The 128,865-nt window shown below is 37.8% G+C and overlaps 7 protein-coding genes and 1 long non-coding RNA gene across 18 annotated transcripts in view; 5 read left to right on the top strand and 3 right to left on the bottom strand.

The window, feature by feature from the left end:
• LOC106884290 (uncharacterized) overlaps positions 1–4,749 on the bottom strand; it is a 104,007-nt gene extending 99,258 nt beyond the window's left edge. Inside the window, exon 1 of one of the 2 annotated variants that reach the window (XR_016238325.1) lies at positions 2,164–4,749. Coding sequence is in view for 1 of the 2 variants with exons in the window: in XM_089341803.1 (XP_089197929.1) it covers positions 2,164–2,465 (302 nt within the window). In the remaining variant the exon portion in view is untranslated. The remainder of the gene's footprint in view (positions 1–2,163) is intronic. The other variant, XM_089341803.1, reaches the window with a different exon arrangement.
• Positions 4,750–12,516: 7,767 nt separating this feature from the next.
• LOC106884284 (cholinesterase) lies at positions 12,517–30,710 on the bottom strand. The gene is made up of 11 exons (XM_089341798.1): positions 30,158–30,710; positions 27,372–27,521; positions 26,178–26,364; positions 23,499–23,684; positions 20,886–21,088; positions 20,458–20,623; positions 19,450–19,628; positions 18,391–18,517; positions 16,822–16,984; positions 15,470–15,642; positions 12,517–14,837 (listed from the first exon to the last, which is right to left on the bottom strand). Exons 1-11 carry the CDS (start codon positions 30,446–30,448, stop codon positions 14,677–14,679), a joined length of 1,986 nt encoding a protein of 661 aa, XP_089197924.1. The 5' UTR covers positions 30,449–30,710; the 3' UTR covers positions 12,517–14,676.
• An 809-nt stretch (positions 30,711–31,519) lies between these two features.
• LOC106884287 (TAF5-like RNA polymerase II p300/CBP-associated factor-associated factor 65 kDa subunit 5L) lies at positions 31,520–52,986 on the top strand. Of its 5 annotated transcripts, XM_089341800.1 has the most exons (16): positions 31,520–31,670; positions 32,137–32,251; positions 37,976–38,133; positions 38,693–38,811; positions 39,120–39,249; positions 40,585–40,648; positions 42,594–42,648; positions 43,982–44,216; positions 44,927–45,124; positions 45,771–45,889; positions 46,554–46,635; positions 46,847–46,958; positions 47,492–47,660; positions 48,474–48,596; positions 49,760–49,823; positions 51,122–51,685. In XM_089341800.1, the coding sequence occupies exons 2-16, from the start codon at positions 32,204–32,206 to the stop codon at positions 51,237–51,239; spliced, it is 1,794 nt and encodes a 597-aa protein (XP_089197926.1). In that variant the 5' UTR covers positions 31,520–31,670; positions 32,137–32,203; the 3' UTR covers positions 51,240–51,685. The 5 variants fall into 5 exon arrangements, with proteins under 5 accessions (XP_089197926.1, XP_089197928.1, XP_089197927.1 ...); XM_089341802.1 differs by lacking the exon at positions 32,137–32,251 and having other exon boundaries at positions 31,528–31,670; XM_089341801.1 differs by lacking the exons at positions 31,520–31,670; positions 32,137–32,251 and adding an exon at positions 32,295–32,343.
• A 5,074-nt stretch (positions 52,987–58,060) lies between these two features.
• Positions 58,061–60,279, top strand: LOC106884289 (membrane-associated progesterone receptor component 1). Its single transcript, XM_014935591.3, has one exon. It carries the CDS (start codon positions 59,493–59,495, stop codon positions 60,129–60,131), a length of 639 nt encoding a protein of 212 aa, XP_014791077.1. The 5' UTR covers positions 58,061–59,492; the 3' UTR covers positions 60,132–60,279.
• Positions 60,280–60,450: 171 nt separating this feature from the next.
• Positions 60,451–93,281, top strand: LOC106884286 (single-strand selective monofunctional uracil DNA glycosylase). 3 transcript variants are annotated; one of them, XM_089341796.1, is made up of 4 exons: positions 60,451–61,560; positions 80,258–80,669; positions 86,412–86,531; positions 91,668–93,281. In XM_089341796.1, exons 2-4 carry the CDS (start codon positions 80,328–80,330, stop codon positions 92,121–92,123), a joined length of 918 nt encoding a protein of 305 aa, XP_089197922.1. In that variant the 5' UTR covers positions 60,451–61,560; positions 80,258–80,327; the 3' UTR covers positions 92,124–93,281. The 3 variants fall into 3 exon arrangements, with proteins under 3 accessions (XP_089197922.1, XP_089197921.1, XP_089197923.1); XM_089341795.1 differs by lacking the exon at positions 60,451–61,560 and adding an exon at positions 76,168–76,614; XM_089341797.1 differs by lacking the exon at positions 60,451–61,560 and adding an exon at positions 78,739–79,033.
• An 8,723-nt stretch (positions 93,282–102,004) lies between these two features.
• Positions 102,005–115,068, bottom strand: LOC106884285 (GPI-anchor transamidase component PIGU). 3 transcript variants are annotated; one of them, XM_014935585.3, is made up of 11 exons: positions 114,930–115,068; positions 110,605–110,669; positions 110,257–110,328; positions 109,376–109,438; positions 108,459–108,562; positions 107,877–107,977; positions 107,605–107,702; positions 106,058–106,221; positions 104,979–105,247; positions 104,083–104,225; positions 102,005–102,436 (listed from the first exon to the last, which is right to left on the bottom strand). In XM_014935585.3, exons 1-11 carry the CDS (start codon positions 115,057–115,059, stop codon positions 102,323–102,325), a joined length of 1,323 nt encoding a protein of 440 aa, XP_014791071.1. In that variant the 5' UTR covers positions 115,060–115,068; the 3' UTR covers positions 102,005–102,322. The 3 variants fall into 3 exon arrangements, with proteins under 3 accessions (XP_014791071.1, XP_052832212.1, XP_089197919.1); XM_052976252.2 differs by lacking the exon at positions 104,083–104,225; XM_089341793.1 differs by lacking the exon at positions 110,605–110,669.
• Positions 115,069–115,743: 675 nt separating this feature from the next.
• On the top strand, positions 115,744–117,487 carry LOC149131158 (uncharacterized). Its single transcript, XR_016238324.1, has 2 exons — positions 115,744–116,411; positions 116,529–117,487. It is a non-coding gene; the product is annotated as an uncharacterized LOC149131158 (long non-coding RNA).
• A 4,669-nt stretch (positions 117,488–122,156) lies between these two features.
• LOC106884288 (serine/threonine-protein phosphatase 2A regulatory subunit B'' subunit beta) overlaps positions 122,157–128,865 on the top strand; it is a 145,179-nt gene continuing 138,470 nt past the window's right edge. Inside the window, exon 1 of one of the 2 annotated variants that reach the window (XM_089341918.1) lies at positions 122,157–122,259. The gene's annotated coding sequence lies outside the window, so the exon portion shown is untranslated. Of the gene's footprint in view, positions 122,260–124,373; positions 124,528–128,865 lie in introns of those variants that run through there. The other variant, XM_089341915.1, reaches the window with a different exon arrangement.

Here is a 128,865-nt window from a genome sequence, read left to right as displayed (position 1 = left end):
GAAGAGGCTAAGTTGATTACAGCAACCCCATTGCTTAACTGGTACTTATTTTGTTGATCCTTAAAGGATAAAAAACAAAGTCAACCTCGATGGAATTTGAACTCGAAACGTAAAGAAGGATGAGATGCCACCAAGCTGTTTGTCTGGTGTGCTAACGACTCCGCCAGAATGAATAAATAAGCCTAAAGACCAGAAAAATTACTATATTCATAAATTAATCACTTTATTTCTTATGTTTGTTTCTTATTGTTTTTGTTTTTCCCTCTATTGTTGTTTTGTGGTTTATTTATTTATTTATCTCATAATTTTTATGTATTATTGTTCGCATTGTACACTGGAGGCAGCTAAGCCACCCCCCACACCACACCACTTCCTGTGTTCTATTTTCAGCTTTAAACCAACCACAAAGACTAAAAAACCTGAGCTTTTAAGATAATTAGCTCGTTAAGAGAATTAAAAGATTAATGCTTTAACAGCTATTACAGAACTGAGTGGCTTCAATTGTCACATGCGCGAATGTGAGCGTGCGTGCGTGCATGTGTGTGCACATGCATGTGTGTGTGTGTGTGTGTGTGTGTGTGTGTGTGTGTGTGTATGCATGCGTGTGGGTTTTTTATGAGGAAGACTATCAAATGGACTATACCTGTATCTGAAAAATCCTGCACTAAGTCACGCTCAGTCTACCAGGAGATTACATTTAGAGTATTGTTTTATCCATTATATATAATATACATATTTATATTAATTACATATTTCATGTGTGTATACATATACATAGTGGAGGCGCAATGGTCCAGTGGTTAGGGCAGTGGACTTGCGGTCGTAGGATCATGGTTTCAATTCCCAGACCGATCATTGTGAGTGTTTATTGAGCGAAAACACCTAAAGCTCTACGAGGCTCCATCGGGGTGGGGGGGGGGGGGGGGGGGGGCAAACCCTGCTGTACTCTTTCACCACAACTTTCCCTCACTCTTTCTTCCTGTTTCTGTTGTACCTGTATTTCAAAGGGGCCAACCTTGTCACATTCTGTGTCACGCTGAATCTGAAAGGATGAAATGCAAAATCGACCCTGATGGAGTTTGAACAGAGGATGTTAAGATGGACAAAGCTCAACATGTTAACCATTCTGCCAGCTTGTCACCTTACTTCTCTCTCTCGATCATTGGTTCCAAATTTTGGCCCAAGGCCAGTGGTTTCGGGGGAGGAATAAGTCAAATTAGGAGGGGACAAGTCAATAGTAAAAGGGGACAAGTCGATTATAAGAGGGGAGAAGTGGAGAGGGGACAAGTCAATTATAAGAGGGGACAAGTCGATTATAAGAGGGGACAAGTCGATTATAAGAGGGGACAAGTCGATTATAAGAGGGAATAAGTGGAGAAGGGACGAATCAATTATAAGAGGGGACAAGCCGATTACAAGAGGGGACAAGTCGATTATAACTGCCTTGTCTAACATCATAATATTGCATTATGTACATTATTTACATTTGATGGATATTTGTCCTCATCTTGTTTGTTGTTAACACAACGTTTCGGCTGATATACCCTCCAGCCATCATCAGGTGTCTTCGGGAAATTTTGAACCTGAGTTCTCATTCCAAAGGTATTTTTGCGATGTTGTTGTTATTATTATTATTATTATTACTCAGGTCACTGACTGGAATCGAACTCGGAATCTTGGCGTTGGTAGCCCATGCTCTTAACCACTACACCATATGCCCACTGCCTGGAAACGAACTCAGAATCTTGGGGTTAAGAGCGCAGGCTACTAATCCCAAGATTCCGAGTTCAATTCCAGGCAGTGACCTGAATAATAATAATAATAATAATAATAATAATAATAATAATAATAATAATAATAACAACATCAAAAAAATACCTTAGGAATGAGAACCCAGGTTCGAAATTTTCCCCAAGACACCTGATGAAGGCTGTGGAGGGTATATCAGCCGAAACATTGTGTTAACAACAAACAAGATGAGGACAAATATCCATCAAATGTAAATAATGTAAATAATGTACATAATTCCTCATCTCTTAAATATAGAACTGTATCATAATATTAATTAAAAAAACAAAATATCAAATATCAAAATATCATAATATTAATTAAAAAAACAAAATATCAAAACAGAAAATCTAAAAACATTGATTTTTTACTTACTTTATTTTACTGAACTTTTTCGAATTTGATGCCACATAGCACTTATTTGTTTCCAATAATGACGGCGTAAGAATTCTGGTGCCAGTGTTGGGTGTGTAAACTCGTTGGATTTTACCAAATTGTGGTGCCAAGGTATCAGTCAGATGTACCAAAACCGATTCCCAAGATGGGTATCTCTTTCGATTGTAAAGAATACTTTTACCAGCAAAATGTTGGTCACCGTTCAGATAAAACATGCACCGTGCCGCCACGAGCGGATGTCGGTCAAAAATATTCCCAGATTCATTTGATTCTGATCCCATTTTTCTTTTTGGGCTTCTGTTATTTATTTGTTTGTGTGGGGGCAAATTGTCTAAAATATTTTGTAAATCTAAAAAGCAATGTCAAAACCACCCTTTAAAACTAAAAAATAAACCAAAGGCCCTTTATAACTATGTATTTTCTTTGTTCAAAAGACCCCTGTTTTGATACTCTAAAACCCTATAACCCTAGATTAAACAATGGTTCGTCCTCAAGTTTTTAAAACCAATTCTTACCACAAATTATTCAGTATACTCTTTATCAAGTTACAGATTATTATTTGCTACAACTTCTTAAGTTATCCCTAATCCACTCATTATTTATCAACAAATTACAATATGTAGTAACAGCAGTTTATCCATAGACTATCCACAGATTAACTACAGATTTTCTATCTGTTAGTTATCCTCTATTCTACCCACAGATTAATTCCCACTAGATCAAACAGTTTACCCAGAGACTTTTAACCTCAATGATTTTTATCCACTGTTCATCCAAAATCTAATTATCGTAGAGTCAAAGTTTAGGAATCCAGAGGAAAATGGTCACTCTATTTCTAGACTATTCCCCCTTTACTAAATTACCCACAGCCCCCACTTTCTGTTCATACACTAATTCCCACTTTACCAAACAGTTTACCAAAAGGTTTTTAACCCCAATAATTTCATCTACTTTTCATCAAAGACCTAAATATCATAAGGTAAAATTTAAGGTAAATCCAAAACTAAAACCATAACAGACTGTCCGCATTTGTTTGCAAGAATTAATCCATTGGTTAGTTCATGCCAAAATTTGGTAAGGTGGAATTCAGTAAAGTATACAAAAGTGGTTTTTATCCTTCGTCTTTAAAAACGTAGCAGAAACAGAAAATGGTGTTGTTACTTTGGTTGCATATAAGACCGATTAATCAGTTGTTGACAGGTTAGTTGGTCTTTCTGTGAATTAGCCACAGTCTTTCTCCAAATTAGACTATCTATAGACCGTCTACTCTCTTCCAAATCAATTACTTCACAAAATTTACAACAATTTCATTAGAGACCACCAGCAGTAAAACATATTTATCCTTGGATTACCTGGAACCTATTCATTCTTTATCAAAATGGATTATTTGAGGATTAAATGCTGTCTATCAAAAGTGTATGCACAGGCCTGGTTACAGTAATATAATCCTTCCTGGGTTGTAATGTTGCAATTGTTGTCAAGGGTGGAGACAGCAGTGGCGGTAGTGGTGGTGGTGGTGGTGGTGTTATCATTATTTAGGCCTAGGTTGGCCCCAGTGGAACAGTTCTACGATCAAAGGTCGGTTACGTTCTTGCTGCTGCTACTGTTGTTGTTGTGGTTGTATATTGTTGTTGGCGGCTGCAGTGGTGGTGGTGGTGGCAGTGATAGCAGTGGTGGTGATGGTGATGGTGGTGGAACTAGTAATCATATAGATTTATAATGTCTTTTCGTTCATTATTATAATTGCTATTTTATCATCATCATCATCATTAATTATTATTTTTATTATTTCCTTCATTATCAAGTAGAAGCAGCACCATAACGACTCTCAGTTGAGATAAAAGCATTCTTTGAATTCTAACATCTCTAGTTGCATTGTCCACAACAAAAAGAAATCTCACTGAAGTGGCCATATTTCTGTCTTCTAACGTATCAAAGTTCAGGATCAAGGTTCTTGAGTGCAAACCTTCCGGGGATGGGGGAGTAGGATTCGATTTCTGGGGTGGGACAGGGTGGGAGGTTACCTTTCTTCACCTTGGCACTTAAATTCTAGGTTGTGTTTCAGCAAGTATTTTTCTCTTTTTTTTTATGAGCTTCTATGGTCATATGATGGACCCACCCTGCTTCTGGGTCCCCTTACTCAATCCAACCTGTTATCATTATCATGCTTCTTTTTTTTCTCATTCTGGTGGAAGGAGATGAACTGATGATGTGTCTTTATGATCCAGAAAGGCTCAGCTCATTGAGTGGTGTTATACGGCTTCTACAAGGCGCAAATGATCAACACAGAACTGGTTTTGGGGACTGATTTGAGGGCTGTCAAGGTTGTCTTTTTCCGTGGTTATCTGTACTGAGAAAACAATTTAGTGGAACATTGAGGTCCTAAATTTAAGGAAGCCATTAGGATGAAAAGATTCAACAAGAATCTGAAAATGATCCACATTTCAGTGAGCAACCACAGACATGTTTGGCTACAAATCAGGCAATCAATAAATCAGGTGGCCATGCTCGTTTTTGCTTTCATTTTAGTAGAATCCCTGACTGTGGGAGTGTTTGTGTGTGTGTGTGTGTGACTATATACTTTTACTCTTTTATTCTTTTACTTGTTTCAGTCATTTGACTGTGGCCATGCTGGAGCCAATGTTGGAGGGACAAATACAGACACACAAACATACATATATAAATAAATACATATATATATATATATATATATATATATATATATATATATATATGGAAAAGGGATGTACGATTAACAGTGCCTGATACAGTGCTTTACTCCTCCTAAAGAATATCAGTTCAGGTGATATTATCGACATTTTACACGAAGATTTGCAAAAGTCTTTTGTTCGTGTGTCTCTTGTTTCGTTCGTCTGAAAATGGTTTATAAACAAAGATGGCGTCGAAAGCAAAACGTGACCAGATTGTGGCTTTGAACAAGGACATAACAAAACAGTTGAATGTGTAACGTAAAACAGTGTTCAATACCTGGGAACAGTATATGGAGTCTGGTACTACCTCTAGCAAGCCAATTCATCGTAGGAAATGATTAAATTCGTACCAAACAAACTGTTGGAGCTGCGAAGAAGCGAATGAACCGAAATCGCGGCAGGTGTGAAAGAAAAATTGCAAAAGCTCTTGATATTCCGAAATCGTCGATGCACAAGAGGATTTAAAGCTAACTGCATACAAGGAACAATCTCAGCAGTTAATTTCAGCAGGTTTCAAGAGGAAACGGCTCGACAGGGATAAAATGACGTTAGCAATGTGCTGATTGGTCCGACGAGATCTTCACGGTGAAGGCAGTCACCAATAGGCAGAAAGATAAGGCTTTATGCACGTAATACAAGAGACTTGCCTGAAGATAGCAGGAGTCATTTACGCTGTCAGAAGCCAGCTTCTCTCATGGTGTGGGCTGCAGTTGCATCTGATGGGTCCACGTCTCCTTTCATTGTTGCTGGCGTTAAAGTCAACAGTGAAGTTTATGAAGAAATGTTGGATGAGAAAGTGTTACCCTTGGTCACAGAAATCTTTGATGACCGTTACATCTTCATTCAAGACAGAGGTCCGGACCACACATCCAATTTGACCCAGCGATGGTGCAAAGAGGATTTCAGCGGTTTGGGGGTTCAAAATGATATGGCCTCTATCAAGTCTAGACATCAGTCCCATCGACTTTGTTATCTGGTCCATCTTGAAGAGTAATGTTTCTACTTGTTCCTATTCAAAATTTGTCAGATCTGAAGAAAGCCCTTCTGTCTTCGTGGGTCAAGTTGGATGAAGAGGTACTGTTCATGAAACTTAGTGACCACTCGTTTGCAGACTATGCTCAACGCGAAAGGTGGTCATTTCGAAATGTAGTTACGTGTGTGTCAAATTTCATTGTCTTACCTTAAGTTTATTTTTTCAATAATTAAGAAATATCAATGGGTAAATCTTTCTGGGACGCCCTGTATAATGTACACATGTTTCATGAGATTGGTAGACATCAATTACATAAGCTCACATAATTGATGTCTGCTAATCTCAGGAAGCACATGTACATGTTATATAACATTAATACCAACTACGTTTTTCCATGTTCCTTTTGTATAGACTCTACATTCTAGTCCATGTGGAGTTAACCAGGTCGGAGATTGGAGTTGAGTCCTGAAGCAATGTACTGCACCCCACCTTGCTCCAACACTCCAAATATTCTCCATCCAGCCACCTACTTCTTCCTACCACTTCCTTGACCCCTACAATACATATTCTACCTTGAAATTTCCCTGCATAATGATCTGATACAGTAAACTCTAACCCTTATATTTTTATATTCATTCCTTCAGTTAACGAAAAAGAATCCCGTAGATACTCCCTTGACCTGCAAGTAGTAGCAGTTACATCTCCTTCAAATCACACCCTACCACCTTTAAAAAAAATGCAAAAAATCAAAACCGAACATCACATAATGTAGTCCTAGATACACAGTGTACAAAAAGTAAACACTGGCTAATCATAACTGCAATGCTTTTGATCATATATGTATATGCTCAGTCAGAACTAACCTTGGGTTAAACAACCACTACCACTACTACTACTACTACTACTACTACTACTGGAGCAGCAGCAACTAATTAATTTGTAATGAGCACGTGTTTGATAATTACTAATTGTTTCTTAGTTATGTTCATTTGTGTCTATTAAGGGAGGAAGACAAACAAAAAGAGAACGTAAATGTTGTTTGTGTTATTGTTCTAAGCATTGTTGTTGTTGTTTAATTACAGGTCAGTTCTGATCAAGTAGACCCTATGGTCGAAAAACATTCCAGCCATGACCAGTCCATCGATTTGGGGGGGGATTATTTATTTTTTTTGTTGGGGGTCTTTCAGACATAGTTGTATCAAGGGTAGTATGTCCTTTTATTTTCAAACAATATAACTGTCATGTGAAAGAGATTTGGCTGCTGTTTCTAGCACGTTGAATAAATATGCTGCCTCCTCCATTGCCCTTGTCGTTGTTATTGGTTGTTTAGCTCGAACTCATCCGTTCCACCACCACAAATCGAGCAGATCCATGGATCAAAAACATCTCAAAGGTGACAATCTAGTCTTTTATAAGACATTAACTGACATGTCATTCTTGTTTTAAGACAACTGTAGGCACTATCTCAAGGATTTTGCTGCTATTTCAAGCAGATTGAGTAACCGCTGTTACTCTCCGTTAGCTCTAAGTCACCTCCACCCCAACAACCTCTAATCGAGTTGATCTAGGGATCAGAGGCATTCCGAATGTGACCATCCTGTCGTTTTAGGGCAAATTATCTCACATCCTCCTTGCTTTCAAACGATTGGTTAAAATTTAAAAGAATTTGGCAGCTATTTCTAGCAGGTCAAAAACCTCTTGAAATAACGATCTCCTTCTTTGGTTCATGGTGTATACAAAGGGCGCTGGTGGTGGATGAAGGGGTTGAAATGCCAAAAGGAGAGAGAGAGTGTTACAAGGAGAAACAACCTAATCCATACTTACCCTTCTTCTACACCACCGCCACCTCTAATTCTCTTTCCATCTCTCATCTTCTATTCTCTCCTCCTCTCTAATATTCTTCCTTGCTCTCTTCTTCAGGTTTTCTTCTTATTTTCTTTCTTTCTCTTTTCTCCTTTTGTTTCTTCACTTCCTAGAAACATGCCTGTACCTGCTGTAGTCTCTATAGACTTGTCTGTCTCCCATTGAGCCTTGCTTCTCTTTGACCCAATCCTTCTGCCTCTCTTGTTCTCACTCTCTCTATTACCTTCTCTCTCTTTTTCTCCTTTCATCTTTCCCAGAGCATTGTTTTCTATTTTGTTGCTGTTAGTGTAGTGTTATTAGTATGTGAACGAGTGTATACGCGTATTTTATATATGTGTGTGTGTGTGTGTGTGTGTTATTTAAAACAGTTTGATTTGGATCCCTTTGTAATTTCTACCGAATGTGTTAAGCTAGGGCCCAGGAACAGGGGTTACAAGCGAACCCCATTGAAGACTGTCTTCACAACTTTATAGGACCCTGGGGAAATCAATGCACTGGTCCCTTCAGTATTTCTTATGAACAATAAACATAGATCAGAATTGGGGCTATAGACCAGTGAGGCCCCTGGGTGACTTCCCAGTTTGCCCTAGCCTTAATGCTAAGTATTTTTAAGTTCCAACACTTCCAGGATCAACATTGTCTTTCCGTGTTCAGAAAACTTGCCATAAACATTTTTGCTATGGGAAAATTTGCCATAGGAAATTTCACCATAAAGGAGGCTCACAAACAGACTGTAAACTAAATAGCACATTTTAAAGAAATTACCTTTCTCTAATTAGTAGGTTAGCTGATGAAGTTACCATTTTAAGAAAACAGCTAATCTTTTTTTTGTTGGAAAATTTTTTTTAAATAGCATACTTTCCTACAGCAAAAATATTTACAGCAAATTTCTTATAAACTTGTCTTTCATTCTACCAAAGTTTATAAAACAAACACCAAAGTTTGATAAAATTGTTCTACCACTTCCACAAAAAATTTTGGCCAGGAGCCTATCCTTGTAATCAACATTTAATAGACATGTTTTTTTATGGATTAAATAAATATTAATATATATCATTTATACTTATTACCCTGGTAAATTTTTAATATTTAATATCCATGTTTTGTATCGAATCTGAATTGGACACAAAAAACATCGTGTCCATTCTCTCTTCTTGACCATATAACTAGAAGCCTCATTATTTTGCAGTGAATACACAAGTAAATCACAGAATGTAATACTGGTTCCAACCGTCAATATTTAATAGCCGGGGTTTTGTGTTTTGTCTTGAAACCCTATTTAACAGAAAACTATTATGTTTCGTGTTTTGTCTGTCTTCGAAACTAAATAACTCTGTTTTATAGTCCATGCACATTACTTGAGTAAATCACACACTGTAATATTACTTTAAATGTTTAATATTTAATAGAGAGAGAGTCGAACAAAACCAATATGTTATACAAATGAAATCAATGAAAGAGCCTCTACATGGTTACTTAATCTGCTGGAAATACCAACCAAATTTCCCTTAAACCACAGTTTATTCATATATAAATAGATATTTGATATTTTATAATTGCTTTGGTTTTGTTTTTGATTTTTTTTTTTTTTGTCATGAGGTCCAGGTCTGATTGTGTGGTTAAGATACTTGCTTAGCAACCATGTAGTTTTGAGTTCAATCCCATTACACAGCATCTTGAACAACTGTTACCTTTAACCTCTATAATTATAAAAGGTGCTCAGAGTGGTACCTATTAGAGTCCAGGCATTTATTAGTATGGTGAACTGTTGCTTGGGCAATGTTGGTCAATGTGTCCAGTGGAATTACTGCACAGGCCATCAATGTAGCCATTTTTCTCCAGAGGTGGTGAGGCAAGACCTTCGTACATTGGGCCTCACCGAGGCGATGACTACTGACCGAGACCTTTGGAAATGTGCTGTGCGTGAGGAGACCCGGCAAGCCAAGTAAGATCGTTGCCAGTGCCCCTGGACTGGCTCTTGTGCGGGTGGCACATGAGATGCACCATTTTGAGCGTGGCCGTTGCCAGTACCGCCTGACTGGCTCCCGTAGGATTTTCGAGTGAGATCGTTGCCAGTGCCCCTGGACTGGCTTGTGTGGGTGGCACGTAAAAGACACCATTTCGAGCGTGGCCGTTTTCGTGCGGGTGACACGTAAAAGCACCCACTACACTCTCTGAGTGGTTGGCGTTAGGAAGGGCATCCAGCTGTAGAAACTCTGCCAAATTAGATTGGAGCCTGGTGTTGCCATCCGGTTTCACCAGTCCTCAGTCAAATCGTCCAACCCATGCTAGCATGGAAAGCGGACGTTAAACGATGATGATGATGATGATGATGATACAGCATCCTTCAGGGTGTCCCATAAGTAAAAGTCTGCGGGAGTTAAATCAGGAGAACATGCAAGGAACTCAACTGTACCTCCTCACCCTGTCTAGTGTTTTAGCAAATTTCCATCCGGTCAAGCTCACATGTTTTGGCCAACAGTGGAGGCAGTGTGCCATCTTTCACAAGAAAAATTCAACTTAACCACAAAGTGCATGTATGGCAGGTTAAATGGACAAGCATAGCATGTCCAGGTATGCTTGACCAGTAACAGGACCTTCAAAGGAAAATGATTGTAACAAACCTCTTGAGGACACTCCATACAAGACGTTGACCCCTGGTAAAATGACTGCTTTGTCCACATGCAAATAAGGATCTCCTGATGGCCAGTAAGCACAGTTGTCAGTTCAGAGTCCCATTTATTGGGTCATCCCATAAATAGTGTGGTTTTTAATACTTTTATTTTTTAAAATTAAGATAAACAAAGTTCGTTTTTAATCTAAAATATACTCTCCTTCATTTTCTACAATGCTCTTCCATCTACCTGGTAGACTTGCAAGGCCCCTCTTCCAAAATTCACTTGTCCGTGATGAAAAATACTCCTCCAGTACTGTTCTGACCTTGCTAACAGAATTCACATTTTTCCCATTCAAATAATTTTGAAAACTGCGGAATAAATGATAATCAATGTCCAACAAATATGATGGGTGGGGCATCGTTTCCCATTCTAACTGCTCCAGCCTTTAGAATGTCATCCTTGCTGTAATGTGGCCAAGAATTATTCTGATGGAGGAACACCATTCGTCTTGAAACCAAAGATGGTGGTTTTTCTTCTAGCACTGGTGTTGTTGAATGACCAAATCCAAGTTTCCTTGCTAGTTCCTCAACAGTTACAATGGGATTTTGTTCCACCAGGTTTTGCAGGACGTCCTCGTCAAGCTCTTCAGATCTTCCAGGATGACGCTGCTTTAATAATAATAATAATTGTTTCTAACATAGACGTGATGCTTGAATGAAGGAGCCACTCTTGTGGCCACCCAAGTCTAAAGTGGCAATAATGTTAAAACAACAACTATTGTTCTCCGTTTATATTTTTAATATTTTACAAAAATAATTACAAAAGTAATTACAATGGATATACAATAAGAGATTCGTTGAAAGTATATGTACCAATGATTTGTGAAAGATTATTAATTAGCAGAAGAGGGTTAATGATAAGAATGTCGCTGTTATATTCACAAGACTTTACTCTTTTAAACCTTACTAGTTTCAATCAGTGTGGTCATGCTGGGACAACATATTCAATAAAGTAGTAAGTAATTGTAAACAGGTACAAACTTTATTAACTTTGGAATCTTGAAAGGCAGAGCCAACCTGTGAATGGGGATATAATCTAACACCAGAAGGTATTTTGCTTGATACTAGATTTGGGCACACATATATTACATATATATATATATATATATATACATATTTTATACATAAATGGCAATTTCTGTCTGTTACCATCTTGCTGCCTACACCAGTAAACCAATCTTAATGAAACTTTGCATACATGTTAAGCTAACATCCAGTTCAATTATAGGCTAACTGAATTTCAATAAAAATCTATTATGGGCCCCCTAGTGGGGTTGGGCTACTATTTGATAAAATGAGAAGAGTGCAAGAGTGTTAGTGTGAGAGAAACATGGTGGCATAGTGAGGGTCACTGATATCAGGGAAGGGGAGAACAAAGTTATGTAAGCGACAAATATGGAGTGACAGTACAACGATAACGTTAATGCAGCTGTCATTCAGGGATATACATGCAATGCTGTGTACGTTTGTAAATCATGTGTGTGTGTGTGTGAGACAGAGACGTCCTATAATTGCTTGTCTCTCTCTACTTTTGTAGGGTCTTCCCTGTTGCTGTCACATATTGTGAAATTTTAAAATCATGTCAAAATATTCAAATTTGATACATTGAAATAATTTTCTGCATTAACTCCGATTTTGTTGTTTAGTTTTTCCAGAAAAATTGCAGAAAAATGTTACTAAAGTTTAAAGTTTAATCAATTTTACTTAATCAGAAAACAGGATTTGGAAGCTGGCATCTTCTGCATGATAGCTGTCTATTACAAAACGAAAGCAATCAGCAGTTCAAAAAACACTCACTTGCACTGTATCAAGTTACAGCTAAGGCAATGCATTTCAACAGGAGTATGGTAACAAAAGGGTTAAAGTGATCTAAGTGTAAACATTCTTCTATGGAAGTTTCATAATAATTTGTTCCAAAAGACCAAGCTTAATAGCAACAAAATAATTTTACTAAATTCATTATTTTCAAAATTAATTGAAACAAAGGCAGTGCGTACTTCAAAAGAAATATGGTAACAAAAGGGTTAAAGTGATCTTCCATCAAAATTTCATGTTAGTGTTCCAAATACCAACAAGATTATTTTACAAAACACTTCAATATTTTCAAATTTAATTGTAACAAAAATAGTGTATTTCAACATAAATATGGTAACAAAAGGGTTAAAGTGATCAGTACTTCAGTTCAAGTTACACTCATGTAATCAATATCTAAACTCTATTTTCACTCATAGTCAGCAATCATTGTCTCATATTACACTCAAGTAATCCGTTTTTACTCACACTCACCTTTGGTTGCACTCAAAGTGTCGTCATTTCAAATAAAGCTAGTATTCAAATAAAAAAAAAACTATACATAAAATATATATAAAAAAAAAAAGAAGCTGAATAGTAATTGCCATTGGTCAGTCTGGATTAAGCAGACCAAGACCCATAAGAACAAACAGAAATCCAGGCAGCCAAACTCACCATGTTCCTACTCGACTGAGGACAATTCTGTGTATTCTAATGACAAAAGGGACAGTGTAAAAGTCAGGGAGCAGGTTGAGTTTGTCCCCTGCAAAGTCTGCTGCTGTTGGTCTATTATTGTTATTATTGTTGTTGTTGCTAAACAATGAAACTGCTGATTGTTCAAGACTAGACCAGGACAGACCAGATTTATAAATAAAAGATTTTTGTTCTATTATCTTTTTTTTAAGATGCAGTATTTTCTGGACAACATTATCCAACGTTTGAGATCTGGTTGCTATTTCTAGCAGTTCGTGTGGCAGCAAAGAGGTTCCTCTTGTTGGCTTATATGTATACCAATAAAGTTGTTGTCATTGTTATTGCTTGGCCCCAGGTCAGTCTCGATCAAAAAAACTTCTCACCAAAAGACCTCTAGGCCATTCCTGCCTCATCTGGAAGCCTGGGTTTTCTAATATACATTCCCCCAAGATAGGAATATGATCCAACAGAGATTTAGCTGCATTAAGGTTCCCATGGCGGAGACAATAGGCGAAAAGAGCAGAGTAAAATTAGAGAATTGCAGTCCTTGCAATGGTGTATATGCCAACACAATGTCAAGGACGCAAGTTATTATTGATAGTATCATCATCAGTACTTTTATTATTATTATTATTATTATTATTAAAGTGGTGAGGGAAAGGTAAAGAGATATGTTTAGGATACAATCTTTAGTAGAGGGTGATGCTCTGGGTGGTGAAGTTAACGAATGGCAGATAGAGAAAGATGGACAAGGGAGGCAGTTATATTGGGGGGAGAGAGAGAGGGGCAGATAGCATTTGTATTGTCAGAATAGAGATACATTGAAAACTATAGTGATAAAGATGGTGGTGTGTTGATAGTGAAAAGAATATTTTTCTATTGAACTGAATCTATAATATTCTTCTTCTACCTGCTCGTTCATACTTTACGCTTTAGTTTGTAAGAGAGGAGGAGGAGGAGTGAGAGACCAGACAGCCAGTCAATGCATTATGCTGTCACTCGTATGACTGGTGGAAGTGAGAGGTGAATAGAAAGAGAGAAATGTAAAGTGCTTAGCAGAGGGAAATTTTAAAATCATATAATCTATTATTCTAACTGGAAGCGAAATACATTATAAAATAAAAATCATCCTTTCTTTCTTGAGTAGCTTCTCTTAATCTTTTTCGCTCTGTGGAATTTCCATGGGTCCTACTAGTTATTATCATTATTGTTATACTTCTCAAAGCACTTGGTCGTTTGCTCTGGTTGATTCTGTGAGAGCAGACAACGGCCTGTTGTCAGGTCTCACAGCATCTCTTTCCATATATTATAAGCTTTGATACTTGGTTGCTGTGATTATTATTATTATTATTATTATTATTATTATTGCTGTTATTATTGTTATACTGATTTCGAGTTTTGAATTTTTTTTTTTTTTTTTTGTATTTGGATTGAAAAGAAAGAATTATATTCACAAGATGTTACACTGTTTCGCAAGTGACCAACCAGACAACTGGGCAGTCAGATAAACCTGTCACTGTTGAAAACTTTCTCAAGGAAAGCAAGTGTATATGGTACACAAGATTGGTCAACAAAATAAATACATGGATAACTGTTGTTATTATCAACATTATCCACAGACAATCAAGATGTGACCAGCCCATGTTTTTCTTGTTTATCTAAGATATTGTTCAATTTCCCCCTTTTTTCTCTCTCTCTGTTTTTTTATTTTTTTAATTTTTTGGCCTTATAGCTAGCAGGGTATGATTTGAGGACATTTTGCTGCCAAAATACATCTAGTGGTTTCAGAAACCCTTCTGCCGATGTAGCCGGCAAATGGTGATCGAAAAAGCCAAGAGAATGATGAGAAGAATGGCATTGATCACAACTAGTGCCCAGGTGGTCTTCATGAAAGTGGTCATCTTTTCAGATTCTATCTTGACAACAGGAGATCCTTGGCAAAATTCTTCATTCAAGTTCAGCAAATATAAAAGAGAGAGAGAAACAAATGAGATTCATAAATATACGTGTTGAGAGTAATATATGTGTTTTTATATACATGTATAGATAGACACAGATATATATATATATATATATATATATAATATATATATATATATATATATATATATATATATATATATATAATATATATATATATATTATATATATATATATATTTTGGCACAAAACGAGGACATACCGATACACACACACAGACGTTTTCAGTTTTAATATGTAAGATATATATACTGGGCTTTGTTTAATTTCCGTCTACCAAATCCACTCACAAGACATTGGCTGGCCCAAGGCTACAGTAGAAGACACTTGCACAGGAGGACTGAACCTCAAACGATGAGGTTGCAAAGAGATCTTCTTAATCACACAACCATTATTTAACACAAAAGGAAATGAGATTCTTTTTCAAGAAGACGGAGGAGAAGGAGGAGGAAAAAGAACAAGGAGAACAAGATGGAGGAGAAGAGGAAGAACAGGACAAAGGAGGAAAAGGAGAAGAGGAAGAACATGACAAAGGAGGAGGAGGGGAAAAAGAAGTAGGAGGAGGAGGGGGAATAAGAAGACTGCAACAGCACTTACTTAAGGAGACTTTAGGGAAATAATCCGTCCAAAACATGTATTCTTGCTGTCGATACCGAAAACTTACTCTTGTATGGTTGTCAATGATCATATAACTCTGATTGTTCCACTGGAATGGGGGCCAGTAAACATCCCGGAAATATTTTAGATCATCTCTGGATGGAGTTGGGGCCCTGGAAGTGTAAAAAAAAAAAAAAAAAAATCATGAATACAAATTAAAATAAAACTTGGAAAGAAAGAATTAGATTTACAGAACTTAATAAGTTTTAAAATGTAATAACGACATGAGTTACTTGATATAGTGACATAAAAAATATGGGGAGGATTTTGGAAAACGGAAACTAAAAGCACAAAATCATCTTCAGTTGAGGGGTTTAGTCTTGCGAGTTACATAATGCCCTCACTGGTATCACATAAAAAGCATTCAGTACAGTCTATGAAGTGGGTGACATTAGGAAGGACATCCAGCCATAGAAACAATGCCAAAACAGACATTGAAGCTTGATGTAATTCTCTGGCTTGTCAGCACCTCTCAAACTGTCCAACTCATGCTAGGATGGAAAACTGACATTAACCCTTTAGCATTGTTTTGAATTAATCCAGCATTATCTTGTAGCTTTGAGATTTCGATTGTGTGACTATATGCTTTATTTTTAGACTAACTTTGTAGGGAAGGTGTGAGAAACTGGACCTGGTCAGTTGGAACATAAAACAGGAAGAATATTTTGGCAGGATATGGCTGGTTTAAATGCTAAAGGGGTTAAACAATAATGATGGGAGTGTGTGTGTGTGTGTGTGAGTGCGATCATGTCTTGACATCAGATCATAGTTGTAAAGGAGCATCACTGTTGGAGAAACAATGTTGTTTGTTTCTGGTTTTCTATGAAAAACGTGCTGGCCGTAGGGGAAATATTACCTTACTTGGAAACAGGCAACAACTGGCAACAGGGGGCATCCGGCCCTAGAAAACCAGCCTGGGCAAATTCTATCTGATCCGTGCAAGAATGGGAAAGTTGATATCAAATGATGATGATGGTGGTGGTGGTGGAGTTGGTTGTGGTGGTGAGGATGATGATGATTATGATGATGATGTCAATGATGATGATATGGATGATGATGGTAAATATAAGAATGATGATCATGATGATTATGAATAGGATGATAATAATAAAGACAACGATGAATATGACAATCATAAGGATGATGATGGTGATGGTGATGCTGTGATGGCATCAGTCACCTGGGATCGATCAGTTGGCATCGTAGTATCATCGCTCAGTATATTTGTATCAGTCAGATGTTATAACAGGTAAGACATCACCTGATTATGATGCAATAAATTAATTACTAACCCATGTAGAGTGAAGTTAGTCCACACTGTCATCATGTAATTACTCATTTCAATGTCATCCACTGAGTAGTCTTGGCGTGGGTAGATTCCAGTGATCTTACTGTAGCACCGCGAGAAGTAAGGGAAGCCGAACACGTACTGCAAGTCCTGACCATGAGCAACTCCTGCGACCAAAAAGGAATAGAGAAGTCAAATGGATTATCATTTCTCGATCATTATTATTTGCTTATATATTTAGAAATAATAATAATAATAATAATAATAAGAGCACTCAGAGAGTGCAAACCTCTGCCAAGGCAACACCAACATCCTCTCAACGATTAACCGGAGATGATTTTTTTGGCCTTGTTTTGGCTTAAAAAAAGAAAATTAAAATATAGAATCCATAGCAGTACTCACAACACTCTGCACTGCCAGGAACAGCCTACATCCTATGCAAGATGTTACTGATTCACTAATACAGCTCAAATAGAACAGGAATCACACTCAACACAGATCTTATACAATGAATACCTAATAGTGTGTGTGTGTGTGTGTGGAGTCCCCTGATGGACAGTTAATACAAGGGAGATAATCATTCCTTCATCGTAACACAACACTCAATAAAATAGCTAAAATCTCCTTCCACACAGAAGAACGAACACTAATATAACACAAGAAACAACAACTTCCAGAGACCCACTGGGACATTTAAAGAAATTAGTTTTCTTCGTATCTGTGGCCATTACAGCTTCCATACATCCTCCACATACGAGCATTACTTCCTCTGTTAATCTTCTAACAATTGCACTGTACCTCTTGTGTGTCCATAGATTGCAATGGGTACACCGAATGGAATTTTTGTCCAAGTCAAAGTACCTTAAGGACGTGGATTTCTGTTGAATAAATATTCAGCAGAAACATGTCAGAATGTGATATGAGGAAAATGCTTATTTATTAAATAAATTTTTAAAATGTGTAACAGTCGGTTCTTTAATAATTAAGTCTTGATAATATACTCTCTGTTCTTCATGAAATCCATGGAAGCAAACCTTGGATTTACCAATGGAAGGGAATACAGTCTAATTCATTGTCATCATCATTTAACATCCATTTTCCATGCTGGCATGGGTTGGACAGTTTGACAGGAGCTGATCAGCTTGAAAGGGCTGTTCAGGCTCCCTGTCTGTTTTGGCATGGTTTCTATAACTAGGTGCCCTTCCTAATGCCGACCACTTTACAGAGTGTACTGGGTGCTTTATATAGATCAGTCAAATTAGGGTCTAAGTGGAATAGAAAACAACAACAACAATAATATCTAAGTCTCTTTGCAATATGATGAGTAGAATAAGGTGTTCAGCTGGCAGAATCGTTAGCACACCAGGTAAAATGCTTAGCAGTATTTTGTCCATTGCTATGTTCCAAGTTCAAATTCCGTTGAAGTTGACTTTGCTTTTCATCCTTTTCGGGTCGATAAAATAAGTCCCAGGATGAACACTGGCGTTGATGCAATTGATTTACCTGCCGTCCCTGAGATTGCTGGCCTTGTGCCAAAATTTGAAACTAAAGCATGGAGTAGAATAAGCCTCACCTCTCCATGGTGGAAGATAATCGTAATGTGACTTGTATCTGAAGACATAGAAGTAGGTCGCGTTATATCTTGCATGGTATTTGACAACTTCATCGACACCAGACCCAAACATATAGTCCGACATCAGCTGAAAAATAAATAAATAAAAGATGGTGAAAGTTATTTTCAAGAGATGCACAGGTATGGAGTCAGAGGTAAAACAACCCCCCCCCCAAAAAAAAATATAAGACAATATTAATGACTTGTTAGGGACACCATATTTTGTTATGCAACCATAATATATTGGCACCTTGGGCAAGAATCTTCTACTATAGCTTTGGGCCAATCAAAGCCTTGTGAGTGGATTTGGTAGACAGAAACTGAAAGAAGCCCATCGTGTGTGTGTGTGTGTGTATGTATATATATATATATATATATATATATATATATATATATATATATATATATATATATATATATATATATATATATATATATATATATATAATAATACAAATAATATGTGAGTATATCCATATATACGTACATGTATGTACATACCTACATCTACATGTATATATAGATGCATATCTGGGTACAGGACGTAGCAAAAAAAACGTAGACAAAATGAGAAACAGAACATAAACAGAGCACGGAAAACACAAAGGCCACACAGAGAACAGTTCCCTCATCAGCTGCCACTGTTTTATCTGTTTGTTCAGTTTAACACTATTTGAGTGCCCTAAAAAGATTCCACTTTGTTGCAAGCTTTGGGCCAGGTCTGTATCTGAGAGAATCTCCCCCACCCCCCGCCTCCTGCCCTTCTTCCTCTGAATAACCTATTAAAAGTTAATAGACACTGAAAAAAAAAAAGGGTCTTTATCCTTTTCGTTACCATATTTTTTTTTAAAGGCATTGTCTTTCTTTCAATTAATTTCACAACAAAACCGCCCCTGCCCCCGCCAGCACCAGCACCACCATCAAAACTGTCTTCACTACCACCACCACCACCACCACAACAACCGCCACTGCCACAATTATTATTTCTGTAGGAAAAATATATGAATATATGGAACCTACTGCAATCGAACGGTTCCGAATACCAGTTATATTTTTGGGGTCTTCATAATAAGTGTATTCAAATTCCAGGCTCTCCAAGGACCTCTCTTGATTGGTTGCATTCCTCTCCACCACAAATTCGTAAATTAGGTTTTGAAACTCGGCCGGTTGTATTCCATCTTCAAGTCCAAAATAATTGGCTGAGAAAGAAGAAACGGAAGGAATGAAGAAAGGAAGGAATGAAGTAACAAGGGAAGAAAATAACAATAGAAGGAAAGGAAGGCAGGAAACGGGGGAGAGAAAGAAAACAAAATGTTGGAACTGTATACTTGCTGTCATAAATATACAGTATTGGTTCAGCAGATGGTAGCCCTCCTCCATACAAAAGCTTATTATTATTATTATTATTCATCATTTAACATCCACTTTCCATGCTAGCATGGGTTGGGCGGTTTGATCGATGGCTGGTGAGCCAGAAAGCTGCACCAGGCTCCAATCTAATCTGGCAAAGTTTCTACAGCTGGATGCCCTTCCTAACACCAACCACTCGAGGGTGTAGTGGGTGCTTTAACATGCTACCAGCACAGGAGCCAGTCAGGCGGTACTGGCATCGACCACGCTCAAATGGAGCTTTTTACATGCCACAAGCACAGGAGCCAGTCAGGCGACACTGGCAACAATCTCACTTGAATGGTGCTTTTAACATTCTATTGGCACGGGTGCCAGTCAGGTGGTACCGTTATTGGAAATGACAACGATTTATTATTATAAAGGTGTTATGTCTTGAGTTCAAATTCTGCCAAGGTCGACTTTGCCTTTCATCCTTTCAGGGTTGATAAAGTACCAGTCAAGTGCTGGGGTCAATGTAATGAATTGCCCCTTCCCCACAAAAAATCCAGGCCTTTTGCTTATAGAAGAAAGGATTATTATGTAATGCGACAGACAGATAAATAAGGGAGAAGAAATAGTGAGAGAGAAAGTGAATGAGAGAGAAAGTGAAAATGAAAGTAAAACTAGGAATCTCCTTACGTATGAAATATGCTCCTTCGTCTTCAACGATTCCTGCCAAAACTTTGATTCTTTGAAACCTTCTCTCTTCCCTCATTTCCTTGGGAGGTCTGGGAAGAATTGAGCGGATGTTGCCCTGCAGGGCACCATCAACCACAGGACCCCATGGATTGCCAACCTCTCCGGGCTGAAGAGAAATTACATAATAGACATGTCAATGCTGATGGTGGTGAAGATGGTGACAAAAAAAAAAAAACGAAGACAAGGTATTAGGTTAATGCTCAGGAAAAATTGAAGTGGAAATAAATATTATCTTATGATAATGATGATGGCAATCCTTGAAAATAATTATCAACAACAGGTATGCTGTCAGCGCTTATGATGAGGGGTGAGGGAGTAAAAAAAAAAGTTTCAAAGCCAATAAACGACCACATCCAAGAAATGCCTACCTTCATCTGAATCCAGGCAGAAGCATTAACGATCTCCATAGCTGAGCGTTGGCGGAGGCAGGTGATTAGACGGTAATTGTCATTGCTTGGACATCCTAGGTTCAATCCCAGGTTGTAGGCATAGTGGGACGCACTGCCTTCACTCTTCACGGCCCACACATTACGGTCGGAGCCACTCATCATAATAGCATAATCAAACAGTTCTGGAATGGTAAATATACAAAAACGGAACAATTAACAGACATCGAAAAATATAAAAATCTTTACTCTCCTCAAATCTTATGTCTCTCTATTGATTTATCTTTTGTTTCAGTCATTAGACGGTGCCCATGCTGGATCACTGCTTTGAAGGGTTTTAGTTCAACAAATCAACCCCACCCACGAATTACGATTTTTTTTTTTTGTTTTTTGAAGCCTGGTACTTATTCCATTGGCTCTCATTTACTGAACCACTGGGTTACAAGGACAAAAACAAACCAACACTGGTTGTCAAGCACATCATCATCATCATCATCATCGTTTAACGTCCGCTTTCCATGCTAGCATGGGTTGGACGATTTGACTGAGAACTGGTGAAACCGGATGGCAACACCAGGCTCCAATCTAATTTGGCAGAGTTTCTACAGCTGGATGCCCTTCCTAACGCCAACCACTCAGAGAGTGTAGTGGGTGCTTTTACGTGTCACCCGCACGAAAACGGCCACGCTCGAAATGGTGTCTTTTACGTGCCACCCGCACAAGCCAGTCCAGGGGCACTGGCAACAATCTCACTCGAAAATCCTACGGGAGCCAGTCAGGCGGTACTGGCAACGGCCACGCTCAAAATGGTGCATCTCATGTGCCACCCGCACAAGAGCCAGTCCAGGGGCACTGGCAACGATCTTACTTGGCTTGCCGGGTCTTCTCACGCACAGCACATTTCCAAAGGTCTCGGTCTGTAGTCATCGCCTCGGTGAGGCCCAATGTACGAAGGTCTTGCCTCACCACCTCAGCCCAGGTCTGCCTGGGCCTACCTCTTCCACGGGTTCCCTCAACTGTTAGGGTGTGGCACTTTTTCACGCAGCTATCCTCATCCATTCTCACCACATGTCCATACCAGCGCAATCGTCTCTCTTGCACACCACAACTGATGCTTCTAATGTTCAGCTTTTCTCTCAAGATACTTACACTCTGACGGGTATTCACATTAACATTACACATCCAACGGAGCATACTGGCTTCATTCCTTGTGAGCTTACATATGTCCTCAGCAGTTACAGCCCATGTTTCACTGCCATGTAGCATGGCTGTTCGTACGCATGCGTCATACAGTCTGCCTTTTACTCTGAGTGAGAGTCCCTTTGTTGCCAGCAGGGGTACAGACATATATATATGTATATACACATACGTACATACATATTACATACAAAAATAAGAGGAATGACCAACAAAAGTGAACTCCTATATGCTAGAAATAGATGCCGAATCATCTAACCACGAAAAAAAAATATATGTTCTCAGTAAAAATTCAGCGACACAACAGACTGTAAAAGGGCAAGACAAATGAAAAAATACTAAATAAAAAAACGATTAACCTACGTACCATGGTTTCACCTGTTAAAATTTACATAAGTAAATATCTGCAGGATCGTCAGCAAATTGCATTGCGAATCGACGGACTACGCTGACGATCCTGCAGATATTTACTTATGTAAATTTTAACAGGTGAAACCATGGTACGTGGGTTAATCGTTTTTTTATTTAGTATTTTTTCATTTGTCTTGCCCTTTTACAGTCTGTTGTGTCGCTGAATTTTTACTGAGAACATATATATTTTTTTTTTTCGTGGTTAGATGATTCGGCATCTATTTCTAGCATATAGGAGTCCACTTTTGCTGGTCATTCCTCTTATTTTTGTATGTAATATAATTTTAATCTTCGGATTTTTTTAATATGCTAGACCACTGGTTCTAATTGATTAATATCAATTTCTACCCTCATTAATAAATTATATATATATATATATATATATATATGTATATATATATATATATATATATATATATACATATATATATATACATATATATATATATATATATATATATACACACACACACATTCATATATCGTGGCACTCCGTCAGTTACAACGACAAGGGTCCCAGTTGATCTGATCAACGGAACATCCTACATGTGAAATTAACATGCAAGTGGCTGAGCACTCCACAGACATGTGTACCCTTAACGTAGTTCTCGGGGAGATTCAGCGTGACACAGAGTGTGACAAGGCTGTCCCCTTTGAGATACAGGTTCAACAGAAACGGGAAGAAAAAGTGAGAGAAAGTTGTGGTGAAAGAGTACAGCAGGGTTCGCTACCACCCCCCCTGCCAAAGCTTGTGGAACTTTAGGTGTTTTTGCTCAATAAATACTCACAACGCCCGATCGGGGAATCGAAACCTTGATCCTATGACTGCAAGTCTGCTGCCCTAACCACTGGGTCATTGCACTTCCACCATACATATATGTATCAAATGTATAATAAACATTACGAACCACATGTTTCTGCTAGCTTGCCACCTTAATAATAATAATAATAATAATAATACTAATAGTAATAATAATAATGTTTTACTTTGTGACTGAGGTGAGAGTAAATGTATTCCCACGCTTGCAGCGCCTGCATCATGACCAGCTATGGTGATCTTGTTCGGGTCACCTTGGAAGTTCCTGATGTTATTCTTGATGAAAAGCAGTGCACGCACCTGGTCCCACATTCCATAGTTCCCAGGTGCCAATTGGTCTTCGGTACTCAAGAAACCTGAAATACAAAAAAAAAAAAAAATTTTTTTTAAAAACACAAAAAAAAACAATAACATGACTTGTTGACATCGTTAGAGTTTAGCAAATTCAAGAACGTGAAATAATTCTTTGTTTGGAACGGTGAATTCCTCATCAGATAAAGCTATAGATAATTGCATGTGACATATTGGATTAAAAAGCCCTGGATTGGATTGCCTATTCTCAGTGCTCTGCCGGACGAAGACCTCAGCATGTTCTCTCCACCAACCACAGTCTGATGTGGAGGCCATGAATTTGAGCCTGATATCATACTGGTTTGATGAGTCCACTCTGTCACACTGGCTCAACATGGCTTGGCAGGGGGGGATGCAGTTTTTCTACTCATACCAAAGCCTGACCTCAGGATGGATTGCCTATATTCAATCCACTGCAGGACAAAGGCTTCAGCACATTCTCATCACCAACCGCGGTCTGATGTAGAGGCCATGAATTTAAGCCTGAGATCATGCTGGCTTGTTGAGCCTACTCCTCAATTTGGTTTGGATGAGATGACAGAATCCAACAGGTCTGAGTACAACATCACACTCCAATGCCTATTCTGGCATGGCTCCTATAGCTAGATACTCTTCCTAACCCCAATCACTCTTACAGCAGGTGCATTTTCTGAAGCACCAGCACTAGTGAGGTTACTGGGCAACGTCTAAGACTAAGATCCGCTTAAACTGAGTGGGAGTACAGTGGGGAGGAAGACAGCTTTGTTATGGGATGGAGGGTTAAAGTGAGAGAAGGAACCAGAACAGATTTCTTGCAGTAGAGGGGCTACACAGCACTTCACATTATAGGAGAAAGGCTGGGAATGGGTACCCTTCTGCTGGTACCTTTTAGCCACTTGTATATCAGAGACTCAGAAACTGGTTGTCATGGTAGCGGTGAATGGTCAATGCTCTCACAACGATTCATTCAGAGTTATTTCCCTTAGCATTAAAATGCTAAAATCAGTCTGGCGGTCGTTTTTATTCCTCTTCGACCAGATCCAGATAGAACATCTCTTCTCTGTCTCTGATATTGCCTTTAGGACTTTGGTCCTATTCTTCCCAGAGATTGGGAGTTGTTTCATTAGATCGTAAACAGATTTTCCTACAAAATCTCTGGCTCCAGACCATACTGCACTGTACAAAGCCATGCACAACGCACTGACTACACCAAAACACTCTACAATACCATTCGATACCCCAACACCAGGGCTTCTCAACCACTTTTTTTTTTTAACCTAAGAACCCCTCCGGTTATTATTTTATTCTGGTGGACCCCACCCCCATAGCCATTTAAAAATTAGTTTATTCAAACTTCTTTCAAAATTCTTATTTTGCTATTCACACATTAACTTTTGTAGGATGAATTGTAAAACATTAGAAAAAGAAACCCAGTTGTTTCTTGCAATACATACCAATACATACATCTAAAGCAGGGGTTCTCAACTATTATCTGTCTATGGACCCCTTTGGTTACTATTCTATTCCGGTGAACCCCCATAGCCATTTGATATTTAAAAACTAGTTTCATAGAGATGTCTTTCAAAATCCATTTTGTTTGTCACCCATTAATTTGTGTAGGTTGAACTCTGTAAAATGTTAGAGAAAGAAACCCAGCTGTTTCTTTGCAATACATACCAATACAAGATACATCTAAAGCAAAAGGTTTTTCAGGAGCCCTTATTGTGGATCCCCAATTTTATTATTGTTTTATGGATCCCCAAAACTCTTATATAGACCCTCAGGGGCCATATGAACCCTGGTTGAGAACCACTGCCCTACACCATTATGCCACATCACTCCTCCACCTGATCCTCAAAGAAGCCTCTATGAGGTCAGTCAACCTGCTAGAAATAGCAACTAAATCTCCCTCAAACCACACCTGACTTTTTAAAAGAACCACTGCCCTACACCATTATGCCACATCACTCCTCCACCTGATCCTCAAAGAAGCCTCTACGAGGTCAGTCAACCTGCTAGAAATAGCAACTAATTCTCCCTCAAACCACACCTGACTTTTTAAAAGAACCACTGCCCTACACCATTATGCCACATCACTCCTCCACCTGATCCTCAAAGAAGCCTCTATGAGGTCAGTCAACCTGCTAGAAATAGCAACTAAATCTCCCTCAAACCTCACCTGACTTTTTAAAAGAACCACTGCCCTACACTATTATGCCACATCACTCCTCCACCTGATCCTCAAAGAAGCCTCTATGAGGTCAGTCAACCTGCTAGAAATAGCAACTAATTCTCCCTCAAACCACACCTGACTTTTTAAAAAAAAGACCAAGGATGCACATTGAACAGTGCAGTCTTGAGTTCCCTCCAAACAGAAAAATAAATAACTGGACTGTCACATATGGAATACCTTTGACCATAAGTCCACTCAATAAAGTTTAACCCGGGGTTAAACAACAACAACAATCGCATCACCACCCACACTGCATCCCCATTGTAACCCCCTGTGAAGTACTTACCAAGGGCATTCAGTCGATAGTTCATTGTGATGACAACAACGTTGCGTTCAGCCAAGAACAAACCAGGGTATTGCTGAGATGTCCCCATGACAAATCCCCCACCGTGAATGAACACAAGGACAGGGTAGAGGGGCCTGTTGATTTGGCCCCAGCCATCTTGATGTATGGTACCTTGTTGTGATGAAGCCTAAAGAAAAGAAATAATAATAATAATAATCCTTTCTACTAAAGACACAAGCCTGAAATTTGAGGGTGGGGGGACTAGTTGATTACATCAACTCCAGTGTTTATCGACCCCCAAAAAGATGAAAGGCAAGGTTGATCTCGGCAGAATTTGAACTCAGAACGTAGAGATAGATGAAATGACGTTAAGCATTTCGCTCAATGAGCTAATGATTCTGTCAGCTCACCGCACATCAGGTGTCCACATGATCGCACAGCAACGCGAGATGAAGTGTTTTTTTGCTCAAGAACACAACACACCATCCGGTCTAGGGATTGAAACCACAATCTCATGATTGTGAGTGCAATACCCTAACCACTAGGTCATGCATCCTATTATTATTAAATACTGCTAAGCATTCCGAGGGCTAACGGTTCTGCCAGCTCACCTTCTTAATAATAATAATCCTTTCTACTATAAGCACAAAACCTGAAATTTTGGGAGAAGGGATTAGTGAAGTACATTGCCCCCAGTGTTTTACTGGTACTTAACTTATCGACCCTGGAAGGATGCGGCAGAATTTGAACTCAGAACGTGAAGGCAGATGAAATGCTAAGCAGTTTGCTCAGTGTGCTAACAATTCTGCCAGCTCACCACCACCACCACCAACAACTCCTCCTCCTACTACTACTACTACTACTAATAATAATAATAATAATAATAATAATAATGTTTTCTTTATTATCCACAAAAGCTCACAAAAAGGATTGAGGATGGCAATGGATGATACCGTGTAGGATTACACAAATAAAAAATACATGTAAACAAGAGAAATAACAAAAACAAGAATTTCAAATAAGGAAAATTTCCCCCCAAAATCAGGAAACCCCAGAAAACCATGGTCATCTGACAGCTAAGATAAGCACCTTAGTGGTCAGAGTGTCCTTCTCCAATCTATAGGCCCATTCACCTGGGCCATGCCAACCCCTCTCGTCTACATTTCAATGTAAATGCAAAGAAGACAAACTTACATTTGGAGTAAAAATATTCAAATAAAGGCAGTCTTCATCCATCTCGTGAAAGTTGGGGATAGTTTCACGGGCATACCATGGAGCCTGTGGACAGGCAGGGCGGTATTTCGTAGCATCCCACACACCGTCCCATTCTGGTTCGTCAGGAATCTGTTCCGGAGAGAAAATATGAAAAAAGGACATTTAACAAAAAAAAAAAAAAAAGCCAGGACAAAGCAAAACTAAGAAAGAGGTAAGGGGTAAGAAACAGGGAGTTAACAAAAAAAAAAAACATATGATGGGGGTCAGAAGACAAACAGAGTAAAGTAGGGGTTTAGTGAAGCAAGATGATATTCGGGGGTCAAAGACAAACAACGATAGCTGTTTAGTATTCAGATTACTCTGCCAAATGGTATGCTTGTTTACCTGGCCAGTTTCAACATGAAACATGTAGAAAACTTGAAACCGGATACGACTGGTTTAAATACTAAAGAATTGAATAACGGTCTAAGTGCAGATACACAACATACTAAAGGAATCAGAAAAAACAAGCTGTTTACCCCATCATGTGACAGACCAGCCAAGCGTGCCAATTTTGTGTCTATCCACTATAGCCCTACCATCAGCTATTTAAAGAAACCTTTCCTGCTATTTCTATAGTGAGGTGCGTTTGCACGATCGAGTTTTGGATCTTCGACAGAGAACCCGTTTATTTCCGCAGTCAACCTCGGCTATCCTTGACGCGTACATTATTTGTTCCTGTCCTCCAGCAGAAGTTAGATCTCGTATTTGTTTTTCTTGTTCTATCCAGCATAGCATCACCATTATGTACGAACTGCATGTCAAACCATTGTGTATGTATTCTGACCGTGCATTCAAGATGTATCTTTACAGCTTTGCCGTTGTAACATTTTCGGTTTGAATAAACCATTGCACTTATTCTTGGTTTCCCTTTCTTCCTTTATCTATTACTCGCAGCCTAACTCAAACCAGTATTATCCATCAGTTCAACCAGCACCGTTAAAATGTCTTTAAAAAACAAGGAAAACGATATTACCAAATTTATTTTTAAAATAGCTAAACAACTTGTGTTGGTTTGTTTATGTCCTAGTAACTTAGCGGTTCGGCAAAACGATCCGACAGAATAAATGCCAGGCTTTAACAAAAGTACTGGGATCGATTAATTCGAATAAACCCTTAGAGGCAGGTGCCCCAGCATGGCCGCAGTTCAATGACTTAAAGACGTAAAATATAGAAAATGAAACCCCCCCCCCCAAAAAAAAAACAGCTTTTCAAATTCGTCCCAATATTTGTGGTTTTTACACTTTTTTTGTTTTGTTTTGTTTTTTTGTTTACAAAAATTATTTTGGGATCCCATGTTTAAAAAATGTGAAGATTACAATTCTGGGGACAGAAAAGGCTTGTTTCGAAATGTCAATGCCGATCGCTTTTGATATTCTTCCACTCTGTGATCATAAACAGAAAAAAACACCCAAATAATAATGTTTATAAAACTCCATAGAAACGGGCCGGAATTCACCTCCAATGTCTCCGAAAATCCTAAAGTTATTTGTTATTTTAATAATTAAATCAGCTTAATTACTCTTAGTAATCAAAGGCTCCTTCATGGGATCATAAATTATCATTTATACATGAATGAAATCGGTGAAGGTCCACAAACTTCTTAAATATATTGTTTTATGTCTATAAAATCTACCGTAAAACAGTAATAGAGATACAAACAGTTAAACCTCACCAAAATGGTGTTTTTCTCTTCCAACTTTTTTTTTTTTTCAATAATAATTTTTGATTTGTACGGACTCCTCATCACTTTTCATTTATCTATCTACACACACACACACACACATGTATATATATATATATATATATATATATATATATATATATATATATATATATATATATATATATACAGGGGGAAAAAAAGAAGTTGAAAATGCAGAGAATAGTTAAAATATTTATTATATTTAAAATATATAAAATTTATTTAAAATACAATATAAAAATGTTATATTATAAAATAATAATAAAAATATTTTAACTATTTTCAGTGCATTTTCAACTTATATATATATATATATAAATATATATATAAACTTGTACCCAGTTATGTATCTATATGTACATGTGGATGAACGTATATACATACATGTATGTGCATATACTCATATTGTTTATATATATATATATATATATATATATATATATATACTTGTTCATATGATGATATCTCCACAATGTGTTGATGAGATAAACATGTAATCGCTACCAATATAGCAAGAGATTTCTCCCCAAAGGTCTAAAGTAGACTCCTTATGGATCGATCTCCTTGGTTATATATCAAAAATTTAAACATATATACATATATAATTGAAAACCAAGAGGGTGGAGATTTATACAGATCCAAAACTACAGCATATAAACTACTACACACACATATATATATATATATATGTATATATATATATATATATATATATGTATATATATATGTATATATATATATATATATATATATATATATATATATATATATATATATATATATATATATATATATATATATATATATGTATATATATATAAATCTGAATAAACATATGAATAAAAATCTGTAAATATACAACCATCCAGACATCTGAGTACCTGATTATTATTTTTTCTAATATATATATATATATATACGCGGTGGTGCACCAGCATGACCGCAGCCACTTGGCTGAAACACATAAATAAATAAATAAATATATATATATAGTATTATATCATTATCTTATATATTTTACCTTGAAGCGAAATTCTTTGTGGTCCTTGTCGGTAGGTCTTTTGGCATAAGGAATGCCAAGAAAGACATTCACTCTTCTGTCTCTAAGAAGCGTGTTATGAACTGGTATGGAAAAACCTTCAACCGTTCCGTAAGTAGTGTGGGTCATGACGTGACGCTTCTCCAACTCACTTCGACCATAAGGTTCTCTGCATTTCACAAGTTCAGCCCAACAAATCAATGGACACCAAGAGATGACGAGAATATGTAAGAGGATCCAGTCAAGAATCATAGGCCATCTTTTCTGGCCCATTTTCTCGTTCTCTGATCGCAGATTAGACGTTGTCAGTTTGGGAGTGTCTTTTTCTTTCCTGTATAAAGTTTGAATGGTGTTGACTGAAATGAATTAAAAATGAAAGGTAATGGCAATAACTATGATGGGGAATGGGGTCGGGAGACAACTTGTTGATGTTGTTGGTGTCCGATTCCGGTTGTTCGGTTTAGTTTAAAAGTTGACAAGTTACAGGTGAAACACTCCAACTGAACTCGCGACGCCATTGACAGGTAAGTCAGTTGGTCACGTGATCTACCCTTCTTTCTCTTTTCTCCAACCACCACTTTCCACAGGTGGCAGGTTTGTACAGGCGGTCATTCCAGCCTCTAAAAATAGCAGCTAAACCCCACTCAAATCACAACGACCGTCTTAAATAAGGATACGGTAGATTGTACAGTCCAAAATAATTTCCTGGAAAACTGGACGGGTACAGCTGGAATATCATTGACCATAGATCTTCTCGATCTAGTTCACCAAAGTTAAGCAATAATTGTATTTTATCTGCCAATATCGGTCGCAATGAGACAGACCCCACTGCCAGCACACTTAAATCATTAAGAGTTATTTCTGATTTTTGGAACAAGGTCAGTAATTTTAGGGGAAGGGATCAAATTGATTACATTGACCCTTGTGCTTAACCTTTCTGCTTGACTGGTGCCTTGTCTGACCAGCCCTGAAATAAACGAAAGACAATGTTGACTTCAGCAAGATTTGAACTCTGACTGTAAAGAGCCAAAAGAAATACTGCTAAGCATTTTGTCAGACAGGCTAATGATTCTGTTAGTTCACTTCCAGACCATTAATAATTCTTTCTACCATAGGGACCAGGCCTGAAATTTGGTCGCAGAGGTTAGCTACCCTGCTGATGTGAGTATCTCTTTGAAAATCAATGAGAAAGTGGATAACTACGAACAGCTTCTTTGAAACCACCAGCTTCTATGTCTAAATAATTCATATTTATACCAATAGTAATTATGAGTATCACAGATATTTTTGCACGAGAGTAAATGACAAAGTATATCAAGTTAAGGAGATAAATAACAGATAGTTTGTGATGTAGAAAAATTCTGACCACCCACCAGGTGACTAAAAGTGGACTGACACATTGCTATAAAATAAAGAACTGTGAGCAATTGGGGAAGCAGTTCACTGTGAGCCGTTGGTAAAGTGTGCTTAACCTTGTGTAACAGCATTGTGTCATGTGAGTATTTTCTTACCCCATACTTTGTTAAATCATTTATCCAACACCAGGATATAACAGTTTGGGAATTTCTGTTAGTAGCATCCTATATATGGAGGCGAATTACTGGGTGTTCAGGCTAAATTTGATACTTGAAGGTAAAGGAAACACAATATCCCATCCAAGAACAAAAGTTGTTAGCATCCTTTCGTCTCGGGAGACAATGGAGTTGTGCATAAAATCCAGTTTTGCGCAGGCCTGGGCTAGATGTAAGAAAATCCTGGGTAGCCCAATCGTCAGGATTCCTCTCTCGACCTTGCTGACGTAGTCCAAAGGAGTGCAGAGCATTACGTTTGGCACCAGCTTGGTTGCAGGAGCTGCCGGAAGAGTGTTGAGTCTAAAATAAAATAAAGTAGCAATCAAGTATTTGTCGATTTATTACAATGATTATATTCTTTATATTATAAAAGATCTCTTTTCTCCGTAGGATTTCATGAAGGAAGTACCAGAAGATTCTATCGCCACGACCCTTCCGTGAAAAGAGGGCGGCGAAAATGGATAGTTGGATGGATATTATAAAAGAGCTTATTTTCGAGAAAACAGTAATAATGTTATGTCATTTCTGATTTAGGCGCAAGTCCTGAAGTTTTGAAGGAAGGAATTAGCCGATACAATGAATTCCAGTACTTGTCTGGTACTTTTATTACTATTAATATTATTATTATTATCCCCAAAGGGACGAAACACTGAAATGCATCCGCGCGGAATTTGAACTCACAATGTAATGTTTCTGTAATAACAATTGGATAGATAGATGGATGGATGGAGATAGATAGATAGATAGAAAAACTAATAGATAGATAGATAGATAGACGAACAAATAGATAGATGTTCTCATTTCGAATGTATAATAATATGGCTATCTTTCGTTTATATTTCAAATTTTATTCTCTGTAAAATAACTTAGAAGCATCGCTTTTCTACCCGAATTAAATTTAGGACAGTAAAAGCGGAATATACCAAGGCGTCGTGTGTTTATGTTCGCTAACACAGAGAAGCATGCTTTTATTGGTGAGAGAGTTCAGGAGAGTGTTTATGTTTTGTTATTACCTCCCTTGGTGTCGAACTCTCGAGTGCACCGTGCCATGTCTACTTGGAGGCTGCTTCTTCCTTGACGCTCAATAATGTCTGTTGAGTGGAACAGTTTCGACTTTCTTCAGTATTTGAAGATGAAAAGGATTAAAAATGAACAAATTCAAATGTCGATGAGCAATTATTTAAAGAGACGACAGTATCCGGTAAGTAAGAAATACTTGGTTATCTATGTGTATATGACTATGTGTATATATATATATATATATGTGTGTGTGTGTTGACAAATCGCTGTCTGATGATATACCTATGCATGTTGTATTTAAAACAAATGTGTGTGTGTGTGTGTATATATATATATATATATATATATATATATATATATATATATATGATTGTGTATGTAAGTGTATACCCAGATATGTAATACATACGTATATATATAACATTTATAAATATGCCTATTTCTGTGTGTGTGTATATATATATATATATACAAACGTGTAATATATATGAAACAAACTTGTGTGTGTGTGTGTATATATATATATATACATACACAAGTACATATGTACGCACACGGACATATATATACACACAAACACACACAAAAGCATATACAAAAAAATATATATATTCATATACAAATGTGTGTGTGTGTGTGTATATGTATATATAGAGAGATTCATATACATGTATATATATATATATACAATACACACATATATTTATATATATATATATATATATATACACATGTATATATACACAGATATATAAATATACACAGATATATTCATATATATATATATATATATATATACATATTTATATGCACATATAGCTTCACACATATATGCATATATGTATATATATATATACACATTCATATATGTGTGTGTGTATATATATATATATATATATATATATATATATATATATTCACACACACATTAATGTTATAATTTTTATAAATATTAATTTTCTTATATGTATTTATATATATATATACACACATATACTGATATATATATATTTTTTCAAATATATATTAGGTATTCAACATTTTTACACTTTCATGATTCCATTTACAATTGAACAAACATACTTAATTAAACTCACATCATTTTTTTTCTAATCACTAATTTAATTTATTAACCACTCTGAGAGTATAATGAGTGCCTTAACATGCCACCAGCATGGGTACCAACTTATGTGACACCAATATCTGCCACAACTATTGATTTTGCTCAGCTTGATTTGGTCTTCTTCTCAACCATAACATAATGCCAAAGGTCTTGGGAAAGACTTCAGCCATTTTGCCTCCGTGAGGCCCAACGCTTGAAAGGAACTCACCCTCCATGAAGCCCAACGCTCAGAAAGTGTTCTTTACATGCTACAAGCACAGGTGCCCTTGGCTTAATTGGTCCTGTCAAGCACATTGCCAAATGTCTCTCGGTCACTAGTCATTGATTCTGTGAGGCTTATAGTTCGAAGATCATGCTTCACCACCTCGTTTCATGTCTTCCTAGGTCTACCTTTACCACAGGTTCCCTACACAGAGATTGGTACTTCTTTACACAGCTGTCTTCATCCAAACGCATCACATGACCATACCAGCACAGTCGTCTCTCTTGCACACCACATCTGATTCCTCTTATGCCCAACTTATCTCTCAAGATGCTTACACTCTGCCAAACATGTACACTGACATTGCACATCCAGCAAAGCATACTGGCTTCATTTCTCTCAAGCCTACGCATGTCCTTGGCTGTCATAGCCCATGTTTCACTACCATGTAGCACAGCTGTTCATACACAGGCATCATACAATCTGCCTTTCACTCTGAGAAAGAGGCCCTTTGTTGCCAGTAAGGGTAGGAATTCTCTGAACTTTGCCCTTCCTAATCTTATTCTCCCAACTATGTTCTCAGAGCATCCATCTCCACTACTAACTTGGTCACCTAGATAACGGAAGCTATCTACTACCTCTAGCTTGCTCCCCTGGCAGTTGATGGAGTCTACTTTCTGCCCATTTTTAGCGTTTATTGTACCTGTGCATCTTCTGCATTCAAAAGCTAGTTTCCCCTGTTAACCTTCCCCTAATATTGCTGCATCTGTTATGTGTCCAAAGCATACACTGGGTGCATCTTATGGAGTTTCTATCTATTCCTTTTCTACAGATTGAGCAGGGCCATCTAACTGAAGGGATTGTATTTGTCTTCTTTCCTACTTATTAAGATTTTGGTTTTTGCTAGGTTACCTCTAAGGCCCTTTGATTCTAGACCGTGCTTCCATATCTGGAATTTATTCTCTAGTTCAGATAGTGATGCAGCTATAAGAGCAAGGTCATCAGCATAGAGGAACTCCCAGGGGCAACCTATGATGAACAAGAGGGGGCTGTGCATCGATCCTTAGTGAGCCCCTACTTGTACCCTGAATTCTTCACTGTACTCATTGCCAACCCTCACCTTACTGGTAACATCCCTGTACATAGCTTGTACAGCTCTCACCAACCACTCATATGTCCCTAGTTTCTGCATTGACCACCAGATAAGAGATCAGGGGACCCTGTCAAAGGCCTTTTCCAAATCAACACTGACCAAGTACAGGGTTTATCTTTGGCTATGTATTTCTCCTGCTGCTGCTTCACCAGAAATATAGCATCAGTGGTGTTTCTCCCTGGCACAAAACCAAATTGCATCTCATCTAGGCTAACTCACTTTCTAATTAGTTGGGCTATGACTCTCTCTCTGTAACTTTCATCTCCTGATCCAACAATTTGTTACCTCTGTAATTATTTTTATCAAAGGCATCACCTTTACCTTTGTAGCAGTTGACTATGATGCTGCTGGGTGACTAGACCATAACCCACACCACCAGATATTTTAAGCATCTTTAAGGGCTTTTCCTGTCTTCATATCCTTAATTGCTTTATCTACCAGGGAACTGTCAATTTGGGCAGCTGGTCTCTCAGTTGGGTCAACTTTTAGCAGACTCTCCTCTTCCCACTCATTCTCCATGTTCAGTAGTCTTTCGTAATGGCATTTCCAAGTCTGTTTCTTTGCAGAATCATTAAATGCAAGTGCACCATCATCCATGCAGACACATTTCTCTCCTATGACATCACAATTTTCTCTCACACACTGTCTTGCACTCCAAAGCACTTCAGTTCTTTGGTCCTCGCGTTGCTGAACATAGGCAAACTTATTCTTTTCTGCTTCTCCTTTGGTTAGATATACTTGTCTCTAAGCATCCCTTTTGGCAATCTGATACAGTACCCTGCTACACCCATTTTTCCAGGCATGTTTCTTAGCAATAATGGCCCTCTCTACTGCATCGTTCCACCAACCATCATGTTACCCTCGCTTTGGTTAGGACTTTGCACCAGCCACAGAGAGTGTAGTGGGTGCTTTTACATGCCACCGGCACGAAGGCCAGTCAGGCGGTACTGGCAACGGCCACGCTCAAAATGGTGTATTTTACGTGCCACCTGCACAGGAGCCAGTCCAGCGGCACTGGCAATGATCTCACTCAAATGAATTTACATGTGCCACCGGCACAAGTGCCAGGTAGGTGATGCTGGGCACAGGTGCCATGTAATATATATATATAGGTACAGGTATATATATATGTATATATATATATATATATATATATATATATATATATATATATAGGTACAGGTATATATATATATATATAAAGATGAGAATGTCTGGCTGTGTGAATCCCTAAAACTTGAGAACTACACAACCAATTTCATTCAAATTTGACACATGCCTTACTTGGGGTCCGTGTAGTGTGATGGGCCAAAAAAATTATAAACTTCTTGCAGATACATATATACATGCATATATATATATATATATATATATATATATATATATACACCCATACATACACACACACACATACATACATAGGTGCAATTATGGCAGTGTGGTAAGAAACTTTGTTCCAAAATACATGGTAGTGGGTTCAGTCCCACTGTGTGGTGACTTGGCATGTGCCTTCTGCTATTGCCTCAGACCAACCAAAGCCTTGTGAGTGGATTTTGTAGACAGAAACTGAAAGAAATCAATCGTGTATATATATATATAAATATATAGCTCGAAACGTAGCTCGAAACGTTAAAGACTTTCCGTATTCCCGAGTGTCATACTAATACATCCTTTTGTTGTTTACACCACCTGTCCTCGTCTGTTGTTGTTTTTTCGTACATTCTCCCATATATATATCATCATCATCATCATCATGAGATGCACCATTTTGAGCGTGGCCGTTGCCAGTACCGCCTGACTGGATCCCGTAGGATTTTCGAGCGAGATCGTTGCCAGTGCCCCTGGACTGGCTTGTGCGGGTGGCACATAAAAGACACCATTTCGAGCGTAGCCGTTTTCGTGCGGGTGACACGTAAAAGCACCCACTACACTCTCTGAGTGGTCGGCGTTAGGAAGGGCATCCAGCTGTAGAAACTCTGCCAAATTAGATTGGAGCCTGGTGTTGCCATCCGGTTTCACCAGTCCTCAGTCAAATCGTCCAACCCATGCTAGCATGGAAAGCGGACGTTAAACGATGATGATGATGATGATGATATATATATATATATATATATATATATATATGTATGTATATATGTAAGTGTATGTGTGTGTCTTTGTCTCTCTGTTTCTCCTTCATCACTGCTTCACAACTGCTCTTCATTTATTTACATCCCCATAACTTACTGGTTTGACAAGAAGAAACTGATAGAATAAGTACCAGGCTTCATCATCATCATTGTTTAACGTCCGCTTTCCATGCCAGCATGGGTTGGACGATTTGACTGGGGACTGGCGAACCAGATGGCAACACCAGGCTCCAATCTAAATTTGGCAGAGTTTCTACATCTGGATGCCCTTCCTAACGCCAACCACTCAGAGAGTGTAGCCAACCACTCAATCAAGATAAAAAAAAAAAAAAAAAGCACTAGACAGTGTCTCATATGCTTAGTAGTATTTTGTCTGTCTTTACGTTCTGAGTTCAAATTCTGCCAAGATCGACTTTACCTTTCGTCCTTTCGGGGTCGATAAATTAAGTACCAGTTGCGTACTGGGGTTGATCTAATTGACTGCCCGCTTCCCCAAAAATTTCGGGCTTTGTGCCTAGAGTAAAAAAGGATATTTCAGTCCAACTTTGAATAGGGAGAGAAAGTCCCAAAGTTAAACTGATGTTTCTGGTTTTCATTTTCAGGAGAGCTCCATTCCAGGCAAGAGGAATCACCAATACATCCAAGAACCCTCTGAATTGGTGTCCCAGAATAATGTCCACCATCTCTCGACAATAAACAACGTGCTAGCCTACAGTAGCATCACAGGAGATGCAACAGCATGTGACCATCAGTTCTCGCAGTAAGTGCAAACGGCTGTTTTGCCTTCGTTCTTTTTCTTTCATTCTTACCACTCGGGGATGGCTGTGAGGTACAACCACATGGTCATGGGTTCAGTTTCTTCCATTCTTTTACATTTCTTCACTTCCACTGTCGTCGGTGACTTTCTTCTCTCTCTTTTCCTGGGGTTTACCTCCGCCAAATTCTCATCATATTCTGTTCTCTGCTTCTGCTTTTTTTCCACCATTATATCTTCCTGAACACTCTCTGTAAATCTCCCTCTTTTTCACTATATCTCTTTCACTCTTGCTCTCATTCTTTCTCCCTTTCTCTCCCCACTAGATCAATGTCTAGGTCTATTTTTCTATCTATATAAATCTCTCTCTCCCTCCTTCTCTCTCTGACTGTCTATCTCTCTTTATTGCTCTATCTCTTTCGCTATATCCATCTCTCTTACTCCTGCCCTCACTTTCATTCTCTCTCTCATTCTCCACTCATTTATCACTTAGATCAATGTCTATATATACATTTATATACCCACACACATACACATATATATATGTTTATTTATACATTTTCAGATTGAAACAGTTTATCTGTGATGCAGTAGAACCGTACCGAACAGAGCTACACATCCTGCTCTTCCCAATATTTGTACATGTCTACCTAGAGATGCTCTACAATGGTCACAAAAGTCCAGGTCAGAAGTCTTAAAACATTTTCTCTTGCCTTCTTTCTTCAACTCACATCTTCTCCACTTCCTCCCCCTCCACCCCCTTTCTCTCTCTCTCCCAAAGAAAATAACTCACCCCAAACAATTTATAACTCATTTCTGCCATATATGCTCGGGTGTGGTTTTATGGTTAAGAAGTTTGCTTCCCAACCACATGGTTCCGGGTTCAGTCTTGGCCCATCACAAAATGGTTAATGAGGTGTTGTGTACCTGTTTCTCGTTTTCTAATTAGTTCCCATCTTTACATTTCTGTTTCCATGGCTTTGTTTTTGCAGCTCACAAATTCCATGCCCGTCACGTGACTTTCTTCCGTGAAGATCCCGAGAATCAAGACATCTTGGATACTTTGGTTAAACTGAACAACCGAGAAGATGTTCTCACATGCAAGTTGGTTGCAGAGTTCAGGTAAGTTTTTATATCATTTTTTTTTTTTGTGATTTTCAATCTCTGGTTACTTCTATTTTGTATTTATTTACTTTTTTTTGTTTTGTTTTCTTGTGGAAAGTGCCATTTCTTGTCTGTCTACCAGAGTTAACCTCCTTTACCATTTAATCTGGCCCAAATAATCTATTTGTTTTCTGTTCAAACTGGTCAGATCCTGCCTCTCACACCTACCCTTAAATGGGTGACCGACTGGCAAACTGAAAGGTAGTTTTGACTTTAAGAGTTCCTTATAGCATGAGTCATTTATGTGTAGTAATGCCCTTAATATAATGAATGTATTTAAAAGGAAATAAATTAATTATATATTTTGTGTAAATTTTTCCCTTAACTGGTTTTTCATGCTGACTACTTGATAAATTCTTATATAGATTTTATCCTAATATTTAATTTTATGTGTGTGTGTGTGTGTGTGTGTGTGTAGTAAGAAGCTTGCTTCTCAACCACATGGTTTCGGGTTCAGTCCCACTATGTAGCACCTTGGGCAAGTGTCTTTTACTATATCCTCGGGCTGACCAAAGCCTTGTGAGTGGATTTGGGAGATAGAAACTGAAAGAAGCCCGTTTTATATTTGTGTGTTTTGTCTGTGTTTGTCCCTGCCACCATTGTTTGACAAACAATGCCGATGTTGCCATAACTTAGTGGTTCAGCAAAAGAGACCAATAGAATAAGTATTAAGCTTACAGAGAATAAGTCCTGGTGTTGATTTCTTCCACTAAAAACCCTTTGAGGTGGTACTCCATCATGGCCATAGTCAAAAGACTGAAACAAGTAAAAGAATACACACTCACACATACAGGGTAGGCCAAAAGTCACACACAAAATAAGTTCAATTCACTCTGGAATTGTCAAAGACATGCTTCAATTTTCCTAAAATTGAATTAAGCCTTTTGTAACCAACCCAGCTGAAACCAGTTCTGGCTTTGAATACAAATGTCTTGTTTCCATAAGATTTGAATTAAAATCTTCCACCAAACCTTAGTCACAATTTATGTTCCTAACACCAGCTTAATGATAATTAAGTTATTTTACTAAATTCTTTGTGATATTTAAAGTAATTGAAAGAAACACAGAGCATCTCAAAATAAATACAGTAACGAAAGGGTTAAACAAATAAAATAAAGATGAATGTACTCGTACAAGATGAACAAAATGAATAATTGTAATAATAACACAATATAAATAAAATGTCATATGTTTTGCTGTATGATTTTCAGCCCACCCTGTATATATGGATATATTGTGTTGTGCCTTGAAACTAAAGTATAAATATTTTTACATGGGTTTTTTTCTTCACAGGGATCACAAATACTCGTTAGCCTTCACTCAGGACACATTTGATTATTTGGTCCGGTTTTTAAAGGTAAGCAAAAGAAAAATAGAACAAAAAAAAAAGAAACTAAAGCAAGTTCCACTTTCTTTTTATTCGTTAAGAAAAATATTCTCTGGCTGCAAATCTAATATTGACTGAAACAAGTAAAAGGCAAACGCTTGCAAAAAATTGCTAATTCAGTATGGAATAAGGAAAAATGAATTCTAAAATTCCAGACAGGGTCCTTAACTTCCTCTCTTTTCTAATGAAAGACCCCAGCTGATTCATAACAATTCGCTCCATGTCAAACAAGCTTAATTGGTTTTGCAAATTTTAACAGATTTTCGCTTCCTGACAAGAATCTTGTTTCTAGTTTTCTTCACCTCTAGTTGTTTTATTTTTTTATTCTATATTGGTACGGTTGGTTATTTATTTCCATTTCCATGTAAACTGTTAGCGCTTAAGTATTTTACGTAGTTCTTACATGCCAGAGAGTTGTTTGAGAAATTCTGAATATTAATAGAACAAGTGTTTTTCCTGCTGGCATCCTTCCCATCACTGTTTCTCTCTTTTTGTGTGTGTCTGTGAGTGAAATTAATATAAACAGCAGGTTGCAATGTTTCATCAAAAAAGGGGAAATTATAATTGTTACAAAGTAGAGAAACAGGTCTGGAAATACCCGAACACTGATGATGACACTGGAAATTGCTGAAACTGACGTTTGTCTTAAGAATTCTCAGTCGGCATTTTGCAGACAATTATGGTCCCTGCTAGTGAATATGTTTTCATTCATGTGCCTTAACTCCAGCCTTAGAACACTTTAGCTCTTATTTCTAGCAATGTAGGTGCTTTTTAACACCCTAGTCACATTTACTGACAATTATAATATAATATATATCATCATCATCATTTAATGTCCGTTTTCCATGCTGGCATGAGTTGGACAGGAAGTGGCTAGCTGGGGAGCTACCCTGGCTCCAGTTGTCTGATTTAGCATGGATTGTGTGGCTGAATGCCCTTCCTAATGTCAACCACTTTAGAGAGAAGTGGCACGGCACATGTATGTTTGTATATATGTGTGTGTACATGTGTATGTACATGTGTATGTTTGTGTATATATATGTGTGTGTGTGTGTGTACATACATACATACATATATACATGGCCGAGTGGTTAAGGTGTTGCACTCATGATCATGAGATCATGGTTTCAATTCCCAGACCGAGTGGTGCTTTGTATTCTTGAGCAAAACACTTCATCTGAAATTGCTCTGCAATCACTTCGACATCTGATGTTTGATACATTGTGCCCCTGTACAGACAACGTTGATTTGATGGAGACAGAGTAAACGAATGTGTGGCATGAACATTCTATAAACACTATAAACAAATCGTTTGTGCAGGTCATTCAGCAAGAAATTGAACACACGTGTTGTCTTCAACAGGAGAGTCCATTATGTATATGCCAACATGGAAGAGGGATGTTAAAAGATAAGGATATATTGAGATATAAAGGTATCTCAGTGTCATCACCTGTGGACATTCATCTTCCATGCTGGCATGGCTGGACACTTTGACAGGATCTGGCAGGTCAGAGGCCAACATCATGTTCCAATGACTGGTTTGGTGTGGTTTTTGTGGCTCAATGCCCCTTCTAACCCCAACCACTTTACAGAGTGAACATGATGCAACCCTCCAGCTCTTTTGTTCCTGTCAAACCATGCTGGCATGGGTTGGACGGTTTGACAGGAGCCAGCCAGGCAGAAGCCTGCACCATGCTTCTGTGACTGTTTTGGCATGATCTTTACGGCTGGATGCCCTTCCTATCACCAACCACCCAGCAGAGTGGTCTGAGTGCTTGTTATGTGGCACCAGCACAGGCGAGGTCAAGCCCCTCCCTCTTCACCCTTTTCTTTGTTCATGTACTCATTGCTATTATGGTTGCCTGGTAAACCCTTCAGACCCACTCATGTCCTCTACGTCTTTCTCTAATTACAGGCTGATGATAACATGATCATGTTACAGATATTTAATAAACATCTAAAAGTTGAAGGTAAACAATGTTTATTTTTATTTCTCTTTTGTCATTTTTTAGTCTAGTTCATATATTTCCTTCTTGGTGTTGTTCAGCCCCGGGACAGACCTGTGTCCATCAGTAACATTCCAGCTCTGTGATGATCTCGTTTTATTCCAAGTCCACCTAACACGACCTCATCAAATACGTTTTCCCTTGTCATTTAGCCCCAGGTCAGCCTGATTAAGCAGACCTATAATGAGATGAGAGGTATTCCAACTGTGACCATCATGTTGTTGATACAAAAATAGTGTATCTAGGACTATATTATTCAATATATTCTTCATTGTTGTTGTTGCTGTTTCATTCCACCCTCTCTCTCACACACGCGCGCGCGCGCGCATTGGTCAAATTTTGTCTGTGTGAATCCATTGTCTTTTATTGCAGACATGGTATAACTGTAGGGTTGCTGTTACTCAATGTAAACCATTCATCTGCACAGGTATACGCAACCCAGGGCATGATTTTTTTTTTTTTTTTTTTAGGTAAACTAGCAATTGCCCCTATTTGCAAGTCTCCCCTCTCCACCACCAATGTTTATCCCAGGCAAAGTTAAGCTCGGCAGAATTTTCACTCAGAACATAAAGACATCATCATCATCATCGTCGTCGTTTAACGTCCGCTTTCCATGCTGGCATGGGTTGGACGATTTGACTGAGGACTGGTGAAACCGGCTGGCAACACCAGGCTCCAGTCTTCAAATTCTGCCGCAAGGGTAGCAAATGTTTGGGGGAGGGGATGAGTCACTTACATTGACCCCCTAGTGTTTCACTGGTACTTGTTTTATCGACCCTGAAAGGATGAAAGGCAAAGTCGACCTTAACAGAATTTGAACTCAGAATGCAAACACAGACGAAATAACACTAAGCATTTCGCTTGGTGCTCTGCCGATTCTGCCAGCTCAGTAATAACCATTTCATCCTTTTATCCTTTTGAGGTCAATAAAACTGGAACCTGTTGAGTCCTGGTGCCAATGTAATCAACTTACTCCTTCCCACCAAAATTTCAGACCTTGTGCCTATATTACAAAGGATCATCATCATCATCATCACCAAGACAACGAGTCAGCAGAATCATTAATGCACCAGACGAAATGTTTAGTGGCATTTCTTTTGCCTTTTTCTGCTCTGAGTTCAAATCCTGCCATGGTTGACTTTGTCTTTCATCCTTCCAGAGTCAATAGAATAAAACATCAGTCAAGTACAGGGGTTGAGGTAATTGATTAACCTCTGACCTTGGCTCAGTGCCAAAATTTGAACCCATCATCGTCGTCATCATCATCATCATCATCGTTGTAATTATATATTTGCAGTGAAAACCGATAAATGTCCAGTGTTTGAATGCAAGCCACAAAATCTGCAGTCAGAGGTCAACTGCAAGTCAGCTGACCCTCACCTGCCGGCATTGACCAGTGCTAATGCGGACAAGAATCCAGCCACTGACCAAGTCACTAAAGAGATGCTACTGGAGTGTATAAAGAGCTTACAAGTCTTACCGCCATGCCTGCCTTCCATATGTTTTCTAGCGATTGCAACAGCTCATCACAGGTAACCCACTCTGCATGGTCATACATGGCTCACTGTCACTCACACTCAAGTAATCACTCGCCCTCACAAATTTGCACTCACACTCAATTAAAAAACGTGCACTCACACTCATGTAAACTTATGCTCGCACTCAAGTAAACACTTGCATTCACACTCAAAAAACTTGCACTACACTCAAGTAAAAAAACTTGCACTCACATGCAAGTAAACACTTGCACTCTAAACTTCATTCACTCTCACACCACACCACTCATCAGACTTTACTCATAGATTCTCATGCTCATGCAACTACACACACACAACATATATAGATATACACACTCACAGATAAACATGCATACGTAATCTTACTAACATACATACAGAAATACACGGTTACACACACACACACACACAGATCTGCAATCACACATATACACAGAAATATGCAATCACATACACATGCGCACACACACACACACATACAGATACACTTACAACTTAGACATTGATATACGCACTCACACATGCATACACACTGATACATACACATGTATGCACACAAACACACACACCCTATACTCATATACACATACACACATAAATCCTCTTACTGCATTCTCTTTCTCTCTCTTCCTGTCTTTCTTTCTCTCTTTTTGTCTCTTTCCTCCTCTGTCTTACCTCGCTCTCTTTCTCTCTCACCTCTCTCTCGCGCTGTGTCTCCCTTCCAGTCTCTCCTGTGCATCTGTCTCAGACGACCGGAAGTATGTGGCGGGAGGTTTTGAGGACTCATCCATTCGGCTCTGGACCCTTGGAGGTTCCATAGTAAGGACCCCACCTTCAAAGATGAACCCTTCGCGAATCACACTCTCTGCCGATTCCCTTATTTACAAGGATAGAGACAACGTCAATAACCATTACGATGACTGGTGAGTCGCTTTGGCTTATCTCCCTTTTATTTTAATAAACCAGCTGAATAATGGTGGTGGTGGCAGTGGGGCAGTGCTTACGTGCTTACCTTTCACTGCCACCCTCATCATCATTATCATAATATTCCATCTGTATTGTTTGTGGTTTGACTACTTTCTTATTGATGCTGGCTACATCAGTTTTTTCCAATAAACATAAATAACTATGTATACAGTCATCATGATGTGTGTGTGTTTGTGTGTGTCTATGTTTGTTCCCCCACCATTGCTTGACAACCAATGTTGGTGTGTTTACGTCCCCCTTGTGGCATTTATTTATGGGTTTTTACATTCAAAGTTTCAGTACTGCCATGATCAGCTTTGTCTTTCATCCTTCACAAGACTAATGGATTAGTAGAAAAAGAGGTACCATTGCAAGTTGAGGTACCGGACTAGTGGAAATTGAGATACTAGTGCAAATTGAGGATGTAACAGTACCATTGTATGTTGATGTACCACGTAAAGTTGATTAAAACTACTGATAGTACCATGGATGTCGGTTAAACATCTCAAACATTTTGTGGAATGTTTTCCAAACAATAAAACTTGTCTTGATTTCTATCATTAGAATTGTTTCTTTATTCTTTTTCTTTCATTCTCTCCAAAGGTCAGCAGCACCAGACCAATGTGTTGTTCTTCGAGGTCATTCTGGGAGTATCTATAATATGTGTTTTCTACCAGACCCAGACCCCGTCTACCTACTCTCCTGTTCTAAAGATACAACAGGTAAGAATAATGCCCCAGCACGATCAAAGTCCATTGATTCGAACAATGGAAGAAAAACATTAAAAAAATAAAACAACAAAAAAAAGAAATATAAATATGTGTGTGTATATATTGTATACATGTGTATATATATTATATACGTGTATATATAACAACCAATTATATGTACGAAGAAAATCATCTTTATTTTAGATCACACCTTAAAAATCCAACAATATATATATACATATACATATATATATATATATATATATATATATATATATATATATATACAACCCATGCTAGCATGGAAAGCGGACGTTAAACGACGTAGGAGGTTAGCTTTGAAAGTTGCATTCCATCGCGATCGGTAAAAATGTGCTTATTTTGGTAGTTTTGAATTATGGAGTCCCTCTAAGCGTGAGGCATTATTGTATAGTAATGCCATTATATAAATTAAATTATATATATTTATGGAAAAAAATGATGTTTTTTTTTTTTCCCCTTATGAGGTTTTTTCACGCTGACTACTTGATAAATTCTTATAAAGATTTTATCCTTACATTATATATATATATATATATATATATATATATATATATACTCACACATATATATGTACATACAACTGTTTTGTCTATGGTTATTTTGACACTAACATTTTAATGATTCTACATTTCAGTTCGTTTATGGAACCTAGAAAACTGCTGTAACACCGTTCGTTATGCTGGTCATAATTATCCTGTCTGGGACATTGATGTATGGTGAGTGTTTGCTCATAAGGGGTTTTTGTCCGAATGGGGTAAATAGGTGGGTGATGGTGATGGGGATGAGTGTAGGGGTCACAATAATTATGGGAATAGTGGGGCTTGTGGCTTATGTATTGATGTCTTTCTGTGGTTATACCTAAGGAAGAACCAGTTTGTTGCAAAATAAACTCTGCTAATTTCTTCGTTAAATCTCTTGTCATTTCAGTCGAGTGAGCAGTATGTTTGTAAGTGGTTCATGTGATCGCACTGCCAAACTGTGGTCAACGGATCGAATCTTCCCTGTGCGTACCTTTGCCGGACACACATTGGACGTCAGCGTAAGCTCTCAGAAAATTTTCTTTCCATGCTTTTTTCATTATTGCTTGAAGGTTATTATATTGTTAATCGAAGCCTGATTTGTGGCGTTTCAATATTGGTTACTGTTAATCAGTGAGTTTGTGATGAAGGAAAGGCATAGAACTTGTTTCATGTCTGTAAAGCAAACAGGCTTATGGGTCTTATTTAACGATAAAACGCAGTACTGGTAGTGGTGAGGTTTGAACTCTTGACCACGTACTTAATAATCTATCACCTCAACCTCACAGCCATTGTATTAGTCCAGTATTTTATGATTACTACATTAATGAAATGCCTTTGTCATAGTGTTTTTTTGAATAGGTGGACTTGGGCCTGATGTGTGATCACTGACCTTTGTTCCAGGCAGGACCAACCTGTCATTTATTTTGACATAAATGTATTTGGATCCATGTAATTAACTTCACATCCTCCTTCTAAATTTGCTGATCCTGTGTCATAAATTGAATAAGTTATTTTTAATTCAATTTTTTTGCCTTTTCTCCGTTTCTTTCAGCGAGTAAAGTTTCATCCGAATGGTATGTACGTAGCTACTGGTTCAAGTGATAGGAGTGTCCGACTCTGGAGTATCAATGACGGCAAGTGTGTCCGACTAATGCAGGGTCATCGAGGAACGGTACTTGCCATGGCATTTTCTCCTAACGGGCAATATTTGGCCACCTCTGGTAATTCTTCTTTTCTCTTCTATGTGTGCATCATCATCATCATCATCGTTTAACATCCGCTTTCCATGCTGGTATGGGTTGGACGGTTTGACTGAGGGCTGAAAACTGTTAACCCTATTATGACACTGCTTCTATGGCAGTGAAGGCACGTGGCTTAGTGGTTAGGGTATTCGGCTAAGGATCATAAGATCGTGAGTTCAATTCCTGGCAGTGTGTTGTGTCCTTGAGCAAGACGCTTTATTTCATGTTGCTCCAGTCTATTCAACTGGCAAAAATGAGTTGTACCTGTAATTTAAGGGGTCATCATTGTCACATTTTGTCTCACACTGAACCTCCCCGAGAACTATGTTAAGGGTACATATATGTCTGTGGAGTGCTCAGCCCCTTGCATGTTAATTTCACGAGCAGGCTGTTCTGTTGATCGGATCAACTGAAATCCTCGTCAACGTAACCGACAGAGTGCTAAGGATGACAGTGGTTCTCATTTACAACTGTTACCATGGTGACAGGCCAAGAAGACATACACACACACACACACACAGAGAGAGGCTTCTTTCAGTCTCTACCAACCAGATCCACTCAGAAGGCTTTGAATAGCACGGGGCTGTAGCAGTAGATGCTTTGCCCAAAGTGCCCCAGCATGGGACTGGGCCTGAAATGATCTGGTTGGAAAGCAAGCTTCGTATCCACACGACCACCCCTGCATCTATACACAACAAAAACAACAGCAACAAGAGATAAAATAATTCAAAGACAGTTTGTTATTTTCATTGTTATTGTTTTTTCTTGTTTTTCTTTTACCTTTTTCCGTAGGGGATGACAAGAAAATCCGAATCTGGGATCTGAACACTGGTAATTTGTTCAAAGAGTTCCGTGGCCATGTAGATACGGTCTATTCTTTGACTTTTTGTCGCGATGGTTCTATGTTAGCATCAGGTGAGTCTTTGAGGAATTTTAAATGCTTTTGCAATTTTTGAAAAATTGCTTAGATATTTCATTTTCTTTTTTAATTTTTTCCTGAAAGAATTTTGTAAATGAGAAAATTTTTAGTTTCCTCATTTTATTTTTTTGTTTGTTTTTATCATAATTAAAATACTTTCACAAAAATCTATTGTTAGCACGCCAGGTAAAATGCTTAGTGGTATTTTATCCATCCTTATATTCTGTATTCAAATTCCACTGAGGTCAACTTTGCCTTTTGGGGTCAATAAAATAAATACCAGTGGAGCACTGGGGTCGATGTAATCAGCTTAACTACTCGTGGGTAAGAATATAAAAAAACTGCATCCCCCCTGCCAAGCCATGTCGAACCAGCGTGGCAGAGTGGGCTCATCAAACCAGTATTATCTCAGGCTCAAATTCATGGCCTCCACATCAGACTGTGGTTGGTGGAGAGAACATGCTGAGGCCCTTGTTCTGCAGTCGACTGAACATAGATAATACAATCCAATGGAGCCTCAGGTCAGTTGTGCTTGAGTAGATCTATGATCAAAGACATTCTAGCCATGACCCTCTCATCTTTGCATGACTTACTCATTGTCTAATAATAAGTTCTTCATTCTTTAAAATGGTAGGCTGATTATTCCAGCAAGATTTGGCTGCTGTTTATAGCAAGCCAAACAACCCTCTGGACATTCCCAGAAATATATCTTCATTTCATCCCTGAATTCAATTAATTGAAATTCTTCAATTAACCATTTTTGGTACCAACCTGCCTAAGACCATTCTGAGTTCTATGGCATAAACTTCCAGTTTTAAAGTGATCTAAATTAAAATCTTCCATCAAAATTTTATAGTAATTTATGCTTCAAACGCCAGTTTAATGATGACAAAGTTATTTTACTAAACTCTTTATTATTTTCAAAATTTGTTGAAACAGAAGCAGTGTATTCCAACAGAAATATGCAAACAAAAGGGTTAAAATGATCTAAATTAGGATTTTCCATCAAAATTTCATGTTAATTTATGTTTCAAACACCAGGTTAATAATGACGAGGCTGGGCACTGTCCCTCCTCCTCTTGCAAACCCATAAAACAAGCACACACACACAATTAAAACCATGTTGAAGGTATATTCTCCATGTGTTTCTTTTTTTTAGGTGGTCTTGATTCCTCAATACGTATATGGGATGTCCGCAAAGAAGGTGACTTCAGCAATGCCAGGTGAGTAGAATACCTTGCTCAACACCTGCTTTAAAGGATTAATTACAGGAGCTAAAAACAGTTTATTGGTGAATGAGATCATGAGCTTTTCATGGATAATTAATCCTTTTAGCATTCGGATTACCCTATCAAAATATAATCCTTGTTTATTCTCATTATTTTGAATTAATCATACATTATGTCATAGCTTCCAGATTTCAATGTTTATTTTTTAAATGACATTGTAGGATAAGTGTAAGAGGCCAGATCTCTCTGGTTTGTACATAAAACAGGGAAAATATTTAGACCTAATGTGGCTGGGTTTTTTTAACCTTTTAGCATTCACTTTATTCTATCAAATGTAATCCTTATTTATTCATAGTGTTTCGAATTAATTATAGATTATCTCAAAGCTTCCAGATTTCAATGTTTATTTTTTAAATGACATTGTAGGATAAGTGTAAGAGGCCAGATCTCTCTGGTTTGTACATAAAACAGGGAAAATATTTAGACCTAATGTGGCTGGGTTTTTTTAACCTTTTAGCATTCACTTTATTCTATCAAATGTAATCCTTATTTATTCATAGTGTTTCGAATTAATTATAGATTATCTCAAAGCTTCCTGATTTCAATGATGTCATTGTTCATTCTTTTACTTAATTTTTGAGAGCGGTCAGGTTCATTTTTAGTATTCTCATTTGTGAGAGCAGTCGAGTTTATTTCAGATATTCTCATTTTAAAAAACATCTCCAGTTAATCGTTGAGAGGATGTTGGTGTTGGTGTTGCCTTAGCAGAGGTTTGCACTCTCTAAGTGCTCTTATTATTATTATTACGCTCAAACCACGTAAAAAACACCATTTGAGCGTGGCCATTGCCAGTACCGCCTGACTGGCCCTCATGCCGGTGGCACATAAAGAGCGCCCACTACACTCTTGGAGTGGTTGGCGTTAGGAAGGGCATCCAGCTGTAGAAACACTGCCAGATTTGATTGGAGCCTGGTGTAGCCATCCGGTTCGCCAGTCCTCAGTCAAATCGTCCAACCCATGCTAGCATGGAAAGCAGACGTTAAATGATAATGATTATTATTATTGTTGTTGCTACGTTCTGAGTTCAAATTCCACCAAGGTCAACTTTGCCTTTCATCCTTTACAGGGTCAATAAATTAAGGACCAGTTTAGTACTGGGATCGATGTGATCGACAATCCCTCTCCCCCAAATTTCAGGCTTTGTGCCTATAATAGAAAGGATTATTATTATTATTATTATTATTATTATTATTATTATCCCTTTTGTTTTTTTCTGTTTTTGTCATCTACAGCCTCGATACAACAGCCTCACCGGAACAGTTGGCTTGCTACCCGACCAAATCTACGCCAATACATTTTCTAAATTTCACGAGTCACAATCTGCTGCTGGGTGCAGGACCTTTACTCTGACGAACAGGAGGCACCGCCTTCTCTCCCCCATCGTCCTCAACACCGATACCACCACCAACCACCACCTCCACTATCGCCATCACAAAACCAAACACATCTAAACTAACGCCCATCTACATTCATGTTCCTCCTATGTTCCAAAGTGACCGACCGCTGCCACCACCACCACTACCGCCGCCAAACTCATCAGACTCTCTCATACTTCTCACACCCTTCCTCCTTCCACCTTTTACACACTTCATTCCTCAAACTACTCCTCCCTGTCCTTTGAAGTAAAAACAAAAAAAAAAGAATTTAAAAAAATGAAATCAGAAAATAAAAATCAAAAAAACTCCAAAACAAACAAAATAAACAAAATATACAGACAATAACAATTACAAACAAACAAACAAATCTTCGATATTTATTTTGTAAAGAATATTGCAGAATATATTAATTTGCTGGTGTGTTTGTATGTTTATTTTTTTTACTTTTGTTATTGTTGTTCTTGTTTAACCCCAGGTCAAATCTGATCAAAGTGGTTCAGCCAGATCCATCCAATTTGTTTTTTAATCACGCATCGTGTGTCTTAGAATTTTTTTTCTTTCTTTAGGTGCCAAGACCAGAACACAGGACATAAGCAATCATGTCTTTCTGCAACAATTCCATTTCCTGATGTTTAATGCCTTTTTTCTTCCAACCAATTAATCAAACTCTCCTTCTCTGCTCCTGTCCCCTTTTATCCCTACAGCCATTGCCAAATTCCCCAGGCCCTCTTTCCTCCTCACATGGTCAAGAAATCTCTGTTGCTTGGCCCTTATCTCACAAAGCAGTTTCCTATTTACTGCAGCCTGGGGTCATTATTTTTTCATTAGACCCTTTATCTGTCCATTCTATCCTCAAAATGCAGGACATAGGCAATCATGTCCGGCCACAATTCCTGATGTTTAATGCCTCTGGTTCATCAAGCTTGACATCCATATCATCCCTTTCCTTCTTCTGCTTCTGTCTCCATCAGTCTTTCCATTCTCACTAAATTCCCCACTAAATTTCCTCATCACATGACCAAAAATTCTCAGTTGCTTGGCCCTCACCTCACAAAGCAGTTTCCTATTTACTGCAGCCAGGGGTCATTACTTTTTCACTGGACACTTTGTCCATGCTATCCTCAATATCCTCAGAATGCAAGACATGGGTGATCATGTCCTGTCACAGTTCTCTGTTCTTTCTTGTGTGTAACAGTTCCACTTCCTGGTGTTTAATGCATCTTTCTTCCAACCAGTTTGTCAAGCTTGATATCCACATGATGATGACATGCATATATATATATACACACATATGTATATATGCTGTGGATCGGTTTACAGATTTAACTCATTCCTGGGGGTTATTCATCACCTAAAATGTTCTTAAACTGAAACTGTTTTTTCCCATAGAAAATTCAAGCGATGGCATGGTGAATTCAAGCAGGGACATGCACTGAGCAAAAGCTAGATAGCAGCTGATGTTCCTGAGGCAATAGTAGAAAACACAGTGAGACTGAACCTGGAACCATGTGATTGGGAAGCAAGCTTCTTACCACACAGCCATACTTGAAGAAAACACAAAAGAAATGTTTTATTATTTTTGGGCAAAAGCAGCCTGAAATCTTATACTGGCTGTGGATGAGCATTTCTCATCTGGAGTTCCCAGGGCTGTGTGTGGCCCTCAAGCATCTTTCCAACACCCCTTGACAGTCTTCTTGCTATAAATATAAGTTTTTCTTTCATTGACTTCTGTTTTACTTATTTTGGTGTGGCCCCTAAAAAACTTCGGGTTTTGGAGCTGGCCCAGATATTAAAAAGGGTGAGAACCACTGATTTAGATATGTTGTGGCCATGCTGGAACATACTAGCATCAGAACCTCAAATGACTGCCCAAGACTAGACTCCTACCTGGGTCATCTCAACCACAACATCCAGGTTACTTGGTATCTTTGTTGATTACAGGTGTAGGTATGGATGTTCACTTTTCAACTATGTGATTTTGAGTTCAGTGGCACCTTGAGTAAGTATCGTTCACCGCAGCCCTGAGCCAACCAATGCCTTATCAATTTGGTTGATGGAAACTGTGTAGAAGCCTGCCGTATTTATTTATGTATATATGTGTTGATTTTGTTTGACAGCTGATGTCAGTTTATTTACGTCTCTTTAGTGGTTCAAGCAAAAGAATGTTATAGAATAAATATCAGACTTTAAAAGATAAGTCCTGGGATCGATTTCTTCCACTAAACCTTTTCAGATGGAGTTCCAGCATGGCCGCAGTCGAAAGACAAAGACGAGTGATCGGATTGCCTTCCTTGTTATAGATTAAGGTCAATACGAGTTGTTGCCCTTGGTATAATTAAGATTCTGTAAATTGCACATTTCTGGTCATGATATGTGTTTGTGTGTCGTCGTTTAACGTCCACTTTCCATGTTGGTATGAGTTAGACGCTTTGACATGGAGCTATCCAAACTCTCTCTCTCTCTCTCTCTCTCTCTCTCTATATATATATATATATATATATATATATATATATATATATATCGTCGTCGTCGTTTAACGTCTGCTTTCCATGCTGATATATATATATTTATATATATATATGTGTGTGTGTGTGTATGTATATAAATATAAACAAACTTACATTTGTTTTCTCTTATAAGCGTTGAAATGTGTATTGTAAGATACAAATAAGATTTATTTTCAAATGCAGAAATGTTGGGTAAATTACCATTACAAAGTGCAAAAAATCTGTCAATAAATTTTTCTTAGAAATAAGTACATCTCAAGCAAAGTTTCTTCATTTCTGAACCATCGGTTTGCTTGAGTAGCCGTTGCTGGTGGTTTTTACGAGATTAGAGTGCAAATCCTACCTCAACCTCTTTTGGTTGCCTTTTATGATATACAGAGGAAACAGTGTGGCTATTCTTTGACATGATGGCTCACATTCATATATATTTGTTCGTTCGTTGTTTAACGTCCACTTTCCATGTTAGCATGGGTTGGACGATTTGACGGAGGACTGGTGAAACCAGATGGCTACACTAGGCTCCAATCTGATTTGGCAGAGTTTCTAATATATATATATATATATATATATATATAGGTGCAGGAGTGGTAAGAAGCTCGCTTCCCAACCACATGGTTCTGGGTCTGGTTCCACTATATGGCACCTTGGGCAAGTTTCTTCTGCTATAGCCTTGTCAGTGGATTTGGTAGATGGAAACTTAAAGAAGCCCGTCTTATATATATATATATGTGTGTGTGTGTGTATTTGTGTCTGTTACACTGCAATTTAATGCTGCAGCCTTACAGTTAACCAAAGGGGCCTCTTCATCCAGTCCTTGATATCATCACTCCATTTTTCACTTTGCCACCTGTGAGCTCATTTTCTGTCCACACAACCACTGGAAATGTAGGAACAGAGACCCTGGCCAAAATATAGCAGTTTTCATTGTGTGACCATCACCACTAAATTTTATTCCATTCTCAATCCACAACTGAATTGGTTAATCTAAAGGGCCACCCAAATGATTCACAGCACTCCCCAAAATGCTCTGTCATTTGGTCCCAGAAACCCTAGGTTTCATGCTCCATTCCCACAAAATGCTGCAGACAAGACAAGGGTGTTGAGAAGTTTCAGCTTGATTCTTTTATTCAAGGTATAGACTCTCCATATTGCATTGAATGACCTCTCAGCTTATCTTCCAGCTGAGGATTAAAAAAATTAACTTCTTTCAAACCATTTGTTGACAGCCTTACTTTATCTCTAGCTATATTCAAACAAAAGATAAAGCAGATAGCAAATAAAATCTATTGAAATTACAAGGTAAAACAATATTACAAGGTATTGAATTTAAAGGTAAGTGGGAGATTTTTTTTTTCTTTTTTCTTTTACTTGTTTCAGTCATTAGACTGCAGCCATGCTGGAGCACCTCCTTGAAGAATTTTTAGTTGAATAAATCAACACAAGTACTTTTTTTTAAAGCCTGGTACTTGGTCTATCAGTCTCTTTTTGCTGAATTGCCAAGTTACAGGGACGTAAACAAGCCTAGATTGATTGTCAAGCAGTGGTGGGGGGGTCAAACAGACACATGCGCGCACACACACACATATATACATGACAGGCTTCTTTCAGTTTCCATCTACTAAATCCACTCACACACACACATATATACATGACAGGCTTCTCTCAGTTTCCATCTACCAAATCCACTCACACACACATATATACATCACAGGCTTCTTTCAGTTTCCATCAACCAAATCCACTCACAAGGCTTTGGTCGGCCCAAGGCTATATTAGAAGACTCTTGCCCAAGGTACCATGCAATGGGACTGAACCCGGAACCATGTGGTTGGGAAGCAAGCTTCTTACCACACAGCCATGCCTCCACCTATAATGCATTATAATTCATGATTCAAAACGTTAATACATTTGACAGAGTAACCCCAAAACCAAAGGGTTAAAACGAAACCCAACCCTTTCAGCTTTCAGCACTCTGGTGCATCACGATGCAAAACACACCAAAATGCATGACTAAACAACTTCAACTTGCTGAATCATGATTACACAGCATTTTTGCATTTGTATGTTACTAAGGTTACCAACCTTGTTATCTCTCCAGTCTTGATAAAAAAAAGTTCTAGGTCAGAACCAAATCAAATGGTCAAAAACTAGGAGATATATCTAACATATTAAATTCTGAACGTAATTAAATATTCACCTCGTTACAAATCTTATTTCAAATTCCTTGAATCTACAGAGCTCTGACAATATATATTAAACTAATTCATCATTGTTTCATAGTCTTTAACATTGACTTTTCCATGTTTGCGGAGAACAGAGGGAGTTTGTTGAGGCAAATTTTCTATGGCCATTTGCTCTTCTGGTTGCCAACCCTTGCCTATTTCTAAGTAAGGTAATATTTCTCCTGTGGCTAGAAATGTTTTATCAAAAGATTAGAAATGAACGACACTGCTTATATGACAGTGATGCTCGTTTACAACTGTTACATAGTATCAAAGCAAGGAGACAGTAACACACACACATCCATATATATACACATGGTCAGGTCATCTCTCATGTATGAGTGATATTAGAATTGCAAAGCAGCTTCTCTTTGGCCAATTACCAACAGGAAAGCCATTCTTGCGCTTCAAAGAGAAACTAGACAACAATCTTAAGCAATGAAACATTCCCTTTTCTTCCTGGGGAAAACAAAGCATTAAAATGGCGCCTGCTTCTCAGTTTAGAAATGTCGATTTTTGCCAATTATTTTGCAGATTCGAATTCCCGTGTCGAAAAAAAGAATTTGTAAAAAGGGTGGTTTTGGGGGTGGGAAATTCGTCTTTGGTCGACTTGTTTTACATTTTTTGGTGCTCCCTCCATCCCCACCTTCTAATCCAGGTTTTGGACCTGGCCCTTGTATTAAAAAGGTTGAGAACCTCTAGCTGAAACTGTTGAAGTTTGTTCACGAGAAACAACTTAGAAAAGATACAAAATACCGTTACGAAAATGCGTCAGATCTTTAAATCAATATTAAACATGAAAAACTGTTTTGTTTAAAACGAATAGTAAATAAAATCGTGGGTCCCTCAGAAAAACCTCCATAATGAATGCCTTAAGAGCCTTTCTCATCCCATTTTCTATGCCACACAATTGTAAAAGGAGCTTTAATAACGGGGTCACCTGTTCTGTTTATTTAGCGTAACACAGTCAACGACCCGAACACGTGTTTATATCTACGTGGAAGATCCATCTGCTAGAAACAGCAGGCAAAGCTCTTTCGATTCACTCGCTACCATCTTGAGAAAGAAATCATTGGGTTAAAAAAATGACGGGATAGGATGGGATGGTCACAGCTGGAATGCCTTTGGTGATAGATCTGTTCGACCAGGGCTGACCTGGGGTTAACATAAAACAACACTGAGAAGGTGCCAACGAGTAAACCTCTATGTGGTCACTCGATTTGCTAGAAATAGCAGCCAAATCTCTCAAGTCACTTCCTAACATCTTGACAAAGAACTGGTTGCATAATACAGTCCTGGGCTCCTTGAGTAGAGGAGAGAAAAAAGACAGAAGGGTCACGGTCGGTATGCTTTTGATCAAAGAGCTGACCAAGGAGTAAAACAACATCGACAATAACAAACATCATTATCAATATGCCAGCGAATAACCCACTACGTGGTCGCTCGATTTGCTAGTAATAGCAGCCAAATATCTCTCAAATCACTCGCTATAGTTATTTAGAAAAAGGAACACACTGAAGAATAGGAAAAGGTCCACTCTTTTGCCGAACCGCTAAGTAACTGGGACGTAACCACACCAGCATATACACACACACACACACATACATATATATACGACGGGCTTCTTTCAGTTTCCGTCTACCAAATCCACTCACAAGGCTTTGGTCGGCCCGAGGCTATATAGTAGAAGACACTCGCTCAAGGTGCCACGCGGTGGAACTGAACCCGGAAACATGTGGTTGTCTTGCAAGCATCTTACCAAGCTGTTCTTTTTAATTAGGTCAATCGACCACGTAGAAACTGTCCCGCATTGTTAATTAGTTTCAAGTTAACCTCGATCAAACAGATCTGTCGTCAAAGACACTCCAGTCGTGACCATCCCATCTTTTACTTACATATCGGACTACATTTTCCAACATTTCTGAATGAGATTTGGCTGTTATTTCGAACAGGTTGAGCGACCTCTCTCTCTCCTGATATATATATATTAGTTCTTTATTCCAGATCAACCGTGATTCAGCAGACCTACTATCATAGGTGTCCCCCCAGGCGTGACTATACTTTCTTTCTTTTTTAGTTTTATTTTGTTGTTTTTTTTTATAAGCATAAACTGTGTCCTTTGGCACAATTATTAGAGCGACAGAGACGGTGATCGCTTTATAACCCTGCTACGTATTGAATTAATAAAATAAAAATGACGCTCTAGTGTAAAAATTTGACTGCTATTTCTTGCTGGCCGAGCGACCCCGTAAGTGACAGTCTCGTTGGTTCGATCGTTTGTATGAAGCATGAACAACTTTCTTCGAGAAATGGGTCGCCTGAGACGTGACACATCATCAGGCGGGCCGCACTGCTACAAAAAAAAAAAAAAAAAATTTAAAGTAATTTTTCGTTGGACGTGTTGTTTCAGAAAGTCCCGCGGGCCGCAGGTTTCTCATCTCTGGTTTATATAAATTGTTTCTGATTTACGCACAAGACCGGTATTCGTTTATTTATTTTATCATCAACTTCAGTACTTGACGGCTACTTTATTATTTTTTTTTTCGCCCCCGAAAGGGCGAAGGCAAAGTTTGAACTCAGAACGTAGAGGGTCCGAAGAAATACGACAAAGCATTCTATTTCGATATTTCAATAACACTAACGATTCTGCCAAGGCACCGCCTTCTTGATCATCTTAAAATAAAAAGGTAGGCGTCTGAAAGAAGAGTCTGCTCTAAGAAGCTGAGTTGGCTTGTTTATAAAAAAAAACAAAAACAACAACAACGTCAGACAGAAGGACAAGGGAAAGCGGAGTGGGTGTGTACATATACGTGAACAGTGGGTCAGAGGTGAAGAAACGGTGTAGCGGGTCAATCAGTCACCGCTTTAAAAAATACAAAACGTATACAACGTTAACAGATTTTCCACGTCTGGCCAGTCGACTTGGCAAGCCTTTTTATTCTCGTCACGAATGAACACACGGATATATATGTGAAATCTGGTTGCTTTTTTCTTTTTACTAGGCCGAGCAACCATGTAGTTACTGCCTCGTTGGCCGCGTCATCAATAAATAAAGCTACATCTTAGAATAAAAGTTGTGTGTGCCTGCAGGAAGATTCTGTTCCAAGAAACCTATTTGGCTTGTTTATAGCAAACGCCAGGAAGAAGCAAAAGGAAACAGTTTGTGTGTGTAGTCACCTTATATATATATATATATATGTAGTATGTCTTATGTATATGTGGGTCAGGTCAGCGGTGAAGAAACGGTGTAACAGACCAATCAGTCACCGCTTAAAGAAGTGGACGTCCACAACGTTGTTTAGCGGATCCTCCATGCATGGCTAGGACTTGCCAGGCTTTCTTCGTCACGCATGAACACATAGACACGCTATTACTAATAACAAGCTAACGAAATAAACTGAACTATCCAAGACAAGGTGAAGATACTGTCGTATCCTGTTATTCGAAAGAGGATATTTATCATACGTAAAAAGGATTAAAAAAAAAATATTTGTCGTAATGGCGAGTAACGAAGAAGAACTACAGAGTGGAGGAGATGGTTACACAGACATGTTTTGGAATATATTCAATGAAGTATTTTCTAACCCTTTAAACGTTATCCTTCTGGCTATTAGTAGTTTCCTGTTTTATAAGATAATGACCAGCAGACAGACTCCACGCCCGCAACATGTTGCTGAAAAGGAAATACCTCGCATGAAAAAGAAAGACATGACGATCGAAGAACTCAGGAAGTACGATGGCACTGACGAAGACGGTCGGGTTTGTATAGCTGTCAACGGTAAAATATTTGATGTTACCCGTGGTAAACAGTTCTATGGACCCGGCGGTCCGTACGCGGTCTTCGCTGGCCGCGATGCTTCGCGGGCCCTGGCTTTGTTTACTGTGAAGGAATCGGCGCTAAAAAACGAATATGACGACCTCAGTGACTTGACATCGGCCGAAATGAGTCGCATGCAAGAATGGGAAATGCAATTTACGGAAAAATATGACATTGTTGGTAAGTTATTAAGGGACGGTGAACAACCTACGGAATATACAGATTCTGAGGATGAATCGAGTCCGAACGGAGACACTGACAAAAGCAGCGGGAAAGATGGTGACTCTTCGCTTCATAAAGATGACACGAAAAGCCAATAATAATAATAATAATAATGATGCTGATGTTTACGAGTAATTTCCTTTTTTTTTTTTTTTTGAAAAAAAAAAAAAAAATTCTTATGTTTTCTTCTTTCGAAGGACATAATAACTAAAATTTAAAACAAACAAAAAAACCCAAACTCTCAAATGATGAAATTTAATTAAAAAAAAAAACATACACAACACATGATAAAAAAAATGGAATTTTTTGATACATAAATAAAAGAAAATAATATTATTATTAATAATATTTGCAATTTCAAAAAAAAAAGAAGTTTGTTCAGCTCCTTAAAAAAATCTAAGATTTTTGGTAAGTACTTGGGATGGAATGTCATTCAATGTTTTCAAAGAAAATTACGTTGTTTTGGCCTTTTAATGTTATGATTTAAATGTTTTCAGTAAATATCTCTCTGTCTCTCTATGTATGTATATATTTTATATATATGTATATATTATATATGTATATATATATATATATATACATATATATGTATGTATGTGTGTGTATATATATATATATATACACATAGACAATTACACATATGCACATTCACAAACATTTATATACACGTATATCACACGACATAATTATACCCTACACTGTTTATATATATATATATGTATGTATATAAGTTACATTCTACGCTGTTAATATACGCAAAAGTACATACACAATACATCATAATAAATATACTTTCATAAATGTGTGAATATATATATATATAAGCTGCCCAAGTGTACACTTTCATACATGAATGTGTTTCATTGTAACAGGATTGGCCAGATGGTTAAATGGTTGCTTGATATATTTTTGTGTTGAGATTGTTCAAAATCCTGTTATTCAAGTTGATTCAGTGTATATTGTGAGCTGTTATTTTATTTTAAAAATACTAATAATATCATATCTTCTTATATACACACACACACACACATATATATATATATATATATATATATATATTGTAAATAAACTTGTCTGATCTTTGTTTCCTAAACTCACAACACTCCACGCCCAGGCATAAATAAACACATAATAATTACTCTATTATTATTATTATTATTATACTTTTAATTCTCATATTTGATGATTGCGTTTCGTTACTGTTTACTCCCTAAATTAAACACCCGACCTTTCTTTAGAATTTACTGTGTAATAAAATAATAATTTACTTCGTTTTTGTATCACAACAAAATAATTAAAACCGCAATTAAAAGTACAAATCAAAAAGACATGCAGTCCGCTTTCTCCAATCCACATTTTGAAATGATCCCCCACTTTTAAGTCCCACTCCCCCAAAAAAAATAATAATAAAAAAGGCAAATTGTGTTGGCAACATTAAAATATATAATATAATATATAACCTGTGGTATATCTAAACGGAGTCAATGTTTTCTATTTGAAAATAAACAGACGAAGGATGATAATGATGTAAGTTTAGGGTGTCTTACTCTATTTTATGTCTGTCTCTCAGTTTTCTCACAATTTCTCACGAAAATTATTCAGTTTGTTCCATATTCAACATTGCAAGCAAAAAAAAAAAAGATCGATTTTTTATTGTTTTATAAATGTTAACCCTGTTTATTTAACCCTTTGTTTCCCAGTTATTTTGCCTCCAAAGCATGGCGTCATCCAAATTTTCCCTCTCTTTCTAGATCTCTTGATTTCACTTCATCTTCTTTCCTTGTCTTTCTATCTTCCTTTTTTGTTTTCATTATTGTTTCCCGCCATTTCATTTAACATCGGTCCCCAGTTACCCTTTATTGTAGTCGCCCCTACTTTTCTAATCCTTTCTCTTCCGAAATCCTTCAATTCCCCGATTTGTGACCCAAAAACTACATGTAAAATCTAACGATTACACAGTACAACAACAACAAAAATGGGACTCGTATATGTTTTTTTTGTTTTTAATTTTCCTTTACGTGACTTCACCACAGCCAACACCTATTTTAATTCATTTGGTGTTCTCCAAAATTAGTCGGATCGAAGCTAGGTAGCTACTTTCCGATCCAGTCTAAGAGTACTTGCAATGGAAAGAGGACATCCGCTAAAGACAGCTGGTTTATTTAAACCTGACGGTTATATATACAGGGTGTCCACAAAGTCTGGGTACATGAAGTAAATAAAATCATAACATAATTAAATATAAGAAATAATAATTTTTTAAAGTATGTGTTAATCCCCATGTGGGTACATGAAGTAAATAAAATAACATAAACAATTAAATATAAGAAATAATAATTTTTTAAAGTATGTGTTAATCCCCATGTACCCAGACTTTGTGGACACCCTGTACATATAGATACGTGTGTGTACATTTCCAGGCTTAACTCAACTTACGTCGGTAATTGATTCCCAAATATGTTACTTGACTCAAAAAACGACGTATAAGAAGAAGAAAAAAAACCACTGAAAAATGTTTTAGCCTATATATGTTTTCATAAATGGATTGTTCGTATTTTTCACATATTTTGATTTCCCCACTTTCGGTATTGGTTTTTAGGTGTGTTGTTTATTTAGTGTTTTGCTTGTAATATGTTAGCAGAAACCGACGGAAGTCGAAAAAGACGTAACTCGAAACGTCATAAGTTGAATTTTAAGCCTGTATGTATAATATGTGTTACGGTTCTAAATGTTGATATTCGTTCTTTGACCTTCGAAACTTCATTTTTATCTCCTTTATTTGCCTATTAATGTTATTTTCTAAATTGCATTATCTTTTTTAACCTTTCAACCACAACTATTTTTAACGGAGTTTCAAAGTAACCACTGAATTGAGGAGTGAAAATATTTTTTAAAGTTAATTTGGGATCTAAAAAAACAAATTCTTTTCCAATCGTTCACCCCTATTGCATAAAAACACAGGAATATTAAAAACTTTAAGGGACAACCCATCGTCCTTTTTTCTTCTCTCAGATTGTGAATGATAGCTCTAATTATTCCAAAAATCCATTCAACGCATCTACCTTATATATTTGGTTAGTTCAATGATCCTTTTCATCCCTTTTTTTTCTTACTCTGGTGGTGGTAGGGAACTCTCATAGCCATTCGATGCCTAAAAACTCCCTATTATATTTGTTATAATCTAATATGAAGAATTGTATTTTAAAAAAATCAAAATATTTTGTGTATAGTAAGTAAGGAGTATAACCAGTTTATTGCACATAAGTTTTTAACGACAAAATCTCATCGGACCCCGTTGAGAACCATAAGATTAGCTCAACTGTTTAATGTCTCTTCTAACGAGTTTCGTCCCGTTGTATCTAGATATTTCGGACAATAGCAGAGACACTTGCAGAAATAAAATGAAATACAAACCTAGGCGAAGGTAAAAAAAATACGCACACAAGCCGTTTTCGGCGTTTAGGGTCAAGGTTACGCCGAAAACGGGTGGTGTACGCATTCTTTACCTCTGTCCAAACCTAAATAAGTGGAAGTTACACCCTGATGTGGTGGTGGCTCGAATTTCATCACCTTTCAACAGATAAACCAATGAATACATTTGGCCTAGATCTGTGTTACGAAGGTCGGCCGTGGGAGGGGGGGGGGTCACGGTTGGAGGGTTTTGAATCATAGGTTGTTTGACATCGCTTGACCTGGACTGAACACATTTTTCTTTTCAATCTCAATGTGTTTAATAACCCATACATGTTATGTTGGTTTCATTTTTCTTTCTTCTTTTTTATTATTTTCAAGTGGCAGAAAGTGGTGAAAGTGACTCAAGGACAGATTTTAGTGTGTGACACTAGAACTCTTGGCACTTGTGTCACTTTTGTAACTTTCTGACAATTGAAAATAAAATATTTATATACTATATACTTTCTATACTTAGTTCTATATATCCTATTTGTTCCCACCAAACCTGTACCATGTAACGAACTCTCTCTCGTATATCTATCTATATACATATATATATATATATATATATATATATATATATATATCCAAAAAAGGAGAACAAACAAAAAAGCACAACAATGCGAGGATGTGGTACATGTAAAGTATTAGCAGATACTTAAGGAAGGAAAGAAAGATGGTTTAACGTTTCGAGCACACGCTCTTCTTTGGAAACAGGAAAATCCAATAGAAGGGAAGATGGAAGAAGAAAATCACCAACAATTCATATGTGGTTATATATATAGCTGAAATTTACAGAAAAACAAAAGACAAAGACAGGTGTATGAACAACAAGCAGGTGTATTAGTTTGACGCTCGGGAAAGTGAGAAAGTCTTCATATTTTGAGCCTATGCTCTTCAACAGAATGGAGTATGAGGAATAAAGAGAGAGAGAATAATAAATAAAAAAACTTGTGGATTTAGCGATCAGTCATGGCGACCTTTGCTCCAATTGCCTGTTTTGTCATGTTATCCACAGGGTGTACTAGGTGCTTTATATAGGGCACTAACACGTGCTTTTTACATGGCATCAGCATATGTATATATGTAATGAGTCAGTTGTCCATAAGTCTGGAAAAAAGTACTTGCTAAAAGAAAATTTTGAGCAGTTATATTTTATCTAAGTGCCGTAAAAACCATACCAAAACTCAGTAGCCTGGTGTAGTCTGCTACCTGGCCGCCCCTCTCAAACCGTTCAACCTATGCCAGCATGGAAGGCAGACATTAAATGACGATGATGAAGTAATATGTCTTTGGTTATGGCAGTGGTGCTCCAGCATGGCTGCAGTCACATGACTGAAACAAGTAAAACAATTAGATTTGGTCTATAGTAGAATACACTTGCCCAAGGCGTCACACAGTGGGACTGAACCCAGAACCATGTGGTTGGGGAGCAAACTACTTGCCATGCCTGCGCCCATATATATATATATATATATATATATATACACACAACAGGCTTCTTTTAGTTTCCTTCTACCAAATCCCCTCACAAGGCTATAGTAGAAGACGCCCAAAGTGCCACACAGGATGAGTGTCTTCTACTTTTTTTTTCTTGCAACCTTTTATTTTAGTGGTTAACATTTGAAAAGATGTAAAGTTCACATTGGAAGTAACTGAAGGTACAGTCTCAGAAGAAGGACATCTTTGAAAACTATATTCTTTTTACTCTGGACTTGCTTCCTCCTTTGTCTAGAAGTGCTGTCATAGATTTATCTCTATCTAAGCAGTCATATCTATAAAAGGATTTTAAAAACTTAATACTATTCTGCTTTCTCATGATTATATTAGTATAAAGATTTAACAAGTCTTAACACGAGATTTATTTCTGTTCTCTTATGAGATAAATAAATATTGCAGGGTAATGACAACGGTAGCTGCTCCTCCCTGTGCAGTAGTCCTGGGTTGATCAAAACCTTACAAGTGGATTTGGTAGATGCGTCTATGTGTGACCCTTATCTTTGATATCACATGATGGTTGCAAATAAGTATCACGCGAGCAGTTTTATTAATTACCAGCCTTCCATGACAAAAATGCCAGGCCACAAGGATAGCTTACTCTTTTTGCATGTGTGATCATTCAAGCAAAGCTATATTTCCATTGTTACGCCTTTGAAGTATTTCTAAACACCTCAGTATATTTATTTGTATGTATTGTGAGAAAAGTTACTTAACTGGATACACTTCTCAAACAGCTTATTTCTGTTGATTTTGTGAGAATATTCATGTTAGAAGTTCAGATCTCAACATTAACAATACAATAGATAAGGGATTTTTTTCTTTTTCTTCTTATTCCATACTTCTTTGAAAATATAATGTTACACAGCAATTTGTTGAGAGAAATTGTCAACAAACACTCCAGTTTGTAACTCAATGCTTTTTCTGTGTGAAGCACGGATGGGTAGGACGGTTGACAGGAGCCAACCAGGTAGAAAAACTACCCTAGGCTGCTGTGTCTGTTTTGTCTGGGATTTTACAGCTGGATACCCTTCCTAACACCAACCACTCAGAAGAATGGACCCAGTGCTTTTTTTACGTGGCATTAGCACAGGTGAGGCTAGTTTTGGCATCATGGATCCCCTTCCAAAAATGCCAACTACTTTGCAGTGTGGACTGGATGGTTTTTTTTTATGTGGCACCAGCACTGGCAGGGTAACCAAGTAACTCACAATACAAGGAATTATGAGGTGGGGGCAGGGATTTGAGGAGGGGAACTTGTGTCAGAGGATGAAAGATTAGAATGTGACAAAGGGACAGACAGATAGAGGCAGGTGTCTTGCCCTAAACAGAGGGGACACTGGTGGAGGTGATCCAGTATCAGATGATGAAAGGTTAGTGTGTAACAGAAATAGGTGTCTTGCTATAGAGGAGGTACATGGTTACCCACTGAAAGAAGCCAGAAACAAATGCGCTGACATAAAGGTCAGAGGAAAAACAAGAGGCAAGAGAGTAGGGAACAGCGAAAGTGGAAGAGAGACGGTGTAGTGCTAGGGTATACTCACAAGTAACAAGAATATGAATGTAGAACCTGGGGAGAAAAATAGAGTGTGGGTGTAGGAAGCAGCGATACAGTGAGGGCAAGAAAGGGGATTGGTAAACAATCATAATTTATGAAGAGGAAAATGTGAGGAAGAGAAAGATGCTGTTAAAAGGGTTGTAGTTTGGTTTGTTAGGGTAGAGTGGGTGAAATGTGGGTGGGACACAACTCTTCTAGCACTCCAAGACACAACAGACTTTTCCTTTACTCCACAGCAAATTCATTCTAGTTTATCTTTGTTTTTCTTGTTTCAATCATTAGACTGTGGCCATGCTGGAGCACCACCTTGAAGAATTTTTTTTTTATATATATAGTCAAATAAATTGACCCCAGTACCTTTTTTTTTTAAGCTGAGTATTTATTCTATCAGTCTCTTTTGCTGAACTGCTAAGTTACATGGACATAGACACTCCAACACCGGTTGTCATGCGTTGGTGGGGGGGACAAACACACACACAAACTCACACATATATATATTGAGCTTCTTTCAGTTTCCGTCTAGTAAATTCACTCACAAGGCTTTGGTCGGCCTGAGGCTATAGTAGAAGACACTTACTCAAGGTGCCACACTGGGGGACTGAACCCGGAACCATGTAGACTTTTGGAGTATAAGAGGGAATAGGGTAGGATGGGTGGGTAAGTTTTCAAGTGTCTGAAAGGAGAGTGATAAAGGGTTAGCGATTGTAGGAGTAGGGGTACGGGTAAATGGCATTAATTGCACTCTTCTGCTGAAAGGTACTGCCTGAAGCTACAGACTTTTCCTCTTCTCCACAGCAAACTATCTTATTCCGGTTTGTAAACTTTTGGTAAATGTAGCACTGCACAGTCAGTTCTTAAAATTGAAATCCAGTGGTAGGCTGACTTCAAAACAGCACAATGAAATACAATACCAAAGTATAAGTTAGGCATATATCAAGTTTGCACCATTATTTTGGCAGCTGCTCAGAAGGGACACCCACTCAACCACTCACATGACATGACTGAGAGACAAACCTTTTAAAGATTAGCACTCTTCAACCATTGTCTGAAGAGAACGGTGGGGTGGGGCTGAGTGGCTTTGTGGAGTCTTAACTAGAAGCATAATGTATGTAGTTTGGCGGTTCCATAACAAAACTCCATCACTACTACTGCAAAATGCAATAAAAGATTAAACAAACTAACAAGGGAGTCATTGCCATCATGTAGTCCACTCAGCTTGCTCAAAATAGCAGCCAAATCTCTCTGAAATACACTCTCTTAACTCTGTTATACATTTCTGTTGAAATACATGGTCTTTCATCATCATCATCATCATTGTTTAACATCCGCTTTCCATGCTAGCATGGGTTGGACGATTTGACTGAGGACTGGTGGACCAGATGGCCACACCAGGCTCCAATCTGATCTGGCAGAGTTTCTACAGCTGGATGCCCTTTCTAACACCAACCACTCCGAGAGTGTAGTGGGTGCTTTTACGTGCCACCAGCACGAGGGCCAGTCACACGGTACTGGCAACGGCCTCACTCAAAAAGATGTTTTTTATGTGCCACCTGCACGGGAGCCAGTCCAGCGGCACTGGCAATGACCTCACTCGAATGATTTTCTAACGTGCCACCAGCACAAGTGCTAGAAGGTGACGCTGGTAACGATTGTTCTAATTAATTTTGAAAATAATGAAGAATTTAGTAAAATAACTTTGGTGTTATTTAGCTGGCTTGGAACACGACATGAAATTTTAATGGAGAGTTTTGGGGATCATTTTAACCCCTTTGTTATCATGTTTCTGATGAAATGCACTGCTTTTGTTACAATTGAAGTCGATTTTGCCTTTTGTCATTTCAGGGGTCGATAAAATGAGTACCAGTTGAACACTGGGGTCGAAGTAATCGATTTGTCTCCTCCCCAAATTTGCTGCGATTGTGGCGAAATTTTAAACCACTGTTATGGCTATCTATGTCTGCTTGTGGCAGCATAGGGAACCTATACCAGGTGCAAAGGCATGAAGCATGAGAAGAGAACGTTTCTGCTACCAAGTTGTACTCTATTGCAAGTAACAGCTGAGTGAGAATCTGTGAGTGTATGTTTCTCATATAACCAGGAGGGAAGGTAGTACCCATGACCCTTTACCAGGTCCCTTAGACTGGTGGGTGCAAAAGAGGAGGAGGAAGAGATCCTCAAACTACTGACTTGGTCTGAATGTTTGCAATAGATTGGACTCTGCTGAAGACACCCAAAGTGCCACAATGGATTAAGTCTACCACCCTAACAGGTCGTGGTGGGATTTGAACTCAGAATAGAAAGAGCTGAAAAGATACCGCAATGTGGATATAGGTGCATGCATGGCTATGTGGTAGGAAATTTGCTTCCCAAACACATGGTTCCAGGTTCAGTCCCACTACATGACACCTTGGGCAAGTGTCTTCTACTATAGCATCAGCCCAACCAAAGCCTTGTGAGTGGATTTGGTTAATGGAAACTGAATGTGTGTGTGTGTGTGTCTTTGTGTTTGTGTTTGCCAACACTTAACAACCAGTGTTGGTTTGTATACATCTTTCTAACTTAGCAGTTTGACAAAAAGAGAAGGAAGAATAAATACCAGACATGGAACAAAAAATGATACTGAGTGTATGTGCAACTGAATATGTGTGTATCACTGTCTGTGCCTCTGTGTGCCTGTATGTGCCACTGTGTATGTGGATGTGCCGTTGTGTGTATGTGTGTATCTCTTTGTGTATACGTCACTGTGTGTGTGTGCCTCTATATATGTGTGTGTGGGTGGGTTCTTCTGTATGTGCAACTGTGTGTGTGAATATGCCATTGTGTGTGTGTGTGTGTATGTGTCACTATACATGTGTGTGTATGTGTGTAGTTTGTACCATCTTCACTTTAGTGAAAATATTTCTTTCCTTGCTGCTACTTCCCACTGATGGGAAGTCAAACCAGCAGAAAATAGAATGGAATGAGTTAATTAAACACACAAACGACAGCTAAACAATGGCTCAGATAATCATTTTCAATTTGTAACAATCACTTCTGAGGCCTGCTTATTTTCTTTAATTCACCAGGTAAGAAGGAAAGGAGGAGGAAAACATTAGTGAGATTTTTTTATTACCTGCATTACATTGACCCTTTAGCATTTAAACCAGTCATATCTGGCCCAAACATTCCACCTGTAGACGTGTGTGGCTTAGTGGCTCAGGATGTTGCACTCACGATTGCAAGATTGTGATTTCAGTTCCTGGCCCAGGCAATATATTGTGTTCTTGAGCAAAACACTTCATTTCACATTGCTGCGATGGACCTGTGTCCCATCCAGTGGGGTGGATACATTTGCCAAAGAAACTGGGAAACTACCCCCCCCCCCATGATTCTGTATGGGAAGGATTTTGACCTTCTATCCTATACATTCTACTTGTTTTATGCCCAAACTGGCTGTATATATATATTTAATATATATATATGTATATATCTGTCCAACAAATGAACATTACATCATGATGATGATGATGATTAAAACATTGCACTATCAAAATCTCAAAGCTACCAGATACTCTGTGATTAATTCAAAATAACATGACCATGTGAGTGTTGGCACTCCGTCGCTTACGACGTCGAGGGTTCCAGTTGATCCGATCAACGGAACAGCCTGCTTGTGAAATTAACGTGCAAGTGGCTGAGCACTCCACAGACACGTGTACCCTTAACGTAGGTCTCGGGGAGATTTAGCGTGACAAAGTGTGACAAGGCTGACCCTTTGAATTACAGGCACAACAGAAACAGGGAGAAAGTTGTGGTGAAAGAGTACAGCAGGGTTCGCCACCACAGCCCTGCTGGAGTCATGTGGAGCTTTAAGTGTTTTTGTTCAATAAACACTCACAACGCCTGGTCTGGGAATCAAACCGCGAGTCCGCTGCCCTAACCACTGGGCCATTGTCCCTCCACAACATGACCATATAAGTTGTGGTGAAAGAGTACAGCAGGGTTCACCACCATCCCCTGCCGAAGCCTCGTGGAGCTTTAGGTGTTTTCGCTCAATAAACACTCACAACACCCGGTCTGAGAATCAAAACCGCGATCCTATGACCGTGAGTCCGCTGCCCTAACCACTGGGCCATTGCCCCTCCACAACATGACCATATAAGCATAATATTTAACAAAATAATCTGAATGTCAAAGGATTAAACAATAAACTCAGATTTTTTTATTTTCGTTAACACCATTATCTGAGGTAAGACAGAGAAGGTATTGTCTTTTTTTTATGGCAGTTTGACCTGTTGTTGAATGTGTTGTGTAAACTATCTAATATTTGGTAACAGAGTTACTTTCTCACAAAATATTTTTGCTCAGGGCAGATGAACTTCTAAAACAGTTTAGGCTGCTTTTGTTTGTCTGGATTCCTTTTTTTTTTCTTCCTTATTATTTATTTTTTAATTTTGTCTCGAGTATTTGAAGCACCAGAAACCTTGTAGCATTTCTACCTCTCTTTTATAGTTAGTGTTGTTGTTTAGTTCTGGATCAGCCATATCCAGCAATTCTGTGATCAAATGTGCTCCAGTTGTGACCATCCTGTCTTTAATCTCAGCATAATGCATCTAGAAGTGCATAGTACAATGTTTCCTTCTTTTCTAAGGGTTTAGTATGAAGGAATTCATATTATCCATCATATATACATATACATATCATCATCATCATCATCATCATCATCGTTTAACGTCCGCTTTCCATGCTAGCATGGGTTGGACGATTTGACTGAGGACTGGTGAAACCGGATGGCAACACCAGGCTCCAATCTAATTTGGCAGAGTTTCTACAGCTGGATGCCATATATATATCTGGTGGAGCCTTCTGGCTCACCAGTCTTCAGTCAAACTGTCTAACCGATGCCAGCATGGAAAGCGGACGTTAAACAACAATGATGATGGTGATGATGATATATCTATATATATAGACCCTCTTTGATCAATATATATATATATATCTACTATAGTCTTGGGCCAACCAAAGCCTTGTGAGTGGATTTGGTAGATGGAAACTGAAAGAAGCCCATTTGTGTTTGTCCCCTTTCCACCACCACTACCATTGTTTGATAACCAATGTTGGTGCTTTTACATTCCCGTAACTTAGTGGTTCAACAAAAGAGACTGATAGAATAAGTACCAGGCTTAGAAAAAATAAGTCCTGGGGTTGATTTGTTTGACTAAAAACCTACTTAAGGTGGTGCTCCAGCATGGCCGCAGTCAAATGACGGAAACAAAAGAATAAATGAATATATATATATATATATATAAATGAGAATGTCTGTCTGTCTGTCTGTCTGTGTGAATCCCTAAAACTCGAGAACTACGCAACCAATTTCATTCAAATTTTACACATGCCTTACTAAGGGTTCCAGTTGTGTTTTAGTCAAAAAAAATTATTAACTTCTTGCAGAGTTCGAGCACACGGCAACATAATATCTCCTCCACTATTTAAGTATTACGTGTCAAAAGTGAAACAAAAACACTCATGTCAAATACTTTCACTTTAAAAATGAAACTATTCCACTAACTGAAACAATCACATTTCGATACTGTAGTGACAGATACTTTCACAGAGAGAGAAAGAGAGAGACAGAGAGAGAGAGAGAGATGTATATGTATACATATACATGTATATGTACACCATTTCGATACTGTAATGACAGATACTTTCAGAGAGAGAGAGAGAGAGAGATGTATATGTATACATATAGATGTACACGTATATGTATATATATATAGATCTATACATACATGTATATGTATACATATGTGTAGATGTATATATATATATATAGATGTACATGTAATATGTACACATATATACATATATACATGCATACAGATATCTACACATATATACACCCATCACACACACATACACATGCACACAAACACACACATTAGTCATTTGTTTTCTTATCCAAAACTACGTCAAGAGTACTGAATGGATCTTTATGAAATTTGGAAATTATATTCTTTGCATAACGGCCATAACTCCCATGAAAATTCATATATTTTTGATGTTGATGAAATTTTAACCCGAACATAACAGATAAGCATTATTTAGAAAATGATGTCACACGTTATCGAGGCTACCATTCTTTCTGGATGTGCAAAAGGGGATGACGTCTTTATTCCAAGAATTCCTCTTACTCCATCAGGAGCAGACATTCCTTTTACATTCAGAAGACTACAATTCCCCCTTCCTGTGACTTTTGCCATGTCCATAAACAAATATCAGGGTCAAACACTGTCTGTAGCTGGTCTTCTCTTGGAAGAGCTCTGCTTCTCACATGGACAACTGTATGTTGGTTGCTCAAGAGTGGGCAGCAACAAAAAACCTATTTGTATATACAAGGGAAAACAAGGAACATAGTTTACAATGAGGTGTTATAATAACAACAGCAAGAAAGTATGTACATGATCACCTTCTTTTACGAAACTTCATTGACTTTCATATATTTATATTGATATACATAGATATACGTGTGTTTGGGTGCGTGTGTGTATATACATCTCTATATATAAAGATGATGCGTAGTCTAGACGGCGTTTTTAGATTTCATTATTCTCTTTAACCCGGGCAACGCCGGGTATTTCTGCTAGTATATATATATGTCTGTGTGTGTGTTGTTCTGTCTTTGTACCCTGCCCACCGTTCAACAACTGGTGTTGGTGTGTTTAAGTCCCCGTAACTTAGCAGTTCGGCAAAACAGACCAACAGAATAAATACCAGGCATTTAAAAAGCAAATATAATAAGGCGGTGAGCTGGCAGAAACGTTTGCACGCTGGACGAAAAGCTTAGCGGTATTTTGTCTGTCGTTACGTTCTGAGTTCAAATTCCGCCGAGGTTGACTTTGCCTTTCATCCTTTCAGGGTCGATTAAATAAGTACCAGTTATGCACTGGGGTCGATGTAATCGACTTAATCCCTTTGTGCTTGTTTGTCGTGTCTATGTTTAGCCCCTTGTGGGCAATAAAGAATTAAATATAATAAGACCCCATTCAACTAAAAATTCTTTAAAGTGGTACTCCAGTATGGCCACAGTCTAATGACTGAAACATGTATAAAAGATCTATCCATCTATCCATCCTCTACTCCTTAAAGGGCCATGGGGTAGGGGTTTTAGCATCCTCAAGCACCTCCTCCCTAGGGTCCCATCGCTGGATCCCCACATGTGAATTTCCCACATGAACTCCCAGATGTTTGTCTTATTTTATTTTATCATTTTTTATCATTTTTGTTTTTTCTGTTAGTAATCCATTCCCATGCAGGTTACGAGTACTTTCTGTGCATTTAAGAAGAATGGATTAATTAGGTCAAGATCACAGCTCAGTACCAAAATGTGTGTGTGTGTGTGCTAAGTTTGGTAGTTCAGTGGGTCATATTCTAAATGGTTTTATTGTTTCGAGTTTTGGTGGCAGATATAATCATATCTGACATTTAGTTAAGCGTGATATTTAACCCACCGCCCCCGACATGGAAACACCTCTCTATTCACTAATTCATTCAAACCTTTATCAGTTCTTGTGTACATGTTAAACATTGTGACATCATGAGCCATTTTATGCAAGAGTCACATCTCTAGGATTAAAACTTTAATATTAAACCACAGTTCTCCAGTCACCCACTTTTTAACTTTTGGACACCAAACAATAAACATTTAAGTGAAGTTGAGAGTGTGTGTGTGTGTGTGTTTTGTTTGTTTCTGAAAGGCTTGTACGTGGGTCCACTCTGTAAATTTTATTTCTGACATGTAATAAAGTCATTTTTAACACAAGACATTTTATTTATAACTAAGTTTAGCTGTTTGTCTTTTGTTAAGGAATAAAACAGCAAGTATAATTGCTACTTTTATGGTGACAGACCATCCAATTGAATCAAATGCTGTCCTAGATTATTGCATAAATATAATTGCTAATTCAACCCAGTTTCTGTGTCAGATAAAGCAAATCAGCTTCTTAATTATAATTGTTTGTAATTTAGACATGGAGCAAGTAATTTTGAGGGGAGCGGGGGCTTAGTTGATACTTTTCTACTCTAGGTACAAGGCCCGAAATTTTTTTGGGGGGAGGAGCCCAGTCAAGTAGATTGACCCAGTATACAACTGGTATTTAATTCATCGACCCTGAAAGGACGAAAGGCAAAGTCGACCTTGGCAGAACTTGAACTCAGAACATAAAGACAGACGAAATACTGCTAAGCATTTCGCCCGGTGTGCTAACCATTCTGCCAGTTCGCTGCCTTAGTGCGGAAACAAATAATGTTGTGATCTATTTTTAACTTCAGAACTTGACTGGTGCATTATTCTTCTGCTTTGTTGGAAATTTCACACAGAATCCATTATGACTGGTTTTACCAATCAGTTTTGTACTAGGGCTCAACAGAGTGTTAGGTAGCAGCCTGATTATGTAACCCTGCACTCATCAGAGGTAGCTGTTATGGAATGAAATAAGGTGATTTATCATATATATGTATATATATATATATATATATATATATATATATATATATATATATATATATATACTCTTTACTGGAGCACAGCCTTTAGTCGAGTAAATCGACCCCAGGACTTATTCTTTGGATGCCTAGTACTTATTATATCGGTCTCTTTTGCTGAACCGCTAAGTTATGGATACGTAAAGACACCAGCATCGGTTGTCAAGCGATGTTGGGGGGAAAAACACAGATACATATACATATATATATATATATATATATATATATATATATATATATATATATATATATATATATATATGTATGTATGACAGGCTTCTTTCAGTTTTCAACTTCTAAATTCATTCAGAAGGCTTTGGTTGGCCCAAGGTTGTTGAAGAAGCCACTCTTGAACAAGATGTCACACAGGGGGACCGAACCCAAAACTATACATTTGAGAAGCAAATTTCCTAACCACGCAGCTATATCTGTAGCCTAATTTCTGCCTTCCTCTTTGGCATTGAATTCTATGAGAATTTGGTAGGCTGAAAATTCTAGTGACACAGCTTAGAAAATTTAGGTCGACTCTCAAATGAGAAATCTATTGCTTATTGATCTGTAAACCAGTTTAGGTTTGTTTTTGTTTTCTTTTTTGCTAACAGAGTAAGTCTTAATTGTTTTTGTATTTCACCTGACAATTATAGATTATTCAACACGCCACTCCTGTAAACTGATGGCCTTGAATCTGGCCTATTCATATGTGCATGTATATATATATATATATATATATATATATATATATACATGTATGTATATACGTATATATATATATACACACACACACATATATGTGTGTGTGTGTATGTATATATGTGTATATATAGACATACATACATGTATATATATATATATATATATATATATATATATATATATACGATTAATGTAATGTAAAATAAAGCTGAAGCAAATTAACACCATATATATATATATATATATATATATATATATATATATATATATATACATGTATCTATATACATATATGTGTGTGTGTGTATATATACATACAATATATGCATGTTTGTACCATGAATATCGCTATCAATTAGAGAAAAATTTGTAGTTTCAGAATCAGTAGTTCTTTGGCTGCTGTTTCTGAATTCTCAGTATGTTGGAGAAGCAGGATACTGCTAATCCCTATATATTTATGATTATAAATGGCTTTACCGAAAAGGTTTTTTCATACTGAGCTACCCAGCAAAATTGTTAATTATTAATTTTATTACTAATTGACGATTCCCTGCCCTGTATATCTATATTTTAGTAATACCTCTAACGTGGTCAGCTAAACTGCAACAAGTCGTACGGGACTTTTTTCTATGCGGGACTATTTATGATACACACTGAATTGAATTCATTAGGGTGAGAGATTTTAAACTCACTGGCCGATAAATTTCTTAATGTCTGCCTCACATGGTCTTGATGTCGCATGGTCAAAATTAACGTGAGTTATTTAGACATTGGCAAATTTATTAAAATATTTGGCTGAAGATCGAAATGAGGTAATTTCATACCACTAATCATGAAACGTACCAAATTAATTAAAGGTAGGTTTGTTTTTTACTCTTCTCTTCTGTCTTTTGTTCTGTGTGTACCATGAATATCGCTATCAATTAGAGAAAAATTTGTAGTTTTAGAATCAGTAGTTCTTTGGCTGCTGTTTCTGAATTCTCAGTATGTTGGAGAAGCAGGATACTGCTAATCCCTATATATTTATGATTATAAATGGTTTTACCGATAAGGTTTTTTCATACTGAGCTACCCGGCAAAATTGTTAATTATTAATTTTATTATTAATTGACGATTCCCTGCCCTGTATATCTATATCTATATATATATATATATATATATATATATATTTTATATATATATATATATATATATATATATATATATATATTTTATATATATATATATATTTGTTTATATATATATATATATATATATATATATATATATATATTTGTATATGTGTGTGTGAGTGTGTACATATATACGCACACACACATATATACTATACACACACACACACATTGTATATGTCATGATTGCCACCTCTTTGCAGAAGAAGGCCATCTCTTCAACTAGTAAATGCAGTCATGAGATCTCATATAACTAGCAAGTCTCGCTTTGAAGAAATAACAGCCCACAAAAGATATTACAAACATTGTCAAGCAGAAAAATGCCTGGTGTTGGAGTCAAATCCTGTTTTATTAAGTGTTCATTCCAACATGAAGCATTCGATTCTCCATGTTTCAAATGGTTTACTACTGCCATGGATCACTCCTTTCCAAGCCAATCTATATCTGTCTGCTGTCTGTCTGTTTATCTATCTATCTATCTATCTATCTATCTATATGTGTGTGTGTGTATTTGTATGTACATAAGCTTGCTTCTCAACCACATGGTTTTGGGTTCAGTCCCCCTGTGTGACACCTTAGGCAAGTGTCTTTTGCTATAGCCTCAGGCTGAACAAAACCTTGTGAGTAGATTTGGTAGACGGAAACTGAAAGAAGCCCATTGTGTATATGTATATGACGGCGTGTATATCTATGTCTCTGTGTCTGTGTTCGTCCACGAGTACCGTTTGACAATCCTGTAACTTAGCAGTTCAGGAAAAGTAACCGATAGAAAAATTACTAGACTTCAAATAATAGGTCCTAGGGTGGATTTGTTCGAATAAAACCCTTCAAGGTGGTGCCCCAGCATGGTCACAGTCAAATAACTGAAACAAGTAAAACATAAAAAGTGTGTATGTGTGTGTGTGTATATGTATGCATACATACATATACACATATATGTATGCACACATACATATATGATGAAGGTGGTGAGCTGGCAGAAACATTAGCATGCTGGGCGAAATGCTTAGCGGTATTTCGGCTGCCGTTACGTTCTGAGTTCAAATTCCGCCGAGGTCGACTTAGCCTTTTATCCTTTCGGGGTCGATAAATTAGGTACCAGTTACTCACTGGGGTCGATGTAATCGACTTAATCCCTTGTTTGTCCCCTCTACGTTTAGTCCCTTGTGGGCAATAAAGAAATAGCATACATACATACATACATATATCTCTATATACATATAGTTACACCCATGCTAGCATGGAACACAGATGTTAAATATGATGATGATGATGATGATATATATGCATGCATGTATGTATGTATGTATGTATGTATATAATACATACACTTATGTGTTATGATTTCAATTAGACAAAGTGATACTAATAACCGGTTGTTGGAACTCGTATTTTTATACTTTAGATTAAGGGGGTCAAGTCAGTACAGAGCGTAAGATCGATAAATGAAGGCCAAATGAATAGGAAGTGAGGTAATTAACCTCTGTCTTTTGTCATTCATTAATTGATATATGTGTGGATGTAAGTATGTATGTATGTATGTGTATATATGTATTGTGAATATGAAATGGCTTGTTTACAGTTACATAACATTTAACCCCCCCCCCCCACACCTACTTAGCACCAAGCATGTTTTAACAACAACAACAACAACAACAACAATAGCAACAGGGTGCAAATTAGCCTCACATGTTTACATGTTTCAGCATAATAATAATTCCTGGTTGCTGCTTGAGAAAACGAAATGAAATAAACAAATAAACAAACACATAAATAAGATAAAATAAAATAAAATAGATAAGACAGAAAAAAAAATATATAAAGAAAAACGAAAGGAAAAATTTTCTTTTGAAAACGTGTCAACCTTCAGCAACAACAACTGCAATAAGTAGTACTCTAACTGCAATGACATCAACAACAACAGCAACAACAAGGACTACAGCTGTCTCCACCTACTGATACTACGGCTGTAACAGCAACAACATTAATCATCATCATCATCATCATCAACAGCGTCGATGACTACAGTGTCAACAGCAACAACACGAGCAAATGCTTCAGGTGCCCTCCTTTTAAACTATGTCTGTTGGAAACACAGATGGATGTAATTAAAATTTATCTATCCTTCCCAAACTCACATTCATCTACACATAACTCTGTCTCTGTCTCCCTCCCTCTCTCGTTCTCTCTCTCTTTTCCTCTCTCTTTCATTATATATAATTATTATTAACAAATATTCATTAAATTAGGTTGCACTGCTTTTTTTTTTTTTTTTTCAATGAACACAGAATAAAGATGTTCCACTGCTGTTTTTCTTATTATTTTATGATTTTATGATTTCTTTTGTACTTATATTATGTGTATTTGTTTTTTAAGTGAAAGAAAAAAAAATGCAAAACAGAAAGAAAAACAAACAGCAAAACCCTTTTTCATTCTCTAAGTAAATTTATTGGTACTATTACCTCCGCCTTCAATAGGGCAGAGGTATTATTTTCAGTCGTGTTTGTTTGTTAATTCCATGGACAAGATATCTCAAGAACCGTTGGATGGATTCGGATGAAACTTTCAATGATGTTTAGCCTCACAACTGGCACAAACTGATTAGATTTTGGGATCGATCCGTTACCAGACAAGGATTCTGGATTATTTTTCCTGTTTTCTTTTTTTACTTAATTTTTGAGAGCGGTCGGGTTCATTTTTAGTCTCCTTCGTTTGTGAGAGCAGTTGGGTTTATTTCAGATATTCTCATTTTAAAAATAATCTCCGGTTAATCTTTGAGAGGACATTGGTGTTGCCTTGGCAGAGGCTTGCGCTCTGTGAGTGCTCTTGTTATTGTTATGAGTGTCATCGTTCTTTCAGGATCAATGAAATAGTACAACCTGAACACTGGGGTTGATGTAATCGACTAGGCCCCTCCCCCAAATTTCAGGCCTGTTTCTGTTTTTAGACTCCACATTCGAGTTACCTCTATTTCTAGGTCTTTGTATTTTGAAAGTTTCTCCATTTCTTTTAGAGAAACATTGTCATCTGTTGGTATCGATACATCAATTAGAAAGCATTTTTTTCTTGATGATCTCTGACAACTATATCTGGCCTATTGGCCTTAATTTCTCTACCTGTGTCTATTGGAATATCCCATAGTATGGTTGCTTTCTCATTTTCTTCTTCTTTTTATTATTATTCTTATTATTATCATTGTTATTACTATTATTATTATTATTATTATTATTATTATTATTATTATTATTATTATTATGATAATTATAATTATCATCATCATTTATTATTATCATTATTATTATTATTACTTGATTTTATTTTGTTCCAGATTGTTCTTTGTCTGAGGTTGCCTGTCACATGACCAAATTAGTTTCAGCAAGTACTAATAAGACAAAAACATGATGCAAGATACCAATATACCGACATCGAAACAAACAAACCAGAATGAAAATGAACCAAAATGTCTTGACAACCATGGAGAAACTTACCTCGCAGCTACTTCAACACCAATTCCAAATGCAGTGTCTTTGAGCATTCCAGATCAGCTCCTTCAATTGGAAGCTGAACTTTGTTGCAATCTGAACACAATCCAGTTCACAGATCCTGTGGATTATATATATAATCCATTAGATTATGCATCTAATACCCATGCTGAGTTTGTTCACAGATTTTGTAATTCTCAGAAAAACGTGCTTTTTTTAGGAATGAATCCCGGACCTTTTGGCATGGCACAGAATGGAGTAAGTTTATTTTAACTTTCTGTTGCCATTCATTTTGTTTTTATGTCTGTTTTCCATAAGTTACCATAAAGATTATAGCATAATTTTTTTTTGTGAGTTTATAGTGAAAAAAAATATTTCAACCTTGAAGTTGGATTAAAATTAACCTTTGGATTAAAATAACTCTTTCATCTCTTTCTTTATTTCGAGATGCTCTGTGTTTCTTTCAATTAATTTTAAATATAACAAAGAATTTAGTAAAATAACTTAGTTATCATTCAGCTAGTGTTAGGAACATAAATTGTGACTAAGGTTTGGTGGAAGATTTTAATTCAAAACTTATGGAAACAAGACATTTGTTCTACAGAGCCAGAGGTGGTTTCAGCCAGGTTGGTATCAAAAGGGTTAAGTGAAGCTATTTAAGAAAGAAAGAAAGAATGATATTATTGCTGTTGAGGTCATCTTCACCGTTCATATCTTCAACTAATGGGGCCTGTGGAAATTTCACAGAGTGAAAAAGATTAACCCTTTTGTTACCATATTTCTGTTGAAATGCTGTGTTTCTTTCAATTAATTTTAAATATAACAAGGAATTTAGTAAAATAACTTAGTTATCATTCAGCTAGTGTTAGGAACATAATATATATATATATATATATAAGTCAGTAAATAGTGGGGTTGTGTTAACCGCACGTGGAGAAATAATAGGAAAATGAAAAATAATAATAAGGCAGAATGCTAAACTGGAAGCATATTTTAATAAAGATTTCTAACCGGCTTTCATTGTATAGCAAATTTTCAAGAAGAGGGAGAATGAAAATGTTTTTTACAAAGAAGTACAAAATGAAGAAAATAATATATAAAAAAAATAATATATAAAAAAAAAAAAATACCAATACATTATATTGTCTTTGAGCTTTTGAAGTTCAATGGTAATTCATGTATATAATGGTTGGAAAAATAAGGATGCATGACAATTGAGAGTTGTGTTATGTTTAAAAAAAGGGCTAAAAGTTTGTGTTAAGCAGGAAGTGTTGTGTCAAAACAGGAAGTGTGTGTAAGGGGAGACAAATGTTTTCCTGTTGAAAAAGAGTTCATAACTCCAACTAAAAACATTTGTCTCCCCTTACACACACTTCCTGTTTTGACACAACACTTCCTGCTTAACACAAACTTTTAGCCCTTTTTTTAAACATAACACAACTCTCAACTCTCATGCATCCTTATTTTTCCAACCATTATATACATGAATTACCATTGAACTTTAAAAGCTCAAAGACAATATAATGTATTGGTATATTTATTTTTTTATATATTATTTTCTTCATTTTGTACTTCTTTGTAAAAAACATTTTCATTCTCCCTCTTCTTGAAAATTTGCTATACAATGAAAGCCGGATAGAAATCTTTATTAAAATATGCATCCAGTTTAGCATTCTGCCTTATTATTATTTTTCATTTTCCTATATATATATATATATATATATATATATATATATATATATATATAGAGAGAGAGAGAGAGAGAGAGAGAGAGAGAGATTAATATACTCTTTACTCTTTTACTCTTTTACTTGTTTCAGTCATTTGACTGTGGTCATGCTGGAGCACCGCCTTTAGTCGAGCAAATCGACCCCAGGACTTATTCTTTCGAAGCCTAGTACTTATTCTATCGGTCTTTTTGCCGAACTGCTAACTTACGGGGACATAAACACACCAGCATCGGTTGTCAAGCGATGTTGGGGGGGACAAACATAGACACACAAACATATATATATATACATATATACGACAGGCTTCTTTCAGTTTCCGTCTACCAAATCCACTCACAAGGCTTTGGTCGGCCCGAGGCTATAGTAGAAGACACTTGCCCAAGGCGCTACGTAGTGGGACTGAACCTGGAACCATGTGGTTGGGAAGCAAACTTCTTACCACACAGCCAGGCTTGTGCCCACCATTAATTACGCTTCTTAATTTTATTTTTAAAACCTAAATGATGAAGCTGATAGGTTGTCACTGATTCCATGAAGGGGAAGAATGACACAAGAATGCTGCCAACCCTCTTTCTAAGACAGCAAGGTGAGGCATGAGAGAAGATTTGACTTCTCTTTCTAACAGCTATGAACAAACACATAGAGGTCACCGTGCCAGCAAGTCTTTTGGTTTAGCAGAGTCTTTTTAAGGTTGTTACATTCCCTGTAGACTTCAAAAGCAGAACATACCAATATAGTGGTGCCATTGCTAACTAAGGCATCTATTTTGGTAAGAACAGACTAATGTCTGTCGAGAATGGAAAAACACTTTGGCAATTAGAAACCTTCCAGTTGTTGTTGTTGTAGTTGTTGTTGCTTGTTACTTTTTTCCTTCTTCATTTACTTACTTTCTCTTCCATTCATCTTTCTTCTCCTCTTCCTCTTTCTTTTTCTTCCCCTCCTCCTCCTCTCTTCCTCTTCCTTCTCTTCCCTTCCACTTCCTGTTTCTCCTCCACCTTTCTTTCTTTTTCTCCTCCTTCTCCCTCTTCCTGCTTCTCTTTCTTTTTTCTTCTCCTCCCCCTCCTCTTTTCCTGTCCTCCCCTTCTCTTCCTGTTTCTTCTCTTTCTTCCTCATTCTCTTTTCATCTTCTCCTCCTCTTCATCCTTCTTTCTTTTTCTTCTCTTCCTCCTTTTCCTTCCCCTCCCCTTCCCATTCCTCTATTTGTCTTTTCTCCTCCTCCTTCTTCCTCTCTTCTTTGTCTTTTCTCCTCATCTCCTCCTCCTTCTTCTTCACCCCACTTCACTCCATCCTCCCTCCCCCTAATCAACAAGCTGACTTGCCCTATTTCCTTATATCCCACAGCCCTTTCCACACCACTTACCAACAAGGTTGACTGTCAACCTTTCCATAAGGTCCTTATCTATCCCCAAATCTCTTATCCAAAAGCTTGTCAGCCATTCTCCATATTTCTTCTTTTCCTTTCCATAGACACTTCCTCACCTAGACCTACTTACCCCCCTCCAGCTCCTGGGACATGTTGGTACCATTTTACTGTGGCTGGTATCTTTGTTCTTTGGATGTCTTGCAGAAGATGTAGGTAGGATTCCAGGTCTTGTCTTTCTTCAGGTGAGGCCATGGATATGTGGTTAAGAAGTTTGCTTCCCAATCATGTCACTTCAGGTTCAGCCCCACTGCGTGGCAACTTGAGCAAGTATGTTTCTGCTGTGATCTCCAGGCCAAGGAATTGTGTGTGGGGGGGGGGGGGGGGCACACAGAAACTGAAAGAAGCCCTTTGTTTGTGTAAGTATGTATTATGTACATAGCACCATTCAAGCATGGTCGATACCAGTGCTGCCTGACTGGCCTCTGTGCTGGTGGCACATAACATGCATCCACTACACTCTCGGAATGGTTGGCATTAGGAAGGGCATCCAGCTGTAGAAAACTTGCCAAATCAGATTGGAGCCTGGTGCAGCCTCCTGGCTTGCCAGTCCTCAGTCAAACTGTCCAACCCATGCCAGCATGGAAGGTGGACGTCAAATGATGATGATGATGCTGATGATATATGTCTTTCTTTCTTTCTTTCCTTCTTTCTTTCTTTCTTTCTTTCTTTCCTTCTTTCTTTCTTTCCAAAGTAAGTATCAGTTGAGCACTAGTGTAGATGTAGTCAACTAAATCTCTTCCCCACCCCTACCCCCAATTGCTGGCCTTGTGCCAAAATTTGAAATCATTATTATTTTGGTTTGGCTCAATTTCGGTCTTATTCCTGGTGGGCTTTCTGAAGTTAACGGAAGTTAAATGTAACGGAAGTTAATTAGTCCGATAATGATTTCCAAAGTTAACCTAAAAGTTAAATTGTTAACGAAAATGTTAACTTTAATCCATATACATATATATACACACACACACACACATATATATGTATATATTTATGTGTGTGTGTCTCTGTGTCTGCGTTTGTCCCCCACCAGCACTTGACAACTGGTGTTGGTGTGTTTACGTCCCTGTGACTTAATGGTTCAGCAAGAGAGATCGATAGAATAAGTAATGGGCTTCAAAAAAATAAGTTCTAGCATCGATCTGTTTCGCAGAGTTAGAACCCTTCAAGGCAGTGCCCCAGCATGGCCGCAGTCAAATGACTGAAACAAGTAAAAGATAAAGGATAAGTATTTGGGGTGGGCGGGGGTCAATGAAATTGAATAACCCCTCCCCTCGAGAAGACGATTAACCAGGACCAGAGGGGAAGAGGAAGAAAACAAGTGGCTCCAAATTGACCCCCACCTCCATGGGGGTATTTGTGGCAATACACTCCAACCCCCAGCCCTATCAATATGATAGGAGAGGTAGTGGTGATGGTGGGGTTGTTTAGCAACAAGGGCCATATCATGGCTCCTCACTTCTTCTCAGGGTTAACAATGCTATCACATCTATTGGACATGAGAATTGAAAGCTTGAATCAAGGGAGGTGGGCCAGGGAAAGTTGTACAAGATCCAGCAATGAATCTTGCTTCTTCCATTAGGCACAGTCTGGCTGCAAGGAACGTTGCTATGCCGACGGACTCTTCTGTCCTCACCCCTCCTCTTCCTCCTCGTATTGCAATTGCTGTTGCTTATTCTACCACTCCTGCCATCACCACTACATCTGCTGTGGCTGTTACTGCAATTACTACTAACACCACCACCACCACCACTACCACCACCACCACAACCACCACCACCACTTCTACTACTACTATCAATACCTTAGTACTGCTGCAGCCAGTATTACTACTCCATTTACTACAGCTACTACCACCATCAACACTGCCACCACTACCACCACCACCACCAAGAACAACAACAACAACACTATCATTATCACCAACATCACCACCACAAACACTGCCACCACCACCACCAAAACCACCATCACCACCACCACCACCACCACCACTCCGTCTGTGTTCTATGGTAAGGAATATGTTAAACTAAATAGTGTTCACCTTGAATATTTTCATTCACTTTGGCTCAACATTTCTTTGAAATTCCAAGATACACCGAATTCTTGTTCCAGGAAAGGAAACTCTTGAAGTATTTTTCAGAGCAATAAAAATAATAATGATAATAATCCTTTCTACTAAAGGTACAAGGCCTGAAATTTAGGGGGAGGGGGATAGTTGATTGCATTGACCCCAGTGTTTCACTGGTACTTAATTCATCAACCCCGAAAGGATGAAGGGCAAAGTTGACCTCAGCAGAATAATAATAATAATAGTAATAATAATAATAATAATAATAATAATAATAATAATAATAATAAATCACTCCTCTGGAACTTCACCATTCAAACTGACAGAAAGATAGATGCAAATAGGCCAAATATTATATTGATAGACTTCAGACAAAAATTATGCCTCCCCATTGATATGACTGTCCCAACCGATATAAACGTATCTGTCAAGACCTACCAAAAACTGAGCAAGTATAAAGATCTTCCATTCATCCATCCATCTGTCCATCTAACTGTCCTTCCTTCCATCCTTCCATCTGTCCTTCTGTCCATCCAACTGTCTTTCCATAGCTGTCCGTCTGTCCTTCCATTCAGCCATCTCTCCTGTCCATCCGTCCTTCCATCCATCCATTTGTCCATCCTTCCGTCTGTCCATCCTCTGTCATTCTCTCCTTCCATCTGTCCATCCTCTGTCATTCTGTCCATTCTTCTGTCCATTCAGCTGTCCTTCCATCCGTCTGATCATTCTTCCATCTATCCATCCATCCATGTACAAGATTCTTTTCCTGACATTTCCCCCAGGTACCATTTGGAGACTGTAGTACTGTCCGGAATTGGTTGAAGATTGATGGCATCATAGGGAAACCACCAAGGGAACATTCAAAACGTCCAGTCCTTGGATTGGAATGTCAGAAAAAGGAAGTATGTATTTTATAGACATTTTGTTTTTGTTTTCTTTTTAATGTTTTGTAATTTGTCATTCTTTCATTCCTCAATCATTACTCATCATTCATTCATTCAATCAATCAATCTTCTCTTTCTTCTTCTCCATCTTTCTTTCTTTTATTGGTTTTAGTTGTTGGACTACGGCCATGCTGGGGCACCTCCATCCAGCGTTTTCAGTCAAAACGTATTGACCCCAGAGCTCATTTCATTTATTTTGGTAATCTTTATTCATTAAGCCACCAAGGGAACATAAAGGGACAAAATATAAACAAGTTTTTATTTTATTTTATATATTCAAATACACGACATATCGGAGACCCTCTTCTGTCACGAATGACCATGGGATTGCACCTAGAAAGTTACCCTCCCAGGCAGAAGTCCAGGCAAGGTTGTTTATGGAAGACCAGCAGTCGTCCATGCATACCAGCCTCCTCTCTCCATTTAATTTTTTCCATGTTTCTTTCATGTTAATGTCTCCATTTTGAAACGATCGTATGCATGGATTAAAATTTTATAAAACTTTTAACATCTTCTGTACATATGAGTACGAGTTGTATGTGTAGATATTGATATGTATAAACATCTGTATAGATATACATACATGTCTAATATATACATATGTATACATCTTCACATATATATTTTCTTCTACTAAGCACTGACCTGTCCAACCACCTAATCTATATTCCAAAATTCTTCATTCCATACTACATATATATCATCATCATTGTTTAACGTCTGCTTTCCATGCTGGCATGGGTTGGAGGGTTTGACTGAGGACTGGCAATGAAGATGATGATGGTGTTGTTGTTGGTGGTGGTCGTTGTAGTGGTAGTGGGCAGTGTGTGTGTTTGTAAATGGCCTCTTTGCATAATTTCTTGAGTATGGCCTGGTGACTCACACACCATGCTAATTGCTTATGCAGTTGTGAGCAGACATAGTGCCTTTGTCTGCTGACCTTGACCCAGCATACGACAGCCAAAGAGAGTGAGAGATGAGGGGGGGGGGGGGGGGGGGGGTAGAGAGGCTGCACCAAAACTAGACTGGTTCTTATTTACAGCCAAGTAGACTGGAACAACATTGAAATGAACTAGCCTGCTTAAGCTTAGGAATTGAACCCATAACTTTATGGTTATGAAGTCAATACTTTAAACCTCTCCCTGTTCAAAGCATTTTCCTAAGTTTGTCCTAAACGTTCATGTATGTTTTCAGATTTTTAGATAGCCCTTGTTTTATATGTTCTGAGTAATATAAAAGCTTTCGGCGATCTTACGGTACGAGTCCTAAATATCGGCCTTTTCCATAAAAGATCGCCAAGCTGGCGGCTTTCTTTTCCTTTGTCACAAAATACTCAGATCGTTGAAGACATTGGGAATGTCTATCATATATGATGCATGAACACCGGGGATATATGTCTTGTGTATCACCTGTGATAACATAGGATAGCAAAAGGGTTAAAGTGATCTAAATGAAAACTTTGTGCTAGTTTATGTCCCAAACACCAGCTTAATAACAACAAAGTTATTTTGATAAATCCTCTATTATTTTCAAAATTAATTGAAACAATGACAGTGTATTTCAACAAAAATATGATAACAAAAGGATTAACCATTTGCCTGTCCAAATCTTTTAAAGTTGGTACTAAACCTCCAATGTTTGTTTTCAGACGTTTAGTTTGTCCTAAAGCTTACCTTTCATAAGTCCCAAGTTATACTGGTGGTTGAAAAAAAATCGGGAATGTGTATCATATATTTTGCATCTATACCAGGGAATCATGTTCTATGTATCAGATGTGATACAAAGAACATGCAAAAGGTTGACTCCAAGGAAGGTCGTGTTCCCTCAGGGTAGACAGTAGGTGTTAGTAAACTAGATTGCCGAAAAAAATGGCCTTATTGTTCAACACACACCATCAGTAATTATTAATTAAATTACTGATGTGATTATTATAAGAAATAATGTGAATAATATGTCGACAGTAATACTTACATTATCAGACTCGGCCTTTCTCTCACTTCCCCCACTCTCTCTCTCTCTCTCTCTCTCGTAGTCATACTCCCTATCTAACCTTTCTGCTTTCTGTTAATACAACTCAATGCAAAATATGTAAACGAAAGCGAGAGCTTTCTAAAATTTGAACAAAGTCCACTCAAAACATTCATGTAATAAATATTTTTGACACCTTTCCCCATCAAACTCTTTACTTTTCATGTTATCTTCGCCCCCTTCGTACTTTGCTCACTACCACCACCATCTCAAAATGAACTATCTAAAATAGCTATTAAGGAACAGTGATGGTACTAAAATTTGAACAAAGTCCACTCAAAACACTCATAATATTTTTGACATTTCTTCTCTTTCACTAAAACTCTTACTTTTTTATGTTATCTCTGCACTCCCCACTACATTCCTCCCCTACCGCTCCATTTTAAAGTATGTATACACTAAAGCCTCTAAAATGGCAACGACAGAAGGTTTGGGTACCAAAATTTGAACAAAGTCCACTTAAAATACTAATACCGTCCTAACATTTTATTTCCTTGCTAGAACAATGCTTATTATTGTGTTGTAGTCGTTGTTGTTGTTACTGTCATCGTCTTCGTCGCCGCCGCCATCATGGGTGTAGTTTGTGATTAAGTGAACTGAAGTGATGTGGTGGATGGGCTCATCAGAATTATTAAGAGCAGAGAAGTGGTTGACTCGATCGGTTGTCTGTCAGACAAGTGTCATCTTAAGGCTTGTACACACTGAGCATTTGATCTGTTGGGAATGGCACAGGTCTTGGGGAACAATTCTAATCGATGTTTATTGTCAATAAATAAATACCATAAGGCGCCATTGCTCTTATTTGCCTTGGGTGGTGAGGGACCCAGCTGTCAGAATTAATATATTTACTATTAAGGATCATCTTTCAATGTCCTTGGATAGCAAATTACTTTTCGTCTGACTTCATGCTTTTTATTGTGGATAAAATAAACGACCAGCAGCAGCAGTAATAGTTGTTGTTGCTCTGGCAGTGATGGCGGTGGCAATGTTGTGGAACTCCATGGACAGCTTAGACCCAGCGTCACTGCAGGAGTGACTCGGATGACTTGACCATTCCACACAAGTTAATGCCATGTCACGGATCAGTGAACTTTTTTAAGTCATTGACTTCCTTCATGGAATCATTGATATACTAATTAAATAGATATGATCGCCGTAAATAGATATGTAGGTAGATATATAGATATATACGTAGAGGTAGGTAAATAGGTACACCATATACACATACGCATACACACAAAGGCACACATCCATACATAACAGACGCACGTAAATAATCACACAAACTCTTACACATAGACACACGCAACAGAGATAAACACTCAAATACACACACATACACATGCATACTTACATGCAAGCACACACAAACACATGGATATGCAGAATACATTGATACATACGTACGTACATGCACACACAGACATACACACTCAGACATAGATACATACATGCATGCATACATACATACATACGTACACACACATACACACTCACACATACATACGTACGTAGGTACGTACGTACTTACCTACATTCTTACATAGGTGCATACACAAGTACACATGCACGCAACAGAATCTCAAAGAGACCAAAGGAACGTGGTTCCAATAACGGACAGTTTCGACATCCATTGACAAAGCAACGAAAATTCTTTGAAAACACCAAAAAAATAACTAAATAAATAAATGAGTGGAAATGGAACTGGTGAGTGTCTTTGTTAGATATTAAGGTAGAATGACGCCCTCCAGACACAACAAATTAATTATAATTAATAAAATAAATTTCTTAATTAAAAAACGATAATTCATTAGTTCTTTTGTGTAATTAACCAATTTTTATGAGGAATATTTAAAGAAATTTAATGGACCCATTACAAAATCGTTGGTAGATTATTGACTCACCATCATGTAAATTTCTATTATAAAATTAAAAATTATAATTAATAAACATTTTCTTTATTTAATTAATAATAATTCCTTTGACTTTTTTCTGTCATTAATACGTTTTTAATACATTTATGAATTTGTTTTCGCAAGAATCCTGATGTGAAATCATGTGTTGAAACAAATTTTGTTATATTTTAGGATGGTAATTGTTGTTTTTTTTTCTTTCCAAATAAACACATTCATTATATATTCATTCTTCACTCATTTATTATTGTTCTTATTTAATCTCAAGTCCATTGTCTGGAAATCTTTCGTCACACATCTGTGACCTCTTCAGTGACACTTTTTCCATCCACGTGTATCCTCCAGCTCCGCCTAGTCCAAACAGAACAGGAAGAGACACGTGAGATGAAGAGTCACTCAAGAGGTCACAGGTGTGTGACGAATGATTTCCAGACAATTGAACATAAGATAAAATAAGAACAATGAAAAACAAATTATAGCATGTGTTTTTGGCACAAAAAAAAAAGAAAGAAAATGACCATCCTGAAATATAACGATATGCTTTTTAATACCATCCTCATTATTATCACTACCGTCACCATTACCTCCACCACCACCACTGCCATCATCACCACCATCGGCACTATCACCACCAAAACCACCACTACCACCACCATTATCACCACCTCTACACTCAAAACTACCATCACAACCATCACCACTCTCAAAACTTCCACCGCTACCATAATTACTACCACCATGACCACCACCACCACCACCACCACCACCACCACCACCACCACCACCACCACCACCACAACCACCATTTATCACTGTTATCATCATAGTCACTGCTCCTGTTGTTATAATTCTTGTTATTTCCAGATCAGTTCTAATCAAACAAGCGTGTTCAAAGTGATTCCAGCCATGATCCACACTGTCTTTTCAGTAAATTTCATTATCTAATTTGTCCTTCCTTTTTTTTAAGACAGTGTAATTTGAGAATATTTGACTGTTATTTCTAGCAGGTCGAGCAGACCACATAGAGGCTCCCTCCACCATTTGCTTGCATCTTTATTGTGTTGAATGAAGACCACACCACTTCTCATTGCCCTTTTCCTATTTAAAAAAAAAAAATTTGTTTTTTATTTATTTATTTTTGTCTTTGCAATAGGTCAGTGGTCGACGGTTTTGGAAAATCTTCAAACTTCTTTGCGGAACCCCAGAAGTATTCTTCAAAGACTGTTACGTACACAACCTCTGCCCACTTCTGTTCATGAAGACTTCGCCCAAAATCATCTCACCTGGGAAACTCAAAATCAAAGAACGCAAACAGTTAATCGCAGCATGCAACCATTCTTTCCTGCAGGTGGTGCAGTTGTTGCAGGTGAAGCTCGTTATCGGCATCGGCAACTTTGCCAGCGAGAACGCATCGAAAGCGGTCAAAGGCTTGCAGCAGGACCTTTTCTCCCACCTTCGTATTGAGACCCTCATGCATCCGAGTCCAGCTAATCCGGCTGCCAACAAGGACTGGCAAAGTTATGCATTGAATAAGTTGAAACAAATTGATATTATGAGTTACACAGACTGGGAAATATCTGATGGCCAAGTAATTGACTCACAAGGATAATTTTTAATGTTTTATTTGGTTGAATGTCTAATTTTTCCACATTCTGAGGGTTTTTTTTTTTTGCTGATCATCAGCAAATGAACAGTACACCATGTGTGTATATATGTGCACGTGTGTTTGTATATAATATATATATATATATATCTTTTACTCTTTTACTTGTTTCAGTCTTTTGACTGTGGCCATGCTGGAGCACCGCCTTTAGTCGAGCAAATCGACCCCAGGACTTATTCTTTGGAAGCCTAGTACTTATTCTTTCGGTCTCTTTTGCCGAACCGCTAAGTTACAGGGACATAAACACACCAGCATCGGTTGTCAAGCAATGTTGGGAGGACAAACACAGACATACAAACACATACACATATACATATATATATACATATATACGACAGGCTTCTTTCAGTTTCCGTCTACCAAATCCACTCACAAGGCATTGGTTGGCCCGAGGCTATAGTAGAAGACACTTGCCCAAGATGCCACGCAGTGGGACTGAACCCGGGACCATGTGGTTGGTAAGCAAGCTACTTACCACACAGCCACTCCTGTGACACTTATTCGGTGGCCATGATAAAAATCTGAGTTTCGGATGCCGGGGTGGGAGCCCACGCCAACATCTCTTCAGTTATCCAGCCATTGAAAATTCCTGTGAAAAATGACCATTAAACACTTCCTATCAATATATATATATATATATATATATATATATATATATATATGTATGTATGTATATATGTATTATATATGTATGTATGTACATATGTATGTATAAGGTGGCGAACTGGCAGAAACGTTAGCACGCTGGGTGAAATACTTGGCGGTAGTTTGTTTGTCTTTATGTTCTGAGTTCAAATTCTGTGGAGGTCGACTTTGCCTTTCATCCTTTCGGGGTCAATAAATTAAGTACCAGTTGCGTATTGGGTTTGATCTAATCGACTGGTACCCCTCCCCAAAAATGTTGGGCCTTGTGCCTAGACTAGAAAAGAATATATATATGTGTATATATATATATATATATATATATATATATATATATATATATATATATATATATATATGTATATATATATAAACAAAACTGTCCAACGAACAGGAACGTGAAAGCCTGAGTAACAATTTTTGTGATATTTTTGCTGTTTTTTAATAAAGCATATTACTCTACCTCTGGTATTCGAGTACTATTTTTTCCCCACCTTATTTTGCATTTATGTGCTTACTAGTGAATGGTTTAATTAATAATGCTCTGGTGAGCTGGCAGAAATGGTAGCATGCTGGGTGAAATGCTTAGCTGTATTTTGTCTGTCTTTATGTTCTGAGTTCAAATTCTGCAGAGGTTGACTTTGCCTTTCATCCTTTTGGGGTCGACAAATTAAGTACCAGTTACGTACTGGAGTTGATCGAATTGACTGCCCTCCCACCCTCCCCAAAAATTTCAGACCTTGTGTCTAGAGTAGAAAAGAATATTCTTCAAACTGAAATTCTCTCCTCGATTTTCATTCCATTAAAAGATTATGTTTTTTCTTCCTTTGGGAAAAATATAATTGTTATTTATTTATTTATTTTTTTGATAATTTATCACATTTCATTTTTTGCTTCTTCTTATTATTTTTGACCAATTCTAAATAATGGGGTTTTGTAAGTTGAGCTTCCTTCATTTGAAAGTCTGGCTTCTTTAATTATTAAGATGACAAGCAACAACAACAACAACAACAACAACAACAACACCAACGGCAGTAGCTAAAACAAAAAGAGGGGCAGCAACCACTACTACTGCTACTACTACTTTTGTGTATATTGGTGTATGTGTGTGTTGTATTGGTGTGCATATGTGTGTATGTGTACATGCACGTGTATGTTTGTGTGTTGTATTAGCGTGCGTATGTATGTGTGTGCTGTATTGGTGTATGTGGATGTGTGTGCATGTATGTATGTGTTTGTTGTATTAATGTGCATATGTGTGTATGTGTGTATTGTATTGGTGGGCGTATGTGTGTGTGTGTTGTATTGGTGTATGTGTGTGTGTATGTATGTGTGTGTTGTAATGGTGTGCATATGTGCATGTGTGTGTACGTGTACGTGTATGTGTGTGTGTATTCTTTATTTGTGGAATTGCGATACCAACAATGGTTTCTTGTAGGAAGTGCACAAATTTTCAAACATTCCAGTTTCAATGTTGGCAATCTGCCACCATGTTGTCAATCCACCAATAAAGGATATATTTATCCAGCAAATATGGTGTTTAGCACTCACCCTCACTGCTTGGCACCCGCGTCCACACACACACACGCAGCTGTGTGGTAAGAAGATTGCTATTTGTTATGTTAGGTATCTGTCAGTTGTGTCTGTGTTTGTTCCCCCACAATTGCTTCACAACTGATGTTGGTGTGTTTACGTCACCATCACTTAGTGGTTCGGTAAAAAGAGACTGATAGAATAAGTACTAGGCTTACAAAGAGTAAGTCCTGGGGTCAATTTGTTCGACTAAAGCTGGTGCTCCAGCATGGCTGCAGTCAAATGACTGAAACAAGTAAAGAATAAAAGAATACAGAGAGAGAGAGAGAGAGAGAGAGAGAGAGTTTCTGTTGAATTAATTAATTTCTGTACTAATTACCCATCATGCCAATGTGCATAATATCAAATGAAACAATTTTTTTTCCTTCTAAACTCTAGAAAAAAATAATTAAGTATATTTATTTCGTATTTTATCTGTTTATTAAAAACACATTTTGTTGCACTCTGCTTCACTTTGGTGCACTTTAAGATATCCATTTTAGTGCCATTTAGAAGGCTTCTAACAAAATCCAACAAACAAACAAAAAGCTTGGTGCCAAGAATTCTAATGAAAGACATTCTTTTAAAGAAATGTTCAAATGAAAATAAAAGAAATAAAAAATGAACTCGGGGGAAAACATAACCAAAAAATTATTATTCTGAAGATTTCTTGGGTGTATTTTTTGTGGGGTGGGAGATAGGTGTAGTGTGGTTGTGTTGTTAAGAAGTTCATTTCAAAGTTATGTGGTCCTAAGTTCAATTCTTCTGTATGACACCTGGAACTGTTTTCTGTCATCACCTCAGGCCAACAAATGGCATGTCAGTGAATTTGGCTGGCAGAGACTGTATTAAGTCTATTTTCTCTCTATCTGTCTGTCTACCTATCTATTTGTATATCTATCTATTTATAGGACTGTCTTGACCCAAGGAACATCTTTACTGGAGGACGGAAGCTTCGGACTCTGCTTGCATTTCAGGAAATTCCTGCTAGTGTCCTGGTATCCACCAGCTAACAGGGTCAATTACAAATAGTGGTCAAAGGGAACCAATCCATTGTTGTTGACATAGTAACGAAGTCTTTTCCTCCTCCGTTTTTTTTTAGAGAGGCCATAGGCCAATGGGTTTAGGGTCAAAAGAAATAGTGAAGCTAAACGCTTTATGGATGTGTAACCCAGGGTAACTCCATAAACCGGCCATACCCCCCTCTCTCTCTTTCTATATATATATATATATATATATATATATATATGGCGATCTTACGTTAGATTGCCTATATGGATATATATATATATATATATATATATATATATATATATATATATATACAGTGGCGGACTAGGTCTAAAAATATTGGTTGCCAGGAGACTAAGGAGTCCGCAACTACAATGCTATCTTTTAATCTTTTAATTTTGTTAAAAGTATTCTTTTCAACTGTCTACAAACACAGCCAGGCTGAAATATTTAATGCATTCTTCCAGGAGTGAATAAAAAATTCTCAAAATTGAGGGGATGGACCCCTTAGATACTAACATGTCTAGACCCCTTAGATACTAACATATAGATTCTGATGGCACAGGGGCCAACTTGCCATCGGGCAAGCTGGTAACCTGCCCAGTCTGCCACTGTGCATGCATTGCGTTTCAAATTATTTACAACATAATCTTCTTTTTATTCTATTTAAAAACTTCGTGGGAATTCTATGAAATTTTCATAGAATGTTGGCAACAGTTAAATGATCATGGCGTGTAAAAAATGTGAAGTTCTGTAAAACAACACGGAAACTACGGGCATTTAGCCAATTTATGTAAACTTTCAGTGTTTCAAATTATTAGCGAGCTTTAATTAAAAATCGTGTAAACAAGACAATACCAATTTGTTTGATGTTCACACAGAAATGAATACATACAGTCGTAAACATGAAATAAACTGCTCAAAAATTATAGGTGAGCTGGTTAGTAAGGGATATATGAGCCTTTGAAATAATTTGGAAAAGGCGCTGATCCATGGAACATGCTAATTTCTGGATCTTCTTTGATGTTATACCTTTCTCTATTATCGTAAACTCATCGCTTTAGAATACTTAAGTTTTCTATTGAGTTTAAGTTTTTGGGAACCTGCAGACCACTTCATCTTCCGAGGTCTACAGAAGCCTAATTGTTGCAGAGGTGACCGGTAATAAAGTCACAGGAAAAAAAAGTCACAATTAATTTATGGAATCCGGACAAAACCCACCTAGGACAAAACCCTTGTGACTTTATTGCCGTGACTTTTTTTTTTTTTTTACCTGGATTCGCTGCAGGATTTGTCTGTAGTTTTGACCTGGATTCGTTTGTAGTTTTGACCTGGATTCGTCTGTAGTTTTCTTCGCTGAGTGTGAGGGCGCATTACCTTGCATGGATATTATGGTTGTCTTGAAGATGATGCTTTGCTTTTTAACCAAGGTTCAAGATGTTCCCTCAAAAAGGCCATGTAAGTATCTACTGTCATTTTAACACCGTCAGGTACTTTCCAAAGACCAACCATAATATCCCCAATAATAACAGCCCAAATTATGATGCCTCATTCTCTGATGACGATCTCGTCCATTTACAACCCATCCCTAGCTGCAACCATCAGATCCATCAAGGGTAGCAGGAGTTTCGTCCCTAAACAAAACTCTTGAAAAGACGACCTTCATGTTACCTTCTGCCCATTTCTGATGGTTTTGTATGTGCATTTTGCTTACAAGAGGCCTTTTAACTGATGTCACTGGTTTACAGACCTTTTTCAGAAGACGACATCAGGTAGTTCTAGACGTCAGTGTGTTTCAAAAGTTCTCCACTCGTAAGACCTGAGTTCTTTGCAGATTCACGCTTTAATTCATGACAGAGAACGTTAAGAAAGAAACCTCAACAGACCCTTGTTAGCACTCTTAAGTTTCCCCTCCTCCAGTTTTGTGACATCTTCCAATTATTTTAGATATTTCAGAAGTAATAATTGATTTCTCTGAAGCAGATAAATCACATTTACGACCCATCATTGCACGATAATCAGACCACTCGTTAAGAATTTGGAACACTGTAACTTCGTGGAAATCATGCAAATGGCCACGGTTTGTTTATACTTGTACAAAATCTGACGTTTTTTTACAAACCACGCAAATAACTGTTGCCATCATTCTGTGGAAATTTTGTTGAATTCCAACGAGTAGTTTTTTAAAATAAAATTAAAAGATGTTACGTTGTTAACAATTTGAAACGTAGTGTATATATAAATGTACCAGACATTAAAAATAGGAGTGGAGATTTATACATCCTTAAAGCTTGTTTATTAGAGTATTATATACAATACATTCACTTTAAATGTTTATCTGACACGTGTTTCTACTACATGGATATCTCAAGATGTTGCATCCTGTTGAATACACACACACACACACACACACACATATGAACATACATACACGAACATATATATATACATGCATATAGAAAGATAGATGAATAGATAGATAGACAGACAGACAGATAGATTGATAGATGGGGGAATCGGTGGAACAGCTGGTAAGGGTGAATGGAGTGTGATGGTATGGGCATGTGTTGAGGAGAGATGAGGAGCATGTTCTAAGGTGGGTGCTAGAGTTTCAGGTAAATGGACAACGAAAGCGAGGTAGACCAAGGAAAATGAGGAGGGGACAGGTGGAGGAGGAGATTGGGAGGGTTGGCTTGAGAAGGGAGGTCGCCCCAAACTAGGCAAGATAACAAGATGGTGTGAGGCCAGTTGTTATGGCATTGAGGTAGATTCGGCCACCCCTGTTAACAGGGACAAAACCTGGATTTAAAACACTGGATGATGATAGATCACCAAACATATTCTTCACTCATAAAGAATATAATGTTGGTCTTTACGTTAGGAATATGTATCTAACACAATGCTTTTCATAGGGTTCTCCACAACAAGCTTGTGCATTACACTAAAATATGATTTCATCCTTTTTTTTGTTACCGTATTCCTGTTGAAACACATTGCTTTTGTTTCAGTTAATTTTGAAAATAATGAAGAATTATTTACAACGACTTTATTAAGCTGGTGTTTGGAATATAAACTAACATGAAATTTTGATGGAAGATTTTAATTTAGATCACTTTAACCCTTTTGTTACCATATTTCTTGTGATATAAACTTTGTTTCAATTAATTTTGAAAATAAGGAAGAATTTTAATTTAGATCACTTTAAAACTGGGAATTTGTATAATAAAAGGATTAGAACTTAGAATGGTCTCAGGTAGGTTAGTATCAAAAGAATTAAGGGTTTAGAAAGAACATATTCTTGGTTGTCTTGAAGAATGTCTTGTTTATTACTTTGCTAGACAGGAAAATGTCAACATGGCTTTGGGTTCAAGTCTCACTGCATGGTACCATGTGAGAGTTCCTTCTATTCAACCTCATCATCATCATCAGCATCGTTTAATGTCAGTTTTCCATGCTGGCATGGGTTGGGTGGTTTGACAGGAACTGGCAAAGCCAAGAGCTACACCAGGTTCCATCGTCTGTTTTGGCATGGTTTCTACAGCTTTAAGGCCTTCCTAACATCAACCACATTATACCGAGCACTGAATGTTTTTTAAAATGACCCCACACCAGTGCCTTTTACATGGCACCACCACCTGTGCTTTTTCTGTGGTACCATCACCAGTGCTTTTACATGGCACCGTCACCAGTGCCTTTTCTGTGGCACCAGTACTATTGCTTTCTCTGTGGTACCATCATTAGTACTTTTTACATGCCACCAACTTCAAATTCACTGAAGTTTTGTGAATGAATTTAGTAGAATTTTGTAGACAGAAACTGGAAAAAGCCCGGTGTGTGAGTGTGTGTTATTTCTTTACTACTCACAAGGGGCTACACACAGAGGGGACAAACAAAGACAGACAAACGGATTAAGTCGATTATATCGACCCCAGTGCGTAACTGATACTTATTTAATCGACCCTGAAAGGATGAAAGGCAAAGTCAACCTTGACAGAATTTGAACTCAGAACGTAGCGGCAGACGAAATACCGCTAAGCATTTCGCCCAGCGTGCTAACGTTTCTGCCAGCTCGCTGCCTTATGTGTGTGTGTGTGTGTGTGTGTGTGTGTGTGTGTGTCTCCTTGTCTTGGAATTTTGTGACAATCATAAACAAATATCACCGTTTTGTGAGCAGCTTTAATCACTTCTCTTTTTCCCTGAATTCATTTCTCATCACAAGGAAATACAATCTTGCTAGGAATCATGCGAGGGTTGGCAACAGGAAGGACGTCCAGCTGTAGAAAATCTGCCTTGGTTAATTCTGTCTGACCCATGCAAGCCTGGGAAAGTGGACATTAAATTATGGTGAAAACCCTCTCTCTCTGCTGGGATTATTGTGCATTATTCTCTGTACTGTTCTTGCACTTTTGAATATTTTTTCCATTGAGTTGTAGTGGACCTGGCCACTGTATACAATAATTTCCTTCTTTTTCTTCTCCTTCATCTTCTTCTCCTTATTCTTCTGTGATTATGATGACACTGGTGTTTGGTGTGGGTGGCTGCAGTTGTGGAGGTGGTAGTGATTATGACGCTGATGATGATGACGATGATGATGATGAGGGGGAGGAGGGGAGGTGGGTAGCAGGTTGATAGAAACATGCAAACAATGCATACCACATGCTGGCCTGCTGCAGTGTAATAAAATGTGTCCCTGCAGAGAGAGACCAGTTCAGTCAGTCAGCGCTAACGATGCTGTGGGAGGTGATGACAATTAACCGAGCAATGGGGGGAGTCTCTATTGGTCTTTACAGCGAAATTGTTTATAGTTGTTGCTAGGCGACCATAGAATCAAGACAAAAAGGTGAAGTTGGAAACAAAGTGAACGATGTGTGTGTGTGCGAGCGTGCGTACATGTATATGTGTATATATATATACACACACATATATATACATATATATATATATATATATACATGCATATATATATATATACATACATATATATACATATATATATATATATACATAAATATATACATATATATATATACACATATACATACATATATATATATATGTATATATATATATATATATACATACATACATCATCATCATCATCATCGTTTAACGTCCGCTTTCCATGCTAGCATGGGTTGGACGATTTGACTGAGGACTGGTGAAACCGGATGGCAACACCAGGCTCCAATCTAATTTGACAGAGTTTCTACAGCTGGATGCCCTTCTTAACGCCAACCACTCAGAGAGTGTAGTGGGTGCTTTTACGTGTCACCCGCACGAAGGCCAGTCAGGCAGTACTGGCAACGGCCACGCTCATCTCGCTCGAGAAACCTCATGTGTCACCCGCACAAGAGCCAGTCCAGGGGCACCAGCAACGATCTCGCTCGAAAATAATACAACCCCACACAAGAGCCAGTTCAGGGGTATACATACATATATATATATATATATATATATATATATATATAGAATAATAGTCAGAATGTTGGATGATTTTATATATATATATATATATATATACACACATTTTATTTGCATTTTTAGTGCTTTCTGGTTTAAAGTTAGATTTATTGGCCTTTTTATGAATAAAAAAATTTGTGTGGAAATGTGAAAAAGAGAAGAGAGATGTAGTTTGGTTTGTTGTGGTAAAAGTGTGAGAAGTTTTGTTGTTAAGCATGGGTGGGACACACAGCGCTTCTAGAACTCAGTTTCGCTGACGTGGGCGGGTCTTGTAGCTATGTGGCAAGTGCAGGCACGGGTGCCAATCAGGTGGTACTGTCATTGGCCACGACAGGTCTTTGCAAGCGCAGCTTATTGCCCATTGATTGAAAGGCACTCATAAATGGGGCTGGTTATGCTGCACTGACATAGATCATGGTTACGGTCTCACTTGGCATAATATTATAATAGGTGGCGAGCTGGCATAATCATTAACACACTGGGCGAAATGCTTAGCAGTATTTCATCTGCCGCTATGTTCATTGATTGACAACCGTAATATTTGAAGCCAGCCTGCTAATTCCTTTTACAGTACAAATAATAATGAAGTCTCCACTAAATTATCAATTTTAGTTGTTATCTGATGCAGAACTTTGTTTCAAATTTTGTTTTCTGATTTATTTTGTCTGGATTTGCTTAATATGAATGTCTCAAGAAAATTTATTCATTTAAATGGTTGATAGTCATGTATATTATTATTATTATTATTATTATTATTATGGGGTCCATCTGGATTAAAATTAGCTTATGTGAGGGGGTGCTGAAAATCTCCTGGATTTGGGTAAAAGAAAATACAGGAGGATCAGTTAATTATGATTTTATTCAGCATATTCCCCTCTCAGATTCACACACTTAATGCAGCGGCCCTTTAGTTAAAGAACTCAGAAGGTTGGACCTCCAACCAGGCCTTTTGCGATACCCTTAAAGACAGGAGCTTTTTAGCCCTACTTCGTAGTAGTGAGTGTTAGGGACAAAATTAGTTTACAGGAGGTCCAGCTGGGAATACAGGACCCAACTTAATTTTTTGAGAAATTGTTTTTGGTAAAAAAAAAAATGTACATCTTAAATGCCATCATATACAACAACAACAACAACAACAATAATAATAGTAATAAATAGCTCATTTTTATTCATCTTTTTTGTTATATCTGTAAACATTTCATAAGTAAAATGTATAACAACTAAAAAAAATTAAAAGAAACGGGTCTCAGAATAAAAGGAGACGTTTCCTTTTGAAAGAGAGAGAGAGAGAGAAGGATAGAAAGAGGAGAGAAAGGAGTTTTGTTCTTTGAAGTCAACAGCCATTTAGTCATATTTTGCACTTTTATGTGTGTTAGTCTGCACATGTGAGTGTGTATGTGTGTGTGGTGATAATGGCATATAGAAATGGTAAATGGTTCAAAAAGAACCGCAAACTGCATTCATTCTAGAACTGCTTGGCATTCCTTGCCATTTTCTAATTTATAATTAAGTCCATGATTCAGATCAAATTCCCAACGTAGGTTGGCATACAAGAGATCCGTTACTAGAAAGATCTGAAAACAAAGAAAAAAAACAAAAGAGAGAGAGAGAAAAATAATTAGTAAAAAAAAGGGAAAATATATGAATGTATATAAAACTAAGAGAACAAAACAATGATAATGGATATGTAATTTGCTAATAAAGGCAAGAAGCCAGACAGATGTAAAGGGACATAACTAAATACCACAAGGTATTTAATGTCACTCCGCCTATCTTACCATCCAATGACGTATAGTGAAAATAAAAATAATGACAATGATAATAATAATCATTCCTACTAATAGGCACAAGGCCTGGAATTTGTAGGGAGGGGGATAGTCAATCACAATGACCCCAGTGTGTTACTGGTATTTAATTTATTGACCTCGAAAGAGTGAAAGACAAAGTTGACCGTGGTGGAGTTTGAACCCAAAATGTAAAGATGAATGAAATGCTGCAATGCATTTTGCTCGGCGTGCTAACGATTCTGCCAACTTGCAGCCTTAATAAGAATGATAAAAATACAAACTGTGTTTACACTGGAGATTAACAAACTGCATTTTATCACAATCCACTGACTCCCTCCTCCTCCTTCTCATCATCATCATTTAATATCCGTGATCCATGCTGGCATCGGTTGCATGGTTTGACAGGGAACTGATGTGTTGAAGGACTGCATCGAGCTCCAATACTTTTATTCTTTTATTTGTTTCAGTCATTTGACTGTGGCCATGCTGGAGCACTGCCTTTAGTCAAACAAATCAACCCCAGGACTTACTCTTTGTAAGCCTAGTACTTATTCTATATCAGTCTCTCTTTGCAGAACCACTAAGTTACAGGGGACATAAACATACCAGAATTGGTTGTCAAGTGATGTTGGGGGGGACAAACAAACTCACACTCACATATATGGCGGGCTTCTTTCAGTTTCCGTCTACCAAATCCACTCACAAGGCTTTGGTTGGCCTGAGGCTATAGTAGAAGACACTTACTCAAGGTGCCACGCAGTGGGACTGAACCTGGAACCATGTGGTTGGTAAGCAAGCTACATAACACACAGCCTCTCCTGTGCCCATGTTTGCTTTGGCATGGTTTCTATGGATGAAGACCCCTCCTAAAGCCAAACCCTTGACAGTGCGGACTGGGTGCTTTTTTCATGCTGCCAAGCAGTTCACAGGACTATGAGACTCAAGAGAGGTGATGAGGAGGGGCTCAGCTTCAGGATAGGGGATGAGGGGACAATTCTTTATTAGCAATTTCGTTTGTTTAATCAAACTCTTTGAGAGTTTGGTTGAACAAATGAAAGTGCTAATAAAGAATTATCTAAAATTCTGGCTGCCTCCTTTTTTGCAATATACAATATCTGTACACCACTTCAAAAACTGTGTATATATATATATATGATAGGCTTCTTTCAGTTTCCTTCTACCAAATCCACTCACAAGGCTTTGGTCAGTTCAAGGTTATAATAGAAAACACTTGCCCAAGGTGCTACACGATGGGACTGAACTGGGTACCTTGTGATTGGGGAGCACGCTTCTAACCACATGGCCATGTCTGTGCCTATACATGTAAAAAAAAAAATACCCGTAAAACAGATAATGGCTAGAACAATTTGGACGAACAACAATGCTAAGCCGGTTCCTAAACAGAACGAGGAACATGAAATTCCAGAACTTACTTCTGCTGTTGTGAAAACCAGGGTAATGGCGAAATAAAAGTTGGCGTTGGCGCTGCCAGCGTAAAGCCAGAGGTGCCAGAGCAGTGGAGAGAAAATGGTACTGGTGATAAACATACAGGTTACTATAAAACTGTTCCGTAAATCTGATAAAGACAAAAAAAAAAAAAGGAATGGAAGATGATAATGTTGTATGACAACTGTAGCAGAGTGTGTCTGTGTGTGTGTGAGAGTTAATGACTCTGGTAGTATGTGTGTGTATTAGTGTTTGTCTTAATATGTATGTATGTATGTGTGTGTGTGTGAGAGAGAGAGAGAGAGACAGTTAATGGTTGTGATAGTGTATATGTGTGTATCAGTGTTTGTGTGTGTTAATGTGAGTGTGTGTTAGTGTTAATGACTGTGATAGTATGCGAGTGTATGTGTTAGTGTTAATAATACATGTGTGTGTGTGTGTGTGTAATTGCAGAAAGAAAGAGGTGCAAACACTAGTGGAAGAAGACAAGAGGAGCAGAAGGAGGAGGAGGAAGAAGACAGGTGGTGACTGAAGAGGAAGAAACTTGGAAAACAAGGAAGTCTGAGTGAGAAAGATAAGAAGAGAAGAACAGAGAGGAAGAAAGAGAGGAGAGAGAGAGAGAGGATATATTGAAGGATAGAGAAAGAAGAAAAGAGAGAAATAAGAAAGAATAAAAGAAAAATACAGAATGAGGAGGCAGAAAAAAAAAATTAGAATAGAGAAAAATAAAAAATAAAATTTAAAAAATTAGAATAGAGAAAAATAAAATTTTAAAAAAATAAAAATTAAATTAGAATAGAGAAAAAAAAAAAAAAATTAATTAGAATAGAGAAAAATAAAAAATAAAAAATAAAATTAAAAAAAAACATGTTGAGGAACTTACACGGAAATAAATGTTTCCAAAGTGGGAGGAGACAGAGGAAGAGTGCGACATCTGAGTAACTTGGATAAGACTTGAAGACTCCGGTGAGGAATGTGAGAATGTACATAAGGAAGAGTGGCTGCTCTTTGAAGCGGATCGCAAGAGGAACTGTGTAGACAATGGCGTTGATTTGGAACACAAACAGGAAGAACACTCGAAAGTGTTCAAACATCTCAGTGAAGAAATACCAGAAGACACCAATGTTTGGTGTCAAATCTGGAACTGTGAATCTACAAAAGAGAGAAAGGAAAGTAGGGGTAAAATGGGACGAAGAGAAAGACAAAATTTCTAGAAAATTCTTTAAAATTTAGTTGAGGGATTTGTGTGTGTGTGTATATATACATACATACATATATATATCATCACTTTTTAATGTGTATTTTCCATGTTGGCATGAGTTACACAGACACATATATGATGATGATGATGATAATGGTCGTTCACTTGTGTGACAAAGGGAAACCATCACTGACACAGCCATTCCTATATACATATATAGTTGTGAAGGCGCATGGCTCAGTGCTTAGAACTTTGGGGCTCACAATCATGAAGTAGTGAGTTTGATTCCTGGACTGAACTGTGTGTTCCATTCTTGAGCAAGACACTTTATTTCACATTGCTCCAGTTCACTCAGCTGTAGAAATGAGTTGCAATGTCACTAGTGCCAAGCTGTATCAGCCCCTTTGCCTTTCCTTTGGATAACATTGGTGGCATGGAGAAGGGAGGCTGGTATGCATGGGCAACTACTGGTCTTCCATATACAACCTTGCCCAGACTTGTGGCTCGGAGGGGAACTTTCTAGGTGCAATCCCATGGTCATTCTTGACCAACCGGGGTCTTTACCTTTTTATACATATATATATATGAGTAAATCTAATGAGAAGCAAGTTAGGCAAGGTGATTTACACAGAATATTAAATATATATATATATATGTATAGTTGGAATGTCTCATAGTTACCCCAATCAAGGCCGACTGGAGGTTAAACGACACAAACAAAGTTGAGAAGGAGGAGGAGAAGAAGAAAGAAAAGTACTTACATGAATCCATAAATGGAATTAAAGAACTGCAGGGAGTCTTGTAGCATGAAAGAAATACTGAACAGCAGGCTTAACCAAAATACAAAAAGGATGAATGTTTTTATAAAATATGGCGAACTAGATGTGGTGTTTGAGTCTGTGTTTTTCTTTTGATAGCAATCATACTGGAAATAGAGGAAGAAGAAGAAAAAAACATGAAACACAAATGTATTTAAAATATGGATATGATCTTTGAGATCAAGCAACAGCAGAAGTGGTGGTGGTGGTGGTGGTGCTTAACAGCTACTCATTTTTATCTACCCCAAAAGTTGTTGGCACTCCGTTGCTTACGACGTCGAGGCTTCCAGTTGATCCGATCAACGGAACAGCCTGCTTGTGAAATTAATGTGCAAGTGGCTGAGCACTCCACAGACACGTGTACCCTTAACGTAGTTCTCGGGGATATTCAGCATGACACAAAGTGACACAGGCTGGCCCCTTTGAAATACAGGCACAACAGAAACAGGAAGTAAGAGTGAGAGAAAGTTGTGGTGAAAGAGTACAGCAGGGTTTGCCACCACCCCCTGTTGGAGCCTCATAGAACTTTAGGTGTTTTCACTCAATAAACACTCACAACGCCCGGTCTGGGAATCGAAACCGCGATCCTATGACCGTGAGTCCACTGCCCTGACCAATGGGCTATTGCGCCTCCTCCCCAAAAGGATGTAAAGCAAAGTCACTTCAGCAACATTTGAAATCAGAATGTAAAGAGCCGGAACGCTGCACGGGCAATGGTCAAGGATAGTTGCCTTCAGTCACAAGTGGACGATCATCATATATGTGTGTCTGTGTAACCGATGCCAACATGGAAAATATAAATGAAAGAATGATGGACAAACAGACAAGACTGAAAACAATACTTCTGCCTTCACTAAGGCGGAGGTAATAATAATAATAATAATAATAATAAACAATAATCCTTTCTACTGTAGGCACAAGGCCTGAAATTTATGAGAAGGGGGGGGCCAGTCGATTACATCAACCCCAGTATGCAACTGATACTTAATTTATCAACCCTGAAAGGGCAAAGTTGACCTGGTGGAATTTGAACTCTGAACGTAATGATGGGCGAAATACTAAGGGTATTGTCCAGTGTGCTAATGATTCTGCCAGCTCACCACCATAATTATAATAATAATAATAATAACAATAGTGATAATTGCTGAACACTATCATTACATAGTGCTAAGAGAATCAGGGTAAATATATGCTTGGCATCACATAGCTCTGTCATTCATCTCCAAACCAGCCTCAATTAAGTAAAGCAACAATCTATGATACTTTAGCTGTGGTCATCTTGTCTTATATTTTTCTCAGCACAGTCTACCTTGGGCTGCATTATCTAAGGTGTTCTTTATTTTTCTTAAGGTGATAGTATGTGTGTGATCTGACATAGATTTGGCTGCTGTTTTTAGCTGTTTGACCAACCGCATAAAGACTTTCAGAGTTAGAGAGTCCTGATGGATTAATGGTAGTAAGAGAGAGAGAGAGAGAGAAAGAATACTAACCTGGTAGAAATATAGAGCCGCTGGGACACAGAGCACTACGGGGTAGAAACATTCATAAGTAGCCATTGCCAGGCAGAAGGTGGATAAAATCATGTTGGCTGTAGAGAGAAAGAGAGAGAGAGACAGAGTGAGTGAGTGCATGAGAGTATGTATGTATGCGTGTGTGTGTGTGTGTGTGTGTGTGTGTGCATGCATACATGCATGGATAAAATATACAAATGTGTATGTGTGGTGTATGTGTTTATGCTGAAGAATTTTGAAGATGAACGAACCTTTAGCAGTCCAGTAGAAAGCCAACAGAATTAAAAAATTATGGATTATTCCAGTTGATCTGGCTAAACACACTCCAATACTGTATGGATTCAAGAAATGCCTGGAAAAGATTAAAAAAAAAAAGAAAGAAAGAAAAGAAAACAATTTTACTAAACATTTTATTATAGACAGCAAAACTTGGACAAATTAATGGGACACACTGACAAAGGGTAAATGCCAACCAAGGGGTAATAAAAGCCACATACAAAATTTACGTGAGAAAAAGAATACAAATATATATATATATATATATATATATACATAAGACTGTATAAATCTTTATACATGGCGAGAAGAACCTTCATGAGACTTCTTACATGCTAAAAAGGGCAGTTAAACCCAAACCACAAGAAAAGAAATCCTTAAGGCACGTTGCTAATAGGCACTAGAGTGAATAAAAGATTAGTTAATCCTAATTCACTGTAGTGCCAACAAAATACTAAATAAGTACTGCAGTTGATTTGTTCAACTAAAGCTCTTTAAGGCAGTACTCCAGCATGGGCACAGTGTGGTGACCTGAAACAAGTCAATGATATACTTACACTGCAACTATAAACACTTGCAATTTCTTTAAATTTTCTGCCTTCAAAAGGATGGGTGCTGCATCTTTCGAATAAGTATCAACATCATTGGATTGTTTTTGAAGCTGGAAGAGGAAGAGGATTGCAATGAATAATTCAGGAGCAGGGAGGCGGCGGCGGGGGGCAGGCGGCGTTTACAAAATGAGAATAAAGTTGATGATGCTTTCTGCTACAGACACAAGGCCTGAAATTTGTGGTGGTGGTGGTGGTGGTGAGAGGCAGAAGAGTTGATTGTGTCAATCTCAATATGAACTTAGAATGTGAAGATGGACAAAACGCTGCTAAATATTTCGTCTGGCGTGATAACAATTTTTATTTCTTTATTGCCCACAAGGGGCTAAACATTAGAGGGGACAAACAAGGACAGACAAATGGATTAAATCGATTACATCGGCCCCAGTGCGTAACTGGTAGCAAATTTATCAACCCCGAAAGGATGACAGGCAAAGTCGACCTCGGCGGAATTTGAACTCAGAACGTAACAGCAGACGAAATACCACTAAGCATTTCGCCCGGTGTGCTAACGATTCTGCCAGCTCACTGCTAACAATTCTGCTTCCTCCTAACCACCACTACCACCACCACCACCACCAAAATCGCCTGAAACCCATTTGTCCCAATATGTCTTTCAATAACTGGGTCATGCATCAAGCTCAACAAACGTCCTAGCCACCAATATCTTCATCATCATCATCATTGTTGTTGTTGTTGTTAAATGTCCGTCTTCCATGCTGGCAAAAGAAACACATGTTGGCACGAACCAATCAATCATATTCAAAAATGACGTGCAGTCAATTTAACACAACACACTTCTGACAGGTTTAGAATTAACGACAGGCCATTAATTAAGCAACAGAAACACGAGGACAATCACTCACCAGATATCGGGCAAAAAGCTTAGCTATTTTCATTAGAAGAACTCCTGTAATAGCATCAATGGCCTGAAGGTAAAAAAAAAAACAACAAAACAAATAGAGAGAAAACAACAGATGTATTTAAATGATTGGCAATGTTAACACGCACACACACACACACATGTACCTATGTACATCTATGTATTCTAAGTGGATGTGTTGAATAAATCAACTTCAGTGCTTATTTGTTTTTTAAGCCTGGTACTTTGGCAGTCGCTTTCGCCGAACAGTTATTGTTACAGGGATATAAACAAACCAACACTGGTTGACAAGTGGTGGTGGGAGAATAAACACATGCGCACACAACCTCGTTTAGGCTTTATATATATATATATATATATATACATATATATATATATATATATATATATATATATATATATATATACATATATATATATATATATATATACCATGCATACCAGCCTCCCCTCTCCATGCCACCAATATTATCCAAGGGAAAGGCAAAGACTGATACAGCTTGGTACCAGTGACATCGCAACTCATTTCTACAGATGAGCGAACTGGAGCAATGTGAAATAGAGTGTCTTGCTCAAGAACACAACACACAGCCTGATCCAGAATCGAACTCACTACTTCATGATTGTGAGCCCAACAATTTAACCACAGAGCCATGCATATATATATATATATATATATATATATATGTATATGTACACATACATACATCTGTTGATTTTGGATGTTGATCCAGTTCAGTTAGTTCCTTACAAGATCCATGTATTTATTATTAAACATGTTCCTGATGTAACCCTCTCTCTCTCTCTCTCTCTGAAGACTACCACGTCAACAACAGCAATAAGATTAGTTTCAGGAAAACTTACCAGGAACACAAGATAGTCACTCTGTCCAAATATTCCCAGCATAACATTTGAGAATTTCAACATAAGAGGTGTCTGAAAGAGATAATAATAATAATAATGAGAAGAAAAAGAAGAAGGAGGAGAAGAAGAAGAATCCTTTCTACTATAGGCACAAGGCCTGAAATTTTGGGAGAGGAGATGAGTCAATTACATCAACCCCAGTGTGTAACTGGTACTTAATTTATTGACCCCAAAAGGATGAAAGCAAAGTCAACCTCAGTGGAATTTGAACTTGTTACTTTCTGTTGATCTCTTCCAACTGATAATAAATAAAGCAAGAATCGAAAAGAATGACTTTAGAAAAATTACCTCATGAAAAAGATCCCCAGAATACGGGGAGATATTTTCTCTTGTGAGAAAGACACCTTCCATCACTGAAAGAAGAAGAAAATAATAAAAATAATAATAATCATAATAATAATAATAATAATCCTTTCTACTATAGACACAAGGCCTGAAATTTTGGGGGAGGGGGCAAGTCGATTACATTGACTCCAGTGTTTCACTGGTACTTAGTTTATTGACCCCCAAAAAATGAAAAGCAAAGTCAACCTCAGCAGAATTTGAACTCAGAATATAGCAACAAGCAAAATACCGCTAAGCATTTCGTCTAGCGCGCTAACAATTCTGCCAGTTCACCACCTTTATTATAATAATAATAATAATAATAATGGTTTCAAATTTTGCCACAAGGGCAACAATTTTGGGGAGGGGATGAGTTGATTACACTGACCCCTGTGTTCAACTGGTACCTATTTTATCGACCCCGAAAGAATGAAAGGCTAAGTTGACCTCGGTGGAATTTGAACTCAGAATGTATTTAAACTCTTGCTGAGTGTCCCTAGTCTTGCTGGTGCCATGCAAAAGCACCCATGCTGGTGTTGTGTAAAACTGTGGAGTCGAAACAAAAAGCTTTGACTCCGACTCCTCTACCATTGGTGACTCTGACTCCTCTTCATGTAATTGATTGTGGTCTACATATCTCATAAAGCATATGCTTGTACTTTGAGTAAGCCTAGATGTTAGAACTGGTTTATATTAAAGAATAAAGACATTGTGAGTTGGAGTCAGTATAGTTTTACAGACTCTGACTCCAGCTACCCCTTGTTTCTGACTGACTCCACAGCCCTGGTAAAAAACACCCAGTACACTCTGTAAAGTGGTTGGCATTAGGAAAGGCACCCAGGCATAGGAACCAAGCCAAAACCGACATGGAACCTGGACAGCTTCTCAGTTGGTATCTCGATCAAGCACCAGTGGTTCAATGGTAGAAGCACCTGCCTACCACACAAGCAGCCCAGGTTCAATTTTCTACCAAAGTATTTACTCTCTCTGCACAAACATGGCTGTGCGATTGAGAATTTTGCTTCACAACCACATGGTCTCAGGCTCGACCCCACTGCACAGCACCTCGGGCAAGTGTCTTCTAGGACAGCTCCAGGCCAACTGATTCCTTATGAGTGAATTTTATCAACTTGTGAAACTGCTCAACCCATGCCAGCATGGAAAACGGACGTTAAATGACGATGATGATGATGATATATCTATTAAAGCTGATATAAATGTTGGTTGGTTGATCTCCTGTCATGCTTGCTATCATATATATAAAGAGCGAGTAAAAATGAGAGAAAGAGTTTAGGTAAGGGGTGTAGGTTGAGTGCACAAACGCGGCTTGGTGCAGGCAATGAACAAAGGAATACTGTGCACATAGAGAGGGGGAAAATAAGGCAGAGGAAGGGGAAGAGATGAGAAAGTAGTTATGGGAGTGGGGTGGTGGTTATGTAATATGAGAAATTTATTTTAATTTTAAAATAATCTTTTATCTGTTTTTTTATTTTATTTTTCTTTCAGTCATTTGACTGTGGGCATGCTAGGGCATGGTTTCAGTTGAATAAACGGACCCAAGGACCTCCTCATCATCATCATCGTTTAACGTCCGTTTTCCATGCTGGCATGGGTTGGACAGTTTGACTGGGGACTGGCAAGCCAGGAGGCTGCACCAGGCTCCAATCTGATCTGGCAATGTTTCTACAGCTGGATGCCCTTCCTGACTTATTTGTTAAAAATCTGGCATTCATTTATTCAGTGTCTATTGCCAAACAGACAAGGTGCAGGGATATAACAAAGCAACACCTGTTATTAGGCAGTAATAGTGTCAGTGGTACACACACACACAGCACTCTTCCACACAGTTTCTGTCAACCAAGTTCACTCACAAGGCATTCATTGGTCCAAGGCTATATTTGAAGAAACCAACCCATAGTGCTTCAGAGTAAGCCTGAACTCAAAACCAGGTGCTCGCAAAACAAGCATCTTAACCACATAGCCATGACAACACACACACATATATTATCACTTGGAAATATTGCATTTTTTTTAATGTCACCATAGAGAAACAGCTGTGCAGTAAATATATTTCTAACAATATATTTCATATTTCAACTGTCTTTTTTTACTGGCATGGTCTGAGTTCATTTCCATTTATACAACAATAACAACTTGTTACTGATGGCGGCGTCGGCGCGTCGTCGTTATCGTTATCGTCATCATCATCATCATCATTATTAAGGTGACAAGCTGGCAGAATCGTTAGCACGCCAGGCATTTCATGTCTTTACGCTCTGATTTCAAATTCCGCTGAGGTCGACTTCGTCTTTTATCCTTTCGGGATCAATAAATTAAGTACCAGTGAAACACTGGGGTCGATGTAATCGACTGGCCCCTCCCTGCAAATTTCAGGCCTTGTGCCTAGAGTAGAAACGATTATTATTATTGTTATTATTTCGGCGGTGACCTGAGAGAATTGTTAGCATGCTGAGTGAAATACTTAATGGTATGTCGAAATGCTGAGCGAAATACTTAATGGTATGTCGTCTGTCGCTATGCTCATAGTTCAAATTCCGCCAAAGTCGACATTGCCTTTTATCCTTCCGGGGACAGTAAAATAAGTACTGGAGTCGATGTAATCAACTATTTCATTTCTCTCCCCCAAATTTCAGGCCTTGTGCGTATAGTAGAAAATAGTATTACCATTATTATTAGTAGTAGTATTAACAGAACTTATCACATGCCGAAACACGTCATCCATTGTGGATTAACTACATTTTCAATTTCGTCAGTTACTTTGTTTCCCTCTCTCTTTCTTTCGGTTTCAAATTTTGGCACAAAGCCAACAAGTTCGGAAGTTGAGGTGGTGGTGGTGGTGGTGGGCGGTCGATTACATTGACTCCCTATGCTCGATTCCGGAACGATGAAAGCAAAGTCGACTTCGGTGCAATTTGAACTCGGAACGTTAAGACCGAAGAAATGCCGCTGAACTTTTTGCCCGGCGTGCAAACGATTCTGTTAGTTCGCCGCCCTTTTTTAACGTAAAATATTAAGGTACTACTAAAGCAGCACGGACCCGAACGCGCAGTCGCGCGTCCGCGCTAGCTAGTCGTGAGTGGTCGATCCTAACCCTAAACACGTATTCATTTGCACACGCGGGTTAGGGATAGGGTTAGGGTTAGGATCGACCACTCAAGACTAGCTAGCGCGGACGCGCGACTGCGCTGCTTTAGTAGTACCAAATATTAAATGCTGGACGTTAAACTGCTGTTTACAATCAGTTGTGATTTATTCTGAAATACTGAAGTGTTGTTGTTGAGCCCCAAGTCAGCCTGATTGAGCAGACCTATGATGAAAGGCAATCCAACCGTAACCACTCCATCGTTTATTTAGTTATTTTCTGGTGCAGTGTATCGCACAACATTATCCAATATTTTTCTTTCCTAAGGCGGCGAGCTGGCAGAAACGTTTGCACGCCGGGCGAAACCCTTAGCGGTATTTCGTCTATTTTTACGTCCTGAGTTCAAATTCCGCCGAGGTCGACTTTGCCTTTCATCCTTTCGGAGTCGATAAATTAAGTACCAGTTGTGCACTGAGATCGATCTAATCGACTGGCCCCCTTCCCCCAAATTTCGGGCCTTGTGCATTGAGTAGAAAAGAATATTTTTCTTTCCTTTCTTTTAAATTTGAAACAGTTTTTGCTGCTATTTCTAGCAGCCAAGTTTCTTTTCGAATCAAACTAGCTCAGCCTCAGGAGACAGAGTATTGGGACAATGAGGTTTCGGATTCCTTGCATATAGGGAAAAAAGACGGTAAAAATTTACCAGAAAGACATGGTGATCATGTATGGAATGTCTTTCATCATAAGCCGGCTCCATCAAGTCAGAATGATGCTAAACAACAAAAGTGACTAATAAATGTTCTGCAATAAAATAGATACCAAAATATCCACACTAAATGCCAATAACCAGCATTGGTAATGCTAATTAAAAGTGAATTCTAATTTAAAATTTGCAGATTTCGATAGCTTTGGTCTCTGCAACAATTTCTTTAGGGAGATTTTCCAGAAAACAAAAGACAAACGCTAAAATATATTATATACGACGTCTACGAGTGATCAGAGTTTGTTTATAAGAACCCCAATAAAACAACGAGGAATAAAATACACGATACTTTAAGAACCTTTTTAAAGATATTCGCTTTAAAGCTGAATATTTATTAAATTTCCAAAAAATATATCCGGCTACCCTCAGACATTTGAGTTAAGTGGGTGTTAAATACTTGAAAATAAAACAAATGAGACTTACTCCGTTTCCATGATGTTAGGGGTGTCGATATTTCCACTCGAGATGATAACCAAGCCGGAAAATTTGTCTTGAAAAGCCAAAATCGGACACTGAGACCAATTATGAAACATATTTGGATAACGATTTCCATGACAGTCTTGCAATAAACGGTGTAGACACAATAAAATCCCTTGTGTAATTCTGGCTAAAATTGTCACTAACACACGACCTGACCACTTATCTGGTTTCCAGAAGTCCGAAAATGGTCTGTAATTCCCTGCAATATTCTATACCCTGTATTGAGTAAACAGACCCTGTTTCTGAAGTTGGTTAATTTGCATTCGCTGTGTTAAAAATAGTTGTGGTGGTTACATTTTTAAGTGGATTGATAAAGATTTAAAATACTCTGCATTAAAATTTTATTAATTTGTACCTGTATTTGTTAAATAAAATCATGTTCTTAATTTTTCTTCATTTAATTTTCATCCCATAAATATTATGTTTTATACATGGGTACAGTATAATATATTTTAAGAAGTTTAAGTGGATCAATAAATGTCAAACAGTCTCTGCTTTAGAAGTGTATTAATTTGAATCTGTTAAATATAATTTAGTTCTTCGCTTTTCCTAGTTTATTTTATATTTTAAGTATATATTTATGCTGTCTTCAGAAAACCGGAAAATCCAGAAACCCAGTCTACTTCAGGTCCTAAACTCTCCGGATAATAGGTGTGGCTTGGTATAAAACAATTTAAAAGTAAACATTAATTGATAATGAGATTAGAACTTGGAATATATAAATAGAAATGAATATAAATTTTCAAAAACGTTATAGTTATTGACCATGAATTTAAACATTATTTATGTCTTAAGATTTTGTGTACTTTTTGTTGTATAAAAGCAAAATAAATATAGGTTTCAAATCTTAGCACAAGGCCAGTGTGATTTCTGGGGAGGGGCAAGTCGATTATATCAGTTGATATTTATTTAATCAACCCACGAAAGGATGGAAAGGGAAGTCGACCTCGGCGGAATTTGAACTCAGAACGTCAAGTAGAGAAGAAATGCCACTAAGCAATTTTTCCGACGTGGTATCGATTCTACCTGCTCGCCGCCTTGAAGAAACAAAACAATATCAAAATAAAATTTAACAATTAACATCTATTATATAATTTACATATTCTGAAATATTTATGACATTTTATGAATCGTTATAAATTCAAAGGAAACATCGTTTTTTTTTTATTGTCTTTTTTTTCGGTATTTAAGTAACGGCGCACCGGTTGTTAAGAGAGCGCTACATGACGACAAATAGAATTACGAAGGGGAATTAACTCTAAACCAAGGAGTCCATATCTTGGGTCAATCTCTCTGAAATTGAAACGAAGCTGTTAAACGAAATGAAATTATACAGAGTGGAACAAAATAACACGATATTCGGTTTATAATTTTCCGCTGGAAAAATGGAGATCAATAACATTCTCTCCCCTGATTCTTTTTCTGGTAAAACATTTTTTTTTTATATGAAAAACAATAATTGAATAAATGTAAAAAAAAAAATTACCCTTTAATGTTATCGAAATGTATAATTATAATGTGACATCCATATATCTATTGCAGTTTTTGTACAGGGAAATACTGAAACGGACGAGTGTTTGATTTGACCAAATTTGCTGCTCTTCGAGAGAGGTGATGGGAAGAAATTCCAGACTCATGTTATAGAGTTCTTTCCCCTGTACTTTTAGCTCGTTTTGTATTTACGTGATTTATTGCTAGTTTCTATCCGTCCGTTGGTCTCTATCCGAGTAGTTGCAGTGCTCTTGAATATCTTATAAGATAACTACATACAATTTTAGGCGGAGGTAAAGGATACGTACACCATCCGTTTTCGGCGTAACTCTAATCCTAACCTTAACCACCGAGTGTGCGCATTCTTTAACCTTCGCCATAGTTATATATATGTTAAAATTGGGCGAAGTAAGGAATTAGCACACCCAGTGGTTAGGGTTACGCCGAAAACGGGTGGTGTGTATATTCTTTAACTCCGCCTATAACTATATACAATTTTGTTTATGAGAAATGAAAGTTTGTATGAGTGTGTGTATGGGGGGGGGGGGGAATTAGTATGATACACACACACACACACACACACAAAAGATTAAATCTTGCTTGGCTGTTAAAACCATCAGTTTAAGACATCAGGTTTTCAATAAAACTTTCTCCATTTTCTCTTCGGTTTGTGTCTGATTTCAGTATTATTTTATTCATGCATTATTCCGAGATAATTTTGGATCTGTATATAAGTGTGTATCTTTGTATTTATGTATACACTCCGCTCCCTGTATCCCTGTGTCATAACAGTTTGGCAAAAGAGACTGATACAGTAAGTACGAGACTGAAAACAAAAGAACAAAAATAAGTACCGGGGCCTATCAGTTTGATTAAACTCTTCAAGGTGGTGCCCCAGTATGGTCAGGTCTCAACATAATCATCCTTTTGATTTTTATTGATGATATATCAGATTTTATAAATACATCATCGTCATCATCATCTTTTAACATCTGTTTTCCATGCTGGCATAGGTTGGACAGTTTAACATGAAGCCGGCCAGCTGAAGAACTGTCCAGACTTCAATTTACTGTTGTGGCATGGTTTCTATGGCTGGATGCCCTTCCTAATGCTGGCCACTTTACAGAGTGACCTGGGTTCTTCTTATATGCCACTGGCGTGGGTGTGACTCTATCCAGCACCAATACAAGTGCATTTTATGTGGCACTGGCGCCTGTAATGGACAAGCCTGTATGTATGAATGACATCACAAATCCTGGTTCTTTGTCATTTCCTCAATAAGGACCAGCATCTGAAGATCCTTTCTCACCACGTCGTCCTGCATCTTCCTGGGTCTACCCCTTCCACAGGTACCCTCGATAATTAGAATTTGACATTTCTTTATGCAGCTGTCCTCATCCATGTGTATTACATGAACAAACCAGTGCAGTCTTCTGGTGTGTATGCATGTAGCCTTGTGGTTTGCAAGATCACGGTCTCAGTATATATATATACATGCATATATATATATATATATATATATATATATATACAGCAAGAGAGAGAGGGGGAAGGGAGAGAGAGAAATTGGTTGATATACGTACACATATATATAGAGGGGTGAATAGATAGACATACTAACAGAGAGAGAGAGAGGGAGAGAAAGAGAGAGAAATTGGTTGATATATGTACACACACATATTGAGGGGTAAATAGATAGACATACTAATTACAGAGAGAGAGAGAGTGAAAGAGAGAAAGAGAAATAGATTTGTTCCCTTACATGGAACTTATATTTATAATTTGTATTCCAAACAATAAAAAAAAACAAAGAAAAACAGGATGAGTATTAAACACATTTATTATATCTGCTTTTTCATTACTTAAAGTTTTTGGCCAAACTCACTGTCATCAGATGGTATCTCAAGAAAGAAATTACTTGACTATATAAATATTGTTGCTTGGAGACAAGATGACCAAATGTACGATCATATCGGATTACTGGCTCAAGAGGCAATCGGTTCCTTGTTTTATTGAACGCTGGTTCTCCTTCAGGTGTGACGGCAGCTGGATTTCTTCAAAGAGGAGAAGGAAGAGAAGAGGGGAGGGAGAAGAAGAGGAAAGGGAAGGTGAAGAAGTGGATGAGAAGAAGGAAAAGGAGGTGGAGGAGGAGGGAATGTAGATAAGGAAGAGAAGGGGAAGCTGAAAGAGTGAAGGAGGAGGAGGAAAAAGAACAAGAAAGTGAAGGTGATGAAGAAGTGGATAAGAAGAAGGAAAAGGAGGTGGAGGAGGACATGTAGATGAGGAGTAGGAGGAGGAAGAAGAACAAAAACAAGAAAGGGAAGGCAAAGAAGTGGATGAGAAAGAAAAGGATGTAGAAGAGGAGGGAGGAAGAATAAGCTGAAGAAATGGATGAGAAGGCGGTGGAAGAGGAGGAGAAGGGGAAAAGGAAGAAGTGGAAGTGCCAGGACCGGGTTGGTATCGAAACTGTGAAAACTCATTTTTCTGCCTGTCTGTCTGTACGTACTTACGTACGATTGACTACGTACATATGTACGTATATATATATATATATATATATGGATATATATATATATATATATATATATATATATATATATATATATATATATGGATATATATATATATATATATATATATATATATATATATATATATATATATATATATATATGGATATATATATATATATATATATATATATATATATATATATGGATATATATATATATATATATATATATATATATATATATATATATATATATATATATGGATATAATTATTACAATTAAAAGGGTAAAGGATTGTCAATTTATTAATTTATTAATAAATTAATAATTTTTACCAAGCCCTTTGGTATGTAGACACCATTATCAGTGAAGAACTTATTTAAAAGTTCTTATACATTTATAAACATAATTAAGGGATCAGCAACAGTTGCTTCACCACATACCGAAGTTCAGAAATAGCAGCTAAAGTGCTGAAGCTCCAACAGATAGCATTACAAGTTGGAGCTTCAACACTTTAGCTGCTATTTCTGAACTTCGGTATGTGGTGAAGCAACTGTTGCTGATCCCTTAATTATGTTTATATATGGATATATGTATGTCTTTTACTGATTGTAATAGGTATGAAAATCAATAAATTTGTTGCTTTTTTAAATAATAATGATGACGGTGACAACGATGGTGATGATAATCCTTTCTAATACAGGCAGAAAACCTGAAATTTTGAGGAGGCTGATTTATCATGGATTAGCCATCCCCATTACTGGTTTTATTTCATCGATCCCAAAAGGATGAAAGGCAAAGGTGATCTCGGCGGAATTTGAACTCAGAACTCAAAGAACCAGAAAAAATGTCGCTGGGCATTTTTGTCCAATGCGTTAACGATTCTGCCAGCGAGTTGCTTTTAGCGTATCTCACCTCCCTGGTGGAGAAACGAACCTCGGCCTCCTGAAAGACTAACGGATAGATTTATTACTATACTATCGAGAGCTCTGTGGTAACTGTTCCGTCTGAGTTGCCTAGATGTTGTTATTAATCGATACAGAGCTTTCGATTGAAAAAGAAATCGAAACCGTAGATCAAAGCGTCGTTAATGCAGCGAAGCAGTGATTGCCCTTGATTGGACTAAAACGTTCAGTCAATAATCCTGTGAACAAAATACGATTAAAAAAGCAAACAAAAACGAATTTTCTTTTTCTTGTCTTTTATAAATAATACAAATATTCGGGAATATCTTTTAGTCGACATTATTAATATCACTGAGGACGGAGAGCTGACAAAATCATTAGCACGCTGCGCAAAATGCTTAGCGGTATTTCGTCTGCCACTACGTTCTGAGTTCAAATTCCGCCGAGGTTGACTTTGCCTCGCACTGGGGTCGATGTAATCGACCAGCCCCACCTCCAACACACACACACAATTTTTTCAAGTCCTTGAGCCTAGAGAAGAAATAATTATTAGTTTAAGTGAAGGCGGCGAGATGGCCGAGTCGTTAGCACGCTTCGCAAAATGTTTGGCGGCGTTTCTTCAGTCTGTACGTTCTGAGGTCAAATTCCACCGAGGTCGAGTTTACCTTTCAACCTTTTCGGGGTCGATAAAACAAGTACCAGTTGAGCAACTGGGGTTGATCTAATTGACTTGCTCCACTCTCTCGAAACTGTCGACTTTGGGCCCAAATTTGAAACGAATTAAAACAGGCGCAAATAAGAAGTTTGCTTCCCAACCATATAGTCCCTGGTTCAGTCCCACCGCACGGCACCTTGGGCAAGTGTCTTCTGCTATTACCCAGAGTCGACCAAAGCATTGTGAGTGGATTTGGTAAACTGAATGAAGCCTGTCATGTCTATCTATCTATCTATCTCTGTGTATGTGTGCGTGTGTTCCAGGCTTCACAATTGGTTTTGGTTCGTTTACGTCCCCGTAACTTATCGGTTCGGCAAAAAGAAACTGCTAGAATAAATACTGAACCCCTTCAAGGTGAGGCTCCAGCATGACCGCTGTCCATTGACTGAAAACAAGTAAATAGCCATTAAACATTCCATCAGCAATTATGTTTGTATTAATAATTGATTTTCTAAATCTCGGCACAGAGCTACCTGTTTGTGAGGGAAGCATAATGGGTTATATCGATTACCGTATTCGACTGGTAAATAATTTTATTGATTCTGGGAATGAATGAAAGGAAAGTCATCTTCGGTTGGTCTCCTGTTTACTGATAAGACTAAAATAAGATATAACTACACTTTAGCGCCTCACCGCTAAATTACGGGGACGTAAACACACCAGCATCGGTCGTCAAGCGATGGTGGGGTGACAAACACATACATATCGTCAGTATATCATAAATCCGAAAAAGAAGCACACTCAGTTATAGAGAGTGTATTAGATAAAGATAGATATGACCCGTCTATAGGGTTGCCTCGGGTTTCACGTTCATAAAGCGCTTAGCTTTGCAGCATTTTCTCAGACCCTAAACCCGTTGGCCTTTGGCTTTTCTAGCAAGTGGACGCGAAACCCAGGGTAACCCCACTGACCGGCCATATCTATCTATCTATCTATCTATCTATCTATCTATCTATCTATCTATCAGTCTGTCTGTCTGTCTGTCTGTCTATCTATCTCTCTATTTATCTGTCTATCTCTCTATCTATCTGTCTGTCTGTCTGTCTATCTATCTTTATCTCTCTCTCTCTTTCTCTATCTATCTATGATACATACATACTTATATGTATGTGAGTAATATATAAAAACATATATGCTTATAACATATGCATGAACGTAGGCGTATGTATATTCATGTGTGTGTGTGTGCGTACATGTTCGCATATGATTGTATATGTGTGAAATTAAATCCCGTTCGTCCACTTCAAAGATTTCTAATTCTTCCAAATTGTCATTATGACGTCATAATGCTGGCCAAAGTCTTCTCCACGGCCTTCGTTTCAAAGAATTTCCAGTCTCTTTCAACCTTTCGCGGTGATTAGAGGCTAGGGAATGTGTGCGTCAGGGGACGCACCCGGACACTTGCGGACTAGTGTGAAGTGACAGTCATCTTCACCTTGTTTTTGGTGTTTGTGGGGATGTTTTATGCACCTTTGAGTTCTTAAGCACCCACTGTAACATGCTGGTTGGTAGCATAACATAGTTACAAGGTGTACGGTAGAGTCCCTGTACCCGTATGAACTCTCAACCAGGCGATTTCAGGACAGGAAACCTAGGGGTTCCAACCAGAAACACTTTATTCTCGATACATTTCACACAGGATATTTTAGGTAAATTTTTATATTAACACCCGCACGATTTTCACTAAGAAAAAGAGAAAAAAAGGAATTTTTTGCAAATTCCTTATTTTGGTTCAGAAAAAAGGGGGCGAGAGGGAAAATATTTAATAACGAACCATGTAATTCACATTCTGGAAAATTTATTTCGGTAAAATGTTTTTTTTTTCTTAAACACAGAAAATATAGTCTATAAATTTAGGATCTGTTTGAAAGATACTATATTTTATCATCAGAATATATACTTTCTCACAACAATTAAGATATATTTATTTTAAATCGTTCATCTTTCTCCCCCACCACACAAAAATTAGTTTGGGCGCGATTTTTATTTTTATTTTTTTCCCTTAGTGAAAATCGTGCGGGTGGAAAGGTCAATGGGGGTGGGGGTGAAAATTTCCGAGGCTTCCACCTCACCCCACCTCGTTTTTCGGACCCAAAAAAGAGTTTTGTAGCATATTAGGAAGTCGGCGATCTACCGTAAGATCGCCTAGGACAGGGGTTTTCAAACTGTGGTCCGCGGATCACAGGGGGTCCGCAAGGACAAGACAGGGGGTCCGTAGACAGCAAATACTTTTTATGGGCAATTTGATTCTATATATGTTTTTTAATCGAAATCTTTTAATTGACAATAAACCTATTTGTTAAATACTGTTAAATAAATAAATGTAAAAATATATGTTATTTTAAGCAAATATTTATGTGTAAATTTCATAAGCGTTTATAAGGGGGTCCCTAAGGCAAAGCTTGAAATATAAAGGGGTCTGCAAGTCAAAAAGTTTGAAAACCCCTGGCCTAGGAAGTCACAGGAATTCATTCAATGAAAAAAAAAAAAAAATTTTTTTCAATGATTCCGGGATGCGCCAACTTTCTTCCGAACCAAAATAAAGGGATTTGCGGTATATTAGGAGGTCAGGGTACTTGATTCCACGCAAAATATACGAGCTTTTTTTTTTTTCTTAGTGAAAATCGTGCGGGTGTTAATATAAAAATTTACCGAAAGGATCCTTTTTTTTTAAGGCGGTAGGGATGGTTTCAGCGTTTCGAGGGATTGGCAAGTTGATTACATCGCCCCCAGTACTCCACTGTTATTTGACCCCGAAACGATGAAAGGCAAAATCGACTTCGGCGGAATTTGAACTCAGAACGTATAGACAGACGAAATCCCGCTAAGTGGTAGAATGTAATTTGAGGATGAAAAGTTACTGCTATGTCTAGCACACCATGTAATCATGTATAGACTCCTATACTTTTCACTTCACAGATCCAATTCCAGGTATCCTCGTTTTTATGGTCCTAAATTGAAACTGGTCTTTTGGTTGTTTGTTTTTTACGCCCCTAAATTATAATTTGTTCCACGACTGGACAAGATACTGGACATTGATGTTATAGATCGAGAAGATTAAACAGCTTCGATTTAGTTCATGTTCTTGATCTTGGAAGTTCATGCGCAATCAATGAAGTCCAGATTGGGAAAAGGGCCAAAAAGAAGTTGATGAATTGAATGGGGCACATCACAGACTCTCTTTGAAAGCTTCCTGTCTGAATTTCTGTGGCGCCAATATTCAACAACTGCTTTTGGTGACAACCACTAGCCAATATCCGTTTCATTGATACTTATAATGGAATATTTGTTCTGATTTTGAATGTATTACATTATTTTAATGAACTTAAAAGACCATAAATTCCAGTTTTAGTTTCTGTGAAATAATTTCGGGGCCGCTGCATATTTTTTTTAGTTGAATTGAAAACTTGTAAAAGCGTAGGATCCCAGTTTTTGAGAAAATTTAGCTGCTATTTCATGCAGGTCCAACGAACATATTGGACTCATTTCCCTCTCGCCGTCCTGTGGTAGTAGTAGCATCTGTAGTAGTGACAACAACAACAGCAGCAGCAGCAGCAGCAGCAGTAGCAGTAGTAGTAGTAGTAGTTGTGGTAGTAGTAGTAGTAGTAGTAACAGTAGTAGTAGTAGTAGTAACAATAGTAGTAGTAGTAGTAGTAGTAGTAGTAGTAACAGTAGTAGTGGTAATAGTAATAATAACAACAACAGTAGTAGTAGCAGCAGCAGTAGTGTAGAGTAATCTCCCCTTGAATCCTCTAAATTTCTCACTCTTTGTCTGGAGCTCTCCAGTGTCGTAAGGTACCTGTGTGTGGGATGATGTGTAAATCGGTAACAATAGCAACAACACTTCACTCAAACATACCTTGGAGATATTATTTACTTTAATTAATCCTCTTTCTTTTTTCTCTCTTCTCGAGAAGGTAAGAAAACATTCTCATTTCCATTGATTGGCCGCCCGCGACAACTTCCCACCTTCATTAGATCTCTAGATTTATCTATCTGTCCATCTGTCCATCTCTCTCTCTCTCTCTACCCTCACTATTATCTGTCTGTCTGTCTATCTCTTTACATGCACGTCTGTTTATGTTTATCTCTCTATCGATACGTCTCTCTCTCTATCTATCTGTGTCTACCTACCTATCTATCTATCTATCTATCTATCTATCTATCTATCTATCTATCTATCTATCTATCTATCTATCTATCTATCTGTCTAATTATTTCTCAACTACCACCTCGACTGTGTTCATTTATCTGTCTATCTCACTACCCAAACATCTGTTTGTGTTTATATCTATCTGTCTATCGCGCTACCCTCACCTCAGTCTGTCTATCTATTTCTCAGCCTGCACTTTACTATAACTATCTGTCCATCCACCTACCTAACTACCTGTGTACTTATCTATCTATCTATCTATCTATCTATCTATCTATTGATCGATCGATCTTTCTTTCTCTACACATGTCTCGCTCCATCCCTACATCTGTCTGTCTATCATTCTACCCGAATGTTCTTCTGTGTCTATCTCTATACTGCACCTGTGTACCTGTGTGTATCTATATATCTGTCTATGGCAATACTTGCACGTATATTTCTTTCTTTCTCTCAGTGTCCATCTGTCGATCTATTCAGGTGTCGTCTCCTCGCTCGCTGACATAAACGTCTGTTTACATTATGAATGTATATGCATAACAAACAAATGTGGATATAATGAACAAATCTATGTACATATAACCAAGAAATGTGTGTGTTTCGTTTTTGTCTTTGCTTGCAAGATTCCTGATGTGAAATCGTGTGTTGGAACAAGTTTTAGGTCTTGGAGCGAGTAAGGAGTCACAGGTCATTGAAAAGGTTGGCAACAGCAACGGAAGAACTTTGACGAGCAAACAAACGATCGATCGATTAGTTAACTGATTGAATATTTAATCAGTTGACTAAGAAGTGGAATCGAACCTGTGCATGTCTTTTATTATAGGCATAGCGACTCTCCCAAGATACAACAAAGGATGTATGTATTATGAATTTGAAGAAAAATGCCAAAAATGAATTTAACGAAAGATTGTCTGTTGACTGTTCATTGAAATGAATCAACAATTTGGTTTTATCGAAAAGGAATGCGACTTATCTTTACTTGCATCGACAATTTCTTTCACACGAACCAGTTTTAACACTTCTGTCACCACAACCTAGATGGATATGCAAGAAACAAAAACCAACTCTCCCTCAAACTGCACTCTAACGTCACAGGGGATAATGCAGCCATGCATATACACGAAAAGTACTTGATAGTTACGGTTGGATGGCCATTGATCATAAGTTTGTTTGCTCAGGGCTAACCGGAAACTAAACACCTCTGGTCTTTTTGGGTCTTTTTGCTCCTTGGCTGGTTGGCCTAACACGCTGACCAGTTTAGCACCACTATCTGGTTCTTGGCTGATAGACCTAATACCCTGACCAGTTTAACACCACCATCTGGTCCTCAGGTGTTTGAAGCAGAGTTCATTATACTTCAATTACTGCTTCCGATTTGCTTGGCAGACGGTCAGACTGTCATTTAAAGATGTTTACGTTAAATATTGTTATTGTTTTTGTTGAAAAAAAAGCCGCAATAATTATGCACCAACCCAATATGTGTGTATGTATATGTATATACAGTCTGAAGAAGGCTAGCAGCTGACAAACTTCGAAGTCACTGTCATCCTTTTTTAAAAATCTAATGAACATGTACTTTGCTAAAAAATACTGAGTAAAAAGGGTTAAGGGTAAAGACCCCCTTCAGCCATGAATGACCAGGGGATTGCACCTAGAAAGTTCCCCTCTAAAGCACAAGTCTAGGCAAGGTTGTTTATGGAAGACCAGCAGTCGCCCATGCATACCAACCTCTCCTCTACACGCCACCGATGTTATCCAAGGAAAAGGCAAAGGCTGGTACTGCTTGGCACCAGTGACATCAGAACTCATTTCTATGGATGAGTGAACTGGAGCAACATGAAACAAAGTGTCTTGCTCAAGAACATAACACACAGCCTGATCTGGGAATTGAACTCACTGCCTCATGAGTATTGAGTAATTCTTCAGTCTAATGTTAAGTGGTTTTTAATATTTGACATAAAAACAAGCATCAACCCTCTCAGACCTGGGTCCCTGTGTCTAACCTTCCCCTCCACCTGGGCTCGTTAGCAACAAAATTAGTTGCATACACAACTCAAGAGTAACGATTGCAGGAAAACTAATGGACAGAATCACAAAAACATTTCAGGAGAATAACAATAATTGGCCCACCTCTAAACTACAGTAGTTGTTCGCCTGAATCACTACTTTCAGCATCTCTTTCACCACTTTGATTGTCTGACTCACTCTCATTGCCGCCATAAGTGTAAACTTTTTGTCCGAAGAATACTTGGTTTGGCTTCACACTCTTGCTTGATGTGGCTGGGGTCACTCCAAATTAGTGGCCCCGAAGGCGTCATCATGCATAGAGCCAACTAGGTCCCCCAGTGCTCTCCATTGCTGGCAGTCCCTTGCAGGCTCCTTTGCATCCTCCAAGAATCATCAATAATTTCTTCAACAGCAATGAGTCTGGGCGTTGCTTGTTTTGTAACACAGAGCGCTGGGTTCATCGCATCTTTTTTTCATCACAAAATTGTCTTTTTCTTCTTCTTCTGATTAAAACCAAAAGTAAACAACAGCTATGGAGGACACCACTCACGACGAGTCATAAACACACTTGACTACAAAAGCTGCCTAATTTTAGGATTTTGTTCGTTTCTGCAAGTGTTGTTCATTAACTCTTTAATGGGAATCCAGTGGAGATGACATCTAAGCCTTTCCTGCAACTGTGGGAACATGGCATGATATCATCATCACCATCATCATCATCTTCATTTAGCGTCCGCTTTCCATGCTGGCATGGGTTATACAGTTTGACTGGAACTGGCAAACTGGAAGGCTGCACCAGGTTCCAGTCTGATTTTGGCTTAGTTTCCACAGCTGGAAGCCCTTCGTAATGCCAACTACTTCAAGAGTGTAGTTGGTGCCTTTTATGTGTCACCAGTATGGGTGCCACTTTTGTGTCACTGGCACAGGTGCCTTTTGTGTGTCACCAGCATGAGTGCCTTTTATGTATCACTGGCACCACAAATTGCCATGAGACCCAGGCATAACATCATCACCATCATCATCATAACAAGGTTAATATATATGTGTGTGTGTGCTTATCTTTTATCTTTTACTTGTTTCAGTCATTAGACTGTGGCAATGCTGGAGCGCTGCCTCGAAGAATTTTTTTTAGTCAAATGAATTGACCCTGGTATTTATTTTTGTTAAGCTGGGTACTTATTCCATCGATTTCTTTTTTGCGAAACTGCCAAGTTATATATATATATATATATATATAGTAGAAGACACATGCCCAAGATACCATGCATTGGGACTGAACCCGGAACCCTGTGGTTGAGAAGCAAGCTTCTTATCACACAGCCACTCCTGCACCTATATATGTATATTTAGATATATACAAATATGAATAGCTTCTTTCAGTTTCAATTTACCAAATCCACTCACAAGGTTTAGGTTGGCCCAAGGCTCTGGTAGAAGTCACTCCGCAAAGGTTCCACCATGTAGTGGGACTGAACCTGGAACCATGTGGATGAAAAGCAAACCTCTTACTCCACAGCTACGCCTGTGACTATTGCAAATAAATTTTAACATCAAAATCTTATATGGACCCTAGTTGAGATCCACTGGTTTAGAGGACGAAATCGATCCCCAGTACTTGACTGGTACTTTATTTTATCCCAGATTGGAGCCTGGTGTAGCCATCTGGTTTCACCAGTCCTCAGTCAAATCGTCCAACCCATGCTAGCATGGAAGGCGGACGTTAAACGATGATAATGATGACCATTAATGAATAATAAGATAAGTAGATTCAGCTTGAAAAATTACATTAATATACCAAATTTGAAAATTTTCATTTAATTTTAAAATTTCAAAAAAAAGTGTGAGCCAAACAGAAATAGAAGTTGAACCTGGTGGGATTTGAACTCGGAACGTACAAAGCCGGCACCAGCGATGTTTCAGCTACTGTCATTGTTGATGACAAATGATGGTGGAAGGAGGAGGTTATCGCAGTGTTTATATCGACAGACTGCTGGTGCTGCTACCGTTTTCCCCTTGCCTTGTCCGTGCTTCGAGGCGGAGCCAAACCCATTCGTTTTCTTTTTTTAAAAATATTTTTGTCTGCTTGTCTGTAAAGTGG

Source organism: Octopus bimaculoides, chromosome 25, assembly GCF_046866305.1.
Source record: "Octopus bimaculoides isolate indiv1 chromosome 25, ASM4686630v1, whole genome shotgun sequence".
Classification (NCBI taxonomy): Eukaryota; Metazoa; Mollusca; class Cephalopoda; order Octopoda; family Octopodidae; genus Octopus; species Octopus bimaculoides.
The sequence above is the reverse complement of the archived record's forward strand: the minus strand, read 5'-3'. Positions and strand labels throughout refer to the sequence as shown.

Excerpts from the sequence above, each read along its gene's own strand:
- LOC106884286 (XM_089341796.1), top strand. The coding sequence starts at position 80,328 with ATGATGCAAGATACCAATATACCGACATCGAAACAAACAAACCAGAAT. Across the intron at positions 80,670-86,411 it reads TTGGCATGGCACAGAATGGA|GTACCATTTGGAGACTGTAG; the intron begins GTAAGTTTATTT and ends CATTTCCCCCAG. Across the intron at positions 86,532-91,667 it reads TGGAATGTCAGAAAAAGGAA|GTCAGTGGTCGACGGTTTTG; the intron begins GTATGTATTTTA and ends TCTTTGCAATAG.
- LOC106884284 (XM_089341798.1), bottom strand. The coding sequence starts at position 30,448 with ATGGGCCAGAAAAGATGGCCTATGATTCTTGACTGGATCCTCTTACAT. Across the intron at positions 27,522-30,157 it reads ACAAAGAATTTCGCTTCAAG|ATTCCTGACGAACCAGAATG; the intron begins GTAAAATATATA and ends TCTCCGGAACAG. Across the intron at positions 20,624-20,885 it reads CTGCCTGGATTCAGATGAAG|CCCGGAGAGGTTGGCAATCC; the intron begins GTAGGCATTTCT and ends ATTTCTCTTCAG.
- LOC106884289 (XM_014935591.3), top strand. The coding sequence starts at position 59,493 with ATGGCGAGTAACGAAGAAGAACTACAGAGTGGAGGAGATGGTTACACA.
- LOC106884287 (XM_089341799.1), top strand. The coding sequence starts at position 32,834 with ATGTCTGTTGAGTGGAACAGTTTCGACTTTCTTCAGTATTTGAAGATG. Across the intron at positions 45,125-45,770 it reads AATAACCATTACGATGACTG|GTCAGCAGCACCAGACCAAT; the intron begins GTGAGTCGCTTT and ends TTCTCTCCAAAG. Across the intron at positions 46,636-46,846 it reads GTCTGGGACATTGATGTATG|TCGAGTGAGCAGTATGTTTG; the intron begins GTGAGTGTTTGC and ends TTGTCATTTCAG.
- LOC106884285 (XM_014935585.3), bottom strand. The coding sequence starts at position 115,059 with ATGGAAATCGTTATCCAAATATGTTTCATAATTGGTCTCAGTGTCCGA. Across the intron at positions 107,703-107,876 it reads TTTCTACTGGACTGCTAAAG|CCAACATGATTTTATCCACC; the intron begins GTTCGTTCATCT and ends TTCTCTCTACAG. Across the intron at positions 102,437-104,082 it reads TGGTTTTCACAACAGCAGAA|ATCTTTCTAGTAACGGATCT; the intron begins GTAAGTTCTGGA and ends CTTTGTTTTCAG.